The sequence below is a fragment of the Clytia hemisphaerica genome, unplaced genomic scaffold (assembly GCF_902728285.1).
Source record: "Clytia hemisphaerica strain Z4C2 unplaced genomic scaffold, Clytia hemisphaerica genome assembly, whole genome shotgun sequence".
NCBI classification, from domain to species: Eukaryota; Metazoa; Cnidaria; class Hydrozoa; order Leptothecata; family Clytiidae; genus Clytia; species Clytia hemisphaerica.
Genome location: NW_027103590.1, coordinates 434910 through 561926, shown reverse-complemented (window position 1 = coordinate 561926; position 127017 = coordinate 434910). Strand labels below are relative to the sequence as shown.

At 35.0% G+C, this 127017-nt stretch overlaps 7 protein-coding genes across 11 annotated transcripts; 4 read left to right on the top strand and 3 right to left on the bottom strand.

The window, feature by feature from the left end:
• Positions 1-2342: 2342 nt before the first annotated feature.
• Positions 2343-12833, bottom strand: LOC136801566 (uncharacterized). Its single transcript, XM_067058202.1, has 9 exons — positions 12701-12833; positions 12314-12411; positions 5687-5844; positions 4638-5319; positions 4016-4177; positions 3620-3802; positions 3260-3389; positions 2718-3016; positions 2343-2405 (listed from the first exon to the last, which is right to left on the bottom strand). Exons 1-9 carry the CDS (start codon positions 12831-12833, stop codon positions 2343-2345), a joined length of 1908 nt encoding a protein of 635 aa, XP_066914303.1.
• Positions 12834-28110: 15277 nt separating this feature from the next.
• On the top strand, positions 28111-61351 carry LOC136801531 (protein CLEC16A-like). Its single transcript, XM_067058172.1, has 22 exons — positions 28111-28251; positions 28834-28962; positions 29421-29554; positions 30562-30710; positions 31890-31995; positions 32252-32375; positions 44559-44802; positions 45874-45993; positions 46180-46384; positions 46670-46852; positions 48299-48345; positions 48605-48645; positions 48824-48924; positions 49153-49199; positions 51841-51910; positions 52587-52696; positions 53270-53314; positions 53464-53514; positions 55038-55166; positions 55661-55824; positions 57487-57598; positions 59637-61351. The coding sequence occupies exons 1-22, from the start codon at positions 28175-28177 to the stop codon at positions 60699-60701; spliced, it is 3453 nt and encodes a 1150-aa protein (XP_066914273.1). The 5' UTR covers positions 28111-28174; the 3' UTR covers positions 60702-61351.
• Positions 33529-42404, bottom strand: LOC136801532 (C-type mannose receptor 2-like). The gene is made up of 6 exons (XM_067058173.1): positions 42307-42404; positions 41968-42054; positions 41057-41216; positions 35061-35294; positions 34341-34568; positions 33529-33928 (listed from the first exon to the last, which is right to left on the bottom strand). Exons 1-6 carry the CDS (start codon positions 42395-42397, stop codon positions 33607-33609), a joined length of 1122 nt encoding a protein of 373 aa, XP_066914274.1. The 5' UTR covers positions 42398-42404; the 3' UTR covers positions 33529-33606.
• A 2075-nt stretch (positions 61352-63426) lies between the features above and the next one.
• LOC136801530 (eukaryotic translation initiation factor 3 subunit D-like) lies at positions 63427-75282 on the bottom strand. Its single transcript, XM_067058171.1, has 12 exons — positions 75110-75282; positions 68239-68272; positions 67871-68007; positions 67532-67666; positions 66973-67091; positions 66155-66432; positions 65615-65816; positions 65220-65349; positions 64754-64893; positions 64303-64495; positions 63981-64053; positions 63427-63588 (listed from the first exon to the last, which is right to left on the bottom strand). The coding sequence occupies exons 1-12, from the start codon at positions 75233-75235 to the stop codon at positions 63554-63556; spliced, it is 1602 nt and encodes a 533-aa protein (XP_066914272.1). The 5' UTR covers positions 75236-75282; the 3' UTR covers positions 63427-63553.
• A 126-nt stretch (positions 75283-75408) lies between these two features.
• LOC136801528 (ras-related protein Rab-26-like) lies at positions 75409-94522 on the top strand. 3 transcript variants are annotated; one of them, XM_067058169.1, is made up of 9 exons: positions 75409-75585; positions 90063-90173; positions 90399-90440; positions 90805-90871; positions 91029-91081; positions 91483-91548; positions 91767-91823; positions 92069-92145; positions 92482-94522. In XM_067058169.1, exons 1-9 carry the CDS (start codon positions 75514-75516, stop codon positions 92582-92584), a joined length of 648 nt encoding a protein of 215 aa, XP_066914270.1. In that variant the 5' UTR covers positions 75409-75513; the 3' UTR covers positions 92585-94522. The 3 variants fall into 3 exon arrangements, with proteins under 3 accessions (XP_066914270.1, XP_066914269.1, XP_066914271.1); XM_067058168.1 differs by lacking the exon at positions 75409-75585 and adding an exon at positions 87508-87655; XM_067058170.1 differs by lacking the exon at positions 75409-75585 and adding an exon at positions 89652-89751.
• A 441-nt stretch (positions 94523-94963) lies between these two features.
• LOC136801526 (radical S-adenosyl methionine domain-containing protein 1, mitochondrial-like) lies at positions 94964-117696 on the top strand. 3 transcript variants are annotated; one of them, XM_067058165.1, is made up of 18 exons: positions 94964-95158; positions 95645-95697; positions 97073-97179; positions 98120-98252; positions 98426-98471; positions 98890-98951; positions 99076-99181; positions 100015-100107; positions 100751-100801; positions 101408-101461; positions 101637-101700; positions 102262-102274; positions 107927-108011; positions 109130-109185; positions 110108-110162; positions 110351-110448; positions 110746-110868; positions 117421-117696. In XM_067058165.1, the coding sequence occupies exons 1-17, from the start codon at positions 95024-95026 to the stop codon at positions 110831-110833; spliced, it is 1299 nt and encodes a 432-aa protein (XP_066914266.1). In that variant the 5' UTR covers positions 94964-95023; the 3' UTR covers positions 110834-110868; positions 117421-117696. The 3 variants fall into 3 exon arrangements, with proteins under 3 accessions (XP_066914266.1, XP_066914267.1, XP_066914265.1); XM_067058166.1 differs by lacking the exon at positions 117421-117696 and having other exon boundaries at positions 94964-95125; positions 110746-110981; XM_067058164.1 differs by lacking the exon at positions 117421-117696 and having other exon boundaries at positions 110746-110981.
• Positions 117697-117957: 261 nt separating this feature from the next.
• LOC136801525 (axin-1-like) lies at positions 117958-126457 on the top strand. Its single transcript, XM_067058163.1, has 5 exons — positions 117958-118666; positions 120671-120805; positions 120995-121079; positions 123859-123981; positions 124205-126457. The coding sequence occupies exons 1-5, from the start codon at positions 118026-118028 to the stop codon at positions 125630-125632; spliced, it is 2412 nt and encodes an 803-aa protein (XP_066914264.1). The 5' UTR covers positions 117958-118025; the 3' UTR covers positions 125633-126457.
• Positions 126458-127017: the final 560 nt, after the last annotated feature.

Below are 127017 nucleotides of genomic sequence, written 5' to 3'. Positions count from 1 at the left end.
TTTTGCGTCGTTGGCTAATGGAACGCTGTGTATCCGTTCCAGGCGTCGAGGGTTGTCTTTTTGGTTTGCGGTGGAACTACGCTTACGATGTTGAAGGGTGATTGGCTGTAATGAGTTTCTCGTTTGGTGGATGCGTTTAAATTTTGCAAAATCTACTGTTCGGCGGGGTGTGCCGTCTTTCTTGGGATGGAACGGTAATCATCCGAGAACACCAGTTTGTAGGTGTCCCAGTGGGGATTGGTTCGACTATCCCAAGTTTACATCTTGATCGAGTTGGCCTTTGACGGATTCTTTCCAGTGATGTGGTACTGGTATCGGTTTATGAACGGAAACGGGATTTTCGTCCTCACGAAATTGGATTTTTAGCGGTTCGCCTGTCATCACTTGTAGCTTTTGATGTTTGCAAGTGTTAAATGCACTACTCGAAAAGTACGTTTTTATCCAAACCTCTAATTGTTCTGTATACTCTGATGTCGCTGGGAACGGAATCGTGTCAGGTATGGGTGGGACATGGTGAACGACGTGAGCATCCGCACTCGGCAACGGAGTCGTCTGGTGAGTCTGTTGCATTCAATTGGCTGGTTACAATCTGCTCCGGGAAAGTAGAGTGTACGATGTTCAAGTTTTTCAGTGCTGTTTTTGATAGAAAAAATCCTTTAACTTTGTCACATAATAAACAATTTCTGTGGTGGTCGATGTGCCGACGGTGATGTCAGCAATGATTGCGCCTTTAATACTGATGTCGTTATTATTCACAGCGCGGAGACGATGTCGAGTTTTTATCAAAGCGTTTTTACTACAATTTAATTGCGAAAGCAGTTCTATTCCCGCTGTACATGTTTGAGCGCCAGTATCAGCGATGGCGCTAACTTTGGTAGGTTGAAGTTTATTCAAAGAAAACGATTTACAAAGTTTCTGATGTGCAGATGAGTTGAGTGAAATAGAGATATTTACTGTTGGCTGTGGGGATGGCTTTTGTTCGATGAATTTATTATTTTTCCCATTGTCCGTGAGGTACGCCATCTAGTCATAAGGACTCGGTGATGCTACCTAGGAAGGATGTTTCGGCTGGGTCGGATGTTTCTGGGGCGTCTTGAATGGCGTTCGTCTTACTGCTCATGCAAACACTAGCGAAATGGTTAAGTTTTCCACAGTTATTACTTTTTTGCCTTGTGCTGGGCATTGCTCTCTTCCTTTTGGGTGACGGTTATATCCACATCCTCTGCATTTTCGATCTCCTTCCTGATTGTTTGGCCGATTGTTGCCTTGTGATTTCTGTCTTAAGTCACTACGTTTGTTGCGTTTGGTAGTCGGATTGACGCCGCTTACATCTGATTGGGCGGGCAATGATGGCTTGAAGTGTTCCGTGGCTTGGGCGGTTGCTTCGAGTGTGAGGAGGCGGTCTGTCATTTGGGTAAGTGTCTCTATGGAAGTCATTTCACTTAAGATTTTTGTGCGATGGGAGGAGCTCAATAATCCTGCAATGACTTGCGACATAATCATGTTTTCGGAATACGATATTTCACAGTTTTGGTCATCGCAGTCACATTTACGTGAAAAGTTGCAGAGCATCGCTTGAGATTTTAAGCGGGAGATGAAGTGAGTGATCGTTTCGCTGTCACTTTGTCGCATGGAGATGAATTGTTGTCGGTAAACTTCAGGATGAATCGTTTTACTGCAACTGATTTGATGTGTGATAGCAGTTCTGCTTCGCTGGCTCTATCGAGGGCGTCCGGCCCAACAAAGTTGTAAAGCATTTCATTCACGTTGGAATCGCAGGTGGAGCGTAGTTCATTCCTGATATCCTGTATTTTTGAAGGTGGGTCATTGTTGTATCGTCTCCACGCATCCGTGAAGATTATCCATTTGTTGTCACTGCAATCCGCAGAAATCGTCGGCCGGTCCGGTTTCGAACATCGGTTTCTTTCGTTGGTAGATGGAGGTGCAGGTGCTTGGTTGTTGAGTGCTACGGTAGGGAGGACTTGGGACATGAATTGGGTCCATTGTTCCTGCATGACTTTCTGCTGATTTTGCATTTCTAGCACCATGGCTAAAGCGGCGCTAGTCGCGTCGGTGCCGGCGGGGGTCGGGGCGGCGTCCTCAGGGTTCGACATTGTAATTCAAGGCGGGGTACGGCGATGTAGCGTTTTTGAAGCTGGGAAATCTTTGAAGAGCGAATCGGCGTGTGACCACGATGGCGTAAATCCAAGATGGCGGTGTGACCAAGGAACAACAACAAGCGAGAGTGTTCGAAGTATTCACAAAAACGACGAAAAGTGAATAATTGCGATAACAAAGCGAATTAGTGAGTAAACAATGTTCTGTAAAATGATGCAGCAAGTTCAAATATGTTTGATGTATGTGTAATCGTATAACTTCGAGTAAAATAACAAGTTCTCAGTGGTCTGTGAAAGTTGTTTTGAATGTTTGTATAACTTACACAGTTTGAGTAGTTCACGTTTGAACAAACGAATGATAGATTCGAGACTTGGTTTGTTGAAGAAACAAGCGTCAAGGAATCGAAGGTTGTAGGTAAGATTAAACTGCTCGCAGCGCCATGTATAAGGATGAGTTCAATAACTGGAGACAACGTTGTGACTTGTTGATATGCTAAAATCTTGTATCTAATAAATGCTAGATCGTAACGAGTAGAGTCCTAACATAAGATAAATCGTAACAAGTAGCGTTCCTAAGATATAACGGGTAAATATATATACACTTCTCTGAATCGATTGTCTGGTTGGCAATGTTCTCATATCGTGGATATCAATAGGTTTTCTTTTCTTATCCTTGCCAGCAGTGTTTCCACGTAAGTCTGATATCAATTCAGAGTCCATCACATCCAAAATAAGCTCATTTTTTTTAAACTCGTAGTAGTTTGGATTTTCATTGCAGCCTCCTTTTCTTCTGTGGCGACCAAAATGCTCCTCTAGCGGATCCTGGGTAAATTTTTCACTCAAAACGAATCGTGCTCCTTCTCCAATAAGTTTTTTCGTCAACTCGATAAATGAATTTACTGAAAAAAGGACAGGAAAAATGAATAATTAGATAAAAAACAAGGAAACATAAGGCCAGTATCCTATTACAAGATATATACATTTACAAGATCCAAAAAACAACACTAGGGTCGATATCAAAGCCTTGTAGTTAAAATTGTTGGAACACAATAATTTTTACTACAAGAGTTTGATATCAACCTTAGTGTTGTCACCAAATTCACTTATTTTAAAAATATAGTATGCACCTCCTAAAACCTTACTTGTAATCCTCCAAACAGCTCTTGTTTGATTACTTAGCATGCGTTTTGCTTTTTCCTCATTGGAAAGGTTTGGAATCTTTTCAACTTCAGCTTCCCAATCCTCAAGATACTTCAAGAAATCTTGTAATACCTGAATGTTTAAAGAGCAAAAACAAAAATAAACATTCAAAATTTAAGTATGAAATGATCGAGGAATAATAAAAACCTAGAAACGAAAGTGAAATTTTAAAATGGTATATATCATTCCTAAGCCTTCTTAAAAGCAAATTGATACAAAGCTTCAATCCAAAATTGTAATTTTTCATTGTAGCTGTCTCTTTGTTTTTCATCGTTTATTTATGTGAAGGATTAGCTTCTTACATCTTTGAATCTTGAGTCATTTACAGATCTATATGGTGCTCTATGTGGTTTTCCATAATCATTTTCACGCCTTCCATTCAAACAATCAAAAACATCATCAACTTTTTGGATAAAATTTCTTGTTTCAGTTGTGTAAAGGTTATCCTGATCAATCAATGCACTGACCATTCGACAACCCATCACCTTAAATTTGAAACAATAAATGAAATTATAAAGATTCAATTCGAGAAAAAATTGTGATTAGAGACTTTGGAAACGTCTTACAATTTCTAGAATAAAGAAATTCTACTTAGCAACATTAGAGAGAACAGTTATGCACATTTAGCAGAAAGATAAAATTTGCAGCAGAAAGTAGAATATAAAAGCTGGTTAAAAAACATATGTTATTGAAGTCACCTGAATGGCCAGTTTTACTCTCATTCTCAATCTTGGTGTTAGCTTTACATGCTCTTCCGTCAAATGATGTAGCTTTCGTAATCCTGGGCATGCACGGTTTTTCATCAAGTCGTACTCATAACAAGAGACTAAATGATTCCAGCTGATTTCACGACCCTTAAACTGAGAAGCAAAAGAATTTTAAGAATAATGAATATTGCATGAACAATAATATTTTAAACATAATTTTCCACATTATTTTAGCTTATTAACACCATTAGGAAAGTTTTATGATTTAACCAAAATCAACACATCAGATCCCTCCTAAATTTTTTTTTTATGATTGGCTAGAATTTTTACAAAAATTAAATCATTCTATGCATTTCAATCTGTGCTATTTCAGGTCTCAATACAGGATTTTTGGGCCATTAGTAACAATTTTCTGTTTAAGAAAATATCCTTTATCGGCAAAAGTAAATTTATCTCTCAAGAAACTTTTTCGGTCATTTGCCAAGAAAGCCAAGGGAACAGATATCATTGTCCTGGTGTCAATAATTTCATTTGATAAGATATTTGTTATGAAAAATGAGTGCTAGAAATTCTCAAAAAATATGTATTAAAAACAAAAAAATTAACTACATACATGCAAAGTTCTTGTGTTTGCGTTGCCATGTGAATTTTCAAGATTATTTCTGGTTGTCTTCACCAGGTGAGGGACATCAGAAAAAAAGTAGATTTTCCTATTTTTGTCAAATGGGTTGATTGTCCAAAACTCTTGATCACCTCCACAGATCTTGATAAATTTTCGGTTTGGCGAGGCTCCATCACTGGTCCATGGTCTGACCTTGAACCCAACTGATTCAAGAACTCTTGTTGCCTCCAATACAGTTGGGTAAAGCATGTCACCTGTCATGCCTGTTGATGCATAATAACCAAATGCTGATTTCATTCCTGAAAACAGTCCTCTGACCATGAAAATATTAACATATTTACTGAATGCTCTTTCTTCTACTTTCTTTTCTTCGCATCGATCTGAAAACTCTCTAATCTCTTCATTCACGTTCCCCATCTCCGTAAAACCAACCAGCTTCCCTGTCGCTCGATTGAATACCAAGTCACCTTTGATCTTCATCTCATCAAAAACAATACATACGTTGCGTTGCATTTCATGCTTGATCTTGTTATCACTTAACAATTGGTTTATCACATCAACATTGAAGCCTGACTTAAGGGTGTTGATGTGTGGAAGCATTATAAAATTGTTGTTTTTACTTGATATCTGTTTATAACCTACAGGTGAGGTATGGTAAAGGCTGAGACACCACCTGGAACAAAAAAAATTAAATCAAATAGCTTTAGGAGATTCAGAAAAATTCTCAAATTATATTCTTATTACAAATTTGATAAGCATAGAGACCAAATATCTGGGGTAGAAAATTAGAAAACCCTAAATAAAATAAACAGGTTTTAATCATCTACTCAGACAAAGGTACCAAGAGGGGGAGAAGGATACTTATACAGAGAGCACAAAAATTCATAAACGCAAAAGACAATGTTTTCATAATAATTTTAAATGGATGATTATATAGATTGTAATTGAATACAATTAACATAACCTAGGCAGTTCAGACTTTCTACTTAGGACTACCTATTTTACAGCTTTAAACTTTAGGCTCTAGAATATAGTCTCACCGTATAATTAAAGGATCCCATCTCATACCACGCTTATCCTTCTTATTGGCATATTTCTTTTGCTGCTCCCATAGAAGCCATTGCGGGCTGTCTTCTTCAAAAGGTGAATCACTTTTTGATATAATGTCTTCAAGCAATGTTTGATGATCTTTCTTAACCTAGTTTGAAAAACAATGAAAATAATTTGTAAAATGTGATATATTTGATCTTTGTCCATTTAGAATTATTTTTATTAATATTTGTAGTATCGAGAGATGTACAGAAGTAAGTGACTGTTGACAAAAACAAGTTTTCAAAATCAAATCTAATTGAATTCTAAGTAGTCTAAATTATTAAAAAAATCAAATTAAAATCATTCAAAATAAATTTCAAATCATTCGCCAAAATTAAATGAATTCCTTAAATGTATTTTGATTGATGAATTTTAAAATGAAACTACTGATGTCTAACCTCAACACCTTCTTCCATTGTGAGATTGTGAACTTTTCGTGATAGCCTGGGAATCCTTAGGCTCATTTCCCTCTTTGTGTGTTGGGTATTCTGTAACCGTTCGACTAGATCTTTAGGTGATAAATAGCGATAATTCGTGTGCGACGAATCTGATGTTCTTGGTGTTTCAGGAAGTGGAGGTGGTGAAGTAAGCCCAGAGGCGGATCTGGGATTTTTTTGAGGGGGTTCAAAAATCTCTTTTCAAAAAAAAATTTTCGGAACAAACGTTTTGGGCGTAAATTTTGCACCCGCCCTGTTTGGGCGGTGTCACATTTTTTCCATTCAACATGGGGGGCGTTGATGAGCTCCTGCACGTCTGCAGTTCCCATTACCTATGAACTCCAAACATAGGCCTCAGCGGGGGACCATTCAAAAAGTATGTACGCTCGAAAAAGGCAAATTTTTGACTCCCACTCCCCCTTGTACGCTTTTGTACGCTTTATGTGTACCCCCCCTTCAGCGTACGTACGCTTTTTAGTACACCCCCCCCCCCTAACCAAAGTCGAAACTTGTAACTCTTGTAACAGTAGAATATGTAGGTATCCAATCGTATTTATAACAAAGTCTCAAGAAATTAAAAGAATCTATAAGATGAACAAAAATACCAAAGGAGAAATGAAAATAACAATCGCAAAAACCATTCTTTGATTTGAAAATATTGCGTTTTTCTCTCAAAAAAGACAGTTTAGGAAAAATTACGAGCGTACGTACTTCTCCTCAAGGACCCCCCTCCCCCTCGTACGCTTTTGGGAGTACCCCCCCTCTCGAGCGTACGTACTTTTTGAATGGTCCCATGCGTTGAAAGGAGGGCGGTAGGACAATTTTTGTTCGTCCCGGCTTGAACAGCCAGATGCTGAACGTGTAATAATCGTTTGTGGTGATATTCATATATACATTGGGAAATTCCCTAACTGCAACTGCGCACATCTAGTTTCTTCTTTTCAATCTTATCACACAAAACGTTCATAAAACGGAAATATAGTTAGTATTATATTTCTTATATTTCCTTGGTTTGACCTTTTATTTTGATAAAACAGACACCCAGAGCATGCTCAGAACTGCTTGTTTGGTGTATATTCTTTTATATATTCACGGTTCTTGCAGAAAATGTTTTTGAGAAAGCCATAGAGCAAATAAATGGTTTTGAAGAAAAGTTTGAAGAAAAAATAAGACAATTTATAATATTAAATACTTTACACACTTCAGTTTCATTTCGTGAATATTTAAAACATAGTAAAATAGTTTGATAATTTATTCTTATAACCATTTTTTTATGGAATTTCTTTGTAGCGAATTAATTGGCTGACAATCAAGCAAAAACTTTTCATGTTGAGTATGTTTACATTATAAAACCAGAAATCTATATATTAATAGCGGTGCTTTGTGTGTCTGTGTGTCACCACTTTCGTTTTCGCTTTGTTTGTGTTTTGAAATTATGACTTTTAGTCTCTTGCTCCACAAATTTGTTCTATTGGATTCGCGCCATTTGCACACTTTCGATTTTGCATGCAATGTTTTGTTCTCGATAAGTTTGTTTTGATTGACAGATCGAATACACCTTTCCCGAATTGTTAGGTTTTTTCGAAGGTCTTCAAACCATAATGAAAACTATATATTTGTATTCCTCCTAATGACAAGTGCATGCTGAAAATTTGAGCTCAAAAGCTTTTTTCTATCAATTTTTATGACTGTTTTTGTTCAAGGTGAAATCCCTTATAAAAACTAAAACATACAGCCCGGCCTCGTTTCCATGTAATTCTATTGTTTATAAAGAAATTTCAAATCAAAATAACTCAAGAACCGGAAGTGCTTTTTTCATAATTCTTTTTTTATTTGTTTAGTTTTGCGACATACAATTTTATGAAACTAAATAGAAACATTCAAACATTAAAACAAAAAAGTCAAAAAGCCTAAATAACAATTCGGGAAAGGTGTATAGAGCATGGTTTAGGCTTTATTCAGCCTTTGTTTTGAAATTTAAGGCCCATCTACATTTAGTAATTTTAATTTCTGCCCAGCTTTGGCCGATCCTGTTTTTTCTTTTCTTTTGTTTGAAATGTTCTCGCCCCGTTCTCGCGAATATATTTAACGATCGTATTTTTTAATGACATTCGAATTCTTTTCAAAACAAAACAAGTTTCTTTTATTGAAAAGAACATTTCAAATGTAAATCAAAACATAAAAATTAAAAAGTTTGTCGAATAATGAGGGCGATAAAAAGCAAGAGAAGAAATCTTTTTCTTCATATAAAAACATTCAAGTGGTTGATACTGTTATACTGTGTACGTCATTTTACATGTTTAATTTCGAAAAGTCATGACAAGGGAATTGACTTATTTATCTTTTTAATTTTGATAAAAACAAAGTTGCACTATTCTTTCAGTTATTTGTGGCTTGTGGCTTTCCCGCCTTTTCCTAAAGAATTGTCAGTTTCTAAATTTCACTCCTCTTTACCATGACATTTTCTGAAATTGTCGAAAACTGGACGGCGTATTTAATGCGAGCGAAGCGAGAAAAAGATCTCCGGGGGAGGGTTAGAGTCAAACTTTGAAGATATATTTTTATTAATTTGATCATTTTTTAAGCCAGCTTCAACATCCAATCATAGGACTTTTAGTGCGTTCAGCTACAGCTTAACCGGCGTGCGACGCCGGGTACCGGCTAGTGGATAATATTTTGAAAACAGTGATCAAGTTAAAAAATAAAGGAGATTATTTATATAATACATACAAGGGAATACAATATTCTTAAGATGGAAAAATAAAAGATTGCCAAAAAGTGGAGTACACCATGAGTACTGATATAATGTGTTTTATGTGCAAATAGACTCAAGAAATTCTAGCTCTCAAATTAGATGAATAATCTCATAAAAAAGTACTTTTTACATTCAAAGTAAAAAGTTTGATGTTCTCAAGCATTATTAAAGGTACTAACAGTAATTATCAACAATCTGTAGGAAAGTAATTTTTCAACTTTCACAATTGTATGGAGTGTTGTTTATAATTCTTTTGGTAGAGATTGTTGTTATATATCATTTCATAAATTCTGCATTCAACCGTACTCTTTTATGCTTACTTGTAGGGGGTGGAAGATGCAGGGGCAGTACTCTCAGAGAAAATCCATAAAATGGGGGGGGGGTGGTCATTATTAACTGATTTTGGGGTGATTTCCTCAAAAACCCCAAGGAAAATAAAGGTTTGGCACTTTATCAGGAAAATTTCATAAATTGGAGGTCATTACAAAATGTTAATTGGGTGATTTTTTCCAAAAAATTGCAAAATGTCCACCTACAATTAAGCACAAGAGGGTAATTTTTTCAGAGGTCACCAATGTCTCTTTTTGTATAAAAGTACACCACATTTTCATATGATCACGTAAAAGTAATCTTAGTTTTGTTTTGCAAGTATAAAGTGGTATGAACTCTCTTCTAATGACATGACGAAACCAAAAATATTTCCTCGCATCACATTATCTTGATAGTCAGGCAGCTGAGGTCACATAAAAAAGTGCAGTAGCTACAAAGTTTGCGAGCAAACTTTAAACAGCTGTTTTCAATAGATACGACCTTTCTGAACACAAAATCATCAACCGGACAGTTTGAAAATAATTACCGGACGCGTCCGAAAATATTTTCGTATTTGATGACGTCACAAGCAAAATGAAAATTTTTATGAAAAAAAGCATAGACATATTATATACCAATCGACTCGATTAAGAAAAAGGTCAGTAACTATGTCTGAAAGTTTGAAAATAAAAAGTTAAAAGCTTCCGAAGTTTTGATGACGTCATATTTACACTTTCTTTAGGATCGATTTTCTCGAGTTAGGTTGAGAAATCATATATATCCACTTAAAAGTCTTCTATATCGATTTTTGAGAGCTTTCGAATGGCGGTCTTAGATTTCAATTTTGATAAGTTTGAATTTTTGATTTTTTTTTCGTCTCGGACAGGTAAAATTGACGTTACGGACATAAAGGAAAAGCGTTCTAACTTTTTATAGCAAAATTTTCAGATATGGTTACTGACCATTTTCTTAATCTATGTTAAAAAACGCTTCGATTGGTATATAATATGTCTATGTTGGTTCTCAAAATTTTTTCAGTTAGCCTATGGGCACGCATGACGTCATCAGGTACTAAAATATTACCGGACACGTCCGGTAAGTAATTTCAACAACTCCGGTTGATGGTTTCTAGATATTTAGGTTGTATATTTTCAATTAAAAGTGGTTTGGGATTGTTCGCACCCCGTCCAATTTTTTGTGACCTCAGCTGCCTGTCTATGAAGCATGCATGAAGGTTCACCTTTCCAGAAATTTCATTCTTCAACCAAATTCAATCAAATTACTAAAATGTTGTTCCCTAACCTTTCTTCCAGTCTCTGTTATAAAACAAATTTTGTTTTGTTTTTCTATAATAGTTTTCAAAAATAAAGCTAGGTAAACACTTTATAGTGTAATTGTATATAGTATTATGTGTTATATTATCTATGTAACACCAGTAGGGCACTAGAGCTTTCTTAAGCAATATTTTTCTTTTGTCCTTTTGTCAACAGATTGACTTTATTAAAGAAAATATTGTGACAATCATAGAATACATAGCTTATCAACCCATTTCCAAAAGGAATTTTTATCATACTCAATATGATGCAGGTAGTATGACTGGATATGAAATGGCAGTTGGGGACAGTCTGTGAGAGAGGTTACAGAGGGGTTTTAGAGCATTAAATTATTCATTGTCATTTTATTGACAAAATACACTTCAATTAACAAAATAATAAGACAATCACAATAAATGGAGTCCACCAACTTATTTCTTTGATATGAGAATTTCATACTCAATGTGATGCAGATGACATGAAAGGATATAAAAAGAGACCAACATGAAAGTCACATTCTTGCTACAGAGTGGTTTTAGAGCAAATACAAAATTATACAGGTCTTTATTTTCCTCTCGCAGCGATCTAAAATCTGGTCTGCAATATTTTTAGAGTACTCCAATAGGTACTCCATTGGAGTACTCCATGGAGCTACTCCATGTTTTACAATGACCCTTTTTCCCCGTGATATTCCTGATGCCCGATGATGGGAGAAGAGCCAAACGTAAATTCGTGATTATATTCAAGACACAATAAGCTTCCACCAAATATTCCCAAATAAGTCCTTTCCCATAAATAAATTCCAAACTTCATTTATCAAGCAAAATTGATTTAAGTTTTGTTTTTGTTGGTATGAATACTTTTCCTCTAAAGATAAACCAAAACAAAAATGTTTCCTCAGAATGAAAGTCTTTTTCTTTTATCACTCTTCACCACATCAAACAAAAGCAGATGAAAATACCATCACACAGAGTCTTTGTCAAAATCATCATACATTGATTGATATTGTTGTGTGATTCTCAAATTTACTGATTAAATTGAACCAAAAATGTCCTCAAAAAGATAAGTAATTGCCTGATTATTACCACTTTTCAGGACTTCAATTCCTTTCTTTAAAACACTGCATTGAACGCTTGCAAAGAAGTGAGGTCGTTTGCCGTACGAATGGCTACCCTTCAAATCATTTCAACATTTTGCCGGCGACGACATGCGACTGAAAGTTATTTTTGTAGGAAAATCTTTTACGCTCAAAACGGTCGGTCTCGTATTTTCGAGAAATTTCCTTGAACCACCTCAACATTGCCATTTCACTGGATGCATATTCTGAACCAGATTCAAAATCAAAGATTTTCCTAGCACAGAACACAGCTAGATATTAATCCCGCAAAAAAAAAGTCATAACAAAGATTTTTTACAGCGCGGGAAAGCTAGCTACGCCGTACACACATAACCTAAAGATTTTTTAGCGCGGAAAAAGCTAAATTTGTCGCGCGCACCACGGAAACACACGCCAAATGTGTACAACCCCTGGTAAAATAATATCGAGATATGACCAAAAAGAAAAATCAGTTCCAATCAGAAAACTAGATTTCACTTGAAGAAAGGGTCTTTGTTTTTTTTATTTACTAAAAGGGTTGGGGTGGTTCAGCTGAACCATTTGAACCCCCTCAGATCCGCCGCTGTAAGCCTATTTTGGTAGACTCTAAATTTCTTGTCTAATGATTGACACTTATCACAAATAGATTTGACCTCGTCACAAACCATGACAAAGATACAATCTGGGTGTCTGACACGAGAAAAGTTTTCTGCTTTAAGCTGAATGAATGCTGGCTTTTTGGATTCAACTATTGCAGCCGCACCTGTAAAATAAAACAGCATACAATTAATTAAAACAGGTCATAAGAAATGACTACGATTTATTTTGCGTTTTACAGTTCAGTACTTCAAAAATTAAGCCTGTAAAAATTGTGCTAAACTGTCAGTAAACATAACATCAAAAACAAAAAATATGAATTTTTTTGCGATTTTATTATGAATCACATGTATATAAAGCATTTCTAATTTTTGTTAGTATATAAGGATTTAATTATATGCCTCATCTGTCATCCAGCTACACAGAGGTTTATCAAAATTTAATCAAATAAGTACCATCACTTTGAGCAGGAAAGGGTTCTTTCAGATTCTCTTTAACACGAGTTGCAACAACATCTTGAAATCCAAGGTTACCATGACAAACACCTAATTTTGAGATGGTTGTAGCAAACTCATGAATGTTCTTCATTGCTAGATTTTCTGGAACAAGGATACCAGTAAGGCTATTAATTGTATCAATAGAAATTGGTCTGCCATAAATTTCCATTTACCAAACTTTGTTGCGACAATCAATTGCTAATTCAATTTCAGGGAAAAAGTCGACAAACTTTACATATGTTCTATCTTTGCTAGCATCTTTTGAGACAAATTTTCTGAATCCAATAGCTTCAAATAACTGGTCCACTGTCTTTGTATTTAATCTCATTTCCTTTGAGTCTTTTTCAGGGCGTCCAGTTATTTGTTGTGTGAAACAAATTCTACAGTTTTCACTGTGCGGTGTGAAAATTTCAGGCTGTTTCTTGAAAATTCCATGTCTGAGCAACCTTACACAATTGGCACACAACTTTGTAGGAAAGACTTCTTTTGATTCATTCCAACAGGTCAATCCACACTGAGATTGAATTTTCTAAGAGCGGAAAATAGATTTTGTCTAAAATTATCTAGTTAGTGACAGTGTAATTTTTAATTCACGTGGTCACGACTGTCAAAATCATATCATAAAAATTTCAAAATCTTTTACGTCAATCAATAGTCTGAATAAAACAGCCCAAAATGAATAAAAACAGCCCGAAAAGATCTCTGAAACAATGATGCTTAAATGGATATGACATATGTCAGATAACTTAGAAAAAACGTGGCTTGATAGACCTATCTATTCATCGACAAAAGCTCAATCAAAAAACTTTCTTTCTTGAAAATTCTTTCCAAAATCACTTCATTTAAACGGACGACAAAATTTCTTTTTTCCCATGATTATTCCTTTATAATATCAACACTACAATTTTTGAGACATACAGATGGATGACAGACAGGCATGCAGGCCTAGATTTAACAGAAGATTGAAAACACATTAGACCTTACCTCTTTGAGCTCAGTATCAGAAACCAGCTTGGAGTTGCAATAGAACCTGCTGGTTATTATTTTTGAGTCACACAACCGACAAAGTGTTTCAAGTCGTTCACAATGATTATCTATCATGTTTGATTAAAGTTTTCATCGTCTCAATTTATTTTATACTATACAAAATTTAGACAACAAGGTTTTTAACATTTGTTGAAACTTTCAGACTTTCTACTTTTCAGAAACTCCAAAGTCCTCGCATTTTTGCTCCACTCTGGCCTAGCGATTTCGACCATGCGACCAAAACAATAACAAAGATGGCGGAAAATTCAATGCAAAAAAACGAAAATTCAGCTGATTAAAACCTTTCATAGAAATGGAAATCCTTAGTTCCTGATGCTGGAACTTATAAAATTAAAAAGTATAACTCTTTTCCAACAACATGTCAATCAGGAATTTAAGAAAATATTATCAAACGAAAGTTATGACTGTTTCCCCATGGGCACTACAATAAGGCTTCAAAACATGTGCCTCTGACTCCATCTTGATTTCTTTCCTTCTAGAATGTTTTGAATCCAATTTATTTGAATTAAATACTAGCCTGGAGATCCATGCTATGATTTCTTATTCTATATACTGATGGCGAAATGTATAGCATGGTATGGGCTGACAGTTTGAATTTCCCATATCCCAATGACGGTTGAAAACACAGCCAATCAAATCCTGTTATTGTTTCACTGGTCACACTTTCTTAAAGAAAGCGCAAGTTCCGAAATTTGGTTTTTATTTTAGTAAGTGAGGACAGCGCTAAATTTGAATTTCCCGCTGTAATTTTTTTGAGTCCAAAATCGGACTCACAGCTCTGACCCGTCAAGTATTCATCAGATTTAAAATAAATACGCAGACGGGTTCCTGTCTAATTAAATACTAGCAGATAGATTGAAATATATTATGCAAAAGAAATTATTATGATTATGCAAAAATACCAAGAGATATTCAAGTTCTCAGTGAAGTGGATTGTCGGTAAAAATTGTCGGCAATTAATTTTTTTGTCGTTTGTAAACTCGGTGCGCGGAAAAGAGTCTGGGGCGGAAACACGGATAGTTGAAAGAGCCTTGCCGCAAACCAATCGAGTTATTATTCCTTCTATTTTTATAGAAGTTCCTTGCTTAGAGAGACTAATTTAAAACTTTCTGATTTTTCCGACCCTTAGAGAGACTTTGAAAGGTGAAAAAACCGAGCCTTACTGTCCGCACATACCAATCATCCATTTTTGCCTAAGTGCACCCCCCGGGTATAGACTGTGAACGATGGCATGAACTTGGGGTTGGTCTAAAAAGCAGGGTAGCCAATGGGGTAGCCAATTGGGCTAGGTTATGGGGTACCTCTTTTTGCCTAAACTTTTAAAATCTGAAACCTGTTTTCATGTGGAAATAACTATTACAACATCTTGTTAATGATTCCATGTAATAAAATTTAAGATTCCTTTCAAACTTCAGCCACAATAGCCTTTTTTCCAAAGGTACTGAACTTTGTTACTTCTCAAGAGACCTGCCGCCATTTTGTCTTCCTTCTTGGCTTCGTTTGAAACTTTACAGACCCGAATAAAAAATATATACAAAACAGTTTTTGATATTTTAGATTTAGATTTTATTTATGTTTTTAATTGTTATTTCCGTGAAGCTGTAATTCGATGATAATAGCTTTGGAATTGCCTTCGGGCCATATGATCTCTAATCTTGTCATATCTTAACAATCCTTTGATATTGAATCTATTGTTTAATTAAAATCATGTTTAGATGTTTCAAACAATTAATTCCTTTCAAAATTTTCAAATATGGCAGCTTATAATAGGTACAAAAGGTCTTTTGAAGCTCTATTATAATGAAGCTCTATTTCTTACTCCTCGTGCATTAACACGTGGTAATTTATATCTTTGTTTATCTTTGGAATCATACATGATCAATCTAAGTATCAATCAGATTCATGCTCCCTGGTCAGTAAGATGTGGTTCTATGCATTCATTTTCGATATTTCTATTCTGGTCTGTAAAATATTTAGGTACCCCACAACCTAGCCCAATTGGCTACCCTGCTTTTTAGACCAACCCCATGAACTTGCTCTGAATAGAGTTGATTTGAGAAATATGATATATTCGTTAAGAATTGATTCCTAATTGAATTTTTTTTGTTGATAATTTTTGACTTAGAACTAGTCTTTCCTCTAGATATAGTTATATAATATTTTTATATGCGCTGTGATCCCTGTACATTTGGTGTATGTTCTATTCCCCATAGGGATGGTTCTCTCATCCAAAGAAATTTTAATTATCTGATGATTCAAGTCACCAAAGAATTAAACACGAAAATTTCATTTTAAAATTGAGCATAAGCTTTTCGACACGGGAGGTCGTCAGTAGTCCGACACTTTCTAGTCCGACAGTAAAAATATCCGACGTTGAATTTGACGAATGCGTCAGTATTTCGACAACAATTTTGTCCGACAACAAGTCAAAAAAAACATATAAAAAACGAAGTATGAATCGCGGAAGAGGAGGCACATCTTTTATTTAAAAATCCAAAGTCCCGATTTTGAGGTTAGGACCCTAAACCCGACTTTTCTTAAATTTTGGGAAGCTTGTTAGGATTAGGCTTTTAAGAGTCAAGAAATTGGATTTGGCTGTTTTAACGACCCTTCTTTAGTGATTTACAACCCTGATTGGCCCTTTATTTCTAATTATGTCAAAATGCCGCCAAAATGAAATTTTATTAAAATATTTTCTCAGTGAAAAACCCTTATTCAACATTCGACACTCTAAAATCTTTCGTTTTCGGACAAAAGTGACGTCGGAAAAAAAGACTTCCAAATTGTAAATTTATTTTATAGATTCGAACTATTTTACTGTCGGACTAGAAAGTGTCGGACTAGTGACATGCACCCTTCGACACAGTCATCTTCAGTGCAAATTATATAAATAAAACGTTAAAAATGCTGTACAGTTTATACAAGAAATGTTTTTGAGTAATCACTGCTAATTCCCATGGGCTATAGTAGATAATAGATATCTACGATAGTTAGAGAATTAACATTGATTTCTCAAGGGTAATAAAAACATAAAATAATATTAAAATGATTTGCTATTAAAATCAAGTTATTCCATTTCGAAAAAGTATTAAAGTTTTTGTTTCAATTTGATTGTTCAATGAAGGGGCATTCAAGGCAATTAAAAACGCTTCTAGGCTCTTTTTTTCTTTTTTGTTGATTGGAGCATCAGGCGATAGGATTTTCCACGTGAAAGCTTGATCAGGGTTATTAAGGAGGTGTTTTGAAGATTCAGATGTCCCACTTGATGACGTATGTTCACCCCACCTGACTTCAACATTTCTTTCCGTTTCACCAATATATGTTTCCCCGCACATGTAGATTTTGCAAGATGGATGTGGATTTTGGCTTTTCAATTTGAACACGTTTCTAACTTTCCTAGCGTTCCATTTTGTTATCAATGTTCAATTCCAATTTCATTAATTCCAGCAGCAGTATGTCGGATAACAACCAAAACACGAACTAAAAAAATTACAGCATAATTGATACTCCAATAACGAATAGTTATGACGAAAAAGCTTTGAAAATACATTGATTAATGTAATGGGCTTTTCCAGAAAAAATCCGTTCATGGGGGGTGGAGGATGAATTGTCCAGGGGTATTGAAAAAATACCAAACAATTGCAATGTCCAGGGGGTAAATTTCAATGTCCAGGGGTAATTTTTTGTGTCTACAGGGTTGATTTGATGTTTGCCCCCCTGGGCAAATAACCCGTGTCCAGGGGGGTAAAAATCAAAATGTCCAGGGGTAATTCATGAAAAAAATAATATATCCTCCACCCCCCATGAACGGATTTTTTCTGGAAGAGCCCAATTGTAAAACGTGATAAAGACTGCTTAGGATACGTTGACGTGTGTATTTTCATTCATATCAGCGTAAGTGAAGTCAGTGACGTAGACATTTTGCAAAAAGATTGTTAACGATTGACTTTCTGTAGAAAAAAATAAATAAAATATTTATAATATTTTCTGCAAATTGAAAACAAGAGTTGGATTTATTGATAGATAGATGTAAAAAGTTATTGCAGACCCACTTTTCGACATTAATACTATTCTTCAAAATATCATTGACCACTATGCAAACTTTTGATGTGCGTGTCTTTGGGGGCCTATAGTACCTGGTTTTGATTTATGTAGTGTGGACATTCGACTATTGGATGGTGTTAGAGGGAAGCAATATATAACTCGTCGTTGATAAAGGAACCATGATATTTGGTTATTGATTGATCTTCGGATAGCATATCTTATCTGCAACAAAACAATGGAGATTAAATCCCATACACAGGTAGATAATAGGAGCAAAATAATTATTACACTTTAAAACTTAGTTCATTATCCAATAATATTATTATTATAATATATCGTATTGTAAAAAGATTGCTTTTTGAACAGGGGGGGGGGTCAGTAGTAAAATAAAAGACATAATTTTAGCTATTTTTTTTAATTTTTGAGATAACGTTTCTGAAAAAATCTGAACATTTTTATGATCAGGCTTTAATTCTAAGGATCAACATCAATTTTTGCACTAAACGAAAAATGTGTCACAGAAATAATGATTTTTTAGCTTTTTTTTTTGACATTTGGTCCAAAAAGCAACCAAAAAATAGGTGGTCTTATGTCAAATTGTACCAAAGAAATTTACTACCAGGGTAGTAAAACACCTCTTCCAAGAATATGGGTGGTGGTATGTAAAAATATGTAAAAAATCCTTTTATTACTCATATAATATATGTCTACCGCCCCCTGTTGTGAAATATATACTTAGAAAAGCACGTGAAAATGTCAGCATTAACCTATTTAAAGGGATCAAAATGAAACAATTAGCTTACCTATCACTTTTATCAGAATTAAACCAATGGTTTTATCTATCCATGATGAGTGAAATGATTGAGTATATTGTACCAAACAACAACAACAAAATACAGGAACGTGACGGTATACCAAGGTTAAGCAATGTAAATCCATGGACTTTTTGGACACTACAAACATGTAACACCAGATACTAAAAGAACAATAAACAATCAAAAAATTACCAACAATTTAATTTCAACACCAAATTCCTTTTTATGTACATTTTGTCCATTATTTTTGTCAATAGATATAATAGATTTGAATGTTCATTTTTTTGTAAATTCTATAAAATTTTGATTTATAAAAAGAGGTTTATATGCAAAAAAATAGAAAAATCAGAAAAAATGTTCCTGAAAAAATAATTACGAAAGATGATTTTGTGAAATGCAAATTATAAAATATAATCCAAATTTCTGTATAAAAGTAATTCAAATTTTTGTATAAAACGATTTTAATAATGATTAATATGTAAAAGTACAAAAATATTTAGATTTAAATTTTATTATTATCCATATGATGGTCCTTAAGTAAGCCATTAAAGATTTAAACGACGGGCGATATTGAAAGGTTTCATGAGTCAAATAGTCATACCCCTTTGCGTTTTCCCTATCACAAAGCACACAGAACTTCACTTTGCTAAGCCATGTTCTAGTATCGCTCAAACCTTTTGACATTTCTGTAGTTTTTTGGAGAGAATCGATTCGGTTCTTTAGAAATTCGTTCTGAAAGAGATCGAACAAGTCGGTCTTTTTCGACTGTTCCAAGATTTGAATAGGCGTCGGTGTCAATAGAAAAGGCTTGGGCTTCAGATGCTCTTCAAATTGCAGGAAAGAGTTCTCGATTGGTCTCTACGCATGCATTGTGATGACGCTAAGCGGCATCTTCCTCTGCATTTCCAAAAACAAAGTTTTCCCCAGAACTTGATTATTATCGAGCATTGACATCACATCAACCTGAGGAACGGCAATTTGATCAACCGCAGCAGTGTCTAGTAGCGTCGAAATGTGGGTGTATGAACCAGCTGGTGCCAGACGCGACTCAACCTTCACTGCTTCTTTTGACTGCGTTGTGATTAGCTCAATGATGAGGGCGAGTATGTTATAGTCCTGCTGTGTTGCCAGAAGTCAATACCACAGAATACTTTTAGTTTTTCTACCAATGTCTTTGGCCTTTTGTCAAGCCACTGGTGAATGCCATAGTTTCCCACCCGTTCAAGGTCAAGGGGACCTTCTTTACGTATATTCTTTATGTCTTTCAAGATTGTCTTCTTCTTTATTCACTGGTGGTGCTACCCCGTATCATACTTTACATTCCATACAAACACGCACAGTTTTACAAGTGATAGATAGCACCACGCTCTTTCATAATTGTAACCTCGTTAGCTGTGATGTAGCTGGAACCTATTCCCAGGAAGTTAGTACATGTTGAAGCCGGAACATGGTTTTTGCAGTCACATCCTTTTTCGAACACCATTTTTTCAAATTGAAGGGATATCTATAAGTAGTCAAACCAGGTTCTTGAGAAATGCACGAGGAAGAAACTTTCCCCATTTATTTAAGAATCAAAGGTGAACAAACTACGACAAAAGTACATTTGGCATTCCCGTTAGGTAGACGGATGAAAAAAAGCAGGGTTACACCATGTATATGATTAAAAAAACAAACGAGAAGGGAAAAAACGCGAAAGTTTCTGCCCGTGAAGGTTTCTGCTCTTAAAGTAATTATTAGTAGGCCCTAATTCTAGTCACCTCGTCAAAATTTGGTCAGTAAGGCCCGCCTAAGCGGTTCTATTTACTAAATTTTTAGCCGGCCCAAATTTTTAGTCGGCCCTAATTTTAGTCACCAAGCCAAAATTTAGCCACTTAGGGCCGACTAAGTTTTGGCCGATAAGGTAACGTCATCGACTTTTGGGCGAAACAATTAAAGTTCAAAATGCTCTTTTAAAGTATAACCAGTCGATAGCTCTCCATGGGCAGTGTTTAAAAATTGGGTTGCTTTTAATCCAAATCCTTTTAGATCTTAAGAAATACAGTATTTTATAATGCCTATATTATATATGTGGTAAAAAACGACGATTTCCTAGGCATGACATTTAGGCTTGGTTGGAGGAAAACGATATGTTGCCGACATCGTAGAGAGCTGAAATTTGGCATGTAGTAAGCGTAAGTGCAAAAAAAGACTTTTGAATTTCAGACTACATTTAATTGTGGCCTTTATCTTGTTGCTAGTCAACATTTCTTTTAAAGACGGGGGTAAAGTCGGGGCTTTTCTTAAATAGAAAATCGAGAAATTAGAATTTCAAAATCTCTAAACTATATGTTTTTGGCCGATATCTTAGCATTCGTAGTAACTAAAAGGTGAAACGCCAGAGAAACGGGTGGAAACGATACAGAAACGGGTGGAAACGATACGGAAACGGGTGGAAACGATACGGAAACGGGTGGAAACGACACGGAAACGGGTGGAAACGACACGGAAACAGGTGGAAACGATATGGAAACGGGTGCAAACCAGTGGAAACGATACGGAAATTTATGTAACGCTAGCCCAGCATTAAGATACATCTCCGTCTATCACAGGCTTCGCATAACCGTAAGAGTATACGGATATAGGTAATCTATGAAAAAGTCGTTGCAGTGCAAATCTTTCGCAAATTTAAAAACCCACTTTCCCGTGGAAATAATTGACGTTTTTTGTTTTTTTGGGACCCTTGGGGCATAAGCTACCCGTTGACCACAAAAATTCCAAAATTCTTGAATTGACCGTTGACAACATTAGAACGGGACCCAATGACGTCACAAGTTTGGGAAAAACTTCAAAATGCGATATCTCGAGTTTGAAAAGGAGTTGGGAGGTCGTCGACCCCTCATTGGATCGAGAATTTTAATGGAAAATAAGTTAGGAGGGGTAAGAGTGGGAATATAGAGACTTTCGAAATTAAATATATTCAAATTGAGGCATCTCAGGTCCGATGACGTCATCAAAAACTGAAAAATACAATATCTAGAGTTTGAGAAGGATTTAAGCAATGATTGACCCCTCATTGGATCGGAAATCAATCATGAGCATATATTTGGTCAATGAAGAAATAGTTACAGTAGAGTGAAAAGTTTATTACACATTCGATGACATCATTTAGAGCCCAAATGACGTAACAAAATATAAAATTTGTCATATCTTTAGTTTTAAACCATTTTAAGTGGTAGTTTTTCGTTCTTTGGGATTAATTCAGTCTATAGTTTCCCCTTTACTATCAAAAGGGCTTATGATGCGTTCAGCTTATCTACTCCTCGGCGAGTTTATGAAAACTTTCTCAAATTTTGCCAAGGGGTTGATTCGACTATGAAAGAGGGATTTCGTGCAGTTTTAAAACAAGAAATCTTATTGTTTTTCGAAAATGCAGTTATTATTTGGTCTTCTAAGGCACGTCATGTCGACCTCAAATTCGTAAATACAGCAAGCAACATTTTTTTATATATTTTCCATTCTTTCACACTGATGATATATTGACGCTCTCAGTTTGACGTTTTACTGCTCAAGTCAATAAGTTCCCGTTTTCGATTAAAATTAAATTGAAATCGCTTTCAAACTTACTGAAGAAACTCTCACAATTGAAGATTTATTATTTACTAAGCTTTTATTTACTATTTATTTACTATTTCTGCTGAAGAAGTCCCATTCTATCTCTTATTCCATTTGAAGCATAAAAAGATATTTACGATATGATATGTACTCCCGTGGTTGATGAAAACTTATTCGAATTCCCCTTAAAAATAAAGTTTGAGAGCATCAACAATACCATCTTTATCATCCTAAGGGCTTTGCTAAACCGGCGTTTGCGACGACGGGAACTGACTAATGATACAACAGAAGCTTTGTTCACTGTTGGTCGTTTACCCGTTTCCAATCGTTTCTCTCCGTTTCCATGTCGTTTCCACCAGTTTCCCTGTCGTTTCTCCCCGTTTCCAGGGCGATTCCCTCCGTTTCCATATCGTTTCCACCCGTTTCTCTGACGTTTCACGTTTTAGTTATTACGCTTAGCATTGGCTTATTTTGTCACATCATTTGCCAAAATCCTCTCGGCAAAACGTTCACTGCCGAGCTTATTAGAATTTTATCGTCAGTTTCAGTTTCAGCAACTCCTTTGGCCTAAGTTTTGATTCAAATGTTGACGCAGTATTTTACGTAGATCACGAACCCGGGGAAGGCACCTCGGCAAAATTGGGTATGGAGAAGTACCACTGGTCAGGGTCCCTTTTTTAGGCTCTGACGATATCTGACAGGGTCCCAAATTTACTAATTTTCAAGATGTGAATCTGACAGGGTTGACTTCTGGTTATTTTAGACAATTTTCAGGGTGGAAATTAGAAAATCCTTAAATTTGCCGTCTACTTTTATAAGAAATATTTCAATTTTTCGTTTTGATAGGGTCCCAATTTTCCGAAAATTCTTATCTGGCAGGGTCCCCTTTTCAAATTCCAGCGGCACGCCCCCGTCCCCTGTCAAGGTCAGTACCCTCCCCCGCCCCCAGTCACGAAAAAGCAATGAAAAAGAAGCCAATAGTTTTTGTACCAAAATTATTCCCCTTTGAAGTACTCTACTCGGCATTTTAGCTCCTCTACTACGAGTATACTCGTTATTGGCAGCAAACGTGTTAATACGCTTCTTTTGTTTTGAGCTATAAGAACTGACCATCTTTGTCTCAATCAACCAATGATTTTTATAATGTATGCAAATAGCCAACTATGTTCGCCTTTGCCCAGTCAAAAATGGGAAATGTCTTAAACGAATCAGATTTGATGAGATCTAATTTACTATACAGACACTAACTAAACTTCTAAGTATAAAATTAATGGCGCATTCCACAAATTCATTTCAATTTATCTTCTCCAACAAACATTCAAACGGCTTTCAACCTCTCTATCATCACTACTTTCTCAACAAAACACGTACAGTACATATAACTTTTCTTTAATCCGTAACGATGATTTTGTTAATATTTTCTTATCACAAACTTTTGTCTTTTGGGAATTATGGTTTACTTAATGATACAAAAGCAAATGTTAGTTATTTTTATGTCTATCAAGGTATCAAGCTATGGTGTATTGTTCTACGTACAAATTTATATTTTCTTTTTATTCTTTTGATACTTTATATTTTCAGTATGATTGTTTCTGACAACTTTTTCGAAATCGTTTATAATAAGTGCTATATCAATTATCGAATTATGTTTTGTGAGTCATGTATGCCCATTGGTTTATTCTGTCAGAAATATTTCTTCCAATCAGAACATCGCAATTTTTCATAATATATTTTCTTGCCGAGTTCGTGTTGACGAAACCGAGAATTTATTTTCGTTGGAATCTATTTCAGCTAACGATACGACTCTTGGGGATTAAGTCACGACTTGGTATTCTTTGACCATGCGCGCAACAAATGGTGTGTAGCTTAGTTTCTGACGTCCTGCAAAAACAATAATAAAGGTAAAATGGTGGTTCAGTATACGCTATTTAAGTTTAGGTCTACACTGTAAGGGGGCACCTAGAACCTGCTGCCAAGCCATGTATTGTGTATTTATAATTTTATTATATCTGGGGCGTCTTGACGTTTGCATCCTTATATGATATTGATATTTTGCTGAGCTTGGGAAATTTAGCAAAAAATTGTGGATTTTAGCAATAATGGACAATTATAGCCCTCTGGAATTTCACTACTCTGTTGAATAATTTTAGTTTTAGTGCGGCGTTTTAGTAACAATTTGCTGCCACAGTTGTATTGAAAGACGAGTGGTTTGTCTTGGTGACGATTAATTTGGTAACGTTCTTGCTTTTCCAAGTTCGTGTTAATTTTGAAGTAAAGGAGCACGGAAAGACAGTATTTTCGACGGAAAGTGAAGGAGAAAAAAACATTGTGTTGTTTGAAGGCCGTGAAGACCGTAATGTTCCAGTACATGACACTGATCTGTTGGCTTCAGATTTCTTTTATTATGCTGGGAAATTTGTGGCANACCGCGGACAGCCCATAGGGGTCCCGACCGGTGTGCCGGGGGTCCGATCGGTGCTCACTGGTCAGTCAGGGGGATGTGAGAGTACACGCCTGCACCAGCGGGGGTGCTTCAAAGTTCCTCAAAGTGTCGTCAAAGACCGGCAAAAAGTGCAATAGAATTACGCGTAAAGTGGAGCGGCGTTCGATTAGTTCGATTTTAAGTTCGATTTCAGTAATCCAACTTAAAATCAAACTTTGTATTTTGAGAAACTTGTGAGTATTCGATTAAAGTTCGACAACCGAACTTACAGCAAATTCGATTGACATCAAAATATGCCATTTTTGCCCTGATTGTCAATTATTTTGCATTCCAATGACAAAAATTTGGTAAATGTGGCAAAATTTGAGCGCCATAAATGCCAAATAAAAAAGATGTGGTGAATCTGGCATTCCTAGCATTTTTGGAGCTTACCTCCATCCATACTGCTTCATAAAAAACACTGTTCCCACGAGACCTGTATTCTGTTCGCTCCCATTTTGCCACTTTTGCCAAAGATTTTGAAAAATAGAAGACCTTCCAATGCTAAAGCAAAACAATGCAGATCGACAATTTGATTAGTTGAAAAAACTGCCCAGGTGTGTAAACACTTCGCCCTCTACAAACGCCAACAGAAAACTGCTGACGAAGCATCACAAAAAGGAAATCATAATGGCGGCGTAGAATGTACAAATTTGCCATGAAGCTATGATCTTTTGACATTGAAATTGTGGATTTGGCAAAGTTGGTGAGTATGGCAAATTTTGAAGTCAATCGAATTGGCTGTTAGTCGAACATTAATCGGCCAACAAAGTTCGATTAAGTTGGACAAAGTTTATTGAAAATACTGTTCGATTGGTTCAATTAATTACGTCTGGAAAAGGGTGTCAAATTTAGACGAGGGATGTCGAGATTAGACCAACTTACAGTAGCGTGGTGTCGATAGTCTGATAGTTAGGATTTAGTTGGATTTAGTTGTTTTGGAGAAAGATTTCAATGAACAGGTCATACATGGGAAAGATCAATAAGTTTTTGCTTTGACCTTTATTTTGCCGCATTCGATCCTTCAAGGTGAATATACCGAAACCAAATTCCAGGATTTAAGAAAGTAATACACAACGAATTCAAAGAGACTCTAGTGAAGTACAACAACCTATACACCAGACCCGATCAATCGAACTTGTCGAACCAATCGAACAATCGAACTAATTGAACTCCATCGAAAAGTTAGATTAAAAAATTTAATCGAACCTTATCAAACGCTCACAATTTTTGAAGCAATAGCCAGATAGCAGTTAGATTGGTTCGGTCAGTAAAAACTTGGATTAGCTCGATGATATTAAATCCTCATATCTTCCCTCACTTGTCGGGTCCCCGGTAATTTGTCGATTGGTTTGATAAGTTCGATTAATTGGGTCTGGTATACATCCCATCAGACAATATTTTGTAAATACCCTGACTATCAGCAGTTATATTGATATTGCAGTTGCAGTCTTGATCTGAATCTTGTTAATTTAATTACTTTCAATTTTTTCGGAATTCCGAGTTTTTATGATTTTTCGGAATTCCGAATTTATACCATTTTTTCGGAATTCCGAATTTTTATCATTTTTTCGGAATTCCGAATTTATACCATTTTTTCGGAATTCCAAATTTTTATCATTTTGTTTCTGATTTTTCGAAATTCTGAATATTTCTAATTTTTTGGAATTCCAAATTTTTGTTATCATAATGTTTCCTAAACTTTAGATTTTGGAATTTTTCACCTCTAATATTTTTACTTTATCTTACTTTCAAATTTTTGTAGATTTCAGTCCTGAATACCTTTGAGTTATGGTGAAAAATTTTGATCATATTATAGAAACTCTAAAATTTTAGTCCTTTCTTCACTGTTCTTCAACATAATTCTTCATTTGTGAATTAGGCCGACCCTAAAAAATTTTTCGTTTCTGGTCCACCGGGTGACAAAAAAAAAAGTCATGCGGGCGGCCGGGGAAAATTTCTTTTTGGTCCTTTTCATGATTTCTAATAACAAAAATTAGGAAGAAAAAAATCATCTCTCCAGGGGGGGGGGTCGGTACTAAAATCCAAGACACATATGAGTACTAAAAGGTTTTTTGACGATTTTTGACATACCCCACCTAATTTTTGAAAAATGAATTTTAGTACACATGTACTAAAATTTTTTTTGACATTTTAGCATAGTGACCACCTAAATTAGGCTTATTTTGGAATTTGGTTCAGAGAATGGCGGTCTTTGGACTTTCAATGAAATGCCAACTCTGGTTATTTAAGCTGTCGATGAACCTGATCTATCTCTCTTTCTAGATAAAGATTCAGAAACAGTCAAGACACTTTTGCTCTGCTCTACTTTAGTTATTGCAAAGATTGATTGGTTATTTTTCACCTCTAATTTACAGCTTGCTATTTCTTTTCTATCCAGTTATCTATGGTTCTTTACGAAAACAAAGTATTCAACTACGAAAACATTTTTTTTCTCCATAGTATATAAAAGCAGAACATTAAATACACCCCTGTTTCACAACCCCGATGGAACCGTTTTCCTCAGTGGGGATAAAAATTCCTATTGAAATGCTAATGGGATAGAAATTCTATTGTTCCAAGGTTAAAAAACCCAGTGGCCGGGTGGTTTTGGAGTGCAATTTTTTAACATGGAATTTCGAGTGATGGGATGAAATCAAAGTCAATTTTCCAGTGGGGCTGAAATTCAAGGGTATTTTCCCACCTGGGACGAAATTTTTGCTTAATTTGTGACGCAGGGGTGTTTAATTATTCATTTTGCCTATATGAGTAGTAAAAGGATTTTTATGAATTTTTACATACAACCACCCAGACTCTTGGAAAAGGTATTTTACTACCCTGGTAGTAAAAGTTTTTGGGACAATTTGTCATGGAGACCACCTTTTTTTGGTTGCTTTTCGGACTGATTTTACAAAAAAAGCTAAAAAATGATTATTTCTGTGACACATTTTTCACTTAGTGCAAAAATTAATGTTTTGCCCTTAGAATTAAAGTCTTTTTTATATTGACAAAAAATTTCGAGAATTTTTTGTTTGTAGTAAACAACTTTCCAACAGAAAATTTTTTCAAAAATATAAAAATTTTCAGTTTTTTTTAGAAAAGTCACCCAAAAAATTAAAAGAATTACAAAAATAGCTAAAATTTGCTAATTTTACCAGTTTTAACTACCCAGGTAGTAAAATCTTTTCAACATTTAACACATAGATACCACCCATTTTAGTATTTAACGACCCTGGGTAGCAAAATTTTTTTTCGATTTTTCATCACACCACCACCATAGTAAACGTCATTATGTCTGAGATTGTCTCTCTCCACCACAAACTCAGAGCCTCATGTTGCCATGCCAATTTATCAATCAGAATCACACAAAGTCTTTTTTTCATTTTTAGAATTAAACATGCAAAATTTAGAATAAAGTGGTGTTACACAATTTAAAGTTCTGTTATCTAGAAGATGTTACAGAAACCAAAAAACTGGCTTGCTGAAACATTATGGAAGCCAAAGAAGACTCATTCTCTGGAACAGCTAAGGTATAACTTGTATTGCATTGCATTATTAGATATTACAGTTGATCCATAACAGGGCCTACTGTTAGAAATAAATAGACCTAAATTCAATAAATTTAGCCCTATTCAAACCAGGAATGGAATATTTTACAGCTGATGATTTAATTTTAACAGTATGTTAAATTGTTAGAATTACAGTACATGTAAACATTATGTAAAATTTGCCTTAGGAAAGAACACTTAAGAAAGCCCTTAGTTTTGTCAGGGGGAAGTACTAAGTCGGTCTGGACTTTCAGATTTTCAGAATTATTACAGTGCAAGACCTTCCCGTAATAACGATTGCCGGGCCGTACGGTGTTTTTAGCCGGTCAAATTGTCCGTGAAGCATCTCTACCGACCGGAGAACAAGGTTGCACAAGATCTAAGATGTAGCGTTAAATCAGTCATAAAAGGGAGGGCGTAAGTTCATAATATAAAAGCAGGAGTAGGGCCGCACCTCCTCATACTAAGCTAGTAAGTGTCGACCATTTTAGAGGATTGTTCTTAATTATATTATAAAGCTGTACATATTTTTTTACCTTGGGATTGAATACAATTTTCTTTTAGATATCTTCATTACATTCTACAACGAAATAGTACAGTGACAGATTCCAATAAAGGGTTGGTTGTGGAAACACTACGATCCATTGCTGAGATTCTTATATGGGGTGATCAAAATGACTCTACTGTGTTTGAGTAAGTGTTTTCAATTTATTTGTAGGAAACAATATATTTTGAAGGATTAATTATCTACTAATTTTTATCATTTTAAATACTAGTGAAACGTACTTTGATCTACTCTTCATTTTGAGAACTAAAACTTATTTTGGTTTTCTTTTTTAAGTAATAATTATCACACGGTACCGAGTACAATTATTTATATATTTCGAGTTCTGATATTTCCTTATATTTTCCAAGTCTTTATATGTGAGGAAAATATAGAAAACTCTGGATGAGAAAAACATATCCAATTTTGTACGAGTAAAAGTTTGATAACTGGTTTATCGTCAGCTTGTGGAACAGCCTGGTTTTCCTTGGAGACAACCAGCCAGGTGCATCAACCCTGGTGGTCTTACCAAGTTCCAGAATGGCAGAAGATATACATTGCCTACGAATCTATTTCAGTAACACTTTGTTTGTTTCTTTCGCTTTAGCTTCTTTCTTGAGAAGAATATGCTGTTATTTTTCTTGAAGTTCATGACACAAAATTGTGGAAGTTATGTCACAGTGCAGCTTTTACAAACACTCAATATTTTATTTGAAAATATTCGAAGTCAAACTTCACTTTGTAAGTATTTCTCGTGTTGTTTTTCATGAACGAGGCATCATAAAGATTATAAGGTTACCATCATTCAAGAAGCTATATGATGCCTTCTTAGAGCTTAAACCTATTACCCCTTCCCATTAAGAAGAAGTCATTCATACCTGCTGTTAAAGGGAAGTTTAAGGAATGCTGCTAAAATACTTTAACCATCCCGTTCGGTCTCTTCACTGTAGAGGATGACATTCTTAGATATTATTCCTCTTTTTCACAGACCTTCTGGGAATTAAAGTCCATTTGTTTTAAGTGTGCACTGTTCTTGGTTGCCATATGGAAACCACCTTCAATATTAGGGAATACTTTAAGGAAACTTACTTTATGGGGGGGGACTAATTTTGGCGGATTTGGCGAATTTAGACGAAATTAAATTTTTTGCTTCCTTATTGCTTAAATAACCCCTGAAATTCATCAAAATTGCTCAAAATAAGGTAAAATAGAACAGATTTACGCTGTCATTCGCCAAAATTAGTTCCCGCCAAAATTAAAAAAGAATTAGGATATTTGCTGCCCGCCAAAATTAGTTCCCGCCAAAATAAGTTCCCTTTTTGGGAAAAAAGGTTTTAATGACTTATGGTTTATCCGGGCAGTGTTCTTGCTTGCCATATGGAAGCCACCCTCAATATTAGGGAATAAGTCTGATCACGCGGATATGTTTATGGTATCAACAAAAAGAGTGTATACTGCAAACAAATGTTTGTGAAATTTTTGAGGGCAAACATTAATTTCTAAATTTTGACTTTAAGTAATGAAGACTAAGTTGCAGGGGGTCGAGTTTTTATAATACAGGAGCTATTAAAACACTTGATAGGTCATGATAGAACGACCCTAGCTTTTAAATGCTATGTTATATAGCAGTGAACACTTTTTACAATAGTGCATTCCAAATCTTTTAATTTATACTCACAAGTAAAATAACGAATCTGGGACGAAAGAATGATCTGTTATTGATAATCTCCTTTTAACCCCTCTTTTAGACTTTCTTCTGTCCAACAATCATGTCAACTCGATCATCGTTCACAAATTTGATTTTTCAAATGAAGAAGTTCTGGCCTATTACATTTCCTTTCTAAAGACTCTATCCTTGAAACTCAACAGACAGACAATTAACTTCTTTTTCAATGAGGTTAGTGTAGAATTCCCGACTTGTGATGCATCCCTCGTCTTACTTCTTTTACTGAAAAAGTGTAACTAGTCTATTCATTGGGTCTGTTATTATAATTGTTAAAACAATGGCTTGTTTTGTAATAGACCACTTTTTGTTTTAATTAGATAGCTATTTTCTGAAATCGTAAGACAAAGCTATGTTATAATGTTTTTAGAACTCATTCTTTATAACTTACTCTCGGGTACCTAATAGCCGGGGGGATAGGAATAAGCGGGGGGGGGGGTTGGAATAAAAATGTCCTGGGTGGAAAATGTTTGAAAAGGAGGCTAATACAGCAGAATTAGGACAAAAGAGGGATCTTTCAAAAACATTTTCCCACAAATTAAAATTATTTCAAAAAACTGACGTTTTTTTAATGTTGTAATTTAAAAATAAATCATCAAAAACAGCGAGCAAACTTTTCTCTTGACACCTACATTCTTTACAGATAAAAATACCAAAAATTGCAACTGTGTTCATCAAAACTCGTTACGGAATTTAAAAATATGGTAAAACAAGCTATTTCCATGTGGGATATTTGGAAAAGCTGAAAAGAAGTTTTGGAAATCTCCAAGAGAGGTTTTGATGTTATGTGTGAAAACTTTTGTAAAAAATCGATCACCATTCCTCGACCAGTTGCTCAAAAACTGCATTGAGTTTGCTCCTGTTTGAAATGTTCATGACGTGCAATCTTATTTGCAGAAAGAAACTGTTGGCAAAATATATATAAGAAAAAAAAGAATAAAACAAACCCGATAAAATTGTGTTTTTGTCATTTTTGTCTTATTTATAGCGTGATTGCTGTTTTTAATGATTTTTTGAAATTTCGACATGGAAAAAAGTCAGTTAAAAAAAAAAAGCTTTTGAACTACTTTTTCAAACTTAATGCATTATAGCTCAAAATTTACGTTAGAGAATCCTCTATACGATAAAAAAAGAATGAACAAAAAGTTTAAATCCTGAAGCTCACCATATCTTGACAAACCTGTATAAATTTTTTTGCTGCACCCGGTATTGGGGCGCAACCCTATACCTAGCTCCTTAAAAACAACATTCCCCTACTAGTCAAATATTACTTTTTTGAAAACAAGAAATTCAGTATCAGAAACCCATACCCCCGATTTTTATTTTTATTCATGCCTTTTGCTCTCTTTATAGCGAAAAGGCGATTTCCCGCTATACACAGAGGCGATCAAATTTTTTCATCATCCAGAAAGTATGGTACGGATCGCCGTTCGAACACTGACGCTAAACGTCTATAAAGGTTAGCAATAGTCTCTTATCTCGGTGCATGAACCAAATTTGAGAAGTAACCCAAATTTTCAAATAATTCATAAAATTTCAATACAATATTATATAATAACTGATTACGAATTAGTTTTTTTACAGTATTACATCTTTCTAACCTTCAAGAGAACTACTTAACAATGTAAATTCAACGAGAATCTATCCATGGATTTGAATAACTTTTTATGTATATAGTTTCTGAATAATATCATGTTCTTTTACATTTATTCCAGTGGGTCATCAAAAGATGTTAGAGTTTATATGCGACAAAACAGCGACACCCTATTTCTCAAATCTCATTTGGTTAATTGGGAAAGATGCAATAGAGCTGGATGATTGCGTCATGCAAGAATCAGAGTAAGAATACCATATATCGATTCCCATACTTTTATTAACAAACGGCATTCGTAATATCGAATACCATTATGTCAGACGAAAAATTGACGTCATTTTAGTCTTTGGTGCCAAACAAAGCGAGGGTGTGTCGATCATTATGTCGACAGATGTGATTGACATCACATCATCCAAATTGTTTGCTTGCATATCATCAATCCATTATTCTCAGATTGAATATTCAAATCCCATGTTCATCTTGATTATTTTGACAGTCTATAGACTTCACTTTCAAATTAGCAGAGATAAGCTTGATCCCACAATCGTTCAAATTTTCGAGAGCATTAAAAAACCCTGTCTCAGTGACTCGATGAAGTTTTGAAATTAACCAGGGTGGCTATGAAAAAAAAGATTTCCCGGGTCTGAGTTTGAGGTCTGGGGGAGAACAATGAAATACAAAATACCTTTTGGAGAAACTTTTATCTTTGATCAATTCTAGACATAAATATATTGACAAAAATGTTAACATCGTCTTTTTCTCATACTAACCATGAGCTTGATAATCCTATGTTTTAATACTATCTATTTTTTATGCTCATGTCAAAATTACTCATATAAAACATATGCTGTAAAATTCATGCCTCTCAAACATAATTCATACAGTACAATAAAAATACATACATTAAAGTGTTTACATACATTAAAATAGGTATATCCGATTCAAACATATTGTATAAAGTTATGCTAGTTTATTAAGACTTAGACTAAGATTAAGACTAAAATTCCCGAGGAGCAAATAATTCCCAGGGGCAAACTTCCTAGAATGATCACGAGAAAAATAGAAAATTAACGAGCCGCGCTTTCTGTAAAAAAGTTATCAAACTGGTTTTTATCAATCTTGCAGAATTCGTTTTCATAGAAACGGGTAACAGCGTTAGAGCGCAAAAATATTTTGGATAGAAATATATCGAAGGAATATATCAGCAAAAACAACTCTGTTATTTGAGGATTGCTAATTTAAATTAAAAAAATATCAACTCGAAGTTATCTTAGGAATTTTTCTAATGACTTTCTAATGACTCTATATTCAGACTTATACTTTATGCTTCTTTTATCCTTCATCTAAATAGATACTTGCTTACTTCGCGAGCTTTGGGCTAAAGAAAAAAAAGAAAATACGACAAATCCATATTTTATTAAATAACAAAGAATAATTAGCGACATGACCGGGTTTTTTCATTTTTCCTGGGTGATTTTATTTTCTGCAAGATTTGCAGTTGTTTTGTGTTCCTTGAATGATTTTCGACATGACTTGTGCAAGAGTTTGAAAACCATTTTTATCACAAAGGGTATTGGCTTCACAAACAAAACTGTGCGGTGTAGAACAATCAGCCACCAACTCAAAACACCCTGTTGTTGCACCAGAAGGGTCACCAAAACGAAATAAGACACAACCTACACTGCCAGGAGTTGGAGTAACTCCACCACACCAGTTTCGATAAGGCGAGAGGTCGTTATCAATCCATCGAAATTTCTTTTTCTCTTCAAAGTCGTTCACCAGGCCAAGCCAAAATGCGCTAAAGATAAATTGAGAAAATAGAATTTCATAATGTCCTGCTAATTAACAGATTTTATAATTAGATAGCATTATTCAATATTTTACTCCATATTGATTTGATTACATACACCCCTGTGTCACAGACCGCTGGGACCCCCATCCCGCTGGAAAATTGGACCAAAATTTCGTCCCGGTGGAAAAAATACACCACAGTTTGATTTCATCCCCACTTGAAATTCTATCAAAATTGCACCCCAAAACCATCCTCGCTGAAATCTTTGAGCTAGGAGCAATAGAATCTCCATTGAGATTTTGATAGAAGGTTTCATCCCCACTCAGGGAAAATGCTCCAACAGGACTGCGAGACAGGATGTTTAGATACTGTAGGTAACAACGAATTTTTTTCACCGACGAAACTATTCGAAACTTACTCTAACGATCTGACAGATGTTTGATATTTCACAAATGCACACAGGTTTTCTTTGTGTGATTTCACAGTGATCAAATGTGCGTTTTTTTCCATGCAAGCCGTTTGAGCGTCTTCCCAGGAAAGTTGTTGATTGTCTTCGTCGATTTGGAAATATCTGGTTTTGACTTCTTCACATGCTGACGCTACGCTAGGTGGTACGTTAGGTGCTACGTTAGGTGCTAGAATGGTGCTAGAATGGAGAAAATAAGGAAATCAGCATTCTGTGAATTATTCAAAAAAGAAATTGATTTCTCTACCTGAGTTCGCAGAAAAATTGAGTAAATCACCCTGGTGGGAAAAGCACATTTCACAGTGGGAACATGAATTTTCCCATCAAGGGGAATTTCTTGCACGCTCCAAGGTATGAAATGCTCTTTTCTCACCCGGGTGATCTGCTCATTTTTTTTCTTCAGGTTGCTACAAGATATATTTGGTGGGACAAAAAAACTCGACCAACTTTTTTCTTCCAGTGGACACCCAATTGACAAAAAAAAATCAATTTTTTCCGAGCGTAACATTTGGCTTGTAAATACAATTTTCTCTGCCAAAAAAAAAATCTAGTTTATAGAATGACGACACATGCACTTCGGCGCATGTGCTGTAGTATAGTACCAACAGCGAACGACTAAACTGAGGCTTGTAGTGAGGGGATTGGAATTCTTAACAAACAAATATTACTTACGATACTTCACAAATTTCTTCTTGGTCAGAACTAGAAGAATCACAATTTTCTGCCAGGAGAGCTAATGGATTTTTATCTAACTGGGCACATCTTGAGACTGAACCACTGAAGGACGGAAGATTGTTGAAAGAAATATCGAGAGTCAGTGGGGCACCATTGATCCATTTAAAGTCGGATGGCCTTGGTGGGTTAGAAAATGTTTCCGCTCTTAGTCCAATGATCCGAATAAAATCCCTGAAATGTAGAATATTGTTGTTTCTCTAATTTGACGCTCTAATCATTAAGAGGAAATCATTTTCATTATTGAAATTAAATGTATCGAACTAAAGTCTGTCTCAATATTATCTGAAGCGGAGACAAAACAGGCTGCAACTCGTGCTCTTGTTTGTTTTGAAAATGGAAGCACTTCCTTAAATTAAGAAATAATTAATGCTGATGGATTTGATTTGTCTGGTGAACTTGCTGATGTAGTTGATGTTTTGGGAAGATCCGAATCGACAGCACCGACCCTCTTGCCAAACGAAGGCATTATCTAACCAAATCCCATCATGCTATTCAGTCAAACATTCGAGGATTGTTTAGTAAAACCTCTCACATAAAAAAAAGAACCCGATGATACTGATGCGTGTTCATTCGAAGACTAGGAACTGATAAAGAAATGTCGATCGGACGGTTCCTACAGTGGTGTTGCTATGTTCATTTCCAATCTTATCAATTTCGAAAGACCAAAAGACCTCGAACACGAACGCTTAGAATGTATCTGGATCGAGATCAAAGAGACAGTCGTAGGACCTTATCTTCTCGGTTGTATTTATCGCCAACCTTACACTTCAGACTTCCTCCCTCCAGACTTCTACGAACTGTTTCGAAACAATTTATCCAATGCTGTCGATAAATATAATGAAGTTACCTTAAGGGAACTATTTTTTGCGCGAACTAATTTTTGCGGTTCGCAGTTCAAGATTTGATATTTAATAATTGCGGGAACTTAATTTTGCGGATTTCTCACTTGGAAGAAAATTAGAGCCGTACTGTGAATTATTCGACCTTTGTTTTTCGTATTTGAAAAATTTTGCGGGAACGTAATTTTACGGTTTGGGCCTAAATCCGCAAAAACCGCAAAATTTAGTTCCTGCAAAAATTAGTCCCTTAAGGTATTTTGTTAGGTAATTTCAACATAAACTACCTTGATAGAAATGATCACAAAGGTGAGAAACATTTTAGAAACTTATCGGGGTTCGATCAGATGATCTCAAAGCCAACGAGGATTACGGAGACATCTTTACCCTGCCTTAAACACCGATAAAGAAAAAATATCTGATGAAATCGTCATCCCGCTATCCCTCAGAAATCATGACATGATTGGTATTGTCCAAAAGAGACACCATCAACGGTACGAACCGAAAACCATCAAATGTCGCAACTTTTCCAGATATAACCCAGACTTAATGAACGAAGATATTCGCCAAACAGGCTGGAACCTTGCTTATGAACAAGATGACCCAAACAAAGCCTGGGAAATATTCAAAATTATCACTTCAAACATCTTCAATCGTCACGCTCCGTCAATCACAAAACGAATCAAAGGTCGTCAATGTCCATTGTTAACCTCGAACGTCAGAGCAAATTAAAACGACTGTGGTGCTGCGCTACGCAGATAAAAAATGATACAGACGCACAAAAGACGAAGGTGACAGGAACATCTACCGTCGTAAAAAGAACCGGTGCACCAATTGTGTCAGACAAGCCAGAAATAATTATCACAAAGAACTGTTAACCAAAATAATAGTCAAAGATTTTGGAATCATATCAAAACACTGTTACCAAACTCAAACATTAAATAAAAAACAGTCGAAAAGTTACAAGACAATGATGATATTACGGTAACAAGTGCCAAAGAAAAAGCCAATATATTTTACAATTACGTTGTTGATGTGGCACGAAATCTGAAGAAGAAACGCCCCTCGTCGACTTCGTCTTGAGACCAATCAAAAGATTTTCGATCTGGGCTGACAAAACTTTCAAGTTTAATCCAGTAGAAAGCGACGAAATCTTCAAACTTCTCCAAGGACTCAAACGCAAAAAAACTACTGGTATCGTTCAGCTCTCGTCAAACCCACTCAAAGGTTTTGCACCAGTGATCGACGATTTACTAGCACACATCATCAACATTCAAACAGAGTGGAAGCAAGCTTAAATCACCCCACTCTTCAAATCCGGTTCTTTCTTTTCAGCGGAAACTACCGTCCCATTTCCATCCTTCTGGTGATTTCCAAAATCGCAGAAAAAATTGTTCAAAAACAATTAACACACCACCCCGAAGAAAACCACCTACTTACTGATCAGCAGTTCGGCTATAGAAAACTAACTAACTGTTCAAACGAAATAGTAGTCAAACTTTTCATTGACAGCATCTGAAGTCGACAAAGGGAAGTACATCGGTGCATTGTTCTTAGACTTATCCAACCATAAGTCATGGATCACTACTACAAAAACTTCCATCGTATGGAATGAAAGATACCGAGCTAGGTTGGTTCCAAGACTACCTGTTTAATCGCCAGCAATTGGTAGTGTACGACAAAGAGACATCTGATCCCAGTGTTGTTAACTGTGGTGTTTCTCAAGGAAGCTTTCTGGAACCACTTTTGTTACTCCTGTTCTTCAACGACTTCCCCGACTGTTTGACAATCTGCAATACCGTCATGTTTGCCGTTTATACCGTCATCTTTTCGTCTGTAAAAACGTCGGAGGAAGTCAACGACACCCTGAATACTGAGATCAACAACGTCCAACGCTTTCTCGCTGACAACGGACTGATAATCAATTTGAAAAAAGGAAAAACTGAACCGGTGAAATGAAATCTCGCCAAAATCAATCCGCAATCAATTGGTTTTAACCATAGACATTACTGTGGTTTAATTGTGAAGACAAAATTTCAAGGTAAAGAGTTTCATATTCAAGTTAAAATCTTCATACAGTACAACAACAGACAGGCCTGTCTGAGAAAAATCAAATCAAAAACAGTCGAAAAGATGACTTTCGGAGTAGGGAGTGTCAAAGACAAATGGAAAGGGGGAAACGCAACAAAAATATTTTCAGATGAACTTTTAATTTGAGTTCTTCCATAAAATACACTAAAATCAAATCTGATGAACTAAGAAATTTATACAACTACTTGACATGATCCAAATATTTTCAGCTTTTGGTATTATCCGTGTGAAGCCAAACAGTTTTTCATCACTGCATACAAAAAATTTGAGATTCTTGAATGTTTGCCAAGCGAGATTTCTGATAACATAATAAGGGAAATGTAACTGAATGTAATGTCTTGTATTTAAAAACCTTATGACGAGCGATATAATAAAAGTTCTCTCCCAATTCTCTCGTTTGCGACAACAAAGGTATGTCCTTGACTTTTTAAGCATCTCAATAATCATTACGGCTTGACGATAATCAAGAAATTATTCACATTGTTTTACTGTTTCAAAAATGTTGTCTTTTTTAACCACCGAACCACTACAACCAACGCATACGTTTCAATCATGGAACTCCTTTTTCCTCTGCTTTTCTTTTCCATGCATATCGAAACAAAAACATAGAAAAAGACTCAGTGCTTTCAATCTGATTAATCCAATGATGAAGGGTGGTTTCTTCTCTATCGAAATAATACTGTACATCATCTGCATTTTCAATTATTAATCTAGAAACTTTCAAAAATACTGAAATCTGAAAAATCTGCAACACCCCTCACTGCGAAACAAAACTTCTGGGATCGAAAAATGCTTCTCTATTTTGTCATAGTCAGTGAAAAGATGCAAACACTAGTAATCGAATATTTTCGTTCGAATCTATAACGTTCGAATTAGATTTTCGAATAAAAACATTCGAAACTACACAAGGCGGAAGTAAAAAGGGCGCTATCAGTATGTAAAGCATAAAAAAGCTGATAATACGCAGAGAACGAGGTTGGTAAAAGGGGTGCTCCGCTCTATCTGCGAGAGGTTCGAAAAATTGACTCTTCGTTCGTGGGAATCTCTTTTGAAAAAAAGTGACCCTGAATGGGACTGAAATGTGTTTTTGCAGCATTTACCTGCGGGACTCGTGAAGGTGAAAAAAGGTACCCCCGCCCCCTGGGCCCGTGCAATATACTCGATTTTCGGGATTTTTTTAAATTTTTAGAATTTTGGTATTTTGGAATTTCCTTTTACATTCCCTTTGGTCAATGTGTTTTTCAGATATTTTGGACTTTATAGATCCTGAGGCTGTTGTAAAATTTTCGGCCGGGGATAAAAAACTAGGTAAATAAAAGTTTTCTCAACTGGGAAAAATGTCGTCGCCTTAATTCTTATAATTTTTGTCACTTTCCCCCGACATATTTGCCCAGAAAAGGCACTCTAATTTTGCCTAACAGATTTCCTGCAAAAAGAATATCCAATTAAGAAGCTGTTGTTTTCACCTTTCACTAGTGCTTCTCAAGACTCTACACTCTAAATATTTGTGAGGTTAACTAGCAAATCGGCATAATCACGAAAACGGCCGAAAAATGTAACAGGCTAGTGAGTTTCAACCAATAAAATAACGTATTTTCACTAGGCTTAAATTTTTCGCCGATCGTCGTGATTATCCTGGATTACCTCAGTATTATTTGCAACGCAAGCAGAGTGGAAGAACGTACTTAACCGTGCTTAACCGCGCGTAACCCCTTTTTCTAAACTTAAAAAGTATTAAGAAATTTTAATTTTCAGAGCGTTATTACTGTTACTGTAATTACTGTTATTACTATTACTATTACTCTTTAAAAAATTTCAAAACAGGTTAAAACTTTTGTCTAGTTGACTGTAAATATAAAAGGCTCTTTTTATGACTGTTTAAGTCAACTTTGGCCTATGTTCATTGAAAAATATATTTTGAATAATGGTTTACTGTGATGAGATACAATATACACGTTTTTTCGAATTAGTTCTTTGCTTAGCTTTTGCTTTGATCCCATGTAAATTTGCACGAATAAAATCAAGTAAACAAAACAGAAAGTGGCCGTACGACAAGCAATTCTAGCACATTTCCCCATTTTGACATACTCTATGGGTCATTTTAACAGCCGAAAACGCTATAATAACAAGACAATTGTTTAATCTTATTTCTTTTATTGAATTCAAAATAGAAAAGATATGGTTTGCCAAGTTTCGGAGTCTAGATCACGAGATAATTCACTTTTAAGGTGGGTAAATATGCTGAAAAATTGCTGACTCATAAATATCGACAATTCTAAATCTTCGAATCAAAATATCTCGATATCCAAACATCGAAGCTCAATGCACCATAGCATTTTTGGATACTACTAATTCAGGGCTTTCCAGATGCGAGACTTTTTCTGAAAATGTACTCAGAAAAATGCTGACATTATCGGGAAAATGCCCAAATCGTTTTTTCGCCTTAAAAGGCACTTCTTGGCACCAGATGGTCGAAACTTAACAAATAACACCATTTTCTTTATCTATTTTTTCCGCTGATTCCGTTGGTGGCATAAATTATTTGATATTCAGACTTCGAAAAAATCTTTAGTAAAGGGGGGGGGGAGGGACCCTTGATAAATTCTATCTATTAACGAAAAATCTATTTACTCGAAAACTGCAGGAGATTCGAGAGGAAATTTTTTTTATTAATTCTGCACCCGCTATTAAGAACATAATATCAAACATATTCCCTGATCTAAGAGGTACCCTACAAAAACCTGTTTAAGGCCTTTTCTGAATCTCGGACGCAGGCCTATTAGAGCGCTGTAACTTTTGCTCAAAGCCTGGGAGGGTACTACCGTTACCCACCGACGGGGGTGTGCTGCTGGGGTCTGAAAAATGGAACCTACGTGGGACTCATTTTTGAGCAAAAAGTGACCCTGCATTCCGACCGAATTTCAAAGATTTTCCCCCTTTCTGCCCAAGTACGCCCGGGGCTCCAAGATAGAAATCTAAGGTGGATTTGGCAAAGTAAGCCCTTACGTATATTTAGGATTGTTTACAATAAAGTCCAGCTCTTCTTGAGTTTCTATAACAGCAAGATCAAATAGTTTTCCATTGAATGGCGGTAGTGCTTGACATTGTGCCCTTGCTGCATTAAAGCTGAGAAAGGCATTGCCAAAGTAATACGGTTTTCCCGAAGCTTAAAAAAAAAGAAAACAAGAAATTATAAAGCCTATCCATTACTCCCAGTAATGCGTGACATCACGATTTGTGAAAAGAATTTACAGAGCATTATGAATTAAATGAATTAAAAAACTCTTTTTTAGGCCTACCTGGAGGTTGAGAGCCTATAAATTAACCGTTGTTCGTTAGTTAGTTATTAGCTTTTATCAAGATTGGCTCATATGAATTTTAAGATCTTTGGCACAAAGATGTAAAATGGCGAAACTTGTTCCTGCATAATGCCCAAAAATGAGGTTTTTGAATGAGTTTGAATCATTAAATGTTTCTGAATTTTTGTATTTGAGTAGACTAGGTAAAAGATGGCCAAAGCAGATTTTTGTAAAAAAACATTGTTGCTAGTTTCTACTTTCAATTATCATTGTTCTCAAGGTTCGTTTGTTCGAAAGATCAGTAATTATACAATGATTAAGAAAAATGCTTTATAAGAATGCTAGGCTGAATCAACTAAGTGTTAAGAGAATATTTTGAAAATAATGAGATTTTGCGAATTGAAATGAATAAAGGGTGGAAAAAATCCGAAGGAAACATGGATTAAACAGGAGATCTAAAATCCATAAATACCATTTTTTGATTATTTTATAATAAGAAAACTTTTATGACAAATAAGATTGTATTAAGAATATGTCACCCCAGATTTGGAAAATTCCTAAGAATACTTCACCCTCAATGAAAAACACTATTATTATAATAAAAAAGCGTGTACTTACTGGGGTCGCAAGACCATTGTCCACCTGTAACACCTGCCCCGTCCCCTGTTGAGATAAAGTCTTGACAAGATTGCTGCTGACCTCCTACTAAAAGAAAGTTTGTTGCCAATATTACAATATTCGAGATTAAATTCATCCTGAAGATTTAAGATCCAAATACCTTCAAGTTTAAATTGATAAACTTAATGGTGAATTTTTATGACTTCAGTTTGTCTTTTATAAGCGCGGTGGCCTGGTGATGCTTCAAGCGTAGACAGGCTAATTGGGTGGATTAGTGTTACGGTTTTCCGTTCCTTTACGAAGGAATTTGCATTGTCAGATTCCGAACTTCAGACTTACATTGAAAATGGATCATTTCACCTTCCTCAAGGCATGGTTTGTTATTGTACATGGCGTTGTAAATCCACCATTTTATTGTATGATTTTTCATCGAACTAGCCCTTTAAACGAATCATTGAAATCTTTTCAAATACAACGAATTAATACAAAAGCTTCTTTTGTGGATTGCCCTTAAAAAACTCGTATTAAAAAACGAAAAAAAAACCATAAGGAAAATTGCTATCACATTTCAAGCACATCTAGATACCCAAGGAACACGACAAACAAGTTTACACAAATTCATCCATCCGACAACTTTGGAAGTCTTCAGGCTGCCTTCGATTTACTGGTATGTGCAGTATCAAACAGATTAGAGTTTAGCTCGACTGAAGTTAGCTGTAGTCATCATAAACCAGGGGGAGTCTAAATTTGTTAGGAAATATTAACTCTAGGGAGTCATAATTTACTAGTTTATAAGAACTAGGGAGTCAAAATTTACTAGTCTGTTTTAACTGGGGAGTCACAATAATCTAGTTTATTATGACTGGGGAGTTATGATTTAGGGGATTTAATTTTAACTGTGACGCCGACCTTTATGTGACAGTTTTTTCAAGCTCTGATTGCTAGACTACGGTCACCATTTATCCATTCAAATTTGACAACCGATTGTCGGAAGTGTAACCCTCCTGTTATTTTTTTGACAACAATAGATTCTTAATAAAGAAGATAAAGTTTCTTGCTTCTTTATAAATCACTACCGACCCGAAAAACTTATCTATTTTTTCCGGATTAGATCGACAGGATAAAAAACTATAGGGCACTGTATTTGAAGATAAAGCTTGTGTATTTGTCCTTTAATAAGAAGAAGAAGCTGGAGCTGTAATCACATGCATAATATCACCCAATCACCCAATCAAATTACAAGGATGTAATGAAAAGATAAGAATCAAGTGTCATCTAGATACAAATACATACATTTAATTTGATATTTATCAAAGAATATTTTAGTAGTTTTTCTCCTGTACATATGGGGAATCAACTCCTTCGAAAGAAATCGTTTTTTACTGCGATATCTATCATTGCCAGAAGTTTTATCTTCATACTTGTATACTGGTATAACGTGTTCCCCTAGCTGGCACACAACGTTATTTCGACCTTCATTTAGTCATTTTGTCAGCTGTTTCACCTACCATGTTTTGCTCTCAATCCGCAATGTTTAAGCATACCGAACCGAAGCTCATTTTCAACTACCAGACCTGGTCTTTCTTCGATAGAAAAGTGACAGTTAAGACATGCGCAGTAAAATTGTTAATTAAATACGAGACCGTCGTCATAAGTTGAATTTAAGAGAGAAAGCCAAACTGCGATTCTCGAAAATAGTTGAAGTTCACTGATTCCAATCTGAAAAAATTTGATTGGCGATAGGTTAAGTCATTAAGCCAAATGTTTTAACCACAAGAGCTAAGTATAATGAATTGTTTCGAAATCTCGAGAAGCAATTATTATATGATTTGTGTCGATACACTTCATAAATGTAAATGACATGATAAAAATTTTCTTTTTTAATGACTGACAAAGGAGGCTGCTGACAAAGAAAGGGGAGAAAGTTCTTTTCCCGGGGTACTTGGGTAATTTCTCCCATAGGGTACGTTTTGGGGGGACTTTGGGGAAAAAAGTGGGAAATTTTAAAACAATTTTGGAACCTCAGTCCCGTTCAAGGTCACTTTTTTCGCAGTCCCACGTAGGGTTCATTTTTCAAACCTCAGCGGTACATCCCGTCGGTGGGCAAGGGTTCTTCTTTTCTTTAAAAGTGTTGTGTAAGCAATAATAGGATGTTAAATGATGTCTTTTAAAAAAGAGAAGGGATCTGGCTATTCTCGAGTTATTACATTAGAACAAAAGTGAGACAGTCACTTAAGTATTCTGGCTAGGTGAAACCAGAAAAGACGATAAAAAGGACAGGATAGGTACAGGATAAAAACAAGAATCAACTGAGTTTTTTTTATGAAACTTTTTTATCTGTCTGTTCACTCATTACGGTTTTCCGGCTTAAGAATCCGAATGAATACTGCTAGTTACACGCTTTTGTAAGAATACTTCACAAGAATGCCCCAAATAAAATTGGCCAAAAAGTTGCCATGGCATTAACTAGCTTGATTATTTGAAAACCCTCAACCTTTCAAGCGAGCAATATTTTTTGAGAACTATGAAAATTTTCAACTTTTTGTTTTGAGACTGTACTGTATATGGTAATTTTTTCATCTCACATTTAGCCATTTCAAATACGACAAACTGAAGGCCAACACAGCTGATCACTTGGATCACCTACATTACCTAAACGACATTCTCCTCCTCAAAATCGATGTTCTCAACATGATCTTAACAGACCACATGGTGAACCGTTTACTCATTCCACTGTATATTTACAGTCTACCATCTAAAGATGATTTGGTAGGCGAGAATGATCCCGATCGTGTCCATATCACTAAATTGGTGGCTTTGTTTTTATTAGCTCAGGTAAGGAAAAAAGTAATTTTTTTGTCAATCTTGAACAAACTAAAACATAGTGTGAACTCCCCCTCCTTCTTTAAGGGGGATCCAACTTTTCAAGAAAGGCTTTATAGGAGGGGGAGGTAAAAATGTAAAATGGAGGGTTTGAGTTTTTAGGGGGGGGGTATTAAATAAAAATAGGGGATAACAACTTTTTGATTAAAAATATGTATATTTTAAATTGGTCAAAGAATTGGGTATAGTCCAACAAAATAGCAATGCAAATGGCAATTTTTTTGCCTGTGGCGCCATTTTATACCCTTTCTTACCATATAAATTTGAATTTTTTGGTATTAAACGGTTTGTGAACCACCGTTGCAGTTAGTGCGGGTTCGAAAAATTTTTAAAATAGGGGGATGCATATATAGGGGGGATGAATTATAAGTGGGGGGATCAGACCCCTCTGCACACTATGTAAAAGTGCAGAATTCTTCTAAAAAATTAATTGTTTTTTCTCGAGTATTGGCATCGTGGTTTAGGCATTTAAAAGGGGGCTCGAACCTACGCTTTACTGGTCTGGCTATTATGGCTTGTCAACTAGCTGTCCCTTGTCATTTTGAAGGGACATTAACACCACCGATGGGACTAGAGCCCGCAACCTCTGGATTTGAATTTTTGAGTTAGGTGCCTTGAAGTTGTTTTGCTCAGAACCTCATAATCTACCCGTCGGCATCAAACGTTTATATTATCTTAAAGATTTTTAAAGTGTTTTCTTCTTAGAGTTTGCTCTCTTTAATTCAATCTTAAAGGGGACCGGGAATTTTCTTCGAATTAGAGCAAGATTCGAATTGATACTGTTTAATATGACTTTGCAGCGGAGGGAGCCATATTTTAGTTTGAATTATAGAAAGAGGTTTGAATAGTGGACTGTATATTACATTTGACTTTCGCTAATTCGAAATCGAACGAGGAATCTTATTTGTTCGAATAACAGAGAGATTTGAATTATAGAAAGTATTCTGAGAGGGTTTCTTTCTTCTTAACGGGGACGGAAAATAAGTTGGAATAAGCGAGAGAGATCTTTTCCGTTTTCTCCAGCATATAATGATAATGGAGCATAAACCGTTGGTCAATGCCATCATGGACGTCCTATTGAACGAGAACGAGATTCACTCCACTGCTTACACACCCGCTACACCAGACTTTGAAGACCGAAAGGTAATCTATGAAATTCTTGTATGGTAACATCTGTTCATTAGTATTAACATCAGAAGAAACGGCCCCTTATAACAATCAGTACGGATAATATGGCATGAAGTGTACGCATTGCGAACAAATATATTCGACTATTGCTATTTCGATGGGCGTTCATTTCATATGAAAATCTCACTATTTTCTTTTCAGTCTCTTCTATCCAACGCCTCATCTTCTTCCAGTCGGGCGTTCATCCCGCCACCCGCCCCTTTAGAATCTCAATTAGAAGCATGTGGGATCACAAGAGATTCGTACAACCTCAACATGAAATTGAAAATGCTATCTGAAGATAAACCAGACAAAGAAGGCAACAATAGTAAACTGACCAAAAGGAATTCTAAATTTTACATCACAGGTTCGATTTGATTTTTAACAAAGCTCTAAAACTTTAGTATTCTATATTTAGAGATTGTTTTTGGTGGCATTTTTCGAACGGAACTTTTGGTGAAAGTTTATATTTCAAAATCGTAATAATACTTTTAGCACATTTTTTGCACTGAGAGCCATATTAGAGCTAACAACTTTGTTTAAAGAGATCTAGAGTCACATTTTGAGAATTTGATTTAGAATAAAAGCAGCAGTTTTAATCGGCTTTTGGTCACATTGAAGCCAACTTACTTAAATATTTCTTTTCTTTTAGGAGATGGTGACGTCATAGTGACTGAAGATTCAGACAATGGAAGTGAGCTGGATGACGAAAATGGCGCATGCGCTGTAGATGACAAAACGAACGATTCAATGAAGGAATCACAATCGATAGAGAGAACAACGGATACAGAAAAACAAACCAGAAAATCTCCTGAAATACCTGGTGATGCAGAACGTAAGTTTGAAATGAAAAGATTCGTCAATTTTTCGCTCAAATTTATTCAATCAGATTCAATTTGGTTAAATTTACTGCATCGTTTGGGTCCGATTTTAAAGGCCTAATTTTGGGCCGCACGTGGGTCGTTTTTGAGTCAAGCCCCCCCCCCGGGCTTCTTCGCTGAGAGCGTGTAAACTCCTTCAAACAAGTAAAAACTAATTTTCTCCGTCCATTTGAGAGTGTATAAAATATATCGTAGTCATGAAAAACACATTTTTCTTAATAATATTTCGGCCAATTTTCGCTCTCTATATTTAAAACTTCAGTGAAATATTTAATATATTTGAAAATCAGTGATTTTCGATGGAATTTTCCACAGTTTACTGCTGAAAAATGACATTATAATGCAAATTTTAGTCATTTTTTAGCCATTTTTACAAATTTTAGCGTTATTAACGGCTCTAATTGGCGTAAGCCCAAAATTAGGCTCTGGCGTATTAAGGGCTGGCGTTAAGTTAGGGCCGGCGTAAAAAGGGCCGATATAGTAAGTGATTCCGCCGTTTCATATCAGACACTTGTTTCATATCAGGACAGTGTCTTGCTATTGTTATGTTGTACTGATAATAAGCAAAAAATGTTTTTCTTTTCCTCCTTCTGACCAATCTTGCCCCACATCCGTGTCAATTCAATGTGAAAAAGCTTTCTTTAAGTCATTTGAACGGAATTTTCCTTGAAAATTAGACATGTAAATACCTAAATATTTATATATTTATTACCGGGTGACCCACGAAAAAGTTTGGACGTTTCTCGGCGTCTTGAGGCCGAACAAATGTCCCAAAGTGCTTGGAGTTTTATTATTTAGAAAGTAGATATCCTAACTTAAAATCCGAGCCATTAATTTTTAAATTTAACGCACAAGTTCCCTAGTTATGAGCTTTTAAACTCAAAATTCACTTTTCGGAAAGTGTAAAAAACAGGTAAAAAAGGGGTATCAAATTAGGTATGTTTTAGACGTTTTTTTGATATACCAGTTTTTGAGAAAAATTCCTTGAAAGTGCCAATTTTGATAAAAACTAGTCTTGTTTTAAAAAACAAAAACTACTTTCAAAGGTGTTTTTAAATATTATTAATGTCATAAAACTCGTTAAATAAGTCAATTTATAAGAGATTTTCTAATTGATTGCATTAATTTAATACCTCTTTTTAACGTGTTTTTTACACTTCCCGAAAAGTGAATTTTGAGTTTAAAAGGTCATAAGTAGAGAACTAGTTGGTCAAATTTAAAAAGTGATAGCTCAAATTTTAAGTTAGGACATCTACTTTTTAAATACCAAAACTCCGAGCACTTTGGGACATTTGTTCGGCCTCAAGACGCCGAGAAAGGTCCGAACTTTTTCGTGGGTCACCCGGTATATATAAATATTATATATTTTTTCTGTATGATAATATCTTCTTTCTTTTTAGCAAAAACAGGACATAATACATCCTCTTCACAGACACCAGAAGAAGCCGTAAGGACTTCTTTCTCAACTCAATTTCTACATAATAATATTGATTTACTAAACATTTCTAAAAATATGTTTTTATTATTCGGGTAAAGGTTTTTGCAGTATAACATCGTAAAATTTGTAAATGGTTTGTATATAGGCTCGAGTGAGGATCAAATTATATTTCAATTTTTGCCATATTCCTATCCTTAATCTTTAAGCCTTAGAATATGACGTAAAGTAAAGAAAAGGTCATAAAAGGTCTTCCTTTTGCTACCCACAGGCTTCTTCTGCTGCTGATGGCGAACCAACACAGGAAAATGGGTATGGATTATTTTCTTATTCAACTGAATGCAAGATATGAAATTGTAGTATGATTAAACTCCATAATGACACTTTTTACTCTTCTATATAATGCTCTGTAGTAGAGACGGGTCGTAATATTTTTAACTCTCTTTTAAAGGACGTCGTCTGATTAGTGCTCTATTTTATGTTATTTCAGCATTTTCTTACGAAGTATCTTGAAATCGTTAAACTGCTCAAATGGAGATGGTGAAGCCTTCTTTGCTATTTGTCTCCTATATACCATATTAGTGAATAAAGGTAAGTTCCTTCAGTTTCCTTGTTTTATACGTCTTTAGATTTGGTTTGAATCTGATTCGATGGGACTCGGTGAGAAACGATATACACGGATTTCGAATTAGTTTTCTGAAATTTCCTCTTATGTGCATGAAAAGATATATACTAAACTGTCTGATTGGATAAAATGATTATTGTGAAAATTTTATAATTGCATAAAAACTTCACATGAGTACAAAATTTCTTTTGTAGGAATCAATAGGACTTCATTGTCAGATATCGGCTTGTGTTTACCAAAGGTATGTTCGCTTCCAACATTGAGTGAATCTTAGAGTTATTTAGTTCGGGTATGACTAAATTGGATTCTTTCTAAGTTCAATACAAAATGAGTTCAAGCTCTCGGAAAGATTCTTTAACCCTATTCATACTAGGCTTTTAGGGGCGGTTCAAACCTAGCGGGGGGGGGGGTTTCCTGTACCACCCCTTAACTTTTGATCTAGTGGGTCTATTTGGATGAAATTTGGCACACAAGATCCTTGTCACATAAAGTAGCTTTTGACGAAAGATTTTTTTGATGACGTCACTCATCATGCCCAAAGTGAGCAAAAACCGAAAATTTCCTTTGTTCTTATAAATAGCTATTGTAATCTAACAAAGGCTTTAGAAAAAAGTTGCCTGAGTTTAAATTGCTTATTTTATCCCAAATATTCAATAAATTACGGTTTAAACGATATATTTGACATAAAAAATAAATTTGTATTGGAAAAGTGTCATTTTTTTGTGACACCTGTAAGAGAGGTCATCATGCTCAAGGTGTGAAACATTTTAGATGTCTAATTTTTTTTTTTTTTTGAAGCTGAATAAAAGTTAGGAATTTACAGAAAATTTCATGGCAAAAGCTCTATTATTTCAGGAGCTATTACCAATAATTTGACCTCCGAACAGAAACAGCCCCCCCCTTAGCTATTTTGAATTAGTTGCATGCTCTTGCGCACAATTTGTTTGCAAGTTGGTTCCAGTTTTCTTTGAAAAATTCGACCGTCATTAACCGCACAAGAAAGGATACAGTAGAATCCCGATATCTCGAATCTTCTATAACTCGAATGTCCCCTTTTAAGATGCAAAATGATTACTAATTCACATTATTTCGGACACAGTTAGCCATCAAATCGTAATACGTTTTCGTGAGTCAGGTAATGTCTTCTACAATATACCGGGTGACCCAGAAAAAAGTAAAATGGTTTGATGGCTAACTGTGTCCGAAATAATGTGAACTTTCAATGAATTCTTTTGTCATTGTAAAGAGGAAACGCAAACTTAAAATTTGGTATGTAACTTTTTTTAGTTCAGTTTTTGGTTCAGTGGTTCTCAAGTTGTAAGCTTTTGAAGTCAAAATTTGCTTTTGAAAAAGTCCAAAAACACGTCAAAAATGGGGTATCAAACTAACGCAATTTAAGCAGAAAAAGTCATATTTTCATTATTTTAATGACTTTCGACTCAATGATTTCTGCTAATTTTTAAAAATTATCCTAACAAAAATTATGGCGAAAAAATAGGAACGCAGTAATTCTGAGCGGTTTTCCAAAAAACTTTTAGTGAAAAATGTTATAAAATGCTTAATTTGATGCCCCTTTTTTGACGTGTTTTGATTTCAAAAGCTTACAACTTGAGAACCACTGTACCAATTTTAAAAAGCTATATGCCAAATTTTAAATTTCTGTTTGCTTTTGACAATCGAAAAAATTGTAGTAAAAATTCATTTTGGACACAGTTAACCATCAAACTTTTTGGACCTACCTAAGGTAGTCCTTTAAATTAACCCTTGTCCGTCGTTCGTCGTCTAGTTTTCGTATCCTGTGCCACGTTTCTCGGATCGCTCATTAGTTTTTTCTAATTTTTTGCACAATGATGCAAAATGGCAATGCCCAAAATGTGACGGAGCCCGATTTTCGAAAAAAAAAATTTTCCGGCCGAAAATGGCGGAAATATGCCGGAAAAACTGTTTTTTTTTTTTTCCTCAGAGATCATCATTAGTTTTTTTCTGATTTTTTGCTCAAAGATGCGTATTAACAATGCCAAACAGGTCCTGTCCGATTTTTGAGAAAAAATTTTTCCGGGCCGAAATCCCGGAATCGCCGTTTTTCTGGATTTCATTGACTTCCATAATTTTGGTTTTTTTCATTAAAATTATCAAAGTAAGCCCAATGGCATGTGTTCAATTTTCAATAAAATTGATTTTTGAAGCCGGAACTTTAAAAAAATCGCCGGAACGCCAATTTTTCGCCGAAAAAACGGTATATTCTTGAATTCTTAGCGTACTTTATATTTTTTCATGAAATTTTGCACATTGATGCAAAATGTCAATACCTAAATTGTGACGGAGCCCGATTTTCGAAAAACATTTTTTTCTGGCCGAAAATGCCGGAAATATACCGGAAAAGCCGGTTTTGTTACATTTTCTCGAATTTTCATCAAAAGTTTTTTCTGATTTTTTGCAGAAAAGTGCGTATTCCCAATGCTTAAAACATGGCTGAGTTTTTTTATCTTTGAGAAAATTTTTTTTTGGTTGAAAATGCCGGAAATCGCCGTTTTTGCAGATTTTCATTAGATTTTTTCCTTGTATTTCACTCAAAAACATTATTGATAACAACATCAAGCATGATTCAATTGTCAATAAAACTGATTTTTGCGACCAGAACTTTCTATTTATTTTTCCCCTACAACCCTTCCCTCTCCCCCCATCAACAATCAATGATGAATTTATTGCGTTATGCATTTTCGCTAAACGCTATACTTTTTGACTGATTTTTTTCTCCTCGCATTGCTATCCAACTTTCATCATCAGGTAGGTCCATTCAGCATCTAGCTTGTTATATCTTTTTCTGGGTCACCCGGTAAATGCAATGGAAATATTTTTACACATTCCTTTCGCAACAACAGGAAAATGAAGATTACAACGACGAAGTGATGGATCATCTGTTACGTTTCCTGGAAGAAGGCGTCCAAGATGGTAAGGTCAAGTTTATCCCTCGCACTGCATTGCTGGGGAAGTCCCCGCAACTATCAAAACGAAAGGGTCGGGGAAGATTTATTGCCTTTGAATGTGAAGGTTTTACCTATAAAGTTTCTTATAACTTATCTTTTCCGCTAATTATTTCGCAGCGTGACTTTCTGATCGGGCTCAAACTACCGGTTCGGGAAGTTCCAGAAAGTCAATCAAGCAAGTTGGGCAGAAAAAATTGATCTTATTCCTACTTTGAGGGAAATTTCCTTCCTCCCAATTCGGAAGAATCTTCCTGTTTGGGGGTAGTGGCGGGAACTATTTGGCGAAGAGGCATACCGTGAACGTTTTATTTAGGTCGGTAAAGTACTTTGATTTTTGTAAAAAATGAACAAACAAATTATTAAAGAGCCAGGCCCAACCCCCTTGCATGATTTTTTATCGTGGGAAGAAACATCACTTGGGATGGATGTGTAATTTAACCCTAAATATAAATTGTTAAAAATATGAAAGGGTCTCTTTTTCGGTCTAAAGTGTTGAATTTGGAAATATCAATTTCCTTCTTGTACTAGCTAGGCTTGGCTCTAAGATAATTTGTTTGTTCAATAACCTTCTGTTCAATTTCGGTCCTTTAGTTTTTCTGGTTTTCTCTTAGTTGATGAATGTTCACATTTTTCTCGCTCAGGTTCGTCAGTACGTCTAGTAACGTTCGAAATGTGCATAAAAGTGATTCGTTTGTTAACCATCGATGATAAATTAATTCGAATCAAAGATGAACATCTTGCCATGCTACAGGTATTCTTTTAAACATGTGACGTCATGGTTGATATATTTCAGACAGTATTTAATCGTTTTCAAAACAAAAATTAACAAAAGCACTTTTGTGCTCGCGTGGCGAGGTCGGCAGAGAAAGTTTTTCTTTCTTTTTGTTTAGAAATGTTGTTTTAGAAGATTGCAGAAGATAAAAATTGTCTTTAAAACTTGAATAGTTCCACTTTGCAATGTTTCCCACGGGGTTGACTCCTCTTCCGTCTATGAACTTGATAAAATATGTAAGCAACGAGGATTCTTACTTGTGACCCCCGGTTTGAAACTTTGACACCAGGAAATCTATCTAGAAGAATACATGTTTTTTATAAGAACATCCACAATTTTTGAAGTCTTCGGATGTTCTTAACTTTTTGAGTTTTAAGCCTAAAAATGCTCTTAAAATGTTCTTAATTTCGTCATTTTTTGAGTTTATTTTTTGCAATTCCTAAGAAATTGGGCATTTTAGTTTCAAAAAAGTCTTAAAATGTTCTTAACTTGTTCTTAGTATATTGGACATCAAAGCCTTATGTTCTTTACTCTCTTTGTTTATTTTTTCAGAATATACGTGAAGCAAGTACACTTCAACTACGCAACTTTTACAAGGTAATAATATGAAAGATTTTTTTGTCTGACTGTTCTCACTTCTTTTTGCCGCCCTGTGGAAACAACCCTGAGAGAAATACATTGGCATGTTTTGTTTGTGTGTGTTTTTTTAAGATGAAGTCTTAATTCATTTTATCATTTTTGTTTAGGGTGACTCGATGTTTGTAGATACTTTCGAAGGGCAATATCACCGAATGAAAGTAAGTGCTTTGATTTGTATCCAGTATCTGTTTTACTCACGGGTGTAATCCTGTTCCGTCATGGATTTTTCGATTATTTTTCATTGAAAGCCTTTACAGGATCGATTTTGAAATAGGGGACATGCAGGCCTGGGTATATCCCCGAATTTTTTGCACGGTATCACAGTGAAGAACAACGTACATGTGAAAATTGATTCATCTCAAACTTGTAATCCTGCACGGAATCACACGGATGTGAAAAGACAAACCACATGCTATGTTTTTTCACGTGAAAATCAGTTTTCACATGTATGTGATTCAAGAATTTTTTCCTGTGGTATTGAATCGCTTTAGCACTATGAGGATATATAATATTATATGCTACCATGTCAGCCTTGTCATCTGGCTCAAAGGAAATTTCTCAGCAGAATTTTAAAAACCGCAAGTAGTTTTTAAGTGTCTTAACTTAGGCTTGGAGAGTTTTACCTCTGAGACTTTTGTGAATGGTTCGACTAGGCTGAAAATATTGACTGGAGGCCATTATACCCCTCCAAATCGAAATATCCGATTAGATAAAGTAGAAAGCCTGAAAATATCATTCTCGCCCGAAATTTGAATTCTACAAAATGCCAGCAATGCCAACATATTCTGACCACTATTGTCTAAAAAAAATTAAAAATGCCGATTTCTGCTTTCCGGTGGGTTCTGATTTCAACTTTAAAGTCAATTCTCTGGTTCAAAATATCTCTTTCTTGGATTCAAGTCAACAAGATTCGAAAATGAATTTAAAAAAACCCCAAAAGACGAGACAAGACAAGACAAAGACATACACCTTCCCAAAAATGGGAATAGGCCCTAAACTAAGTCAGATCACTGCACAATAAGATGTTAGAGGTTTTGTGGTGATTTTAAACCCCCGTCGAGCAGAATTTTTAAATTTTTATTTTTCCAAGAATGTTTGCCATTATATTTGACACAAAAGGAATTTCCAAGCCAAACTTTAAAAGCCGAAAGTAGTTTTTAAGTGCCTTGACTTAAAGGGTTGGAAAGTAGAGTTTTACCTCCGAGTTTAGACATTGGATGTTAGGATCTGAGGATCCAAAAGCTTGTGCATGGTCCGACTAGGCTGAGAATATAGCCTGGAAACCATCATACCCCTAATTAAAATATCCGATTAAATAAAGTAGAAGGCCTGAAAATATCATTCCCGCCTTAACTTTAAATTCTGCGAAATATGAGACATAATACCGAAAAGAGCCATCGTATTCTGAACATCATTGTAATTAAGATTTATACTATTTATACTATTAAGATTTTCTTTGCCCCACCCCCTCCTTCCTTGCATTTATTGGACATATTTTTTACACCCCTTTTTCAATCTCCTCATAAATTTGAAAAAATGTTTTCCCCCCTGCTCTTTTCAAACGTTTTTTTTGAAAAAAAATCAAAAAAACGTCCCCCCTTTGGTCCCCATAGGGCATTATGAGAAATGTGTTCAATTTAAATGATGAAAAGTCAATCCGCTTTCTCTCTCTTCACTGCAGGCGAAACCATTAAACGTGGAGTATGTAACCATGGATGCTTCATTGTTACTTCCTCCCACGGTCACTCCTTTGACCGGTATCGATTTCATCAAGAGGTTACCTTGTGGTGATACTGAACGCACACAAAGGGTAAGTAAGACATTTCCAAAACACATTCTTCCATCAACAATCTGCATTTCGGTGTAAATAGAGTCTCTTTAACTCAAACCTATAACTCGAATGTCTCCTTAACTCGAACAAGTTTTATGGTCCCTTAAATTAACAATGGCTTATAAACCCTACTCCATAACTCGAAACTCGAACTAAGTTGTGATCCCCGTGCGGCTTCGAGTTATTGAGAATCCGCTGTGTTAAGATATCATTTTTCAATGATTGACGGTTCAATTGGTTTTCTTCTTATATAGAATAGCCTAGTTTTGCCCAATTCGCTATCCGATTAGTTTACCCCAGTAACCCCCCCCCCCTCCGCCTAAATTTTGAGGACAACCTTGTGTTTTAAGGCAAAAAAGTTTTGGATTAAAAAGTTTTCACTTTAAAGTCATGAACATTTTGCCAAGTTATGGTAGCGGATGGACTAAAACATAATTTTTCACCATAATCTCAACTTTCTTTTTATCTTTCAGGCGTCACACATTTTCATCTTACTAAGGGAACTGGTACTCAATATCGTTGAGGAGCCTGAGAACTACCTTCCTTTGAGTAAAGTTATGAACCCCGTCAAAGAGAACGAAGTACTGGACCTTAATAATAGTGATTTGATTGCATGCACCATCATTCAAAAAGAAAAGTAAGGTTTTTGTTTTATCCATATAAACCGGGAGCGCCAAAAACAGATAAAAAACTTTGTCTATAGATATTGTGAGAAATTATTCTCCAAAAGCTAACAATATCTTAAACAAACCTATACCGGGTGCACAACAAGAAAGTTTCTCTCTTTGAAACTAATTTTCTCAAAATCTAAAGTTTTTAAAAGAACCACTCCTATTTCATTGGAAAGAAGAAAGATAGACTTAGATTTTGATGGGTCATTTATTTAATTCGATTCGTTAGATCAAAAGTTATGCTTAATTGAATAAAAAAGTTACTTTCAGAAAGTGCTCGAAAACGTCAAAAATCTACCTATCAAATTTTTACTTTAAATTTGGCAATTGCAATAGCCTTTACATAATTAAGAGCATTTTTCCGTAACAAAACACATAAATTTTGAAACGAAAGGGTCGAAAAAGCTTAAAATCCTCATCAACATTAATTTAATTTGGTTTTACTGGAATTTTTCTTAGATTTTTGGTTCTAGACTGGATAAAGTCTATGTAAGGCTGGATCTACCTCGAAACCCATATTTGATGTATTTTTATGAATTTTACCAGATTATTTGACCTTTTTCGACGAATTTTCTTCCTTTCATTGAAATTCAACCTTATTTTAAATAACTTCAACCTTCCTTTAAATAACAAAAGGTCATTTAGACAGCTAATTATCATTTTTAATGACTGAAACGAAAATACTGATATACAGGGTGTCCCTAATTAAAGTATCGAGTTTGAACATGCGATTGAGTAGAAAAGTTTGTGTGTGTTATCGCTAAAATATAAGAACGTTCTCCATCACACAGGCTTATTACAAAAGGTAGTTACAACGTATAAATTAATCGTAATGACAAAGAAAAAAGAGGGAGAGCTTAAAATACAATTTTGTGAACACGCACATAAAACTTTCTACTCAATCGCATGTTCAAACTCGATACTTTAATTAGGGACACCCTGTATCATAGAACTATGCTTCTGTTTAATTTGATAGGTCGATTTTTAACGTTTTTGAGCATTTTCTGAAAGTAACTTTTTTATTCAATTGAGTGTAACTTTTGATCTAATGAATCGAATTCAATAAATGACCCAACAAAATTTAATTTTATCTTTCTTCTTTCCAATGAAATAGAAATGGTTCTTTTAAAACTTTTAGATTTCGAAAAAATTAGTTTTAAAGAGAGAAACTTTTTTGTGGCGCATCCGGTATAATCTTTTTGTGATTACGGTAGGCTTGTCTGTAAATAGACCCGATATCTTCAGAAATTTTACGGTTCATTGCGGAAGAGTACTACGCTACCTTTTGCATAAGATGCACTCTTGTCCAGACACCGCTTACCGTCGTCATCAGTCAGTCAGAATCAGACTAAAGAAGACTCGCCGTCTCCGCTGCAGAAAACATAACAAGCGTGAACTCGTTGATTGCATCTGACCTCATTAACTAGAGCTTCTAAGGTCTCCTAATTACTGCTGGGAAAGTGATTGGTAATATTCGTTTAGAAGACGAGAGTAAAAGGTTTTAACATGTTGTCGTTTCTCTTCTACCTCTTGTACGTTAGTACATTCAAAGATAATCTATGCCTTTTGCCAAGTGGAATTTGAGACGTAGTTTAACTGCGTTAAATAATCCCTTCTTTCTTTTGCAGACATTCGAGTATCCGGCGATTCTTGGTAATCGACACCAGTCAATTCATATTGGTTGAACCAGATACTAGCAAATTGGGATGGGGCGTCGTCAAATTTGTCTCTCATTTACAGGTTAGATCTTTTTAAATTCTATAGGCCTTTTTGTAAATTATTTTCATTTCAACGGTTGCTTCGTTTTGAAGCCATTATCAAGGTGATTGAATCTCATGATTGTCCAAGTGTTGCTTTGATAAATAGAGTAAACTTCTTGCCACAACTCCTTAATGAATCAACTTTGCAACATTTTGAAAACGAGGTAAGCGTTGTTCTTGACGTTATTTATGAAAAAAGGTATATTTTTTTAGCTGTGTTAGGTTTTTAAGAAATACCTCCTCTTATAATAGGCCCAAATATCTCAAACTTTGTCCATTAACACGATAAGAAACAAGTTTCGGTGTTTTGGGGAAAAATCACAGTGTCTGCCTGGGCAGGGGGGGTACAGCCGCAGGGTAGTAACCCATAGGGTACTAACCTGATTTTTGAAAGAAATTGTCTTAGGTACCACCACCCCCTTTTTAGTACCGGGTACTTACTTTTTCTTAAGGAAAAAGGGACCCCCACCCCCCTTTTAGTACCGGGTACTTACTTTCTTTTAAGGAAAAAGGGACCCCCACCCCCTTTTTAGTACCAGGTACCGGCTTTAAAATTACCAAGGAAAATAGGAGACACCACCCTTAAAACTTGCCAATCATGGTCCCAATCTTTCAAAAGCCAGCAAAAGCAGCTCTTTGTTGTTATTATGACTTGTATATACCATGTTCTAACTCAGATCCTCTTAAAAGTTCTTTAAATCAAACACAACTTTTAATTACAAAGGTAAAACAAGGAATTTCCTTGGCAAAAGTAAAATATTATATAGCTGTAATAACGGCAATAAAAGTATATATCTATCAGAAGAAGTAAAAATCAAGTTGATAAAAATTGAAGAATAGTATGAAAGCTTGGATTGGATGGATTTCCTTATTTTTTTCTTCAATAGATCGGTAATTTATTCAAATTATTCAAAACTGTGTCAATCTTATGAAAGAAGTTGAAATAGAAAAAAGTTGCATTGTTGGCTCTGGTTGGCTTTATTTAGTTGACCTGCCTCCGTCTTAATTGTCATAAACAAACAAACAAACAAATATAAACAGAAATAAGCTATAGGGTATAATATAAACTGCAATAAACTAAAATACACGTTTTTTTTATAAGGAACACGTTTATAAGGAACTCGAGGCTGAAAATGGTCCAAAAAATAAGGAATTGTTAAGGAACTGCTCAGGCTGAGAATAAGAAAACCAGTTTTAAGGAATCCAATTTTTACCAAATCCAAACGTAGCAGCTATGTAAATAAGTAACTCGATAAGGGACTTTGAGGCTGAAATTCTCTGTAAAAATAAGGAACTCCAGGCTCAGAGCAAAGTTAAGGTTCCTTATAAAAAAAAACGTGTAAACTAACCCCTCTAACAAAAACCAGGCTGTAAGAATCATCAGTTTGGATAAGAATTTTATTGTTTAAAAGACAGATTGTATCACTTTGGATGCAACAGCTTCTAATTCTTTTCATCAGAAGGCAATGACAAACATATACCTCGTTCTAACTTGAGATATCAAAGACGAACTATCCTTCTCACTAATTAAAACAATACTGATTTTGAACAATAGCTTTCTTTACATTAGCTATTTCAATATTTGTATAACTTAGTCATAAAATTCTCCTCTTAGAAAGTAGGGAAAGTACCCATGAATTTGAATAAAATAATTCTTTATTGATAGAAACATAACAGTTCTTTTTTCTGAAAACTATTGAAACTAACAACCTCCAAACTTCCCTACATACTTGATAAGCAGGGAAAGTACCTTCAATTGGAAGGGGGAACTTTTCAATACTGTCAGATACTGTAAGCCATAACAAGGAAATCTTTTCTCATCAAAATCCTGAAAGTTGAAGACAAAACCTCCACCACACACCAACCCGGGTACTAACTTTTTTGAATTTCCAAATTAGACACCACCACCCGGCTATGGGTTGGTACCCTGCGGCTGTACCCCCCCCCCTGGCCTGGGTGTTTCTTTTGGGAAATATCAAGAATTGACTCATTTCGATCTTTATATTTTATTATTTTAGGACGTTGAAGCGACACCGGATAAAGACGATAGCCGTTCCCTACACATCGTCATTCAACAACCTTTCACACGACGCTCAAAATCTGGTTTCAACCCTCTTCCAGTACTCACCGCAAAATTCGTTTTTGATGATTATATACGTTGCATGTCCGCGCGGCAACGCTTACAAAAGAGATGCGATGCTTTACGACACCGGAAGATGACCAACATTGCAACGCTATTGGAGTTACCAGCACTCGCTTCACCGACCAACTATTACTCCATCACAAGTGGTGTGGATAATGGAAATGCCGTCTGGTCTCCGTCAAGCCGAAGCTATTCATCCTCGCGCAATGCGAGCGGTTACAGTTCACCCGTTCATTCGCCAAACACCTCCAATACACCTTCCGCCACCTCTTTACATACGCCTCAAACCAAATCACGTCTTCTTTCACCAAAAATGGAACAGATACTACAGAAGCAGCAAAACAAAAATGATAAACAAACGCCCCAACGCCCGTCACGCCCTAAGAAACAAGCCGCCCGAGTTTCCGAATCGAACGCCAATACACCTTCTCGAACGCCCGGGCGAACGGAAGCAGTCGCTTTAGCGTCACTATTACATCAAACAACTCCACCGTTGGGACCTGTTGAAATAACTGGCCATGCCGACAGTGTACGCGAACGCACCTCCACGATGGAGGTTGGGGAAGAACTTGTGGAGGAAAGCCATGTGACGTTATCAGACGCGAGCTCCTCTTTCGTGGCTTTAAACACGGAAGCGAGAATCGAGCGGGAACAAGTCGTCGTGAACCGAGAAACACCGAAAATGCCATCTAATAATAAATCGCTTCTTTTGGACATTCGTAAAAATGCTAATGAGGGGAAGAGCCAAAGCGCTCCAACTTCACCTCGCGGAAGGAGAGCGGTCGAACATTTTCCATTGGACATAGCACAAGATAAACTCTCAAAATCGCTTCCCGCGATTGAATTGAAATCAATGGCGGAGGAGCGGAAACAACGTGCACATCGTGCGCGTGCGAAAGCAAAAACAGCAAAATTAAGGACTAAGCCTAGTAACAAATAGATTTATTTGATTTTTGAGGCCTGATTTTTTATACTTAACTAAATGTTTAAGACAAGTCAGTAGAAAAATGATATTACATTCTGTTTGTGATTAGGTGAAGGTTTCATGCTTCAATTGACTCAATCCGCAATTTTTCTCCACATGAGAAACTGATCGGCTGCTTCCTAGCTAGCTCAAATTTTCTTAACAACACATTGTTTGCAAGCTGTGTTCTTGTTCCTCGACAAAGAAGATATTCTAAGATTCAGTACAGGTTGAGTGATTTTTTGTGAATACTATCAGTAAAAATTGCCTGGGATCAAACTGAAGTATTTTTTCATCTTTAGGAGTTAGAGCCTTTTTATATGATTTAGACATCTCAGACAATTTGCATTTCAATAAAATTCTTAATTTTCATATAAGACATATTATTATATTAAGCTTCTACCGATATTATTTTTTGTATCATATATCATTTGATGAAAATTTCCTTTTTATAATATATAGAAACATTTTATTCTGTGATGGGTTATAATATTATTGTAAAATTCAATACAATTTTTTCTTTGTACGTAGATGTAGTTTTTTGCGAAAAGGGGAAATCAAGGTACTGAAAGATATTGACTCTTATTTTCATGAATCCGGAATTATACTGAAAATCTTCAAAACTATTCGCTCGCGAGCCAGGGCCGTTACACGATTCTGCGACGTAAAGTTGGCCTGTGCCGTAAAACTGGAGGAATCGTTTACATCCCCCGTCAATGCGTCCATCAGAATCATTAATAGCGAAAGGGTGGTACCTTTTTACAAGTATACAAATATTACTTTATTACTTGAATCTAGTAATTTTTTTGCTTTGATTAGCTTTAATTTTGTTGCTTCTCTGGGCTCTCTGCAAGGGAGACCTTTTGAAGAGGCTGGACCGGGCACGGAACTTTTGCCAAGTTTTCCAGTGGGCTGTGACACAGGGGTGTTTATGTTACTTCCTCAGGGGGATTAAGGCGGGGTCAAAATGCTTGCAACGTTACAAATCATTTTCAGAAGCTCATTTTGGGCTCAAACGAAGCGTATGACTAAGTAGAATAGGAGTCAGTCTAGGCAGATGTTTTTTCATTTTGAAATTTTGCGTAATTCGCAAAAATCCTCAATTTTGCGCTATTTTGATGACGTCATAAAAATTGAAATTCAAATAACTTTTGATAGAATCATCAAAATAATTTCAAACTTTCACCAAAGATGCATTTCAATGCAAATTTTCAAAAAATTTCAAAAAATTTTCAAAATCTTGATGACGTCAGCATTTTTTAAGGATTTTAGTTTTTTGCCTGAAAAGTGATGACGTCATCAAATTTCATTAAAATTTTTTTTTAATTCTGAAAACATTAATAATATGCATCTTTGGTCAAAATTTGAAATTATTTTGATAATTGTATCAAAAGTTATTGGGATTTCAATTTTTTTGACGTCATCAAAATAGCGCAAAATTGAGGATTTTTGCGAATTACGCAAAATTTCAAAATGAAAAAACATCTGCCTAGACTAAACCTTATTCTAATTAGTTATACGCTTCGTTTGAGCCCAAAACGAGCTTCTGAAAATGATTTGTAACGTTGCAAGAATTTTGACCTCCACGAACCCGCCTTATTCCCCTGGAGTCTTTCGTTAAGCAGTTAAGGGGTGTATCAAAGAAATGTTATTTGGAAAAAGTTTTCGAATGTTCTTTTTCTTCTGAGCAAAAAAATTTATTACAACAACTCTCTGACTAAAACACACAAAGAAATACAGCCGCTTTAAGGCCAACTAACTGTCAGCTCTTCTCTGTGATTTGACGTCTAATCGCACGATGGGTTATTTTTTCTTATTTGGCACGCCTTCAAAGAGAGCAATTAATCGTTAATTGCATCCTGTAGAGAGCAATTAATCGTTAATCACACTCTCCAATGCCGCGCCAATGTTTACAAAATTGATTTTAATGTTTTTTCTTACATTTTTTTTGCATCGAACGTTTTAATTGCATTCGAAATTTATTTTGTGAGAAGGAAAATCAATAAACAACAATAAAAGAAAGACATTAAGAGAAGAGAAAAATATAAAACTCTCAGTGTAATTTCTGTAATTTACTTTCCTAACTGGGATAAAGTAGTGAAAGCCATTGTGCGATTAGCTCGTAATCACATGATAACTCGTACAATTCGAAAATTGCACTCGTGATTTTTTTGTTTCGAATTTTCCTCGTCCTTTCGGACTCGGAAAATTAATAACAAAAAAATTACTCTTGCAATTATATTCGAATTGCACTCGTTATCATGTGATTACATATACTAATCTTGTCTTTATCGTACTGGACGGCAGTATGTTTTTGAACTTCAGCGAGAGTTGTTGTAATACATTTTTCTGCTCAGAATTTCTTGCCCTTTTCAGATGGTACCAACCGTTTTCGTTTATTCTGACTTTTGAAAATCAGCTATTTTCCCGTGCAGTTTTGTCTATAGTGTCACTATTCATCGTATTTTTGAGTTTTCAGAAGTACAATTTCCGACCCCCCCCCCCCCCCCCGTTTTTTTGGAACCTAAGAGTAACCGCATTCGGACCGCATCTAGATAAAATGCAAGAAAGTAAGACATTAATCTGCTTTTCCCGTAGCTCGACCAAATACTATCGAAGCAATCAGAACACTTTGCATAATCAGTGAAGCTGGTTTTCTATTCCATCCCATTTCTCCGGAACAATAAGCAAGCAATAAACATTTCCAAATATCGCGATTCGTTTCTTTCCTTTCAAAGTGACGGGCCTCCTAGATACTAAATGTTGTAAATTGTAAATTGCTATTTTCAAAAAAAATAATTTATTCGTCAAAATATAATTTATGATAATTATTTTTCTTCTTCCTCGCTTTCGTCTTCGTCTTCTAGAAAAACAAAACAAACAGAATTAAAAACTTTATTGAACCAGTGGAGGATTAACAGCTTGGTAAATTGCCGAATCTGATTGGCACGTTTGTTTTCTTATTTGCATTAAAAATTAGTTATCCAAATGATCCAATTTTGACCAAAAAATGACATATAGAAAGTTGTCATCAAAATCATTCCAACTCCCCTAATGACAAATTGTCTAACACGAATTGTCTTTTTCGTACCAATTATCACATTTAACTATTTTACCGATGTTACCATGCTTGTATTTTTGCAGCTAAACCAGGCTGGAATTTCCATAAGATTATTAAAAAGATATGGCCCTTACGCCTAGGTGTTCAGTACTTAGTTTAAAGAGAAAAATAATGAATTTCAAAGTTATACATACCGTCATCAGCAGAGTCTTCATCCTCGTCAGATTCGAAAGTGTTGTCTGGAATGTCGTACAAACGAACAACTCCCTACAAAAAAGAAACATTTAAGATAACATACTCTTAAGATGTTAATTTGCGGTCCGATAATTAATTTAAAACTTTTTATAGCAAGCCCTTTTCGCGAAAGTTTATACTCGCGAAAAGACTTTTTTATTAAATTCACGATTTTTAGACAACAAGAAAGTTTCTGCTCGCGAAAGTTTGTACAGTTTTTGGAAATAGAAATATTGAGGTTAATTTTCAGGAATTCAGGGTTTTTTAGTAATCTTTTCTTACCTTATTGGGATCTTTCAAGAGGAGATATTTGCCTTCAGGTAAGCTGAGACAAGTATCAACGATCACACGCAAGATACCCCAACAATTGTCCATGTCCAAGGCGATTTGCTGAGCAAACATGTTGGGTTTGAATTGTTGTGTACCCAAAATGACGTGACGGGTTGTATCGTTCGGCGTGTGACGGGAGACGTAACTGTAACAAAACATACGGTAAACATGAATTTCCAGTTCGAACAACTTTAAAATAGCATGGGTGGGCAATCACTTAATCGTTCGGGACAAGTTTTAAATTCAATGGTGAAAGAAATTTATCCCTCGTACTTATACTACTGGGTCCCCTGAAGATCATTTCTTTCAAACCTTATTCTTCTCAATTTAAAGTTTTTTCAGGTCCGCGTCCCCTTTAAGTACCAGGGTAGGGGTGATTCGCAATTCAAACGGATTCTCTTACCCGATTTTCATGATGTCAGCAGAAGCAAGGATAGCATTACAGGTCCACTTGGCAATTTTGTTGCTATTGTTTTTCAATTCAATTGCAAGAACGGAACCAATTTGAGAGTCCAATTTTTGTCTCCACTCGATCTTACTGATCTGAAAGGAAAGAATTCAAAAATGGTGTTTTGGGTCTTTTGATGCTTACCGATAAAGAGAAAAAAAGCCTGTTGCTTCCGACCTTAGATTAAATTCAACCAACTCATATTTTTCTGAAGTTCTTCCCGTAGAACAATAAATTAAATTGGTCTCGCCTAACAAAGAAACAAACAAACTTGATTTGAATTTTTGAACAAGAAATCAAACTTGAACAAGAAATCAAACATGTTTTAGTAAATAAAATACAGCTCGATCTAATCTCAACACTGAGGTTAAATAAGCAAGCCTGCGAGTCATAGACGGATAAAGGAAGTTTAGTTTCTTACCCGTGGATCGAATTCGTTGAGAGCTTTGATACTATAATACTGTTGAACGCCGGCAGGTGTTTTCAAGTATGCATCGTGTTCACAACGAACTACCAAATCAATTCCATTACCAATATCATATTTACGATACCTAGTGTAAGGAGCACAATATAATGAGAACCAGTTTCAATAACATCACTCTTTCGAAAAAGTGAGCAGAGGCGGAACACAACAGTGGTCAAAACGTATCAAATCAGATATCTTGACTGCACTCGTTTTAAATAATCCATGTGATACAGTAATATGGCTGTATCATAATAGTAGGATCTTTGTAACGGGATAATATCAATTTATATGAACTAAAATTTGTCCCTTTCATTATTTGTCTACTGTGCTAGACTAATTAGGTATCTTACTTGTATCCAACAGAGGCGACTTCATCACCGTCATCTTCAGCGAAAGGGTTGGGGTTATCATATTTCAAAGTGTCTCCTTTCTTCAGACATTGTTGTGAGAAATTCTGATTGATGTAGGTGGCTTCACTGGCCAAATTGTTGGGGCTGTTGATGCCTTCTTCCTTCATCTCTTCTTGGGTAGTCTCGAAAACTGACATCAAATCTAAATGGATGATTCCAATAAAGTTAGTTATTATTTTGGGTCGCTCTTTTGTGCCTTTATGTTTGCATGCGGTAGGAACCTAGGGCATTAGAAAATCGTAATGAATTTTTTTGTTTAAATGGGATGTGTGACCGAGCAAAACTTTTGCAATTTTCGGCAAAAAGTCATCAATTGAGGCGGTACCTCTCGAAATCTCACCCACCTTCACATTTAGGTACAAAAGAATATTTACTTAAAGCCCAAGACTTCGGAGTCCTGGCTCACTTCGAAGTAATAAGGTACTTAAAATTAAACTGAAGAACGTCCTGTCTTACTTAAATCTAAATAAAAATCCTTACCAAAGTCGGAATCATCTCGTTTATCGAAGAAGAGTTTCTTCCCAACTCGCTGCACAATGATGTCCCAAGAGGCTACAGAACGTGTACAACACATGAGAGCAGAGATGATGGCATCAGTACCAAACACATTTCCTTTACCGGTCAATTTTCTTATGATCGGATCGTCTGTGGTAGTGACACGGTGGAACGTGCGACTGTTCTGTTCCAAGACACGTTCATTTTTGGTAGTGACACGATCGTAAGCTTTGTCGTATTGTTCCATAGTACCACAATTGTACCTAAGAAATACGGTCAAATTTTTTAATTTCATTAGTATCACCTACTAAGACAGACTAGAAAGTTCTGTCAAGGTTTTTCCTTCAATAAATACCACATGAAGCATTTGTGCTAAAAATAAGTCCTTACTTACTTAATAGTCGGGGGCAAACCTTAGTACTTAGTGATGACTGTCAAATTTTGTCAAATTTTTTGGGGTCAAGGGGTTCCAATTTATCCATCTCAGTAAAAATGCTGACGTCATAAAAATCGTCATTTTTTGGACTTTAGAGGTCATATCTCGGGACCCCGTGGTCCAAATTTCAAAAGTGACCCCATTTTCTTTATCTACTCATCGAGAGGAATCTCCCTGTCTTGTTATTTTTGACATTTAAAAACCATTAAAAATCAGTTATCAAGGGCCCACCCTAATTCTACTTGACTACTATACAATTCTTAATTTAGAAAACATTTTATGTTCCTTTGTTGGTAAGTGTTGAACCAAATTTGAACCAATGGCACAAAGAAACCAAAAAAAAAGTGCTTTACGCAGCTTTACGTACAAGTCAACGGGATCTTTGATGTCAGGCAATTTCAATTTACCAAGCCTTGGAAAATCGAATTCTTCAACAACCTTCCAATCATCTTTCACAACAACTGAAGCTGCACGATTCTTTTGAACCTAGATGAAAAAAGGGTGGTAATAATCAAAGTTATTTATGGCAACGAGTTTTAAAACACTTAAGTTGTAAGTACTTTGTTAAAAAAGTAATGCTTTCCATTAGGCGGCACAAAAATATGAAGGTCAGAAATTCTTTTTAGACTCCTTTGTAAATTGATCTTATTTTGATATCATGTGTAAATCTAAGTGTCTTTGGAAAAGTTTTAGCATTTGCATTTTTGGATTGAGATAATGCTGAAGTTATAGCACCAGTGTTGGCTTGCCATCAAAGATCCAAAGTTTTGGAGCGGGGCTGAGGACAAGGAGACAACAGTTTAAGTTTTATTTGGCATCCTAATTATCTAAAGTAACAGGTTGTATGGTCAGCCATACTGAGGAAAGGTCAACCTTGGCAGAAGATGCTGGCAGGTGACATATTTGAGACATTCTAATATACAAACCTGTTGGCGATCATTCCAACGTCGGTGATAATAATTATTCTTTGCGTTCTTCTTTTGAAGTTTAACACGAGTTGTCTGGCCCATCATAATGGCCTCTTTCCTTTGTTGTTTCTCACGTTCCCTCTTCATACGGTTCTATCAGAAAAGAAAACAAAATATGGTAAAAAACTTTTCTATTTTCAAGTATTGAACAAAGTCTTTGGACGAGAAGAGTTTTTGGTCAGCAAAAGATATAAATCAGGGAGGATTTTTCAGAGAAGGTATAAAGAGGAGCCCAATGTTCTAATTCAAGATTACAGAAAAAATCAAGAGGTTCCAAAAGTAGTTGATTGTATTTACATTATTGAATCTTTGGCGATTCTTTTGGTAAGCAGTCTTCTGTGGTTTTGAAGTGTCCACCAGTTGGAAGGAAGATTCATCACCTTCATGGTAATATGCATATTGATTGCCAGCAGCAAACTGAGAGTGATATTTATCTATGGATTAATCAAAATGAGAACAAATCTTTAATTCATGATATACACTAATGCAAAACCAAAGCCAAAATGAAACCATCAGCAAGTTCATGAAAATGATCTAGTTTACTAGTTATAAACACCGGGAAATGTCCATAAGAAAAAAATTGTTTCATGAATTTTTAAACTGTTTTAATTCAATATTATATGGCAAACTTTTACACACAGCAAGAAAAAGAATATTACACTTACTTCTGTCTTGGAATTGTCCAGTCCAATCAGAAATCTAAGATGATAAAAAGATAAAAACAAAGTTCAGGGTTTGAAGAAGTTTATATGCTTTTGCAATAAAGAAGTGTTAAGTTTGCTTTTATTTGATGTTTTTTTAGGTACGGTTTTTCATGAGTTAGCTGACAGGTGTCAATTTCATGGTGATGTCACCGACTTGAAATTATTGTTGTGAAATCATATTGGGATAGACAATATGTATCTGTTCCCAATTTGGTACAAAATCTCAACTAGATCAAAAGTTACTGAGGGTGGTTTTAACCCCTTTCGCTAATTTTAATATATATAACTGAAACAGCGTCCATTCCCTTGAGAGCAGATCGAGTCTGAAACACCGAAACATCTTTTTCACCGTTCAACATAACTAAAACAGCTTGATATAAATAGAATTTCAGAAACTTCCTAAGTTTTGAGCCATAGAAAAATATCTACCAGTCAGGGAAATCCTCTCCATTACTTGCTAAAATTCTGAGATTTAAACGGACATCAACAATTTTGCGACTCTCCAACTCAAAAAAAATAAATAAACAAACAAAAATCATCCAGTTGCGTTTAATTGTAGCATACTAATAGTAGGGGGAATTTTGTTCGATTTTTTGGAATCGCTCGAAGGTTTTGTTAGAAGCACTTGTTATACATTTTTGGAAAGCTAAGGGGTAGGAGAATCAAAATAACTTAGGTGCCAATTTTTTTTCGGACACTTTGATGTGATTTTCGGACAAATATGACGGTCTCAGGCAAAAATCATAGGGTTAAAAATTAATGAAAATTTTAGCTCGAGAAAACATAGACCTGTTGTATATTTTTGGAAAGCTCTCAAAAAATTAAGGTATGTGGAAACCTTCTACACCACACCTGACTCTTTTATTAATAGCTTTCAATACAGATATATTTCAATAGTAAAAGTATATATTTTTGGAAAGCTTATTAAATTCTCTATCGAATGATGCTGATAACATTAAATTTTGTCAATTTGACAAAGAAATAAAAGGTAACAAAGGAAAAATGACCATGTCATTTTCAGAGAGTGATAAGTCCCCTTATGTTGGCAATTTAATAAAGCTTTTTGTATGATCATGATCCAGAAAAAAACACGAAAAAAACGTTGCCACGTTTTTTTTTCTAAACGCTTAGTTTTCGAATTATTCGATAAAACGTCAAAAAACGACAAAAAATATGAAAATAATGACGGTTTTTTGTTTTAAAGGGTCATAACTTTAGTTTAAGGCAAAAAGAAAGAAAAACGTGGCAACGTTTTTTAGATCTATCATTCACGAGTATAATAAAGAAAAAATGAAGTACGTAGCTCAGAGATAAGGGGACTTATTACTCGTGCAATGACCCTAGGTATCCCAATTTTCTGTCTTGAGATATCATCGATTTAAGTTTTCCCCTTAATCTTTTGTTTGCACAAAGATTAAACAAAACTATTCATCAAACAACAAAAGTTATAAATATGAAGTTCCTGTTCTCTTTAACATTTTTTTACAAGAAAGATTTAATGAAGTTATTCTTGTCTAAAAAGTTTCGCTATTGTATTTCGAAATAAATCATATATCCTTATTATGATACATTCATCTGTTTTGGTAACTTCTAAAGGGCTCTATTATGGACGAAAAGATAATGGGCACAAGATTGATTGTTCTAAGCAATTCTTTTCACGCAGCCGTTCTTATATAAAAAGGGGCAAAACACAAATGTTCCCCTCTTCTTTTTTGAACATTGTTTGGCGGTCTTATTGAACTAGAGAAGAGAGACATTTTATTTATAAACAAGGGAAACAAGGAAGAGATACAAATTCTATCATAACATCCAAAATATTTGGAATTAATAAACAATAATTGCATGACTGGAAAGCTCTGGAAATTTTACATCAGATTAAACAAAAAAAAAAATTTTGATAAAAATTCCAAACGAAGGTTTCCACATACCTTAAGATTAGAGATATATTGCAAGTATAGGTGATGTCTGTACCTAACTCGAGATATTAACCCTTAAAAACAGTGTTTTTCAGCCAGAAACAGCTGTTTTTGTCCAGTTTTTGCGCATTTGGAAGCTCAATATCTCGAGTTAGGTACTGAAATCACGTATACTTGCAATTTATCTCTAATCCTAATTTTTTGAGAGCTTTCCAAAAATATACAACAGATCTCCGTTTTCTCGAGCTAAAATTTTCATTAATTTTTAACCCTATGATTTTTGCCTGAGACCGTCATATTTGTCCGAAAATCACATCAAAGTGTCCGAAAAAAAATTGGCACCTAAGTTATTTTGATTCCCCTACCCCTTAGCTTTCCAAAAATGTATAACAAGTGCTTCTAAGAAAACATTCGAGCAAAACATTGAATTGAGAACTCTAAAATACCCAAATGGTGAAAATAACAACATGTTAAGAACATTTTTAGGCTTTAAACTAGAAAGGTTTGTTACTCTGTCGTTAATCCCTCTTCTTGGCATCCCCAATCTTTAAAAGGATTTTGGACAAAAATAGCTAAGAAACATAATGTGAAATATCTTTAGAGAGAGAAAGCAAGATAATAAACTTCTTTCTTCTTTTAGACTAGCTTATTACACAAATAATACTAGGCAAGTATTTAATGGCCTTGAAATTTGCACGATCTGAAATTAACACGAATTTTTCTGCTTTTTCAAAGAAACAGCGGCTGGTTTTAAATAAGGAGATTTTATTAACACAAAATTTTTTAATGATTTGTGTTCATAAAATGACTAGTAATATTTGTGTAATAAGGTACTCTAACAGAAAACTTCCTTTCATGAAGACCAATTTTCATAACAGTCCTTGAAACTGATCTACCATTCCTTGCTATCCTCTCCTTTTTCAGGAAAATTTCTGAGCCTTCTTCTTCATTTTTTCGGGAGGTGTGTAACGGCTAAGCCTTTTCAGTTCAGTGTTTTTGCATCATTTTTGGCATTCCCTCACATTTTGTTCAGGTTTTCTCTGTGTTTCTCATTTTTCTCGGTTTTCCAGTTTTTCTCATGTTTTCTGCATTTTCAGTGTTTTTCTGTTCTCAGTGTTCACCATTTTGGATTCTAATTTGTTTATTTATGTTAATTTATTCAAAATATGCATTTTTCCAATTTTTGGTTTTGGTCAGTAATAATTTAAACATTTTTATCATTTATCAACTTTGACCTATGACCTAGAATTTATCATTCTGTAAATTACACATTTTCTAGAATTTGCTATTTAAGCAAGGACTTTCATTTTCACAACAGTTCAACAAGAGATTTCATGGAGTGAACATCAAATTTTTCTAAGTCCAACTTCAATCATATAACTTATAAACTTTTCTCTCATCAATATGAGTTTAGTTTATTAAATTTTATCACACCACTGCCTGGATTATTCCAGCCTCACACTTCAGGCAAGCTGGTAAGTTTTTCAGCCATTTTGTTTTTGTCGGCCATTTTTTTTTTCTTTCTTGATGCTTTTGCATCATGAGGCATTAAGATTAGGCTAGGGACTAGCTTACTTTATTTTCAACTAATACTATTCAATCAATTCATCAATCAATATTCAAATTTATACATTCAAACATGCTTATATTTTAGTTTTTACTTTAGACTTTTAAGCTTTTTCCTTGTGATCAATATTTAGTATTTTTTCAATTTCAATTTTCAGCTTGAACATTATCATCACACATGTTACAAACACTTGTGACCACTTCCAATTTATTCATCCCCACTCCGTGAATCCCTACAAGGTGTCCCTTAAGAAGGTCATGCATAATTATGTATGTTTGATATAATTATCAAATTTAAGATTACACATTTAGAGCAGCCACCAAGTTAAGAAACATCTGAATTCCTGCAATCTTAAAATTTGTGATCTCGCATGAATTTTTATTATCCAAACACGCCATTTTATTCATTCACAATTTTGTTGGCGAGTTAACTTGCCAAAAATACTCGTGCAGCAAATATGAGATTTTACAATGGTAGAATAGAGCTGCGAGCGGAGCTGGGTAGGTTCATTGGGCAGTTCCAGTGCCGTGCTTTAGGCGTACCACCTTCTTTGCCCACTTGTGCGATGTGGTTTGCTCGATCAAACAATAAAAATATGATGTAATGATATCATAGCGCGAACCAATGGGATACTTTCATGTAATCCATACACAAATATATTTTCGACAGCTTATAAAGTATAGTGTGGTTGGTGGTTACCAATATTTGCGATTTTCACAAAAAGGTGTACCTTTGATTTCTTATAACGTCAAACCTAACTTTTGAAAACCTCCCACCCCCTCATAACGTCAATTTGACGTTTCGCGTTGTCAAATGAATATGGACGGCTCCCCTTATCCATATTGGAAAATCCATTAAATCTGCTCTATTTTTATGCTAAGTATCGGAAAACCTGAAGTTTTTCAATAGTAAATTGTTTCGAAAAATTCATGTCGTCCACAGAGGGGGGGGTAACAGACTACTTTAAGAGTACAAACTATCGCAGGCAGAAACTTTTGCGAGTTCGAAAAATTGCGAAATTTGCAACATTATTTTACTTTCGCGAATTTGAGGAAAAATTGTTTTTCGCATGCATAAACTTTCGCGAATCGTTGGATAAAAATAAGAATTTTCTGAAAACGGTTGCTCTTCGACATTAAAAAGGCATTAAAGAGGACCCTCCCGGCGCTTCGGAAACTTCCGGAGCAGCTAAAAAACAATATTTCTCTCTGCGGAAAGTTCCCGAGCAAGTGATTTTTATCACGTTCTTAAAAACTGCTTAAAAATGGTTACAAAAAGATATCTTTCTCCAGGTGATGGTATAGTCTTTGAGGATGATGGTTCAGCCACTAATGAAATTGAATTTGTCACATTTATTCGAAAGCATCACTGGTTGAAATATCGAAACTACCATGATTCGGCTGATTTTTTTTAAATACGTGCGTTAGCAGAAGTGCACTGGAACGTTCCGAGGTTCATTCCGCTGCAGACCAATCGCTGAAATTTGTGCTACGGAACACCGGACAGTTGGGTGTTAAATATAAAAATGGCACATAGTGTCCTTCAGGGTCTACCCCCCCATACTTAGAAGGAAAATTTTCCATTCCCCTCCCTCATTTTTCCCCACCCTGCCTCCAAAAATTTCTCTGCCCCCCTCAAGCATAAAAAGCTGTAATTTGATGATTTTAACACTTATTGTTTTCCCTAAGGTAGTTCTAATTCAAGAATAAATGGAAAGGATAGTTGTTTTCAAACCGTAATATTGCTGGTTGAAATAAGTGATCAGATCACAACATCATCTCATAAAACCAGATGTTTTTCAATTTTGAATTGATTTTGGTGAGTTCCCCCCCCCCATGCAGAATGAAAATTTTCCATTCCCCTCCCCCTCGTTTCCCCCGCCCTGGCTTCAAAAAAAATTCTCTCCCCCTATACGTCCTTTTGACCTCAAAACCCATTCCCCCCTGAATCCAGGGGGGAGGACAATATGTGGCAATTATTGCTCTTTTCAGCAATTATTGGCGAAAAGGGCAATTTTTTCAATGACAAAATGCTGAATCAGCAGAAAAATAAAAAAAGTGAATAAATGAAATTTGCCGTTTTCGGCAATTATTGCCGCCGTTTTAGAAAGAAAAGTTTATTTCATTATTGAACACATGGTATTTGACACCCTTGCGTTAAGTAGGCCCACTCTGCATCGTTTAGTTTTGTTTTCAACTTGTTTTTGTTGGAAATGTAGATAGCAAAATCGAGTCATATGTAAGGCCGATGAAATTTACATATGAGTTTACCGTCGGCCGCCCGCATCTCTAAAAAGCACCCGCATGAAAATTTCATTATCTTCAAAATTCCTAAAATTTTCATTATTTCTATATTTCTTTACAACTACAACCTCCATCGTTGTTAAAATCGTCTCTACGCAGGATTCCCTCTACGCATGACCTTTCTCCCAGAGTAAACACGGGTAAACAAAGAAGATTTTTTACAGAAAATGTGACCGCCCTCAATCCTACAACTACAGCGGACGTCACGCCCATCTATCTGCCTAATCGCCCTGGCGGCCATTTTAGTTTTTTGCCAAATCTAGCGCCACTGTAGCAATCGATCTTTATTTTTCGTTCGCAAAACATGCGTAGGGTTGAAGCGAAGCAAAATTTTTTATTTTGAGAGAGAATGGTTAGCAGAAATGGTGGATAAGGTGCTGTTGGGAAAATAATGAATAATGAATAATGAAATCATGCCGCATCTATTTTTGGGTAAGTTCACGACGGTAAACTCATATGTAAATTTCATCGGCCTAAACAAACTTACAACAGGGATTTATTTATATGGTATCTCTCTTTCTGGCTGTATTTTGGCATCGATGCAGGATCTTTTTAGGCAGTCATCGAAAAATTGTTCTATTCGCGTCACCCGCCCGCATCAAATTTTGCACTGATTTTCCGGTGCGGAGATGCGGAAAAAAATCTGGGAAAAGCAATTTGTTCTTTTAAAGTATAGCTTTTTTCTCAATTGAATTGCTCTGACGACCGTCGAAAAATTGTTTTGCTCTCATTACCACCCGGCCCTGAGTTACTGGCGTGATTAAAAAAAAAAACCGGGAATGTTTTTGACCGCCCGTCCGCCCGCATGCATTTTAACACCCGTTGCAATGCGAACAGAGCATTTTTTCGATGACCGCCTTACACATTATTTTAGAACTTTTAATGTCATTCCCTCCACTCCTACTGAATTTGAAAGATCTTCTATGGTATTTTTTGACCAGAAATATGCCCATCACTTTTGTTTTGATATACAAAAGTCAGAAAATTAAAAATCAAATTAAAGCTACTGCAAGGCAATTCATTAATCAAGTCAAAATTAATTATACCTTTCCAATTCTATCTCCTTTGGAAAATGGCTGATATGGTATATCTTTAAATTCGTTAGAGGCTGTACATGGACCCCAGCCATTTGAATTGTCTTGAATTACAGGAGGGACGAAATGAGCCGCCATCTTGAAAAATGAAATGTGATGTTGCAAACGTGATTCGAAAATTCCGGAAGATTTTTTACTGCCAATTCTATCCGGAAATATTGTGTTCCGTACGTAGTTTGCATAGCTTAACAACCGATATATTAAAGAGCGAGCGTGGGAGTATGGAGTATTGGCAAATTTTGCTAGAAAAATAAAGGAAAAGATTTTGCTGCAGAAAGAAAAAGTGTCAGTAGGAGTAGTAGGAGTGAGTGGTCATGACAGCCATCCAAGAAAGAGAAGCTTGAAACCAGTTTACTATGGCTCAAAATGGATTCACTAGGGATAGACCTAGTGTCAGAAATGGGAATCCTTTTGATTACGCCTTCAAGGTATACATTCATACATTCATTTTGCCTGCTGCTGCTTTTTTGATATTTTATTTTTTTTTAAATTCTCTTCTTTGATTTGATGGAAGCTTAAAAAGCTAACTTGTTGGACTCTTTGAAGTCTAGTCTACACCACACTTCTCCATATTGCTGCTTTGTTATTTATATTTTATTTATTATTTGCATATACCTCTATTTGCCTTTTTATCTTGGATATTTGCTTGGTGGGGAGGTTCCATCCCAATAAACTACAACTACAATTAAGGCGGCAAAAATTTTTCGGGTTTCCATTCCAGACGTAATTAATCGAACCAATCGAACGGTATTTTTAATCGAACTTTGTCGAGCTTATAATCGAACTTTGTTGGCCGATTAATGTTCGACTAAGTTCGGTTGTCGAACTTTAATCGAATACTCACTAATTTCTCAAAATACAAAGTTCGATTAAGTTTTTGATTACTGAAATCGAACTTAATCGAACTTTTTTTAAAGAGACCTCGACAGTTCAATTAGTTCAATTACATTAATCGAACTTAATCGAAATAATCGAACTTAATCAAACTTTATCAAGTTTATTCAAACAAAAATTTGAGAAAACCCGAGCAAGTGACAGTTACATCAAAATGCCTCGAAAATGTCAATATGAAAATTGCGTAATCAGAGAGCGTATGTCTCGCTCATTATAAAAAGGCGAAGACAAACTTTCAATAATTGGATTGTAACATCGAGTTAAGTCTCTTTTGTTAAGTCACCAGGGGGTAAATAAAATAGACCTTGATACATTTATCGTTCGTTTCAACTTGACGATTCGTTTAAAACTCAGCCTCTTAAATATTTGGGGTAGGTAAAATATGTACAAAGAAATTCATACTTTTCCAACCCGGCCAATCTTTAAAAAAGAAGCGAACAATAAAATGTAATTACCCTTTCCAAATAAACCTCTTCGGTGGCGAGCGTAGTCTACTCTGACGTAATTGTAAAATTTATGTAATGGGAGTTTGACATAGTAATGTAATGTTGTTTGGGGAATTATGAAGTTCTCTGGAATTCCGATTGCATTTATTCAGGTTGATTTTTTATGACTTCTAACTGGTACTTTTTCTAACGAGTTTGATTACTCTGTTCTCACACTTATGTCTTTTTTTTTCGCGTCCTTTTTCGTGATTACTTTTATTTATATTTTTAAAGACAGGTAAGAATATGCCGATGTAACTGAGTGAAGGCCGCTCCACTTGCGCGTAATTCGATCGCACTTTTTGCCAGCCTTTGACGACACTTTGAGGAACTTTGAAGCACCCCCGCTGGTACAGCTGCGTGTACCCTCACACCCCCCTGACCAGTGGGCACCGATCAAACTCCCCAGAACCCTGGCCGGGACCCCCAGGGGAAGTTCACGGTTGTACCAGTTAGGCACATCCTGGCAAATGAACGGGGTATTTTTCACTTGCGACCATTGGCAAATGAACGGGGTCAAAAACGAAAGTGACATAATAGCGCCAAATACCCAGTTTAATTGAACCGGGTTGGAAATATTTTGCTTCATTTCAAAGAACTGCATAGATGAAATTTTTTTTCCATGCGTCAATTTTGTCTTCGAAGATTGAAGAAACTTTTAACGAAAAAATAAAGTACCCAGTTTTCTTCCTTTTTTCCCTTTTTCAGTTTGAAGTTCATTTTTATTCATTTTCACGCTTTTAGCCTGAGACGTCCTATCTCATTTACACTGGGTGACGAATACCCCATGCAAATGCTCACCCCGTCTGACCCCGTTCATTTGCCAGGATGTGCCTGACTGTGTACCCAAATGAGTTCATTTTTCCCAATTTTTCCCAATTTTTCCCAATTTTCAAGCCTTTCCAAGCCTTTTAAAGGCTTCAGAGCACTGATGGAGGGTGCTGGCTTTGAGGGAGAGCAAGGCAGAGGGTACCCGAAAGGGTCCAAAGAGCTATGGGGGGCTGTGGAGGGCTGTTGAGGCCTCAATTGGTCTCACCTGCGATTTTTCCTTGTGAGAAAGGGGTGTAGCAGCCTCAATTGAGGACGCCATTTTTGGCAATTTTTTCCGGCTTTTGACGGCACTTTGAAGGACCCCCAACGGTGCAGGCATGTACTCTCACATCCCCCTTGACCAGTGAGCACCAGGGGCCGTCCGCGGTGGTACCTAAAGGAGGTCATTTTTTTTCCAATTTTGACCAATTTTCAAGCCTTTCTGCCTTTCCAAGCCTTTTAAAGGCTTCAGATGACTGATGGAGGGTGCTGGCTTTGAGGGAAAGCAAGGCAGAGGGGGCCGTCCACGGTAGTACCCAAAGGAGGTCATTTTTTGTTGTCGAACTTTTTCGAACGGAGTTTTTTGTTGAATTTGTCGAACCTTTCTTGTTGTCAAACTTTATCGAACGGAGTTTTTTTAAATTTTGTAGAATTTGTCGAACATTTCTCGTTGTCGAACTTTGTCAAACTTAATATGTTTTGTCGAACTTAATCGAATACTCACAATTTTAGCGACTTTTGAAAAGTCCGATTAAAGAATTCAATCGAACTTTTGTCGTTCGATTAAGTTCGACAAAGTTCGATTAGTTCGGTAATCGAACTGTTCGATTAATTACGTCTGGTCCATTTTTCCATCCATTTTTGGAGTGCATTTGTAGAGAAAACTGCCAGCCAGCCGCCAAAACAATCACGTGTAATGGGTGGTTTAAAATTATGACCTTTGAACACTGTGAGCTCCGACCCCAAAATGGCGCATGTAATGATAAACGAAGTCAAAATGCTGCGAATGCGCTAGAAATTGCTCGCAAAAAATTGGCAATAATAAAATTTTTGAACGAAGGAAAGGTCATTGACAGAAAAATTCCGACAAATTTTTTGGCAATTTAAGAAATTTTCGTCCATGGAAGGGTTAACAGTTTGTTTACATTTAGGTAATTTTGAATAAAAAACAGAAGTGCTAGCAGGGAATTTACGATTCTTTCGCTTGAGACAAACAAGATACAAGTTTTGATTTTTTATTGTTTGAAGTTTTTAAAAGAAAAAAAATCTTCTTTAAAATGGCAATAAAATTTTTTGGGTTGGCAGGTTTCGAGGTAGGGTCGGTCGGTTGAGGGCAAACCAACAATTTTATCCAGCCTTACCTAAGGGGTGGTCTTGTTAGATAAGGGGGATCTTCCTTGAATTATGACTTTTGTACAATCATTTCATTTATACTGATTTTCTAAGGGGAGTGTGAAATTTTAAAAGAATTTCCTAAGGGGGGGTTAGCACTTAAGGGGGGGTCCTCTTACCTAAGGGGGGGTCTTGACCCCTCTAGAAACTATGGCCACTAACGGTCTTTTCCCGTTATGCCTGGCGACTTTGAATATGGACGTCGTCCCTTATGCTGCGAGTACATGACTACAATTTCCGTAACAATTTACATTTGAAAAACTTCAGGATTTCTGTAACATTCAAGAATTTGGGACGGTTGGTGGAAACATGGGACCGTTGATATCTGGACTGTATTTTTACCTACTGTTAAGTCACTTTGACAATAAATTTGTTCCGATACTTCCATCAAGTTTTTCAACCACTCAAAGCACCAATAGACCTTTTCGCCTTTCCATCTGCCATTGAATTGTATGCAAAAATTATGGTGGCCGAATTGCTGTGGTGAAATTCCCTTAGAAAGTATGCAAAACATATGCAAAAGAAAGTATTAATATAAAGCTTACATGCATGATTGGCATTATATTAAAGTGTAATCTTGTAGAAGAAGGATTAAATTTGCTTCTTTTGAAAATTAGAAATAATCAGATTCGCTCATCTCTTAGAACAAGCACTTCAAAAAACCATAACATTAGACATAAACTCAAGCTGAAAAATCACCCGTGAAGGTACAAAAATAATCCTTATTTGGCTGACGGTAAATTATTCTCCTGGGAATAGAACCGCCAAATGATCAAATCAAAACATTGATCTGAACCCGCTTAGTGTGTGTAATCTTAGGCTAATTCATATCTTCCTTCGTTTTAAGCGTAAAACTATTACTCTTCGGGCTATGAGCACTGCTCTTGTTTTGAATATTGAAATTCTCCAGATAAATCGCATGCGCACTGAGGTTTTAATGAAACAATAGAGAGTTTCGAAACCTAAGCCAATCAGCTGTGTTTTAAACATTCTTTTATTTAAAATCTCTATTGATAAACATCTTTTGTGAATGTTGTCTATTATGTTTAAACCAATTAATAAGCAATTCCCGGTGGGGGTCACTAGTGGCCGCCTATAGCAGTGCCTATAGACCAAGAGTAAGGCCTAAAAGCCTGGATCTGTCTATTGTGTAGACTAGTGTAATCTGTTTTCATTGATTTTTTAATGACATCAAAACAGAATATGCATAACTGTCAACTCTCTTGTATGCCAACGTTTTCTCCCTGCAAGAAAAAAATTAATCCAAATCTGCATTTTTAGGATTTTCTCCCGCATTTCCAAAAATTTTCCAATTTCCTGAAAAAAAATTCAGATTAAAAAAAACAGAATTGCAAAATTTCCTGATTTTGAAAATTGGGATTTCCCCGATTTCCCAGATTTTCCAATCTGGAAAAATTGGATTATCAGGGAACATTTGACTTGGAGCTCTCACGCATTTTTGTGAGGGGAAGTTAACAGCTATGATATGTCTCTTAACAAATTTCTTAAAGGCTTTTGTTGTTTTGTATTTCTTTTTGAATCAAGGAAATCCATCCTTTATTGTTAGGGGACATTGACAAAAGAAAATCCTTTTTTTAACGGCCTCAGGCTGTTAAGACTCTGACCCCCTCCCTTCTTACTCTTAACAGCCAAAAAATATTTAAAAAAAATAAATTTTTAAAGGCCTTAATTTAAATTACCTTTCCCCTAATGTTCTTTTGTGTTCTTTAATTCTTCGCTAACATTGAAATGCTTCTTTATTTCCACGAGAAAACATGTGGTTTTGAGCTGTGACCTTAGGATTTCACCCGAGGCAAGTCAGGGCGGGATAGGAATAGCTATTGTTTTCGAAAAACCGTGAAGCTTCTGATTGGTCAAGTGTTGAAATTCTATTGTAATGTCACGTGACTTAGGTAGGATTTCCTGCCTAACCTCGGCACACTTTTCAGCAAAATCACTACATCTAGTCCCTCTGGCTTTATAAATCTATGGTTGTTACCATGAGGGCGTGGGGATTGCCAAATTGGGTCACGTGGTGAATTATATTTCTCGATATACGATTGAAAAGTATGGCGGAAGTGATGGATTGTATGGTTTCTATCATTTTTTAAGACTTTTGGGCACTGCGAGGATCTTCTATTGTAAGTGAGATTTTCCTTCTTTTTTAACTATTTTTGACGACATAAACGTTGACCCTTCCTAACGTCAAAATCAGTTTTTGGCCGATATCTTGAGATTGGCTTAATTTAAATTTTCGGCCCAGCACTTTCCAAAATCCTCTCATTAATACGCTTCTTTTGAGCTTTATACGAAAGTTAAGGAACAATGGGAAGCGGTGCGCGTCTCGCAAAATATGTTTGAGACTTGCCTTAACTCACCTGAGTTAATTCTCTTTGAAGAATCATATTCTGGTTTTCATGTTACTAGATGCTCTTTTAGAACTTTAGAGCTTATGTTCTTTAAATCTATTAAAATGCTGCGCGTAGAAGTGCACAGCAAACTCATATAAGGTACCATTCTTCAATCTAAAATCAGACAATCAGCAATCAAACCAATCAAACCACCTGATTAAAATTTGATTTTCAATTTCAGTCTGGTTTAACTGTATCATACAAAGATCACAGAACTATATTACTAGCTGGTGACCATTAATGGTAATTTTTTAGTTTCAACATGTCATTTTGAAGCTTACTTTTTCACTTTGTCCTGTTAAAATTTGAGTGCTAAGTATATGCTTATAGTCCTCTTTAGTAATTTTTGATTATATTTCTATAGAAATAGATACTTATTAAATTAATTTTGCTTTGCTTGCAAAATTACCAGCCAGCTTAAATTTCCTTATTTGCAGCACTACTTCCACTCATTACACTAAGACAATTGTATTATATTGTGGTGTAATTTGATTAGTCAAAATATCAGCATCAAAAGTTGGCTTTCCGATATGGTGGGACAATTTCATACCGAAAGCTCAGTATTTTCTTAGTTATGGAGGGGGTTCATGTGTATTTTACAGACCAGTTTTCAAATTATCAAAATACTAATTAAATTATTTTTTAGTAAATTCTCAATTTCTTTTTTATTTGACAAAATCTTCATTAAAAATTTTAGTTTTTTGAATCAAGTGGACTTATCAGTCATGAATTCCGTCAGTATAACATTCTGGTTGAAAAATACCCACCAGACAGGTGGGTAAAGCAAAATTTTGATATATAATCTAAAATATCAAGGTTGTTGCACTTTGAGATTTTAAAGACTTGGGTCTCCAGTCCCTTTCCCCTAAGATAATATTTGCATTCCTTTGATTTTAATAACACACTTCTTGACCATTTCGGAAGTTTTGTCTTCACAAAAATCTAAAAATTTCTCAAAATAGTAAAAAAGAGTTTCTCAATTAAAAAAAATTTCAAATCAAAAAAATAATATTTGAAAAAGTCAAAATATTACAAAAGACTACTTTTTTATTGAAAGAGGAGCAAAAAGTACCCAAAATAGTACCCTGTACTTGCTAGAAGAGTGAAAAATACACACCCCCACCCCTAAAATAGTACTTTTTTGAAATGCAAAAATAGACACCACCCAGCTATGGGTTAGTACCCTGCCTTTGTACCCCCCCCTGATTTACCTAAAAATATGAAAATGTGGAAAGGGTTGAGGTATGAATGGAAAGATTGGAAGATTTGTTTTCATTTTTTCAAAAAAAAGTTAGAAGGATTTGCTTCTTGATTATTCAAAAAATATTGTTTGAGAATATCGATTTTAGGGGTATGATATATGTTTGTGTCGTTATCTTTAGACTTTCATCAAATAAAAGCCTTTGTGATACCTCCTTAGCTGCTATCTAAAGGCACTCTACTAACCTCAAGGTGGCAACTGCCTAATATTTTCTAGCTGCAAAGTAAATTCCTTTTTCTCACTAATTTCAAGTTTGAACACCTGGGTCTTACTACATTTAGAAAAAAGATTCTGTAACATCGAAATAATGTTCTGAAATAAGATTAGTACTCCCAGGTGCCTAATGAACAGGGGATCAGAATTCAAATTTTGATAAACCGAGAGCTAATTACCAGGGGGTAGGAAATTGTACCTTTAAATACCCCCCCTTCTTTTGATAGCTGAAAATATTTTCAAAAATTAATAAAGGAGGGGTCCTATAAGGTCCCGGGGGAGGGGGGTTGGGAAAATATTGAAAATAATAACAACTGGAAGGGGGTTATTGGGCACCTGTAAATCTGCTTTTCCATTAAGAACTCACATTCAATATGATTTTAAAATTCTCCTGTGATTTGGCATTTGGTCTTTTTTTTGAAACTTAGGATGATTTTTTAAAGCAAAGGTAATCCAATCGAATTTGATTGCACTTGATTGATGCCCCTGGTTTGATGTAGCTGTTTTTCTAGCTATTTGTTTTTAAATAAAAAGGTTAACGTAAACTGTTTCTCTTTAAAGTGATATTTCCCTTTTCTAACTGCGAGAAACTGGGAGACATGCTGATAAAATGCAATTATTGTAAATTGCAATTCGAAGATAAGCCAACATGAATAAGAATGAAATGATTACATTAACTAATTTGTTTTACATTTAATGCCAATAGAACTTCCTTGCGTAAAAAGTAAAAGTATTCACGTAAGCCAATGAAAAGGAAACAGTGTTTTGGCCTCATTTTAGCTCCATCAGGGCCCACGTGTCAAACATTTTAAGAAGCAATCTATCTTAGTTCAGAACAGATTTTGGTCGAGTATTTTCTTTATTTCGTTATTTATTTGAACTACCTTTAATAGATAGATAGAGTCGATATTTTTCGTGGATAAAACAGTCATCTAGGACTTTTAGACAGTTTTTCATTCGTTTTTAAGGAGTCCACAGCAAGCCTTTTCGGCTGTCTATGAACTGAACGGAACATGGGAAGGTGCTTTGACCTTATTCATCGCTTTTTATCAGATCAGATTCAGAGTAGCTTATATTATTTTAGGGCTGACATTACACAAAAGCTAATTTTAACTGTCAGTCAAGAATGCTATTGTAATAATTTAAGAACGGATTTAATTTTAGTCTCAAGTGACTTCATAGAATTCCTTGGTACAGGCTACAACTAGTAACTCAACCTCTCTCAGAAATAAATGTCTACTTTAATTTCGTATTAGTAGTGTTTCATTAAACTATATGAATTTTTCACATCTCGCGATATGATATTAATCAGCTTTTAATATTTCACAGAATAAAATAGTCATCACAAGCCTTTCAAAATTTTAGAAGAGGAAATTGGAAAGTTATAATAACCAACAAAGATGTGCGAACTTTTTTCTTCTTTATGATATTTCTTCACTGTGTATGTATGAATTGGAATGAAAAATGAAAGAAATATATGATGTTTTACTTCATAGCTCGTGCATGTAATGTTTTTTTATTCAAGTATTCTATAAGATGCAGAATTATCGAGTTTGCTAGTTAGTAGCAATTTTAAAGGTTTATTGTTAGTCCAAAGATAATTAATAACGAGTTTATTTTTAAAGGAAATTATTTTTTCTAAAGGAGTGCTCTGGTTTAGAAAACCTGCTTGGTACTTCATCATGGAAAGGAATAGTAGCTTGCCTCAAGAGAGGAGCTTCTCTTTTGTACATCAGTTTTTAGAACTATCTTATTAACAAGCTCAGAGAGTATTAAATATGTTGTAATTGCAGGCAATACTTTGAGATCGATTGAGCTTTGTCTAATGGTATTAAGTCATAAGTAAGCAGAGACATCCGAGTTACAGAGAACCTATTTGGCTTGGGAAATGACCAGCATTTTCTTTATTTCATCATGAAAAAAACACCAAGCTATTTTTTACTTACAGTTTTGTCTCTAAAATAATTTCTTTTATGAAATATTATTGCCTTATTACAATCATTAGCATAATTAAGCTTGATCTGGACCGTATAGCTTATTTGTTTTTGTAAATTTGAGTTTTAAATTCATGAAGATTGTTTTCTTATTCCCAACTTTTACACGACGGTATTTTATAATTGTATTATTTTTCTAAGTCCTTCTACGGCCTTTACTCCAAACCTCGTCTCTAGATAAAAGTATGCTCCTAGACAAAACTACTGGCTTTTTTAGAAAGCTCTTTCTTCTAAAATAGCGAGAACATGTTTGGCTAGAGATTTTAAAGTGCTCCTGAACAACCTTTTGACGGTTATTTAGAGCCGTCTCAATATTAAATCATTTTTTTTAGAGAAAGACAACTGTGGACTTGAAACTTCTTTCATAGGTCAACTCAATATGATTTAAATGGGTTTCTCACAAATAAAAACACCTCTCCCCATCCAATTTTCCCTTTGAAAATTATTTTTCTAAAATCCACCATTATTTTTGTAAATAATCTGAATTATTCATAAAAAGGGGACATCTCGATTGTAAGAAAGTCTACCATTTCAATTTTTGGCCTATCTGTTTGTCTAAGTATCTCACCCAAACGTTCTCCATAATCCAGACTTTGTCTATGCATCTATTTTCCGAAAAAGGTGCCTACTTATGAAATCTATTGGACGTTGACGTTCGGATAATAGAATGCTTATTCTACGTAAATCTAAAGCTAAAAAAAATCTTAAGCCTCTTTGTTGTTCTTATAAAGAAATTCCTTTATCTCGATCTTGAAATATTAGAAGGATTGTCTATATAAATAGGACCTTTTTTGTCTGATTTTCCTTCCCACTGGAAAGTCCTAAAAATTTTATAATATTTATCACGAGACGTACAGTTTGTCCTGTTAAACACACTAACTGAAGGTGGTTCATGTATATTTTAAGAGACAGTTTTTTGTGAAAAGGAAAACTAGGAACATTTTCGCACAACATAATGTTAACATTGACAATGAAAAAATTTCAACTTATTACAAATTATTGTAGGTGAAAACTCGCTCAACAGATTTAGTAGGGGGAAATTTGTTCGTTTTTTTGAGGTCGCTCGATTTTTTTAGTCAAAGCACTTGTTATACATTTTTGGGAAGCTAAGGAGTAGGGGAATCAAAAAAACTTGGGTGCCAATTTTTTTTCGGACACTTTGGTGTGATTTTCGGACAGATACGACGGTCTCAGGCAAAAATTATTAGGTGAAAAATTAATGAAAATTTAAGCTTGAGAAAACGGAGACCTGTTGTATATTTTTGGAAAGCTCTCAAAAAATTAAGATTAGTGATATATTGCGAGTATAGGTGATTTCTTTACCTAACTCGAGATATTAATCCTTAAAAACAGTGTTTTTCAGTGTTTTTCAGCCAGAAACAGCTGTTTTGTCCAGTTTTTGCACTTTCGGAAGCTCAATATCTCGAGTTAGGTACTGAAATCACCTATACTCGCAATATATCACCAATCTTAATTTTTTGAGAGCTTTCCAAAAATATACAACAGGTCTCCGTTTTCTCAAGCTTAAATTTTCATTAATTTTTCAACCTATGATTTTTGCCTGAGATCGTCGTATTTGTCCGAAAATCACACCAAAGTGTCCGAAAAAAAATTGGCACCCAAGTTATTTTGATTCCCCTACCCCTTAGCTTTCCAAAAATGTATAACAAGTGCTTTGACTAAAAAAGTCGAGCGATTTTACAAATTTCCCCCTACTAATTGATTTTTACCCCGATTTTCTAAAGAGCGTTTTTTATTGAAATTCTTTAGTCATTACATTTTTTTATTTGAACGACTCGAAAATTCAGTTAGAGATGGTGTATTTACTCAGAAAAGAGTACTGAAAAGAGACTTGGTTCGAGTTTAATAAGGTTCAAATGGCTTCAGTCATTAGAGGCAATGAATTCGTGCGCTTGGAGATACAGTCATTAGACCATCCATGATCAGCTTAAATCCACTCTTTTTGTGAATATAATTGTCGTAGAAGTAGAGTAGTATATGCTACTTACAGTGAAAAATTAGAGAATAGCTGAAGTATTGGAAATTTTTGAATCTTTCTAAAAAGGTTCAATGTTACCATTAAGAAATTCATTGAAAGCTTGTTGACTCTTAGAAGCATGAAAAATATCCTCGCAAAATATTTGTAAATCTGTTCCCAGCTGGAACAAAACGTTTTTACAACGTTCATCTAACATTCAATTTGCGTTAGACTGACGTTGTTTTGACGTTTTATCAGCTGTTTCAAAGTCGAGCTTGAAGGGAACACGCCTTACCTCAATACTCTTTATATGGAGCTGCTGGAATGGGCAGATTTAGAGTACTGCCTCTTGGTAAAAATTTCAATTAAACTGAAGAGCTTTCTGACATCTCTAAGTTATTTACATACTTTTATTGAAAGAAAACTTTTAAATTTCAAATTTTACTTGGCTCTGGTAACTTGTTTATCATCGAGCACTATTCAACATGATTTCATGACAATGATTAGATTGAATTTACTTATTATTCAAACATAACTTTATACCATCAGCGAATCAGGATAACGACACTGGATCTTATAATAAGGCTTTCTGCACACAACATTCCAATAGTATTCATCCAACGTTCATCCATGTGGCGTTAATAATAACGTTCTTTCCCAAGAAAGCGCAATGCGTAATTTAAAAATTCACTTTGGGTTTTCCAATCCCCCCGGACCTTATTAGGACCCCTCCCCCGTTTATTAATTTCTAAGAATTTTTTAGATTATTTCTCTTGTACATTTAAATTTTGAACAAGTGCAAATAAAAACTTTTTAAAAATTTTACTTGGCTCTGGTAACTTGTTTGTTTATCATCGAGCACTATTCAACATGCTTTCATGACAATGATTTAGGATGTGAAAAAGCTTAAAATTGCTCTACCGCTTTTTAAGATTACTAATAAATCAAAATGGTAGCACAAAGAGTTCGTAACGCAAAGCAACTTGGTTTAAATTTGACCACGAGTGAGAAATTCAAGAAACATCAACGTCTTGATCCTGATATCAAACATCTTTTTAAGGTAAATAATAGTATAACCTGTCCCACCCCTTCCAAGATTTGTTTTTTTGTAAAATCTTGCCGTTTGTCGGTCTGAATTTTGTGTTTCGCTAGTACTAAATTTTTAGTATATACCAACTTTTTGGTAATAAATCATCGAAAAACAGGTGCGTTGGTAGGAGTGCTCTTTTTTTAAGAAAATATACCATTTCACTGAAGTGGATAAAGTGACGTCACTTAGTTTAAGAAGTTTACTACATCGTAGAGCCCGGGGGTACTAGGTTTGCGAGGTGACGTGTATGTCCGAGCCAAAAATCGAAAATCGACCCTTAGAGAGAGGACAAATTTGCGTTTTTGGGACGCTTAGAGAGACTTTTTCCAAAATGAGAGGAAAAATTGACGTTTTTGGACCCTTATAGAGAATTTTTGTCGATTCTAATCATTTTTTGTCCAAATCTTTGAAAATCACGACACCTTTGAAAGAAGAAATTTCGATTTTCGTGAATTTTGGACCCTTACAGAGACTGCTTTTTAATTGTTTTGTACCCCTTTGAGAGACTTTCGTGAGTGTGAAAAAGGGAACCTTATGGCTCGTATATATCCGGTACCTATTTTGCCTAAGTACCCATTCCTCCCCGGGTCGTAGGGGCAACTGCCTTTCAGTTTCTTCCACATTTTACAATGGCTATTATTAACAAAATGATTAAATTAAATAAAAAAGTTATACTAAAAAATGCTGCAAAAACAAAGCCCCTGGATAACTGACCGAGCTTGCAAATTTCCGGAAAAGAATAGACAGCTCTTAGCTTTTGTGTTTATGCTGTAAAAAAGGTGTAAGGTATAGGACAGTTTGAAATGATAATTTTTAAGTCTGAAAGCGGTTTGCCGCTTGATGCGTTAGAGAAATGATTTTGCTTTATAGCGCCTTTGGAAGAATCTGCTCATTTGACTTTTAAAATACAGTTTACAGGCTTACAAAACCAACCTTTACGCAATGCAATTTTTTTTTTGATTCAGCAGTAAGTTAGGTTGGCACCTTCAGCAGTTAGAGGGTACCTCATCAACATTTTATATATGAATGTTTTGCAAACTCTGCAGACCTATTTAGATTAACCTTTTCTAAAAAAATCTTATTTGATAAAGGTATGTGATCCATAGAGAGCTAAACCTGTTGTCAAATTGCAATTTAACTTCATCCAACAAAATACTTTGTGAAAATACTAGTAGTTTCATAAAACGTCCAACCATGAAGTGTCTTAATCTTTCCAGCGCGCAACATTTTTCTGAAAAATTTAAAAATTGCCTTGTTTTTTTTTAACCATCTCTATAAACTGGTATAAAAGCCTGTAACTTGATAGTTATACAATGGTTTTGGTACCATTAGAAAGGTATTTTTATAATCTTTATAAAAGCATTAGGTGTATGCAAATGGTCATCGGAGTTATAGCCTTAAGTCTGGGACACTGTATATTGACAAATTTAGAACATGTATAGACGTCACTCGGGTTTGAAGGGTTAAAACCTTATCATTTGTATATTTGACCAAAGTTCAGCTAGCAGCATCTAACTTTCATTTATTGAGGTTCAAAACCTTTGTCTTGATGTGGGTACAATCAAAATCGTTTTTCGTTTTGCCCTTCCGTCTTTTTCTCGCTTTATTCATAAGCCCAGTGCATCGCTGCATAGAAGTCTCTATAGATTATGTTAGTTCATGAATATTTTATTCGATGAAAACAAGTTTAATATACTCCATCACCGCGGTGCTACCCCCTTTTTCTCGTTTTTCAATTGAAGTTCACTGAAAAAAACGGGAAGAATAAAATTCTGTTTGTACGAATGATTCTCAAAGAATGTTTTTCTATGATGTCTTTTATGATGATAGATTTGAAACATTTTTGTTGCTTGCGAAATCTCGGCTAAAGTGAAAAGCGTAAAATTTACAATAACAATATTTTTTAAATCTACCTCATCACGGGCCAACCTTGCAAGGTCGACTTAAATACGTAATCTTGACTGAAGTTGTTTTTTGTTGCTGGTTGAGGGGAGTTTGTTTGAAGACTGAAGAAAAGCATGGTGGGATTCGGAAATATTGAAAAAGGAGTTGATAAAGCATTCTATGTAAATCAAATTTGTTCATCTTTTGATAATTAAATTTGGTCTAGCTAGGCTTGAGCCAAACTTGAATTTGAGGATCAAAATTGATCTTATACTTACCAAAAAAATACCTTTCAAAAACCTACGCTAAAAAGTTTCTGCAGAAAGCTTCTTCCGGCACCGCTTTTAAACAAACGGTGAAATCGAAAATATTCTTGAAAAAGTTTGTGGTGTGCTCCAATGACAATGATCCTAAAGAAACTTCTATTCCTCGATTAGCCCTTCCCCGATCAATTACAAGGATTTGTACTGAAAACTTTTCCTTCATTTTTCAGGTGATGTTGATTGGTGACAGTGGTGTAGGGAAGACATGTGTTTTAATCCGATTCAAAGATGGCGCATTTTTAAGTGGTAGTTTCATCTCGACTGTAGGAATTGACTTTAGGGTAAGGCGACGAATAATTTAATTTGATTCATTTAAGTTTTCATATATTCTTTTATTTCAACTGAGCGTACACGCCCAATGTCCCTTTCGAGTCTCTTATTCGGGCGGGAATAACAGGGCGGCATGGATCACGTCGCTCCTAGTACCCTGCAAAGCCGTAGAATTGAAGAAACCGTGGAATGATATTTTTTGCATGACTTTGTAAATCTTTTAAATTCTATTTTAGAACAAAACCATAAACGTGGACGGGAAGAAAGTCAAGTTACAAGTGAGCTCCAGATTTAAAAACTTCCGATATTTCTTGAAATTTTTATTTTAAGCCTCTCTCATTAAATTCGAATCGTTTGCTATCGTTGTAAGATTCATTTATACGCATTTTACAGGGTAGGCCTTAATTGAAAAAAGATTGATTGAGACTTTAAGCCCCTTGAGATTTCCAGCTTTCAGTATCTAGTTCGACTTTGGGAGGGCTTGGGCTGAGGTTAGTAACTACTGAGGCCCTCGAAGACTTTATGTTTTATGCTTGTTCGTTTTGCTAAAAATTGACAAGAAACTTTAGGCGATTCTAGTTCGTTTAAAGTACATGATTAATGAAACCTTTAAGATAAGTTCTATCTCTTTTATTCCAATAGATTTGGGACACAGCCGGACAAGAGAGATTTCGAAGCATCACGCATGCATACTATAGAGATGCACATGGTAACCTTTTTTTCAAGCAGTTGAATTATGAAATGTCTTAAAAATCTTGAAAGCAACTAAGATTTCCTCAAAGAGAAGCTGGGGAACCCCAAACTCTAAAATCCCCAAAACTATTGGCTTTTCTCTGTGAATCATTATTTTTCAATTTTTTTTCTAGCTCTATTGCTGCTTTATGATGTGGGTAGCAGAAAATCATTCGAAAACACGAGGGTACGAACAATACTTATTCTATTTAAATTCTGCCGTAATTTTTTATTAATACTTAATACTAATAATCTTTGAGTTTTAAGTAAGAGTGTTGAATTTTGTGGTGTTTTGATTTTGTCTGAAAACAAAACAAAACACAAAAAAATTTGAAATCAAAAGCCCTGACTGCCTCAAAGTTACGCAACGAGTTTGCGTAATATTTACGCATTTTAGTCGATCAGAGTTTAAATATGGCAATTAATTGTGGTGACCGAGTGCTCAAAAGATCAATCAATTCCAGATAACACAAATTTCAAATCGTTTCTTTGAGTCAGAGTTGGTATAAACGATTTTTCTTGTGCGATTCTTTCATCATTCATTCATTCATTCATTCATTCATTTATTCATTCATTCCTATTTTTTAGGCGTGGTTATCAGAAATTAGAGAGTATGCACCAAATGACGCTGTCATTATGTTGCTCGGCAACAAGGTAACACATAATAAACTTAATTACTAGAATAAATATGCATCTGTATGTTTTTTATAATGTTCCAAGTATTTCAAAATCTTTAGAGCTCTCACTTCCATTGAACTTGCTTCGATTGGTATGTAAAATGTTGTGGAGATGTCTGTTCCCTCAAAAGTTTTGACCAACTCTGTCCCCCAAAGCTTGATTTTTGACCCTCGTATATTTTCGATTCCTTTTAGTGTGATTTGGCAAAAGAAAGACAAGTCAAAAGGGAGGAAGGTGAAAAATTAGCGCAGGTACGTGTTAAGATGAGCACTACATGTTTTTATTTTATAAGATTTGTGTTTTTCATTTTATCATAGATTTTCTTATAGAGTATATTCTTACAAAAAGCGTGTAAACTCGGTAATCTTTCGGCTAGCGTACCCTCTTTACTTCTTATTGTTCTATTGTTCTACCAGTCGTCTCAAAAAACTGAGTAATTATTTTTGTGTTTGTTTGTCCACAAAGTTTTGAAACTTACTGTATTCTTCTTGTTAAGGATTATAATGTACCATTCCTGGAAACAAGCGCAAAATCGGGGCTGAATGTTGATCTAGCGTTCGAAGCTGCTTCAAGGTATCTTTCATCTTTCACTGCCCTATTTTCTTCTCTATCGTATTTGCTATCCAGAACAACAAGGCAAGCAAGATTTAAAACTTTTAGACTAAAAGTCAGGTTGCTCGGCACCTGTGGTCAAGAGTGTCAGCTAAACTCCCATTTCTGACCTAACACCATACCATTAAAGACAAGGGTCAAGGATAGGTTAACAAATCCAGGGGAATAAAATGAACTTTGACTGCGATGTTCTTCGAATCTTACTCTCACTAAGAAATGTTCGTATAATACTTTATATAATTCTAGTATTTCGAAAGTAAATCAAATCCGATAACACATTTTTTTTGCTTTTTTCAGAGAATTAATGAATATAGAAGCACGCGGTAAAGAACACAATGGAAAATTTAATATTGGACAATATGTTTCAGAGAAAGAACAAAAGCCTGGATGCTGTGGGTAATAAAAGAGTATCTTTAGCCTGCATTCTGTTCCACTTAGATGTTATTTATCATTTTGGAAGAAGGCGGGAGATACCAATAATAGCCAATTGTAGGGCATGTTAAATTATAAAGTCAAATATGAAATAAATAGAGGAATTATTCTGGAAGCCATTCCTATCTTATGGAAAAGTGCAGTGACTATTCCTTTCTGAGTGGTCCTGGTTTTTGTTTTTGAAGATACAAATTACCTTTGAATTGACTGTTTTGGACTAACGAGATCTGTAAGGGTTTTGGTTTGACGAGATCTGTAAGGATTATAGTATCGCAGATCCATTGTCAACTTGTGCTGGTTATGACTGATAGCAAGATGGAAAAATAATGATAAGCTTGGTTAGACTGAAAAGGTGCTGCTTTGAATTTGATCAGTCGTTTTGGTATAGCTTCTTCCTTTTGTCTTTTTTTTTAATTTGGTTTCCTTCTAAAGCATAGATATAATTATTTTTTCGATACAGTATATATTTTTCGTCTTTATATTTTGTTTTTTTTCTTACGAAACAAGATGTTTTGGATAGATTTAGAACGTTTTTTGAAATATTTTTTTAGCAAAAAAGTATAGATTTTTTCTTTAATTTTTCAATATTTTTTTGGAACGTTTCTATAGTATAATCTATTTTCATTATTTATGCTGCATGCACCAGGTTTATATTTTTCTTTTAGCCGGATTTTAATAAAGAAAGCTTTTTTTTCAAATGACTGCTTTAGTCAGCCTACGATACCATACAAATAAGAATTTGTTGACTTGATTTATCCAAAATAAATTGGTTCAGCTTCTGCCTGGTGCCACCCAAATTTTCCGAAATGAATCAAAACAATTGTTTGACGCCTTTGTCCGGGATTATTTTTACCTCAGACTCAAAATATTACGTTAGGTTCATCTTACCAACTTTTTGTTAGAAAATTAAAAAATTATTTAAATTTTGTCCTGTAATGTTATGTCAAAATGTTTTTTTGCAATGAGTTTTTGAACTTAAATGAATTTTATTAAGTGTAATTCACTACTTTCTAAAAGTACATGGAGAAAATGTTCGGATTCCAGAGCTTAATCAAATGCGATTGGTTAGTCTTAATATCCAAAAAGGTCTTAAGTCTAACCTTATCTAAGCAATAGCTATACAAAGGAATACTGGTTTTTTCTCAGCGGCTTGTATCTAAGAGAGAAAAGCAAAAATGAGGTTTTCTACCACTCGTCATTATTAATTTTACTTTTCTTTTTGTCTTTTATGTTAATTTTTTGGTTTTTAATTATTTTTTTTTTAATGAAGGTTGTTAATTTTAGGTTAATAAAAACTTTAGATACTACTGTTGTGATGTTTTGCTGTACATAAAGTATTCTTATAATTTGGAAGTTCATTTGTTACTTTGTTTCGGTTATTTTGGAAATTTGTTATGTTTTAATTATTGTAGTAATCTCCAGATTTTCTGGTTTGTATTTTTCTAGTTTACTATAATTTTACGAAAGTATTTTCAATTCGCACGAAGTTATTATACCTTTACTTCAGAGCACTTCACTTGGTTATTTTACGCTTCGCTTCAATTGTATAGAAAGGGACTAGCGTATAGGAGCTTACCACATTTAAACAAAAAACCGAATGTTTTGAGTCTGAGAACCAAGTCACCAAGTGAGCGTATTGAGCTTTATATAGGATGAAGGAGGATGAAGCCTAAAACCCGGATAAACCATAAGTCATCAAAACCTAGATATTTTCATTTCATAATGGACATCATCTTATATCTATCACCAAATTTTTGTTCATATATTTATTAGTACTGGTATATAATCATTATCACATGCATTTTTTGCGTATTATTTTCTTTAATTACTTTTATTTTGGTTTAACTATTATATTTTTTAAAAAAGTCAAAGAATAAACTGGAGTTACATCACGAAAATTTTATAACCATAAAATGATAATTATTTAAGTATCTTTTAACTGAATTTCGGTTATAGTCTTATTTTTCTAACAACTCTATGTACCAAGTTGGCACATATACCGTTTTAACGCCTATCTAACAGACGTGGTCAGTGCACACTATAGAATTAGCAATTCATTTGAACGTTATTGGCTTTGCTTCAATCCCATCCCTTGAAATTCATATCGAGTTATTTGCCTGGTCTTTTTAAAAGTTCTAGAAGGATCATCAACTATTGTCAGTAGCAATGACAGATCCAAGGGGCTCAAAATTTAAAATGGAAAGTGTCGATTAGCACATAAGGAATAAAAATGAAAGCGATACCCTGTTCTGATTAAAATGTTGGGACCTTAGATCGTAACTCCTTTTTTGTTTTTTTTCTTTCGAATGGCTGATATTGATCTTTATTTATTTCTCCTTATAGAATTGAAAACAAATAACAAAATATGACATAGTGGATTGAGAATAACAAAATACTTAATAAAGCAATGCGATGGGCGGCCAAGCTGGTATCAACGTTTCCAGAAAGCTTCATCTCGAAGAGAAGACTGTTAACGAGTTTGTTGCCAAGGAGATGTTTGTCACGTGATGTAAACAAAATAAAAGCCACACTTTATGTTCATGTAAGAATTGAATTTTGCTGTCACAATGATAAACTTAAGCACAACAAATAGTGTGGCTGTCTTTTTTTCTTAAGCTTAGGCCTCATTTGAGCCAAAGTTGGGCTGATACTTGAAATTATACTATTCTATAACAATAGATATGTTTTCAAGCTCAAATCACAACCTGACAATGCTTATAAGCGTTATGCTTATTTTGTTCAGAAGTTTACTACTCTTGGCCAGGGATTTATATCGAAACTAAATCTATCATGTTTGATTTGCACCTTTAGACTCTTGTTGTTATATATTCTTTTCCCCCGAGCGAGGTATTGAAGATTCATTAGGCGGTACCCTCCATGACATCCTCTGTTTCGCCCCCTATCTGCGGCAATCTAGAGGAGACGATGGAAGGGGCACCTCCCTTGACGTATCGAACCAACGTGGTGACTGACTCTTCGTCTATACAACGTCGTCCTTTAAATTTTTTCTTTCATTATTTTGTTTTAGTGGCCATTTTGCAACAAGTTGTGTCCTTATTGTGACTTCAACAAATATATCAGGTAAGAACAAATGGGCTTCTCCAGAAAAAAACCGTATACCCCTGTTGAGGAGGTCCGTTTCCGTTTCAAGGGGGTAAGGTTTGATATGTGGCGGAATTCCATAGGGAGATACAAAAATATGTCAAAAATAACTGGAATTCCATGGGGGTAGCTTTTTAAATCCTACTAAAATTCAGAATTCCAGAGGGGTTGAAACCTAAAATTGCCTGGAATTCCAGGGGTTTGCAGCATTTCCAGCCACAAAATGATGCACCTCCTCAACAGGGGGTATACGGATTTTTTCTGGAAAAGCCCAATACTGCCATCCCTATGGACTGTTGTTAACCGGTTACTTTTTCGAAGCGGGCTACATGGCTTTTTGCGCAATGTAATTGGTTCTTTTCGCATGACGACGGGCCTACATTGTCCAGAGTTGCCCGTCGTTAGGAAAATTCATTGTGACGTCACTTTTTCAAAGGAAAATGAACAATGCGTTGACATCATTTCTCTCATTTTTTATTTCTGACGTCAGAAATTATAGCAATTTTTTATCTCTTTTCGCTTGTTTTTTCTGCTTTATTTCGCTATTTTTCCTGGATAAAGCGCTAAAAATCAATCAAATTTGAAGGAAACGGTTAACAAATACAATAATGACCGGTTTTTTTCGGGCTGTACTGAAAATATTGCCCTCGGTCAACGCAACAACCTCGCAAGCTCGGTCGTTACTTGACCTCGGGCAATATTTCTCAGTACAGCCCTCACTAACCGGTCATTATTGTATTAGAGTTGGCTATAATCCGTGTAATACAGTAATATGGGTGTTTTATGATAATACGATAACTGTTACGGGATATTATTGGTTTGTATATAACAACTACAATTTACCGTTGTTATTTTTTACTTATTCTACATTTTGTCTAAATTAGTCGTCTAATATGCTAGACTACCGTCCTTACTTTTTATGTTTGATTCTAGATGAGACTAGTACCGTATTACTTCGAATAAACGCCCTCCTTCTTTTAAATGCCCCCTCGAATAAACGCCCCTCCTAAAAGGAGAATTATTCAATAAACGACCCCCCCCCCCTCAAATAAACGCCCCCTCTAGGGGAGGGGCGTTTATTGGAAACTTGTGACTTTAATACTTCAGTACCAGTATTGATTGGGTTTGAAAAGGAAGATTTTAGTCATTTCTTGTAACCAGAGCAGTTTTCGATGCAATTTTAGTCATTGAGCCAAAGAAATTTTTGCACTAAAATTATTCGAAGTAATACGGTAGTCGAATGTGAAAGTGGGACTCTGATCGAAAGGTTGTTGGTTAAAGAGCACCACTTAAATAAACTAAACTTTATATTATACTCAATACATTGTATTAAAGATTGATATATTTACTTTAGACGGAACATCAACGAAGATGAGATGATAGGAGGCTTGCAAACTGATCTTGAACATTTCATAAAGGACTATCATATTGGTGAAGTCAAATCGGTCTATTTTGGCGGAGGTATTTATTTTCCCACCGCGTTTTGTATCCCATCTGAATTTGACCGAGAGAGGCATAAAAGGTTATAATGTCTTTGGGGAAAGAAAATTCCATTCAGCTCATGCAACTTGTTTATTAATATACCATTTCTGTGCTTATTAGGTCAAGGGTTATCGTTTGCCGTGATAAGATTATCTAAAAAACTTTTCTTTTGGAGATAGTAAAAAATAATTGAAACTTTGACAAGCTGATTGCTAATAAAAGAGAATATCGATTTTGCCATTATTTTTTACTTCAACTGCAAAACATGCCATACCTCCAAGGAGGCCCGCCCAGCGGACCCTCAATTCACGCAATCACGCAATTTATTTTCGAAATTCACGCATTCACGCAAATTTTCCCCGAGTTTCACGCAATAACCCGATCTTTCAGAAAATCGGAAAATGTTCGGGACAAATCAGGGAAACATTGGAAAATCGGGAAAACTGCACAAAATCGGGAAAACTGCACAAAATCGGTGGGAAAAAAGGGAAATTCACGTATTCACGCAATGAAAAAATGAATTTTCACGTTCACGCAAGTTTTTTCAATTCACGCATTCACGCTTTTTTTTTCTATTTTCACGGATTCACCCAAAATGCCCATTCACGCATTCACGCAAACCGCTGGGGGGGGGGGCTTCAAGGGTCGCAAAACTTCAAAATCATTTTGCCTAACTCTTATCCAAAGTCCACATATTCAAGCTAAGGCTTTTAGTAAAAACAATAGAATTCCAACGTAAGAACCGTGCAAGAACCCATTTTTAGAAAATTATGGTATCTCGACTTTGGGAAAATATTTTGGGTTTTTGCCCAGGACATTAGAAGAATTCAACGTGCCAAATATATGAAACCATCTGATCATCCCTTTAGGCTATATATAATGAGCTATGATTGTGCCCTGTTTTCAATTTTCCTCTTAGGCACACCCAGTCTTGCTCCACCTTACGTGGTATCTGCCATTCTGGAGACTATTCATAAAAATGCATTCATTGCTGACTCAGCGGAAATTACATTGGAAGCGAATCCAACCACGACAGAAGAATCAAAATTGAGGTAATGAGAACGAAAGATTCTATTTCCAGTACAGTATTCCAAAATTCCAAAAAATGTTTCGTTTTCCAAAATACAGAAATGATTAACCAAGTCGACTGTAATAATTTACAAGCTCAAGCTACACAGGCCCAAATGTATTTCAAAAAGATTCAAAGATTCTAACTTTTTTTCAGAAACTTCAAAACGGAAGGTATCAATCGTGTTTCCATAGGTATTCAAGTGAGTAGATTTTGTAATTAGCCCTTTAGGGAAAAGTCTAGAACTTCTGTAAAGGTTTTAATTTAAATTTCTTTCTAGAAACCAAACCTCGAAGTAGAAATTTTATAGTCCTGTTTTGTTTAATTGGCAACACCAAATTGAACCATATCTCTGTTTCCAAAAAGTATAATGTCCTAAAAATAAGGTATTTCACCAAAATATCTTAAAAAATTGACATCCAACCTAATTTCCTGCTCTTTCCACTATTGGCTCTTAATTTTTTTGAAATTTCTTAAACCCAGATCGTGTATAAGGTTCCAACATTTCCCTGGTTTCAAATTTCCCTTGCTTCCCCTTACTTTTCCCTTACTTTTCCCTTACTTGATAGAGCTAAATTTCCATCATAAACATAAGATTTTATTAATATTTTTATTTACAGGCCTTAAACAACAAGGATCTGAAAATGTTAGGAAGAGAGCATACCTCGGAGCAAGCCATCAGGTAACGGTTCATAGCATAAAACCATTAGAAAAATAAGATTGATGTTTGCAGAAAAAAAGTTATTTGACGAGAAGCATTGGAAAGTATTACACTACTTTAATCCGTATCTTCGTTTATCTCATAGCTGTTACAAGAAAGCAATGGAATTATTTGGTGGGAGGGTATCCATTGATTTTATGTTTGGACGTCCAAAACAATCAGTGCAAGATTGGAAGAAGGAACTTAAACAAGTACATATTGTAGAATTTTTACTGCGATGAAACTAATTTGGGAGATCAGCAGAAATTCTTAAAAATCTAAATTTTACGAAGCTATTTTTGACAAATTGGCTCCTTTTTGACAAAAAGTTAGCGTTTATTTAAAAAAAGATTTTGGCAAGACTTTTGGTTTCCGATCGGTCGGGTCGGAAAAAATGGTTATTTTGACGATTTATGAAAGTTTACATTTGGGCAATTTTGTGATGAAAACGGAAGAGCTTAAACTTTTGGAATACACTTTTCCCAAAATCCACTTGGTTGATATGATACTTGAACGTCGTCAGACAGTTATATCAAAATTGAAAACAGTCTTTTGGGAAAACATATACTATATGTGCAAATGTCATTTGAAGTAATTACTTCATTTGAAAACGAGACTCTTAATGCTGTTGATTTATCTTGAGAAGTGTGTATTTTTAGGGAACTAATTTCAATTTCCAGGCGGTTAAAAGTTATTCTAAAATTTCCGAAACTTTATTTTATAAAAATCTTTCCAAAGGGCTATAGAATCTTTTTTTCAAGACTTTTTTTCGCAAACTTAGTATGAATCGCAGACCCCAGGTAGTATAGGAGCACAAATCCGTTAGTGGATGCCAGCAGCCAACCCGAATTCAAGAATTGCTTTTGGTTTCAAGGAACAGCCCATTATGGTCAAAATGTGTCCAAATTAGTTTTCTTCAAGTCTAAAAGCTGGACTGGAAAATATTGGTTTTGCCGTCATCTGACCGACCCTACATCAAAACCTATATTCGCTTACATTTTTAAACAGTGGATATAAGGCTTTTTTTTAATTTGATGAATTTCAGATATGTGATTTGGGAGGGAACCATGTATCCCTGTACCAGTTGACGATGAAAAAACATACACCTATGGAACGTGACCATCGAAAGGGTAGAATCGTATGTGGAGTTTGCATTACATATGAGTACCTTAATTCCATTAATTTTCGGACCTCTTTTATTTTCGTGCAGAATACGTGCGCGAAAATAAAAAGCGCGCGAAATAGGCCTATCTTCGCGCACTTGGCCGCGCGAAAATTAAAGGGTGCGCGAACTAGTAATCGTTCTGAACGTGTAGAAATCTCATCTTAGGACTCTTTTAATAAAATGGGACCTCGATTCATGGTAAATATGCCTCTGGGATGTAAAATCTAGCTTGAATACACACTGAAAGCGAGTAAAACTCACTTAAAATCGTCAAAAACACTCCTAGAAATTGCAAGATGCGCGAAAATTAAAGGATGCGCGAATTTTCTATTTTATGAGCTGCGCGAAAATTAAAGGCGCGAAAATTAGAGGTGCGAAAATAAAAACATTGCGAAAATTAAGGGAATTAACGTATTTTGATTGGGCGAACAAGGCAACATTTAGAAGGTTTCTAGCTTCTAGTTTCTAGCTGAGTATCTCATGGCTCGGTCTTCGGAGGATATCGATACCAACAGTGAAATATCGCTTGAATTGATATATTTACTCCAAAGTACGAACAAAAATGAGTTGGAAGATCGGTAGATCGTTTTCCTGAACACATCTTTTCTTATTTCAGTTCCTTCCTAAAGACGATGCTCTTGCTGAAATGTATGATCTCTCAGTTCAGGTAGGTGGATGGAAATGGTTTCACTTTTTTACGGATAGTTTTTAGAGAAGAAGACACTTTGCAAATTGAATTATAACGGTCGTGCTATTCAAAATTTGCTATGTAGTTCCAGTTACGTTCTCCTATTCAATATTCTCGCTAGCAAAGCCACCATCAACAAGAAACTCTCGTAAATGACGCTCTACTATTCGATGAAAGTCATTGGGCTTTTCCAGAAAAAAATCGTGCACCCCCTGTTGAGGAGGTCCATTTCCGTTTTAAGGTTTGAAATGCAGTGGAATTCCATAAGGGTAGACGAAAATCCGTCAAAAATAAGCGGAATTCCAAGGGGGTAATGATTGAAAATTTGTAGAAATTCGGAATTCCAGAGGGGTAGGATCCTAAAATTACCTGGAATTCCACAAAAGGTTGGACCTCCTCAACCGGGGGTGCACGTTTTTTTTCTGGAAAAGCCCATTGAAGTTCGCATCGAGAACACCAACTGTAGTTTATTAAATCATCCGATAATCCTTTCAAGAAGTTTTTCTCCAATTTTTACTTGTTGGAATAATTATTTGTTTGATAATCCAGGCATCGCTAATTCAACTCAAAATCTTTCTTCTGTAGATGTTGGATGAAGTTGGATTGGAACGTTATGAAGTTTCAAATTTTGCAAAATTGGTATGCATTGCTTTATCATTTAATATGGGGAAATAAGATTCTGATTTGGTAGTTATACACACTAACAAATTGTTGTGTCATTAGATTGGTTGGGTGGAGGATATTTACTGTCATGAGTGAGTTAAGAAACGTATTGAAGCTGTTATGGATTGAAATATTCCTTTCGTTATTCTAGGGTCATGAAAGTTATCACAATTCGGCTTATTGGAATGACATGGATTATATCGGAATAGGTCCAGGTTAGTAACAGTACTCTTTTCTTTGGTATAAGCACCCTCCCCCCCCCCCACCGAAGCAAAAGAAAGGTATGCATGGATGGGTAAATACCACCTTATAGATGACTTATTTGGATCTTCGAAATCTCACTACGGGTTTCACTCTAACTTTAGTCTTTATTTAGTGTCATTGTAGACCCTCAAAAGCCTGAACTTCTAATAAAATAGTCCCAAGCAGGTTTTCCATTGATTTCAGTCCCAAAGTTCCCCCTTTGGCCAACCTTTGGTCGAGTCCCATTTTCGAAATCAATTTTCAAAATTGCTGATCGAATCTTTTATAACGAATGGCTTTTCTGATATACAGCAACAATTTATTTTGTCTGTACACAGACCCAGTATCTACAGCTAATTTCAAAATTCATTGCCGTAGGCAATAAAGCGATAAACGTGAGATTTATTATTAAATAACGCAAACCAAGAAGTGCGCGACTTTGCAAAGAGACAAAATCTATTTTGCAGAGCAACTGGGTTGTTTTAGATGAGTGTCGACTAATTCTAATGGAATTCTTTATTTATTTTTTCCAGGAGCTCATGGAAGGTATGGTACCACTTCAATTCCTTTCAATTCAAGTGTTTTTTTGCAAATGATATCGTTTTTGCCGCTAGTCTGAGTTTTGGTCATAATTTACAGTCCAATTATGCTGAAATTTCATGGACCTACCCTAAGTTAAGAATATCTATGTATGCTTTAATATTAAAACTTATGTGATATCGTTTACTCGCCAAGTCATGACGTCATAATTTGATTTCAAAGTACAACGGAATTACAACTTTAGGAGATTAACAGAAAGAATTGTCACAATTTCAGCGATTTTCTCGCTGATCCAAAATAGAAGTGACCATTCCACGACAATCATTCGGTCGCCTTTGGTAACGTTAAAATGTCTCAAGAATTTAAAGCATCATTCGCGATGTTGATTCAACATTTATTTAACGTCCTGTCGATTCTTTGTCAGCTTAAAGGCGGATAGTCGGGGGATTTTCACATTTAAAAATAGTAACCAATCACTTTTATCTTGCAAATGTTACTTCCTTTATTCAGTTATCAGTGCGAATAAAAACTTCTATAACGGGTTTAACAGTTTTTTAATGACGTCATGATTACCAGAAAAGTGAAAAGTCTAAGTTAGAAACGAGGATTTATCGCATATGCGACAGGAATACTTTTTGATTTTTGTTTCTCAAAAGCTGCTGTAGTCCCTAACTGGATGGATGGGAGATCTCGATTTGTTTTTCGAACATCACAGTAACCTGTACCCTCCCTATCCTGTCGCATTACCAACCAAAAATATTGAATTCATTTTAATGCCTCTGAAAAGCCAAAGAAAATTGCCTAAAATAAACTTATTAAGGGATAATAGTTTTAAAAAACGCAATACAATATAGTCCGATGAAACGGTTTCCAAGAGAGTTTCTTGAGCTTGCATGGTAATAGAATAAAGCTTAGCTCAAGATGGATTTATAGCTAGATCACGCTGGTAAAGCGATTGGACTAAAGCATCTTAAGCATTTAAGGACGGCCCTTTTTCATTGATTTTGAAAAAATACGCTCAATTAATTTTATTCTCTAAAATACAAAATAGTCTTAGATTCAGAGTTTACGAAGTTTCATGCTGTTTGTTAGGATAGCTTAAATGTCTAAACCCAGTTCTGATACCTGAATTTAATAAATACAAAATTGAACCCACGCGCGATTTAATTTGATTATTGATACGTATTTAAAGAGCAGGTTTTCACGCTGAGTAATAAGGTCCTTATTTTGTTTTCTAAGTCGCCTTTATCATGTTTTTGTAAAAATGGGCAAAAGTGATCCGAGACTATCGCTTCATGTGCGTTGTACATATTTTTTTTTTATAACTCACAAAATGGTGAAAATAAGAACATGTCAATTGTTAGGTTTTTTTAGAGATATGGTATTTTAGTACCATATGTACTAAACTTGTATTGATGTTGTACTAAAAGGGTTTTCAAGTTTTTAGGGTATACCAACACGTCACTAAATACCATACTCTTAGGTGCCAAATAAACGCTTGTTAATTTTTCGAAAATTTTTAAGAATATTTTCAGTTATCAAGAAGAAGTCGTCTTATTTTGCTAAAAAAAACCTGATTTTAGCCTATATTTACCTTATTTTTGGGTTTTCAGAAGTACATCTCCACCCCCCCCCCTCCCCCGGCATGAGCCGCAATTAGGTCCCCCCCCCCCGTTTATTAAAACTTCGAAAATTTTCCATTTAACTCATACTTTATCATACAGTAGCGAGACTACGTTCAGAGTCTTTTGCCTTTTCAAAGCCTTTTGTGATGAGTCAGTGATCATACACGCGTGCCCTTGGTAATTACTTAAGCGTAAACAAACTGATTTTAAGATCCATAAATGTAAACAAATTACACTCCCAAAATAGCCGCATCAAAATACTAAATGCATCATTTAATCTGCAAGATATTCCGAGATAAAGACATTTCAAATGATGATATAAGCCTTCATTAAGTAGATCTTAATGAGTCTTTTTCCCAAGGATTAAACACAGGATTAATGTCTGGTTATAATTTGGAAGTTGATCCAAAACATACCTTTAACTCAGTAGGTATGTTGCTATATTTAAGATCTATAAGGGAACTTGGTATGTTTTATTCTTAGACAGGTCAATAACTCAGGGTATAAAAACATTTTTGAAATATCTCGTTTACGGGTACTCTGTAGCAGACTTAAAATGGAGTAGTATCACCTCTACTGCAATGCATTTTGAAATTTCCGTAGATATCAATTCTGTGTTTGGAGACAAGTTCACAGCAGGCTTCGTATAGTGTTTTTACCAATTCCCAATTGAAATCCTGTAAACCATACTATTTTTAGTTAGAAAATTGCCAAAATTTCGCGGCACATCTTTTAAGCCAGATTTGAAAATATAAATCTTTATGGGCAATCACCAGGTATTATGGTTGTTTTTTAACCATTTCGGATCATTCAAGGTTCAAGGAAAAATTAAAAATCGACCCCATTTTCGTTTGAAAACAAATTGTCACTCTTTTGCTCATAAAATCTTTTCCCCAAGACGAACAAATTGACTATTCCTCTAGTTCGAAAGTTGATAAAATTGCCTTTCCAACAGTATATAGAAATCTTACAAATTTATTTAAAAATTCTAATGAAAAGAAACATTGTTTGTTGAAAAATTGTCATTTTTGATTATTTTTGGTCAATTTTAGGTCAATTTTTGTCATTTTGATGACGCCATCGTCATTTTTGACATTTTTTGAATTTTCTGATTCTCTAATATCATATTTAGAATATTTTTTTTACAAAATTTGGAGGATGTACCGTATTTCAATCCAGACTTATGGAGGATTTCGAAAATCGTTAAAACCTCATTTTCGGTATTAACCACCTAGAGATTTGTCGAATGGCCAAAAACAGGGTGACCGAAAAGCTTTTTGGCTAAAAACTACTCCGTTGGTATAGACGTACATGTTTTTTTTACCCCATATCTGGCTTGTATTAATTATACCTAGCATTCTATTGTTCTATTGTTCTTCTATTATGCTTATATAAAAAAGAAACATGTAGCCTTGCAACGATGATTGCTAAGTTTTGAAAGAGAATTTTCGGCATACAGAATATAGAACAGTGTATATCGCAATCACACATAGATTGATTTAACTCGATTGGCAAGCCAAAGTAGATGTCTTCAAGTTGCCAAGTCTCTCTTTCTCTAGCGATTAGTATCACGTCTCCGTTCTTGACTATATAAAAGTTTAACAGCTAATTTGCCAATGAGCCAAAAATGCGTAAAACATGCCGACAATAAAGACAGGCTCCTAAAATAGTTATAACATAATTGTTCGGAACAGTTTTATGCTCTTCAAGCGGCCATTTCGCATTCCAAAATCGTCATACTCAATAAAGTTAATCATATTGATTAAATTCTTACTTCTTAAATGTTTTTTATAAGAACAAACGATATAAAAACATTAGGGTTCAATGAACAAAATAGGAACAAGTGAAGAATGTATTCAAACTTGATGATCTGATTATCAAGTGTCATTTTGAAGCGATTCATATAGGGGGTAATTATACCGCTCCTTGTCGCAAGATTATCAACTAATTGCAACATAGTTCGCCATGGTTTGTAGTACTTTTAAAAGTCGAACGGATTTAGTAACACGACCATTCAATCAATCTTCAAAGCGGGACAATAAAATCATGCTAAGTCTCCCAGCTTGCACACGCAATGTCGCTTTGACGTTAATCTAACATTGCATGAACGAAATGGATGTAAAATGGACGTTGTTTTAATGTTTTATACCAACTAAGAAGGCATAAATAGACGCGACTTTAAGTGAAGAGACGGTTCGATCTTTACTGACCAATAATCAAGCAAGGTCAATTTTTATTGGTCTCATTAGTATCAATTACCTATTCTTATGTTGCAATAGTTGTCTTATCAAGTTGTCTTATAATATTTAGCTGATTCTAGATATAGGAACTACTGAGCAGTTCATACTACGGAAGCTTGTTCCCCCTCACTTTTTAGCATTCCCGTGATGTTCAGAAATGCGGTTCTCTCTAGGTCTGTGTATTTTTAAGGCCATGGAAGCCTTGTGTAAAAAACGTGTAATTTGTTCTTATAAAAGACAAACGTTTACAACTTTTTGAGTAGGAAGTAGACATAAAGATAGTCAGATTTATCTCAATCTAAGATCAGCTAGCTTTTTTCGATTTGAAACCTTTTTCTTCAAAATTTTCAATGTGTGAGTATTAGACGTGCTAAGCTTGTTAAAAATCAAGTTTTTGATCCTCCTGTCGCTACTACATATATTTCTTTATAAGAACTGGAAAATGTGTCGAGGGTCAACTGTAGAATCTATTTACATTGGCCATCGCTTAAAAATAGGTATAAAAGGTATAGTACTACACGATAATACGATAACTGTTACGGGTTAAAGTGACTTTGTCCCGTTTTTTATAAGCTTCCTAAGCTTTCGGATGTTCTAAACTTTTGGAGTTTCAAGCCTAAAATTGTTCTTGACGTGTTCTTATCTTCTTCATTTTGTGAATTTCTTGTGCGATATGTTTGGTGTTTTTATATTAAAGTCTTCAAATGTTCTTAGCTTGCTCTTAATATTTTGGCCATCAAAGCCTTATGTTCTTATATAGTTTGTTCTTAAGAAAAAACTTGCACTTTGTATAAGTATGAGAGTGACCGTAAGTTTTCCTGGTCAAACCCTACTCTCAATTACACGTTTTTTTATAAGAACATCCAAAATTCTTGAAGCCTTCGGATGTTCTGAACTTTTTGGGTTTCGAGCCTAAAATGTTCTTAGCATGTTCTTATTTTCACAAATTTTTGACCATTTTTACCTTAAGAAATCGAGTGTTTTTGAAATTTAAATGTTCTTTTGGCCGTCGCAGTCTTATGTTCTTACATAGCTTGTTCTTAAAAAAAACGTGTAGTACACAAAATCTTTGACAATGTCAGAACGAATGCGGGATAAACGTAATCCGCTTTTTCCGGTTGTATCACACAAAAATGAAATACAAAATGGCTTCCACTTGAGAAAAACTAACAACCAGCGCAGGGAGCCCCGTCTATCCGTTTTAAAAATGAAAAGAGAAATCGCTTTTCGTTTGAACAGATTTAAATAATATTTAATTGAGGTTGTTTCCTTCTGTTTGATAATGAAATAAAATTTTGAAATTTGATTGCTTTTAATTACCGTCGGCTATTATATAGCTTAGTGGCGCTTTTTATTGTCGGTCGGAAGATAAACCACTAGCGGTCATTTGAACCACAACGTGGTGACACATTCATGTCTATCTGAAAGTGGTTTTACTATTGCCTGTCACACGATCATCTTTTATAAGAACATCCACAAATTTTGAAGTTTTTTAGGTGTTCTTAACTTTTTAAGCGAGAGTTTTAAGCCTAAAATGTACTTAACATGTTCTTATTTTCATATTTTGTGAGTACTTTTTGACCATTTTCCTAAAATATCGGGTGTTTTAGAGTTCGTTAAGGCTTAAAATGTTCTTTACTTGTTCTTAATATATATTTTGGTCACTGAAGCCTTATGTTCTTATAAAAACGTGTATAATTTAGATATGGTGGTTAGTTGAGCGTAATAAACATGTATTTGCAGTGACTGCGTAAGAATAGCAGAAAATTTTAACAGTTTTTATTTCCATTTAGGTTAACTTCTACCTCGTCAAATCATACTATTAGAAATCGTCATGAATTCCAACAAATTGCAGATCCAAAACGCTGGATGTCTCAGGTTAGTCAGGTGTTAAAAAAAGAACCTTCTTGAAATAACGTCCTTCGCAAAATTAAGTCCCAACGAAAACTGTGAATTTCATGGATGAGATCAACTGTGAATTTAGTCCTCATGAAACTTTACTTCCTTATAATATAACGAAACGGCGTTTGTTTGGTCGGCTTCGGTCTCAGGTATTTGAAACAAAAAAGGGAAAACCAAATTTGCTTTCAAACCGCAAAAGGTCGCAACCTAATGCCTTCCATTGTTGTGACGTCATTCTTGTAAACAAATCAAAGATCTCAGTCCAAAATTCCTGTATCCGCAGCGCCAGTGTTTTCTTTTGAATACTCCGTGCCGAGAGTACAAAAACCTCTTAATTTTGACTGAGACATCGAGGAATTGTGTTTTCTTTTTAATTCACCGTGCAGCATTCTTTTCATACAGAAGGCTCTCAATTTGGTCCGATACATCGAGGCCCTTTAGTGTTTAGAGGGCTGGAGCTTTTGATCCAAGAGTGATGTGAAAAATCTGAATACATGTTTGAAATCAGCAAAGTTCAACGTCGTAGAAAAGTGTAAATTGAAGATTTTCGGTCTAGTAGAAAAAATCTTTATTTTCATCTTCACTTTCAAAAATTTTAAAAGATTTTAAAACCTTAAAATAATCAGCTCGAAATTATCTTTTCAACGAGGTATTATTTTTATTGTATCTTTTCTCCATGTATGAGTGCGGACTGCTAATTCTTTTGACTAGACTATATTTTTGCGGGGTTTAAATTTCACGGTTGGGCACATCCGCAAAATTTTAAGATTTTGTGGGACTAAATTTCGTGGATAACACTATCCATTGTGAGATAATATTTTCACGATTTTGTGCTGTTTTTTTTATCTTACTGCCAAATTATACATGTTGGTTGTGTAATACGTATACTGCTTTGATGGCGGTAAACATGTTAAAAGTGTCCTTTTATCCATTTTTTGGAATTTGACTCCAAAAGATTTCGCAAATAAGACCTTTTCGAATTTCCATTATTGACTTATTTTCGCGGGAAACAACCAAACCCGTGAAATCCGCAAAATTTGATCCCCGTGAAAATTACTCCCATTAAAGTAATAACTTTTTAAAATCTATCACAGGTCAAGAAGAAAGGCCATGGGATAAGCATTAATCGTTCCCTCAATCACCAAGAGAAGTACATGTTTTTTTTTATAAGCAAATGTATGCCCCTTGGTCAGGCTCGTGTATGCTTAAGTTCTCAAAGCATCCAGGCATAGCTTATGCTTATTATATGCTTATGAATCATGCTTTATGATTCACCTCGAGCCAAGTTTTTAGTGAAATTTCAGAAATTTTGTTAAAATTTGTTCAGATTTTGGGCCGTGGAAACTCTTTTTTTTACTTGACCTCTACCAAACCTTTTTAAACAGATAAAAATGACAACTTGAAAAATATTTCAGGCTGACATGTATGTTTAGGAATTCTGCAAATCTGAGCCTTCATATGCTTATAAGCGTTATGCTTATAAAAAAAACATGTAAGCCTTATTTTTTCAGCACGCGCGTTTTATAAAAATATACAAAATTTCTGAAACCTTCGGATACACCCCCTTCTCACAGACCTGGTGGAACCCCTCCCACTGGAAAAATTGGTCAAAATATTGTCCCCAGTGGAAAATTATATTTTGATAAATGTCCCAGCCATAAAGAACATGGGATTATCAATCCCAAACGAGTTCAATCTGTTATTTCATCCCCACTGGATTAAAAAATCGAGTTTTGTACAGAAATACGAGTCTGTGAGAAAGGGGTGTTTGGATGTTCTCAACTTTTTGAGTTTTGAGCCTGAAAATAATTTTAACATGCTTTTATTTTCCGAGTATTATTGTCCATTTTCCTAAGAATTCGGGCAAGTCCACAAAGCCTTAAAATATAAACTTGTTGTTAATATTTTGGCTATCGAAGGCTTATGTTCTTATAAAGTTGTCCTAATAAAGAAACGTTTATATCTTTCCTAACTTCGTCGGCATGTTTGATATTACGCTCATTTCTGCTGACCATCAGCTCTCCGCAATCAAAAAGCGAAACGGTAACAAAAATTGAATTTCCTTTTTTCAGTTTTGAAGAAATGGTCTTGATGGGCTTAAGGACTCGCGATGGTTTATCTTGCAAAGTAAGTAAGGCAATTTCTAAGTGAGAGGCTAGGTTCAGTTCGCAACATGCTGTGCTCCAATTTAACTTTAAAACGCTAGGGCCCACGAGTTTTGGGGTTAGGGGTTTAGTACGGCAAATTCTTCAAATCTGTTCAAATAGCGCATTTTTGAATCAGATACAGTATTTTATTTATTAATTCTTCTTTAGCGCCTTAGAGAAATGTCAGGAATTGCGCCTGATGAATTGATGAATATTGAAAGTATCCAGGAATTGATTGACGCCGACCTGCTTCAAATAGATTCCAGGTTTGTATGATTATTCATATGTATTTCAATACGGAATGGAAATGCTGTCTCTGGGTGAATTTTCAGAGGTTCCCTTGAGACCATCTAAACTGGAGACCATCGGTAATTTCGCGGTGCTTTTAATCCACATTTTTCAGTGCAATATAATCTCATGAATCTTCTTATAGGGTCTCGTGTAATATTGTTACATTAATTAATCTAAAATTAAGATTTATGCCAACCATTTTATGGACACTTTCAAGTTTTTCTGATTATGTAACTCCTTGATATTTTTGCAGTATTATTTTGCTATTTCAGCTCAATGCGAGTGACAACAAAAGGATTCAGCGTGCTTGACTCGATCACTCGAGAGGTCATATTTGCGATAGAGCCAAGGAAAACTTAATGATCGAGGAATAGAATATTGAATAATTGAGACAAGTATGTACATTGTAATTGACTATACTTGTGCCGAGGTATGACTTTTTCACAATTAGATTTCATGCAAATATTTTTTACCAGATTTTTTACAGTTTAAAACATATATTTTATAAGAGAAACTTCACCAAAAGCCACAGATAAAAAACAGAAAATTTGATTTCTTAATTTATTTTCGATATATCTTTATCTAAAACAGAATTTTAAATAATGGTCAGAAAGTGAAATTCTTGGCAGTATAGTTGAAAAAGATGCGATGAAATGACAATGAAAATATTTATATGACGTTGAGAAGCTTCTCGTTATCGACATCTCTTAAAGGCGTCGGTATGCCTAAAAAGCATTTTAAATACACGTTTTTTTTTTATAAGGAACACGTTTATAAGGAACTCGAGGCTGAAAATGGTTAAAAAAATAAGGAATTGTTAAGGAACTGCTCAGGCTGAGAATAAGTGGATTTGAAAATAATGTACCTTATTGGGACTAATTTGACCAAATTTTGATCTTTCAAGGGGCAAAAAGTTCAAAATTTCCTATATAGTAAGGAACTCGATAAGGAACTTTGAGACTGAAATTCTCTGTAAAAATAAGGAACTCCAGGCTCAGAGCAAAGTCAAGGTTCCTTATAAATAAAAAAACCTGTAACTAAGTAAATACTCTTGGCAGATTTAGGTATATTTACGTTCATAAGGTAAGGTGTGAAAAGTCATGAAAGGTTTTCGGCATACTTAAAATAGCATGCGTAAGTTGATAAAAGATGTGTGGTTCCTGGCATTTTAAAGGTAATATTTTCTTTCTTGTTGCCGTCAGGAAAATATTCACAATGAAAACGTGTTGAAAATTTACTTTCGGCATACCAACATAAAACAGAATGTTTAAATTGTTAACAACACTGCATGGGTTCTCGGTGAATTTTAAGATAAATATATTTTCAACTTTTCCTTACTTGAAATAATCGTCGGAAATCTTAACAATAAAAAGGTTTTCAGATTATTTTCGGCGTACCTAGACTAGTATCCCTAAAAACTAAAAGAGCATGTTTAATTTTGTAAAAGCTGCGTGTTACCCATTAGCAGTAACTTTAAGGTAAATATTTTCAACTTTTCACTTCTTTGGCGGTATCTTATTGCATTCATACTATCTCCGATGAAATTCCGTTTGAAATTGTTTTTCTTTTCATCCTTTTATCTGATTTGTGATTCACACCATGAGATTTTATCTTTGATCATATTGAATTCACACATTGGAATCACAATAGGTGGTAATTTTTTCACTGTGTTTTTCTGGAGAGTTGTTTACTTACTTGCTTTATTTCTTTTTTTCGGTGGGTTTGTTATTTTCTCATGACTTTCATTTCTAGTTTGCGGCTTTTTTAGCTGGCTGGTTACCGCTGAATGTACCCCGTGGTTCAAGAACCATATAAGCCAAGGTTTATCAAACCATTAAGATAAAGAAATTAAAATACACTATTTTTGCTTTTAGCATATGGGATTTGTTGCCTGAGGCATATTACTGAGTGCTTAGCAAATTTTCATTCACAGCATCAAACTATCCTTGGTCACATCATTTCATGTCTATTCTTGTGTCTATTCTCACGTTGTATATCATAAAAGAACATGGTTCCAATATGTTTAAGGTAGCGTTTTACCCTTAATCCATAACCATAGGGACCATCTTTTGTACAGTTTTCTTGGCTGTTTATAAACCCGTGTTTATGACCTGTGACCTGTTAACTTTGACCTGCGCGAAATCTATTGTATTTGTTTAGTCTTTATGAAGACTTGTTCATGATGGCGAAAGCGAGCCTGTGTCCCAGTATTATAGTTCGTCATTCAGGCGCTATCATTGATAGAATTGTGTCATAGAGAGCTTAAGACAGAGTGATAGATCATGATGCATCATTGTTTAAAGAAAATAATTTCAACAAAAAAATTTTCAAATGAGTTGGAAAAATGAAGCACTGTTCAGACAGAGCCGGTATGCATTAATGTATGGCTCTCTTACTGAGTTTTTCTTTAGCTTACGTGTATATTTCTAAGTTAAATGTAACTGTTCTAATGTGTTTTGATCGTTTTAACTGTGTTTTTATATTTTATTTTCATATTGTTTGAATTTTCACGCCATGCCCGTGTGTGCATTTTTGTGACCTCTTTTCATTTTTAAAAGAAAGACCCCCTGGCTGTGTGAAATGGTAGAGAGATCAACGGTTTTAAAGAATTTGCCGGTATTTCAAAAAGAGAGCACTCAGCAGCAGTCAGTAGTAAAAAAATTTACGTCGTATAAACTCAACTGTCAAGTCAGGTGGATAGAAAGTACGTTTCACTCTCTCTATAATTTAATATCCTCGTAACCGAGGATTTTCTTTGAGTGGAATACAAGGAATGGAATATTGCAGGAGAGCATTTTTTAAATGTTTACAGTTTATTGGATAAATGGTCTTAATTCGAATTACAGAAGATTTCCAAAACGGTGAAGGTTCGAATTAGAGAGATTTATTCGGAGTTACTTGAGAGGAAATGAAATGTTAAAGAAATGTGTCACTGAATCGCATAATAGCTATTTGCAGGAAATTCAACTTTTATGATTATCGGATTGAAAAATTTAACACAAAGAGGATGAAGAAGTAGACTAAGTCGGCGAATAAGCGGTATAAAATTCCGTTATTTTTGATAATTTTGTGAGAGATTTCATAACAAAAAGCATAATTTGTCATAATATGATCTAATTCGGTGCTACAAATTTACCGCCGGCAATTAAACCCCGCGCACGAGAGAAAGGCGGTTAGTTTGTTATTGTTAACATAAAAAAGCGATATGTTTTACTTTACTTAGCACTTTTAAGCCGCATCATAGTCGATGTTGTCAGACATTTCAGAGTTGTTTGATAAAAAAGTCGGCTAGCAAGCATATCCTCCGTTTTATTAACACTCTTGTTATATCTCATAGCGGTAGGTTTTTTTGTTTGTATATAAGAAGCTTTTCCTATTCAATGACATGTCATATAAATAATACTTGCCAAGAATGGTGTATATTTTGTCAATAGTAATAAATGAGTAGTGAAGGCATAGTCGGTAAACTTAACCAAGCATGTTAATTTTTATTTTTCATACATGTTTCGATTTAATAATCATCATCAGTGTTTTTAGTTCTAAAAATAGATAAATGTGTCACTTTGTCAATAGTATGATCCTGGTTGAAGACGACGTTCGTGTAAAGGTTTGTGTTGTGGAGAACGGGTGTAGCAAAGTACACGTATAACGCACCACTTGGCAGTTGTAAGTTATATTATTTGCTGGATACATAATGTATTTGTTGTCTTTAGGTTTGTTTGGGCTTGCTGAGGGGTTAGGTCTGTGTAAACTTGCTTTAGGAAGATGATGTCGTGTTTCGACTGCATTTTTACCCTTATTTCAAATGATTACTAGTATGTCGCTACACCCATGTCTCATCTCAGTATTGTACATCTGTACATATCACATTACTGTATCCTTTTAAGACTGAGATTTCTGAACGGAACACAGGCCCAGCGGAAGCGGGAAGACTGAGGAGCCTTCAGCCTCCCCACTTTAAACCTTGAAGGGTTGTTCCGCTGGGCCTGGAATAGGAATATGGGCACTGATACATGAGTAAGATGGGAGATTAAAGCATAATACACTTTTTTATAAGAAAAATTTTATAAGAACAATGAGGCTCGAAATTGCCACAAAATAAGAACAATACTGAGCCTGGAATTACTCAATTTCAAGCAATTTAGGGGTCAGATTAGTAAAAATTGGATACATGTTTTTTTATAAGAACATCCAAAATTTTTGAAGCCTGCGAATGAACTTTTTGAGTTTTAAGCCTATAAATGTTCTTAACATGTTCTTATTTTGACCATTTTGTTAGTATTTTTGACCATTTTCCTAAGAAATAGGGTGTTTTTTAGTCTACAAAGCCTTGAAATGTTCTTAACTTGTTCTTAACATTTTGGCCATCGAAGCCTTATGTTCTTATATAGTTTGTTCTTATAAAAAAGTATACTGTAACGCTTAAAACACCTCAATTACATCTTACAAAACAGGATAAGAACAATTTGAGGCTCAAAGTGCCAAAAAATAAGAACAGCCGAGCCTCAGCCAAATTTTACTGGTTCTTATAAAAGAAAGTGTACAGCACACCAATGGTGATTTGGAATCATTTAGTGTTGGCTGGGATTGCCTTTAATTAGTATATCTAAAAGGTATTAGTACCAGAACTCCAAAGACCCGTGAGATAATAATTTAGTTTTAAAAACAGTTTCAGGAATTTGATCGGAAATGTAAAAATTTCACCTCCGTAAAAAGCGGTTGTTTACTCAGTCAGTTAAAAGTTTTGTTTATACAAGAATATTTTAAATATTTTCTTTGATATATGCAGTTTATAATTCAGTATAATGGTCAAATCGTGGGAAAATTGCTTAAAATAACATAATCACTCACCCATTTTACATATTCTATAGTTCAGTGCGCTTTTTTTGTTAAATAAAAGATTACAGGAAGCGAATAGGGTGTAACTATGGTAAATTGGTCTTTGATGGAAAGGCTTTTGCCGATCAAAAACAGCCATACACACATTGAGTAAAAGAAATAAAAAGTAAAAGTTAAATAATTCGTTATTGTGAATATATTCATCGATTAAATAATTTAACAAAAAAGGTTTTTCGTTCTCATTTTTTTTATAATTTTGATCATAATAACTCATTGTAAGGGTTCTCGAAAATGCGATGAGAATGTTTTTAAGAAAACGCGTAATAAAGCAGTAGCGACACTGTAATTAGGTGAATAGATGCGGTTCTTGATTTCATGATGGTCCCTAAATATATTTTAGGAAAAACTATACAAAATGATACGAGTCTTGGTTGGGTAAACCAAAGTATTCTAAACATTTCCATAGTGACCTCTTTTCAGAAAAACATTTTTTAATAACACAGTACGCAATCTTTATCCATATCTTATTGTACCTGTTAAGAGCATGCTAAAAATTAGCTTGTCGACAGAGGCGAAAAATGCCGAAAACTCGCGAATTTTAGCTCTTCATTGCGCTCTTGAAGGCTCTGTCTCCTATTCTTGTTTGCACGTCCTTCTTAAGTAAACTTTAGGTAAAGAAAAACGACACTGCACTTCTTGTAAAAAAGCGGTTTTCTGTAACTCATATAATAAACACTAAAAACAATTTTTTTATTCTAGTCTTTGCTTAAAGCGCGGCTAACAATAGAGAAGCAAAGTACTTTAACACATTCGAAAAAAAAAGTTCGGTTAGTTAAGTCCTGTGTTTGCTATTGCATAGAGTTTGCCGACCGACAGTTTTCTCTCTTTCTATCTCATATAAGAAGGGAGATGTGGTTTCAGAGTATAGGTTTGAGATTTTTTTTGTCTAGCTCCTACAAATTACCGTTTTTAATTAATTATAACAAGGAGAAGAGAAAAGAACGCTTTCTTTCGCACATGTGCTAAATCTTATTGTTAGTAGATATATGATAACAATAATGTCTTCTCCTATTGGTGCGGTTTCTCCTCATCGCGCAATCTGATTGGTGCGGCTTTGAACAAAAGAAGTGACGTCGAGAGGTTACTACATAGCAAATAAACCGCTAGTGAGATCGGTTTCTTTGATGTACTATGAAAAGCTAACAGACGTTCAAAGTTTTATATATATCTTTGCTGGGTGCCGTGTAGCAGAGAGAGAGGAGATTTTTTATGTAGAGGATTCAGGCGAAAGATGAATATAATAATAACAATACTAATAAAAAAGTAAGAGAGAGAGAAAAGAGTTGAAGTGAAGCAGAGAGAGAGAGAGAGAGAGAATATATACACGAAAATTTGGTTTTGTTGTGAGCATGTAGTTATACATGTATTATATGAGAGGTCGATATTACATTTTGTGCTTGTTGTTGTTCTGCATTTTATTTTCATAAAATATACTGATAGATCCTCTAGCTACTTGATATTAAGCTTTTGGTAAAATGATACGATATGGATTGTATGTTTTGAGTGTATGTATGTGTATACATGTAATTTTATTTCAAACAAAGATAATACAAATTTCAATTTTTTGCACTGCAAAACATTGACATAATCCTAGTCAAGTCAACAAAGAAAGGTTTGAAATCTCAAGAGGTTACCTTGCCAAATGATTAGAGAAGAGAGAGAGAAGAAAAATACATGATATCAATTTGTTATACGGATGCTTCATAGAGTTTGAAAATTATAATCACACAAAATGGATAGATATAATTGAACAATTAGATGGCTTTTTTGATGTTGTTTATGATGGCTCGTCAACTGAAAGTCATCATTTTGTTCTGTGTTTTGTTTTGTGGATAGCCGCTGAGAATTGGTTACTGTTACTTAGGGAGAACTAGCTATAAGGAAAGAAATTTCAAAAGTTGATGGTTTTATAAAAGTTTGCAAACTCAACACGGTAAATCACTTACCGAGAAATTGAACAAGCCTTGAAACGATTTCAACGATTGAAAGAAACCAGAAAGGAACATACCAGCTGAGGGTTGAGTTTTCTATTACATTTGTTGTTATAGGGTATGGTTTTGTTGTGGCTTCGCTTTTCGCTCCCTGCCGCCTGCCGCCGTCTGGCCTGGATGGAACCCAAAGATGAAAGAAGCCATTGTAGTGCAATGTTTACATTTTTGGAAAGTTCTAAAATGGTAGAAGAAGCTCTGTAAATAAAAATTAGACTCTTATACGTGTTGTGTCGTTCACCACGTTGAGTTGAATTGGTTGGTTATATTTTAAAGGCTTGATTCATACTTTTGCTTTGATACATTTGATTCTCAATATCAACGTCATACTTTGAAGTTCTGTTTATCCTCTCAGTTAGTATATTTTAAGTTCACCTCTGATTGGATATATAAACACTGCCTCGAAAGACAACAGGAAACATATGATTATGAATGAAGGGTAGTGTTTTATAGGTAGTAGAACCTAGAGGTGCCTTGTTTTTCATTTGTTTCATACTTCAATTGGTAATTTTAGTGATTGCTAAAGTATTTGGAGAAGCATTTGCTCTCTGACTGGATGAGGTGCTCTGCATTGTGGTGGTGGCGCACAAACAATTTTTAGTAAAAAAACCATTCCTTTCATCTTTTAGTGAATAGAAAAAGAAAGTAGCATTACATGAATCAAAATGACAGAAATGGTTATCATGCCAACAGATGAACGTATCCCACCGATGGGATCAGAAGCTGCAGATACACACTTCAATGAAACTGCTGCATACGATCCTAAATTAAATACAAGAGACTTATCACATAATAATAACAAACAATGTATTCCTCATTACGAACATTGGAAGGACAGCTTACCAGATCTATTAGATGACACAGAAGGATATAAATTATTTTACGAATTTCTAGAGCAAGATAAAAGTATCACGTTATTTGAATGTTGGTATTGCTGCAATCAATATCGTAACTTGCCACCAACTAGAACTAGTGCCAAAGACATTTATCATAGATTTGTAAAGAAAAAGGACCCACATATTCCAATTTCTGATCAAGCAAGAAATAATTTGGTATTGAGGATAAAGGCTAACGATATTACAGAAAAAATTTATGAGGAAATTGAAAAGGAAGTTTACACTAATTTAAGGGACATTTGTTATCCAAAATTTTTAAAATCGGACTGTTTTAATCAATATTGCGAAAGTTCTGGTCAAATGCGGTATGCAGAATATAATACCGATTATGGAAAGCCATCAACAAAATATAGTGGAGTCCTTGATCACATTGGCAAGCATGACCAGTATCAACCTCAATCAAGATCAGAGTAAGTATACCTTGTTTAATAAACAATTTTTGGAAGGTTCAAGGCTCCAATTACATCCATTAGAGTTTCTTCTCATTGATATAAAGTCAGGAGGAATCAGAGAAATTGTAATACAATAGGGATGAGCATACACCTTTTCTTATAACAACAATTTACAGAAAATGTGACTCAGTCTCATTTGTTATTGCAACAGAATTTCAGCCTGAAATGAAAAAATAACTAGCTAGAGGCACATTCTAAATTTCATGGTTTTCACAAAAAGAAATCTGCATCATGAATATTTTTGAATTAAGAAGACCAGATATTTTCAAAAATATCAATATGACAACAAGTTGCATACTTTGCAATCTTTATAATCAAAACAGCATTCCTTTTCTTTGAAGAATACAACATTGATATTCTGTAATTTCCTTGCTTTTATACAGATCTAATAGCTTTTCACGACGGTGCCTGAGGATGTAAAGAGAGACTACATTGATTCCTCTCATAGCAGGAGAACACTTTAGTTTATATAAGGACAGTAATGTTTTTAAGGTTTTTTAAGAATTCTTTTAAACTGGCACCTTTAAAACTTTATTTTCCAGGATGTTTTACTTTTAAGCTTTATTCTATGATGATTGCTTTGAATTTATGTTGTTTTTTGAACTGTTCTCTTTCTCAATCTTCAAAAGCTTACGACGCCATTGTTTCATAGAGAGATCAAATTAGTATCAATTATGAGCAAAGCTTCAAAAAGAGATTCGGTTTTTTTTATTGCCGGTATGTAATAATCAAAGATAAAGAAAAAACATAGAATAGGATCATGTAGAATTTTTTTTCTTTTTTACCAAATTGCCGTTTCCTTTTCACTGCAATTTTGGCTTAGGGAAAATATGTCGTTACTACAGGTCTAAATGGAACTTTTTTGTTCATGTAATTTCTGATGACTAAAGATTACCATATTCAGAATATTTTTGGTACTAATAACTTTAGGTACTGAATTTTACAGTATGTAAGGCTTCCTCTTCTAATTGACAATTCATATATATTTCCAAAAAGATATAGAAATAAAGAAAATACCCTGAGAAGTTGATAATGACAAAATTCCTTTTGAACTATGATATATATAATCATGTTTCATTCCCTTTATTTTCTTATTTTTCATTTTTTGGTTATCTTTTTTATTTCAGTTCAAAATTTTTCTTGAAAATCTTTTTCCACAAGTAGATGGTAGAAAGAAAGTTTTTCCTTTTCTCTTTTTTTTTAATCATCAAAATTCCCCTCTCTATTCAACAATTCCTTTATGTTGTTGTGATACTCAACGCTTTATACTTTTTTTTCATATTTTGCGATAATGTCTTTTTCTTTTCTTGTGTCCTACTTGTTTACATTACACACCAATATTTATCACATAAAAGGAAAGAAAAACTTAACCTTGCATTCCGGTGTAATACAGCCCTTAAAGTCGCCTGTCACTACCCTGTTATACTATTTATCATTTGATGTTATGTTGCTGTTTCTCTTTTTTTAATGAATTTTTTTTTCTTCCCCTCTATGTTATGTTTTTCTTTCTTTTCACTCAGCATAAACGTTTCTTATAAGAACAAAGTATATAAGAACATTACATTTCAAGGTAAAAAATATTAAGAAAATTCTAAGAACATTTTAAAACACTTTACAAACCCTAACATGCAATATCTTAGGAAATTACACTAAAGCACTTTGAAATGTTTGCAATTTGCTGAAAATAAGAATATTTCATATTAATGTTCTTATAGAAATAACGTGTACAATTTCTCAGTGTGTTTTCCTTTCACGGTTAAAAGCCTCTCTGTATCGATTGGACCGCTTCCATCAAAAGACTTCGCACTAAATTACATGAAACTTTGTTTCAATCATAATAAAAGAACAACAAAAAATATTCCTTGATGGATTGCAGCCACCTCATTATTACAATCAAAACCAATATTAATATACTCCTTTGAAAATTAATTTTAAAAATTTTCCCTTTTTTTCTCTATACAGTTATGAAAGGCAGTATGAATGCGCCCGTCATCCACACCACGATCGAGTTCACGGACCCTCATCCAATTATGACGATCATCATAGCATGCCGTCAGATTATGATCGTAGCTCTATAACAGATTCCAAAACTTCCATGTAAGATTAACTCTAATATTTCTTTTTCGGCATAAATTGGAATCTTATAATGTATATGTCCTTAGTTTTCTGAAACCATTGGCTATCAGTTCCCAATAGTTTAACCTAATTATTTCCACTTTTTAAATGCCTCTAAAGCCTATGTTTTTCAAAACTCTATTTAGTAAAGTACTTTCTTTTTTTATTTAGGGGATCAAGTAGTCGACACGGTAGACCGTCTCGAGGTCACAATCGCGATTACGATGGACCAATGGACGTTAACAATTTCAAGCCGGTAAGATTTTATTTAAAATTTCTTCATTACAAGTCCGAACTTGATTCAAAGTAATCAAAGAACAGTTCTTTTAAACGATAAATCAATGATATAATATAACTGGGAACCTTTGGAATGTTTCTTTAATCTTCGGCAAAAAGAGAGGGATAAGTTGTTGATACAAGCGTAACCCTTGGTTCCCATCTGATCTTATTGTGAGGCTTGAGTAGGTCCCCTGCTGTTCGAACAGACAACATTCGCTTTGGTATGAAATATTCGATGCTTATTAGCACCCATTTTCGTTGTTTTGTTTCATATTCAGCGTTTTTTTCTAACATTCGTGTCACTGAACTCGAACTCATTAAGAGCAATAACCTCGTTTTCTTAAACATTTTTTTTTTTGTGTTATTGTTGTCTAGGATTTTTACTTAGGCTTTATAGTACCGTTCTGTTTCTTAAACGTTTTTTTATATAATAAGGACTCATAAACGCCAAATTGCACACAAATTACTCCCAATATGATGGTGAAAATTAAAACATTTTAACAACAATTTCGGCTTAAAACTCATAAAGTTAAGAACATCGAGGGCTTAGAAAATTTGTACGTTCTTATAAAAAATCATTTATGCCGTGTGTTAAGACTTTAAGGTAGCCTGCTGCGAAAGTGGATCACAGTGCTTGTTTTCAAAAATTCTCTTTGTGTTGGAATTCCCTGTTCTATCTTTTGTATTCTGTGCGTGCCTTATGTTTTTCATCTAACACCGAGAGAGCAGAAAAATGTTTTTATAAGAACTAGACAATTTTGGCTGAGGCTGAGACTCGGATGAGGCTGTTTTTATCATTTCGTGATTTTGGTTCAAATGTTTTTGAAATGGTCTAAAAAATACTTTTTCTAGCCATATTTGACAGTTGAGATTGGCATATTATTTTTAGGTTATTGATAAAAATCAAGCCTCATGTTCTTATAAAAAACGTGAAAGATAGAGTCACTTTGCTTGTACATAGATGAAAGAGCTCCCTTCACCGTAAGCTTAATCTTGTTTCTCTGTACGCGCTGATGCGCTTTTCGAATAAGTCTCGATTTGAATCAACTATAACAATTTTGTCCCCTTTTCTTGAGTTTTATAAGAACAATGTATATTGTAAATAACCGAAGTCAAGTATATTTCCCCCTCCTTTTTAATGTTCTTATAAAGAATTGAAGATGTACTATTAGAGCCTTCTCGTAAGGCTAGTACGCTAATGAAATTATATTCAGAAAACATCAAACAGAATAATTTTGTATCCAACACTATACTTCTTAAAACTTTTCTCAATGTTTTTTCTTCTTAAAAAATCTTACTTGAAAGAGATGTTTTTAAAAATACATTGCCGACTCAAGAGACTCAAGACCGCTCTTATATAAGATTACGAGTCCGCAAAAATTGTCTTTACTTGCGTTTTCTTGTTGAACGTAACTGTAGCGCATTTTTCTTCTTTCTTTTACCTTATTAAGATTGTCAAAGAACATTTTTCCCGCGCGTCCCGTCCCTTTCATTTTCATAGCTTTTTCCCAATTCTTTAAACCTCTCTTTACCGAATTTCCTCTTTTAATTTTTAAAGGACCTTAAAAGAGAATGCGCTAATATTTCTATTTCTTCGTTTATGACTCTTTATAAATTAAATTGGATGAGTAAAGAAGTTTTATTTCTTTCCTGGCCATAAGCCCTTCCAATACTGAAAAGTTCCTTTTGCTAAGTAAACCTAAGCGCTTAGGCCCATAATTCTATATAATACCCATCTAGCATCAATTTGCTGTGAGATTTTATAGCCATAGCATAACATTTCTTATCTTTTAAAAGATTTTGTTTTTATGTTAATAAGCTGTAGAAGCTGTCTTGAAACCATAACAAAATTTGTGTGTCGGTATGTCTTGTGCATTATGAGCCGTGATAGAAAAAAATAAATCTTTAAAAAACATTGTTTCAACGTTCAAACTAAATCCATTAAAAGACGTTCCATATTTCTTTTTACTCAAACACACTCAAAAATATGGTTTTATTTTGCCTGTGATGACTTTTTTACGAATAATTTCATGCTTATACGCAAAAGATTAAGCAGGTTTAGAACCCCCAAAAGTCGCCCGTCTTAAAAAAAATTGATTTCTCAATTACAAAAAAGAAATTTGTAACAAGATCTAAATTCGCTAGTCTATTAACAAATTGATATGCCGACTCTTAAAACACGTGCACCTTTTTTTAAGAAATTTCTCTGCTACGAGAAAAAACCCCTACATATTTTGTTTTTGTTATCAAATAGTCGCTCACAAAAACATTATGAAAAATAAGTTCAAAAAATGTATAATTTGATATCGTAAAGTCACTGGGCCGACAAACCGATTTTAAGAACACCGTCATTTTCATAAACAATAATTTTTTGCATCGCATTCTTTTCATCCTTGTTAAAAACGTTACGGTATTTCTTGCATACCTTTTGGACTTTTCGGAAATTAAACCATATTGATGCAGTTTTCTTGGGAGGAAAAGTATTTTTTAAACATGGTATCAAACATTGGGGTCAGTCTTTCGATGACTACCATTAGTGTAAGATAAATTTTCTCGTGTAGCTTCCAGACCATAGCAACTGTACTGTAGACTGTAGTTCGTGTCTTTTTGCCGCTGTCTCGTTTCATACATACAAAACACTTGATGGAGACTACTTTGAATATAATAAAAAAATTTTCCGAAATTATTTTATTTCTTCTTCTTTCTTTATTATTAGCCTGGTATATAATCTCTCTTTTCTTTTTCTCTTTTAACAGCGTACGCAGCGAATCAATCAAGATCGCATGAAACCGATGAAACCGACAGACTTTGCTGCACTTTTGACGCAAAAACTTGAAAAAGTTTTGATCGACCGAACTAGAGATGGCCATGATAATTCGGTAAGTGATTCTATAACAATCCTTATTTCTATCGTATCCTAACCGTATGAACTGCATGGATGAGTGTAAAGAATTCAATGTTTAAACTATATAAATTGTAATAAATCTTTTTCAACTTTTTTTCAATATATGACTGTTCACTCTGAAAATTTACTTCGTTTTAGTTTCATTTCTTTATTTCGAGTTTTGCAGACCTGTCTTATATCATTCTTTTCTTTTATAGTCACACCATTCTCATGGTGACTCAATGGATCTGTCTTCAATGAAACATCATCTACCAGGTGGACACAACAGTCGAGTACCACCCCACCATCAACCTCACATACACGATTTCGATGGCCAGAGTGAGAGTGACGCCCAATCTTGGGTGCTCTCTGACCGGCCAAGCGTCGCCGGACAATCATCACATAGTGGCTCACACAGTGGTATTTTAATGAAAAATAAAGCAAAAGAACTCAGAGATAAAATTCATCATCATATTCGAAGTGACTTGAAAGAATGTCGTTGTGCTGAGTGCCGCCTCACGCCCTCCGTACATTCGGGCGGTCGTCACGAACACGATTCGCATGCGCGACACGGTGGCTCAGAACACGGTTTTTATCCACACAGTAGTAATAGTAACTCTTATAATTATTCCAATGATACAATACAAGACCGATACAATACAATGTCGTCATCATCTCACCAACGTGGTTCCTCGCGCACGCGTGAAACGCACCCGCATCCAGATGCTGCACCACCATTAGACACTAGTAAAATTTATTCTTGGATGGAGAAAAACGAACGTTACCAACATCAAAAATCGTACCCAGACCCCTCCCCGTCACCTTCTTTACGTCGAAAGAAAGCACCTATACAATATAACACAAGTAGGTCACAGAACTCTCAACAGCCTATTGCGCAAGATACGGGCATGCCGTTATTACCACAACCTGACCCAGACAATGTTTTACAAGAGGTTAAACGGAAACTGGAAGAACCCTCACGATCACAACAAAATCATCACCGATCTTCAAGACAACAACAACAATATCATACGCCCCATTATGAGGGCGGATACCACCCTCATCACGATAATCAATCAATGGCTTCTGCTCCTTGGTCGATGTCTGATAACTCTTCAATTATTTCTTATAACCCTTCACAAGTTTCTACCGTACCTTCATCTGCGTCTAGATTATGGAACGCTCAAGGTTATTACAAAGATGCCGGTAGTGAAGTCAGAGACGATCGTTGCACGCCTAGCGAAGTTCACTCGCAAGCAGCTTCTAAACACAGCGGTCCGCGTAGCGTGACACGTAGTGATCATATGAGCGCTGCACGCAGTGATCATCACAGTGACGTAAGATCACAATCGACGGGAATTAGTTACGGCAGTGACGGTAGTAAAGGACGTTCTTCTTCTTCTAAAAATAAAACTGTTATCACGTATTATTACGGTAGTGAACCTATCCCGTACCGTATTAGCGTTCCGACTACGGAGGTTACGTTGTCACAATTCAAACTCGAAACCAAACGTGGTAATTATCGCTTTTTTTTCAAGACTGTTTCCAGTGTCGATGGTGAGGTTGTTTGGGAAGAATTCAAAAACGATGATGATGTCCTACCTAAATTTAATGATAAAATTGTTGGCAAAGTCGATAAGATCTAATTGACTTTGGTTTTTGGATTTATTTGTTGTTATTGTTTGGATTATTTCTCTTAATGATAATCATGACGGAATTGTTGTTAATGTGGACCAAGTTTTGATTCTACCATAATGAACTTATAATATTTATGACGTAATGTTTTAAACAGAAGCACCCTAAAAGACCAAACAGCCGGTCTAATTTTGAATTAAACAATAAACTAGGCCCTGGCTATTTTGGGTGCTTGCGTCTGAAAAATTCCGACATGAATGATTGATCATGAATTGATAAATGCGTTGTTTTTTTATATAGATCCTCGTGTTAATGATTACGTCATGAATATTATTGTCCGCTTGGTTATATTATCACTGTCTTTTTTTTTTCAAATTTATGCTCTGCATTTAAAACTTTATCACTATTTATATTTTGCCAATTCTTCTACCCCTGTTTGATACCCCTAAATATTTGTTCAATTTTTTACCTTCCTCGTACAGGTTCGGGAATCGAAATTCATTTTGACAAATTTGAACTTTTTGCCAAGTGTCAAGATATTCTTTCCTTGCTTACTCTTGGCTTTACCTTTCCAACTTTCTTCCTTTTTCCTTTTATATTCCTTCCTAAATTTTTTAAAATAGATATTTTACAATTTTCTCCCTTTAAGTTAATATACAATATACTGAAAAGAGTTTTATTTTTTACTAGATTTATCTTACTACCCCATGATTGTATGATATTTTAAGATAAACCCCGAAATATACCCCTTTATAATTACACCCCAATATTGTGAAAAAATGAAATAATATCAAAAAATACAACAAAAGGAAAAATGTGAAAATTAACAAATGAAATTGTGTCTTTTTATTTTTCTCCTACACTTTGACCAATTTTTAAGGGATTTCATGGTATTTCAGAAGTAGAATTTATCCTTTGGAAGCTTGAAAATTACTCGGAAGAGACCAGTTTTTCCTGTTTAAAATGGCAATGAAATAGGATATCAATTGGATTTTTATAAATTTTACGGCTAAATTCCGTCCCAGACCACACGAATCTCATTGGAAAAAGATGAGATTTTTAGTCATAAGCTTTTTTAACTTCAATTTTCATATCTGAAAAATGAAGTTAAGTAACGAGGTCAGCTTTGCATCTTCGCAAAATGCTTTGGTACCAGATCGTATCTCACGCATAAAGTAGTGTGGATAGATGTATCAGGAAATCTCTTTAGATATCAATTTTGTTTACTGAATAATGATGTAGCTAAGAAGTCGCCGGATTTTACAAAACATCTTCAACGTAAAACAACCAGGAATAAAGTTGATTAAACAATTGACGCAAAAAGTCCATACTTGAAAAAATGTTGTCACACAGCTAGAAAAGTGACTTCAAAGAGACGTAGACCGGATACTTCTAA

What these genes read in the sequence shown, in the direction of transcription:
- LOC136801530 (XM_067058171.1), bottom strand. Translation starts at nt 75,235, where the DNA reads ATGGCGGCTCATTTCGTCCCTCCTGTAATTCAAGACAATTCAAATGGC. An exon ending in GTCGCCTCTGTTGGATACAA is followed by an intron (nt 65,350 to 65,614) that starts GTAAGATACCTA and finishes TCCTTACACTAG; the next exon opens with GTATCGTAAATATGATATTG. An exon ending in TCAACGAATTCGATCCACGG is followed by an intron (nt 64,894 to 65,219) that starts GTAAGAAACTAA and finishes CTTTCCTTTCAG; the next exon opens with ATCAGTAAGATCGAGTGGAG.
- LOC136801525 (XM_067058163.1), top strand. Translation starts at nt 118,026, where the DNA reads ATGACAGAAATGGTTATCATGCCAACAGATGAACGTATCCCACCGATG. An exon ending in CAACCTCAATCAAGATCAGA is followed by an intron (nt 118,667 to 120,670) that starts GTAAGTATACCT and finishes TTCTCTATACAG; the next exon opens with TTATGAAAGGCAGTATGAAT. An exon ending in ACAGATTCCAAAACTTCCAT is followed by an intron (nt 120,806 to 120,994) that starts GTAAGATTAACT and finishes TTTTTTATTTAG; the next exon opens with GGGATCAAGTAGTCGACACG.
- LOC136801566 (XM_067058202.1), bottom strand. Translation starts at nt 12,833, where the DNA reads ATGAAGAACATTCATGAGTTTGCTACAACCATCTCAAAATTAGGTGTT. An exon ending in CTTTCCTGCTCAAAGTGATG is followed by an intron (nt 12,412 to 12,700) that starts GTACTTATTTGA and finishes TTTATTTTACAG; the next exon opens with GTGCGGCTGCAATAGTTGAA. An exon ending in GACAATCGATTCAGAGAAGT is followed by an intron (nt 2,406 to 2,717) that starts GTATATATATTT and finishes CAACTTTCACAG; the next exon opens with ACCACTGAGAACTTGTTATT.
- LOC136801532 (XM_067058173.1), bottom strand. Translation starts at nt 42,397, where the DNA reads ATGAAAAATCATACAATAAAATGGTGGATTTACAACGCCATGTACAAT. An exon ending in ACAATGGTCTTGCGACCCCA is followed by an intron (nt 41,217 to 41,967) that starts GTAAGTACACGC and finishes TTTTTTTTTAAG; the next exon opens with CTTCGGGAAAACCGTATTAC. An exon ending in ACATCTGTCAGATCGTTAGA is followed by an intron (nt 33,929 to 34,340) that starts GTAAGTTTCGAA and finishes ATTTATCTTTAG; the next exon opens with CGCATTTTGGCTTGGCCTGG.
- LOC136801526 (XM_067058165.1), top strand. Translation starts at nt 95,024, where the DNA reads ATGCGATGGGCGGCCAAGCTGGTATCAACGTTTCCAGAAAGCTTCATC. An exon ending in AAGCCACACTTTATGTTCAT is followed by an intron (nt 95,159 to 95,644) that starts GTAAGAATTGAA and finishes ATTTTGTTTTAG; the next exon opens with TGGCCATTTTGCAACAAGTT. An exon ending in ACCATCGAAAGGGTAGAATC is followed by an intron (nt 100,108 to 100,750) that starts GTATGTGGAGTT and finishes TTCTTATTTCAG; the next exon opens with TTCCTTCCTAAAGACGATGC.
- LOC136801531 (XM_067058172.1), top strand. Translation starts at nt 28,175, where the DNA reads ATGTTACAGAAACCAAAAAACTGGCTTGCTGAAACATTATGGAAGCCA. An exon ending in TCGAAGTCAAACTTCACTTT is followed by an intron (nt 29,555 to 30,561) that starts GTAAGTATTTCT and finishes CCCCTCTTTTAG; the next exon opens with ACTTTCTTCTGTCCAACAAT. An exon ending in AACTACGCAACTTTTACAAG is followed by an intron (nt 53,315 to 53,463) that starts GTAATAATATGA and finishes ATTTTTGTTTAG; the next exon opens with GGTGACTCGATGTTTGTAGA.
- LOC136801528 (XM_067058168.1), top strand. Translation starts at nt 87,545, where the DNA reads ATGGTAGCACAAAGAGTTCGTAACGCAAAGCAACTTGGTTTAAATTTG. An exon ending in AAGGTGAAAAATTAGCGCAG is followed by an intron (nt 91,824 to 92,068) that starts GTACGTGTTAAG and finishes CTTCTTGTTAAG; the next exon opens with GATTATAATGTACCATTCCT. An exon ending in GCGTTCGAAGCTGCTTCAAG is followed by an intron (nt 92,146 to 92,481) that starts GTATCTTTCATC and finishes TGCTTTTTTCAG; the next exon opens with AGAATTAATGAATATAGAAG.